General features: G+C 46.1%; 1 protein-coding gene across 6 annotated transcripts; it reads left to right on the plus strand.

Annotated features, from left to right (window-relative positions):
* Positions 1 to 9280: 9280 nt before the first annotated feature.
* On the plus strand, positions 9281 to 121069 carry ARMH4 (armadillo like helical domain containing 4). 6 transcript variants are annotated; one of them, XM_073350000.2, is made up of 8 exons: positions 9281 to 9464; positions 20286 to 21729; positions 24835 to 25083; positions 27127 to 27291; positions 44600 to 44836; positions 106413 to 106444; positions 114474 to 114608; positions 114832 to 121069. In XM_073350000.2, the coding sequence occupies exons 2-8, from the start codon at positions 20301 to 20303 to the stop codon at positions 114898 to 114900; spliced, it is 2316 nt and encodes a 771-aa protein (XP_073206101.2). In that variant the 5' UTR covers positions 9281 to 9464; positions 20286 to 20300; the 3' UTR covers positions 114901 to 121069. The 6 variants fall into 6 exon arrangements, with proteins under 6 accessions (XP_073206101.2, XP_073206103.2, XP_073206099.2 ...); XM_073349998.2 differs by having other exon boundaries at positions 9282 to 9464; positions 27061 to 27291; positions 114835 to 121069; XM_073349999.2 differs by having other exon boundaries at positions 9282 to 9464; positions 27091 to 27291.
* The last annotated feature ends 23110 nt before the right edge of the window (positions 121070 to 144179 follow it).

Consider the following 144179-nt stretch of genomic DNA (forward strand, 5'->3'; position numbering starts at 1 on the left):
TGTTTGTGCTGCAGATGAATGTGTAGAGCCCCTTCCTCACACAGTAGGTCCAGATATGAGGTAGGAGCTCTGCATCTCCATGCTCCTGCCCTGTCCTGCATCCAGCTGGTACATGCACTCCTCCCAGCACCATCACCTCCTCCTCCTCATTGCCCCTCCAGATTTACCAGAGGTGTGGATCTGGGGGGAAGGGGGTTTGGAGCAGTGTATTTATGGATATGTGAGGTGAGGGGGGGAGGAGGTACTTGAAGCAGCAGGGAGGTAGCAGCAGAGGATATGGGGGTGGTCTGAGCACGGGTGGGTGTAATGGAAGGAATGTTGGAGGAGTTGAAGCAGCGTTGGAGCACTGTGGAGGTGTCTGAGCAGTCAAAGGGAACATGGGAGGTCGGAGTAGCAAGGGAAAATGTGGGGTGTGATGGAACAGTTCATTGAATTGTGGGGTGGAAAGGAAAGTGATAGCTGTGTAGTGGGGATGTTGGGAAGGCTTCATCTCTGTGCCCCCCAAAAGCCCTTATCATGCCCCCTTTTGTCCAGCCCTTCAAAAATGACCTCATTGAGTCCAATGTCCCTGTTCTCTTCCAGCATCCTCTTCTTAGCTCCTCAACCTGTGGAGCTGGAGGTGTCCCATGCTGACACCTGTCTCTGTGGGAAGAAAGACTGGGGAGGAAGAAGTGGGCTGTGCTGTACAGACAGAGAAACAGGAGAGGAGGAGTTGCAAAGGCAGTGGAGGGACAAACATGCAGCCAGTTATTCTGCCATTGGGAGAATCATTGCTAAGGAGTCAGAGATAGTAGATGGGGAGAGCTGTGCTGGACCTAACCTACATCTAACACAATGAATGCAGCTGGAGTGCATGTAGATAAATGCTGGAACACAAATCATGGCAAACTGTCTTAGAACTTCCTCATGTCTACCTCTTATGGTTCCCCCCCTTACTGAACCATTCCCAGAGGCTATTGCCAGGTCCAGGTAGCAGAGTTATGGATGCATCTGGCATGTACCTTAACTTTGTACTTCCTGCTTTTCAGAGGTTTAATTATAGCCACTCACCGCATTCTGGAAAGGCATCCGGCACCACTGGGCAACCTTAACGCTGCGTTAATGTGAAGCTTTTGGGCTTTAATATGAATTAAAGTGGGGCCTTTTATCATACTATGTATATACAGTAATGCTTGTATTATTTGTTTAAGCATTGACAATGTGCTTGGCACTGTACAAGACACAAGTCAGATATTGCTATAGCCCCAAATAATTTACAATGTAAACAAGGCTCATACAGATTAGACAGGATCCAACAAGCAGCCCAGAGAACAGAATGACTACAGTTTGCTGCTTTTTTTTTTAATCTACTGTTGACTTGCTACTTGTGGGTATCATGAAAGAACAGAGTCTTAGGGAGGTATTTGAATGATGAGAGGTTGATGGATTGAACAAAGCTCACCAGAAAGTTTATAGAAATGGTACAATTTAAATGAAAAACAATACATGTCATCAGTCTCACTGAAGAAGCAAGTATCAGAGGGGTAGCAGTGTTAGACTGTATCCAGAAAAACAATGAGGAGTCCGGTGGCACCTTAAAAACTAACAGATTTATTTGGGCGTAAGCTTTTGTTTTTTTACCCATGAAAGCTTATGCCCAAATAAATCTATTAGTCTTTAAGGTGTCACCGGACTCCTCGTTGTTTTACTCAAGAAACAGTATAGAAGAAAATGGAAATCCTTTCTATCATGCAATGTTGTGCTGTACAGAATGGTTGCATCACTGAGTGGAGTGCAGTCATGTGGTGAAAATTGCTATTAGAATGTGTATGCATGGGGGCAGAGTTAAGGTTGTTTTGATTTAACTCTGCAATTGCTGAGAAGCTTAGATCTCAGTTTCCTGATTCTACACTTAAATATAACCTTAAGGCAGGGGTAGTCAATTATTTTTTATCAAGGTCAAAATTTCTTTGTCAAGGTATAGTCAAGGTCCAGACTCCAGAGAAAATAATAAATATAATAACAATGATAACAATAAGTCAATGAAAATATTTTGGGGTCCGTTCAAAAGCATCTGGCAGTCTGGATTTGGCCTACAGTCCGCCTATTGACTATCCCTGCCTATAGGTTTACAGTTTAGGGACATTTTTCTTGTACGTTTGTTATTTCTTTGTAAAAAGGAGAGAAAAAATGTATTCAGGTAAGTGGCTGGGAGAGGTTTTTATGGCTGATGGAAACCTGTGTGCTGGTTTAAACATCAGAGCCTGAAAAATGGCTGAATGTCCATGCTGGTTGTATCAAGCCCTCAACTCTGGATTTGATCCATCTCTAAATACATCTGAGCCAATGCCTGACCATGTTGGGAACTAGAGCCAAGATGCTTTTCTTTGTCTAGGCTGTCTACCAACAGTAGGTTCTAAAATCCCTGACTTAATATATTCACTGCTATATGCCATTTTTGGTCATTTCAAGGCAGTTGGCTAACGTGACTGGTTATGGAGTATAGATGACCTCCTGAGGTCCCTTCCAACCCTGATATTCTATGAATCTATGAATCATATGCTCCCTATTAGTTTCAAGATGTTTGGTCTTAACCTAACTTGTGTAAAGCATTCCTAGCTACCACAGTGATAGGGATCTTATAAAGACTTGAGGTGATATATTTGACCTTACAACTGCTGAAATAATTAATTTGAAATCTAAATCATGGACTAAGGAATTATTCAGCCAATATGTAATTAAAATACTGTAATGTCTTAACCTGAATTCTTTATTACCTGCTTCATCCAAAATCCTTTCTTATCTATGATTATTTGGCTTGATTCAGACCATTAATAATGAAAAATAATTTCTTAAATGTGCTTTTTGAAACAAATCACAAGCCATACTTGGACTATATTAGGTGTCTTTTAAAAAATGATCTCCTAACATATGATTGTGGGGTTAGAAGAGATCAGAGTTTATATCGGATCACATTACCATCCTGGTTGCCCTTGGAATTCTTTTCTTAAGCAGAGTTAATCAATCACAGTTAAAATGAATTCTGAAATGTAAGCAAGAGCTAAAAGAGCGCTTATAATGAATGGATGGTCTTCAATGGGTACAGGAATTATTGATAATAGAAGCCAAATATAGCTTAAAAGTATGTCAGTGTTTCCTAACAAATTCTATCTAGAGCATGCTGGTTTAATCAAAGAAGCTCCTCTTAAAATGTGAAATGTAGTCCTGTTTTTCCAGATATGTAACTGATTGAGAAACACAGATGGCAGTGCTGAACGATAAGATTCAGACTATAAATACCTTCAGGATGATAATATAAATGAAGATAATTATTCACAGTCTCAGAAGGTAGGACAATGAAATTAGATATTAAAAGGAATTTAGAGGAGAATAAAAATCAAGCTCTATCCAATCCTCCAAAGAATGCTGCTCCCTGAACTTTGATCATTGACCTCAACTTGCCCGCTCTTGACTACAGTAATTTCCCATGATAAACATGTTGGTACTGCTTGACAATGAGGCTTGGAGGAATTGGCCATTCCTTGTTAACAGTTTGTCCCTGCCTTTGAATCCTCTAGGGAAATAGCACTACTCATAGCTAGTTCCCTTTGGTGTGTGGATGAAATATGGGATGTCTTTAGAGGAGTACTTTGGAATCACAGAATATCAGAGATGGAAGGGACCTCAGGAGGTCATCTAGTCCAACCCCCTGCTCAAAGCAGGACCAATGCCCAATTTTTGCCCCAGATCCCTAAATGGCCCCGAGTGGTTATTTCAAAGTTTTCTGGAAATAACTGATTGCCGAGTTTACATCTTGTGAGGTTGCCGTCTGTATAGAAGCTGTTTTCTATACATATGCCCTGAGACAGAACACCTAATAACTCTCTTGAAAGAAAATACAGCAAATGTATGTTATTTTAAAATTAAAAAGCTATTTAATAGATACACAGGTATGCTTTGCAAATAAGATACAAAATAAATCCTCTGCAAACAACTATAGGCACAGTACATTGCTTGTGACAATGCCAAAAATAAAAACAAAATCTTAAATTTTCAAGTAGATTCAGAATTAACTCTATGAATCATAAAGTCTATGAACTATTCATGAATTAGTATTTCTGGTGCTGTGACACAATTCCTTTAGAAAATTTGTCTACCCTTAGATAGTCAAGCTGGGGGGAAAGAAGTGTAAAAGATAAGGTGTCACATTCCTGTTCTTCTGTCTTATCAAGACCAAAATCTGCAAGTTAGTAAAAACTGACAGTGAGGAAAGATCCTCAAATAAACTGAATTCAATTAAAAAATGGGGCCACTATACAGACCGTTATTCGTTTTCATAGTTAATTAATTGGAAATGTCAGTTTTTTAATCTATCTGAAGGTACTGCAGAATGTAGGGTCGGCTTGCTGCAGAGTACCTGGGCCTTTACCTATAGCTTCCTACAGTGGTAGCTAATGGTGAGTTGTCAAGGTTCCTCCCCCACTCTGAGCTCTAGGGTACAGATGTGGGGACCTGCATGAAAAAAAAAACCTCCTAAGCTTATCTTTACCAGCTTAGGTCAAAACTTCCCCAAGGTACAAAATATTCCCCCCGTTGTCCTTGGACTGGCCGCTACCACCACCAAACTAATACTGGTTACTGGGGAAGAGCTGTTTGGACACGTCCTTCCCCCCAAAATACTTCCCAAAACCTTGCACCCCACTTCCTGGACAAGGTTTGGTAAAAAGCCTCACCAATTTGCCTAGGTGACTACAGACCCAGACCCTTGGATCTTAAGAACAATGAACAATCCTCCCAACACTTGCACCCCCCCTTTCCTGGGGAATGTTGGATAAAAAGCCTCACCAATTTGCATAGGTGACCACAGACCCAAACCCTTGGATCTGAGAACAATGAAAAAGCATTCAGTTTTTTACAAGAAGACTTTTAATAAAAAAATAGAAGTAAATAGAAATAAAGAAATCCCCCCTGTAAAATCAGGATGGTAGATATCTTACAGGGTAATTAGATTCAAAAACATAGAGAACCCCTCTAGGCAAAACCTTAAGTTACAAAAAAGATACACAGACAGAAATAGTTATTCTATTCAGCACAATTCTTTTCTCAGCCATTTAAAGAAATCATAATCTAACACATACCTAGCTAGATTACTTACTAAAAGTTCTAAGGCTCCATTCCTGGTCTATCCCTGGCAGAAACCAGCATACAGACAGACACAGACCCTTTGTTTCTCTCCCTCCTCCCAGCTTTTGAAAGTATCTTGTCTCCTCATTGGTCATTTTGGTCAGGTGCCAGCGAGGTTACCTTTAGCTTCTTAACCCTTTACAGGTGAGAGGAGCTTTCCCCTGGCCAGGAGGGATTTCAAAGGGGTTTACCCTTCCCTTTATATTTATGACATGAGTTTTAGTGTATGAAATAAGCACAATAATATAGTAGAATTATTTAAAGTGGAACAACACTCCACTTGTCAGCCTATGCACATATTAAAAAGCTGTTCCAATAAAGAGAATAGGTCACTTAAAGAAAATTCTGAAAATAGTTAAAATGAAATAAAATGCTCTATTGAATAAAAATTCACCATTATCTGACACCTCATATAATATGTTCAACGAGGCGTCTGGTATCTGTGATGTAATAAGCTCAGATATCTTAAGTAAGTAAGGAAATACCAACAAGAACTCACAGAGGGTAAAGGCAACATGTAAATAGTTAACGTTTATTTCTGTGTTGAATGACTGACAGATTAGTTACTGGGGATATTCAGCACAGAAATCTCAGCACAACTCAGTTTGGATTTTTGCTTTGCAATAAATCACCTGGAAGCATCTCCATTAAGTGGAATTATTCTTCTCATTAAATAGCTGTCATTGCTATTAAATACCATGGAGTTTAAATTGGTTCTCTATTGTCCCCATTTTACAGATGGGAAGAGAGCGTTTAAAGTGTGGGTCCACATTGAAAAGTGTATCATGGAGTTCATAGTCTATTTCAAATGTGCTCATTTTACAAGTAAATAGATGTGGGGGTTTCGTCTAAATGCCAGCCCTGTAAACTCAACCTGATATCAAGCTCAGTCAGGAGAATCTATTTGGATTCTTTCTTTCGTCATCCCTAACAATAATTAAAAGGGTGTCCAAGCTACATTATGCCTGTGCAACTCCACTGGTGACTGCAATTTAATAATTAGTCCCACAAGAAGAAATAGAATCCAGCTCACACCGTCTCAGTTCAGTTGGCTCTGCAATGCTCGAAGGAGTAAGAAAGCAGTAAAAACCTATTTTTGTCACTAAAGTCAGCAGCTATGACTTGGAATACACACTCAGAACAGATCTGCTGAGTAAGAAGGTGCCATTTTTACATAGTCACTTTCCAGAACAGAACTACACTTTAACTGGCTTGCCCAAGGTCACACATGTCAATTGCAGAGCCGGGAACAGAGCCCAGGAGTCTTGACTCCCAGGTCCTCGCTCCAAGCTCTGTAAGATACTAGTTCCCTTTCATATGTCTATTAAAAGGCATAAAATCAATACAGTGAATGCCAAAACACATTACACATTTATACTTTTCCAGGAATAAAATGCTGAAAAAAAGCAAACCAAACTCAGCTGAATATGAACTATCTGTCAATTTCCTGTAGCATTTGGATATTTTACCCCTGTCCTACATACCAAGCTTCAAAAGACTAATAATACAATGTTAAAAGGAAAATGACACATCATGCCAAAGCAAGTTAATCTTAATTGACCATCTTAGGGGTGTCTTGGGGTTTAGCTGTATGACTCTTATTAATGTTAAATGGAGTGGTACCATTGAACCCACATAGAGAGCTTGAAAACTTATCCCAAATATTTCAAAACTGGGTACCTAAAAAGTCACATACCTCAATCCACAGATGTAAATAAAAGTGGCACAACTTTTGGAGCTGCTGAGCACCCAGGGCTCCCACCTACCTTTAAAAAAAAAATGCAAACCTTTTGGTAGGGTATTTCACATCCCATCTCTGAGCCTCAAATCTGAGTCATCATCCTCGCTATGCCAAGGAAGACTGGTTGGGACCCCTATGAAAGCCTGACAAATTTGCTATTATTGGCTACTGAGCCTCTCAAAGTATCTCACTGGGCTAATATAGCCTGTCTATTCACCACTCCCAGTGCCCAATGGCTGAATGTATGTGACTCCAAGACTGAACAGAAGTCCCATGGCTGGGCAAAGTGCACCAATAGGCTACAAGGCCAAGACTTGGTCTTTTGTCATGTGATTGTATGACTATAAATTAGGGTAAATTAATGTTTTGATCCTGGTCTCTCTTTGCATTTTTACATCAAGAAAGACAACCTCTTAGGAGGGTTCTGAGCAGAGCACAGGTTCCTTTGGGGATATCCAAATGAAGCAGAGCTAGTTTCATATAATATGAGGTAGGACAGTCTTACCACTTGGGGAATCCCAAATAGTGGAAGTTCTACTGGGCTTCTTCCTCTAGCTCTGTGGCTAGAAATGAGAACTGGGCCTTGGGTATTTTCTCCTCTAGTCCCTGAAACGGGAGTGGGTTGGAAAATCATTCCAAGAGTTCTGGGAGTTACAAAGGGGCATCAAGCAATCAGCTGTCCTGCTTAAAACTGGTCCTGGCTAAGCACATGAACATTTTTGTGAGGAAAATGGTGAAGTGACTCAGTTGTCTTGTATACTGGGATTAAGAAGGTGTAAAAACAAGAATATGACAAAACTGGAAAACATACCATGTGTGGGCTCAGAGGGATGACTATTTTATGACCAGGAAAGGACTAATCGGATGTTTACCATTGAAATATGTATGGGAGTAATTCAAAATGTAGTGTCTGCACAGATGACGACTAGCATTGCTATATTAAAGAGAACAGATTTTTGAAATTGTAGTTTACTTCTGGGCAAGACCAATTTCATGTTGGATTCACTTTTTGTGGTTTGGGCCCAGAATATTTACACTGTAACGCAAACTACTTTTCATTTGCATTGCCCACAATTTCACTGCACTGTTTCATTCTAACAAAAGCTATCATATTCCAAGGCTTGCACACAAGAGTAGTTCTCTTTATGAAAAGTGTTTCCTTAGCCCCTCAGGATAGTTCTTTGGCTGCTGCCTCAAACCACCACCATCACTTTGACCGCCATTGCCAATTGCTGAGGGCACAAAACTATTATGTGACATTAACTTGCCTGCAGTACATTCAAAAATACTTTTCCTTTTACCAATGACTTGAGTGCCAATGAAAGTTTAAAGAAACAGGACACTGTGACTGAGAGAAACAGACTGTCAGTGAATTATATACTTAAGGTATTTTTTTAGCAACGTTCTGATCTAAAGCCCATTGATGTCACAAAGGTAGAAGCAGGGGTTAACATAAGGGCTGGGAGAAAACTGGCAGGAAGCACAACTTCCCCTCCTTTCCCTGGCTGGGGTTAACAGTCCCCGCTCCCTCCCCACAGCTCCCCTCTTGTGACATGAAAGCTCCTCTTCCTATTCTGGAACCTACTTCAGGAGTCCTCAATAGGCAGACAGTAGGCCAAATCTAGACAGCCAGACACTTTTGAACAGACCCTGAAATCTTTTTATTTACTTATTATTATCATTGTTATTTTCTCTGGCGTCTGAACCTGCACTATACCTTGACCAAGAAATTTGGACCTTGACAAAAAATAATAGACTTCCTCTTTATCCAATGCACAGGGCTCGGCCAGTGACCCCCAAGCGCCTGCACCACGCCAAGGATAAGAGGATTGGGGTGCAAGGAGGCAATCCACGCATCTGGTTCCCAAAAGCTCCCTTCTTCAGACTTTGCCAGCAGCTGTCCAGCGTGCCAGGGGAGGAGATCTCACTGACCTGTCCCCGCACCCGCTCTTACACCAGCAACCCCTCCGTGCAGGCGACGTGACAACTGCACCCCCGTCCAGCAGGGCCCAGGCGCTCCCTGGGCAGCCTGCCCCCTAACCCGTCCCCGAAGCGACTCCCCACCACGCTCAGCCCGGGAACCGCCGGGGAGTTCGCACGTGTTGTGACCCGGCTCCGCGGGGTGTCGTCGCCCCCTCCCCCGGCGGCTGGTGCTGCCGCTCGCCCCGGGGCGGCCGCCCGCTGCTTCCCCTCCGTGGCCGCTCAGCCAGGCCATGGCCACGCTGCGCCCTCCGCGCAGCCTGCAGCGGGAGCCGGGGACAAGGCACCGGCGCGGGCTGCAGCCGCCCGGGGGGAGGGAAGCGGAGGCCGCCAGCAGGCGGCTCCTGGGGGCACCGCCGAGCAGGGGCGTGCCCGGCCTCCGCCTCCTGCCCAATGCTGGAGCGGGGACGGACGCCTCATGAATAAGAAATAGCGCCGGGCTCCCCCAGCCCCGTTCCTCCTCCCAGCCCAGCCCCACTGGCCAGGCGAGCCGCCGGCGGCGGGATGGTGAGCGCCGGCGCGGGGCGCGTCCAGGGTGCCTTGGCGGTGCGGCCCGGCGGAAGGGACACGCGGGGCGCCGGTGAGAGGCGGGCAGGGGGGCAGCCCGCTGCGGCGGGGCTGGGCGTCGCAGGGGCTGGGGGCGAGCTGGGAGCTCCGCCCCGCGGGGCGATGGTTGACCGGCTCCCTAGAGAATAGATGCCGTGATCGGTGCAAGGAGGCGGGCCTGGCCGGCCGTGTGGTGCCCGGGGACGGCGGAGCGCTGCGGAGCCTCCTTTGTGTTCCATGCATGCTGCTGCCTCTGGCCTCTCTCTCTGTGTGTGTGGTGGGGGGGTCCTCTCTTCCGCCTCCCCCCCCCACTTCTCACGGGCACAGCACGTTCCCAGCACCAGCCAGCGCTTTGCTGTCGCCCCTTTCTCCTCTTTGATCCCCTAGCCCGTGGCATGCCGTGAAGCTGCCCATCGAATGGGCTTCAGGCAGAGCTCCGTTCCTTTGACTTGTAGACAAGGATGCTCTGGAGTGGCTACACTAGGCTGGCGGCTGGTGCCCCCTTCCCTCCCTCTGCCACTGCCCAGGGAAACAAGGCTATTGTTCGGAATGGCCACTAATCAGAGACCTGGCTAGGTGAGGGGAATGGGTAACCTCCCTGCTTCTTCCTTAGCCTGTTGTTGTGTATAGATGCTGTCTGAATGTCTATGGCTTGCAATGAGCCGAGTGCCAGGGATTAGCAGGGCAGCGGAAGGAGTTGGCACTTGGAGACTGTCAGGATAGTTTTTATTTTTGCATCCTTCTTGCCCACCTTGGAGCTGCTGTCCTCAGTGCAGATTGTCGGCTGTCACGGCATGCCCGGCCTGTCACTCACCGTTACCACAGCTGTTGGATTACCCTGCATTGTCATCTCACTTACATTTTATGCTCCCTTTACAGGGGGGATTTTGCACAGCAGCAGATTTGGGGGAGAGAGAATGCTGGGAAAAGAAATGGACATGGCTGGTCTTTTCCTTTGTTCCCCTCATTGTTGTGTTGCCAGAGTGTTTGTGTTTCTAAAAATGCTTTCCCCGCAGAGCCCAGCTTCTCCTTTAGCAGGAGTGAAATCACAATCCTGTGGTTATGACATCACAGTCTTTTGCTCTGGAAATAGCTGTGGAGTCACCAAAGCATTATTATGGGGTAGATTCTGAAACTTGGCTGTTTGGGTACAAAACCATGAAGAGCACAGATTACTGCTGCAAAAGCATTTTTAAAAAGGACCGAAAGTATTAGTTCTGGCTCTGTGACTGACTCACTGTGTGTCCTTGGGGATGGTACGTAACCTTTGTGTTTTGCAGTTTCCCTAACAGTTTAATAGGTATAATATTCATCTAATTTACAGCAAGTTCTGAAAATGAGCTAGTACTTATATAGAATTTTACATTTTCAAAAGTACTGTACAAGTGCTAAGTATTATTAATAATATACAATCCTATTCTGCCATGCACTGATACCAGGTACTGTTTCCCGAGGCAGATTGGTCTCTAAGACCACCACAGGGTCAAGTAAGATAAGAATCTAGACTGTGAGGAGGAAACCCTTTGTTTCAACACAAACGGCTTCCGTAATTTGCAGAGACGAGAAACATAGGCTTTGTTTTTGTAAAACCAGAGGTGGGTTGGATCTAGATTCTAATTTTATCTGAATTTATAATGGTCCAGGATGGTTGAGTTGGATAAAAGGTTCCAGTTTTTACTGCTAATTAGTAAGGAAAACAATTAAAAAAAAACATGCCAAGGAAGCAGATTTATGTTTTATGTGGCAGGTAAGTTTTTATGATTGATAGATTTCCTCGGCATGAAACAAGGTGGTAGCAAGTCCAAAACAACAACTGATATTTTGCTAGCTGTCTCCAGCCAGCCTGCCCACCCTCTATCACAGCTGTAATTTAACATGTCTCTGCTCATGCTTTCCCCATACCTTCTCCTCCCCCCTCTGATCACTCAAAAGAAAATGAACACAGAGGAGGACTCATCAGTTCAATTGTAGTGTGGTGTGAGCATCAACATGAAAGGTGTAGAAAGCAAATGGAGATGTTGAGCTTTTTAGTAGCATGGTCAAACATAGGTTATCCTGCTCATTATCAGTCACGCAGTCAAGCAATGGTGGGACTGGCCTCTGTATGAGTAGTAGCATGGGGTGCCCTGCATGGTTGCAGGTATCAGATGAAGTGGTATGCTTTTTAATTTGCGTATGTAGCACCTAGATACCAGTGACAGTTTGGACAGAGATGTTAAGAGCCAATCTATGAAGGAACTTGGCTTAAAGAGGACAGGTCTGGCATCTGCAAGAGAGAGCTCATCAGTTGACAGAGACCATGTTAGGAGAGTAAACCAGGACCTGCATGCATAGGGAGGTGTGTGTGGTGGAGAGACCCAGGGCTGCTGGAACAATTTTTATAGCAGGGGTGCTGTTGATAGATACTATGGTAACCACACATTTGGTGTTTGTTATTACTACTTCAAGCCATGGGGTGCAGTAGCACCCCTAGTTCCAGCACCCCTAGAGAGACCCCGAAAAGCAGAGTGATCAGAATGATGACTCTGAAATGAAGAAAGAGAGAGTATCCCTGAAGCAGAGAGCACATAGCCCATAGCTGTTAGAGTGAAGCTTCAAGAAGAAGTGTGGAAGTTGCCCTGCATATTTGTCCATCTATCTGTATATAGATATACAGAGATAACAAAGGATTTATATCGATAAATATCTAAACATCATATGTAGTCACTGACAAAACAAGATAATATTACTGTTTGAGAATGATACCATATGAGACATACTGTGCTGTTTTCCTTTTATTTTTCCATTTCTTTTAAAAAGACAAAAACTGCAATAAAATATACATTTAAAAACCACAAATGACCCTAGGAAATATGAGAAGGGAGGGTGGAGATGTCTCTGGCCTGGACCATTGTAGTGCAGATAGATGACTGATATGGAGGTTCTGTTTTGCTTGGTCTTTCATCCTTTTTAGGGCAGATGCCTGCATAGAATCATAGAACCATAGAATATCAGGGTTGGAAGGGACCTCAGGAGGTCATCTAGTCCAAACCCCTGCTCAAAGCAGGACCAATCCCCAAGTAAATCATCCCAGCCAGGGCTTTGTCAAGCGTGACCTTAAAAACTTATAAGGAAGGAGATTCCATCACCTCCCTAGGTAAAACATTCCAGTGTTTCACCACCCTCCTAGTGAAAAAGTTTTTCCTAATATCCAGACAAAACCTCCCCCACTGCAACTTGAGACCATTACTCTTTGTCCAGTCATCTGCTACCACTGAGAACAGTCTAGAGCCATCCTCTTTGGAACCCCCTTTCAGGTAGTTGAAAGCAGCTATCAAATCCCCCCTCATTCTTCTCTTCTGCAGACTAAACAATCCCAGTTCCCTCAGCCTCTCCTCATAAGTCATGTGTTCCAGTCCCCTAATCATTTTTGTTGCCCTAGAACTGGTAAATAAAGTAGCTTGTTTCTTGGAAAACTAAAGACATTTTGGCTTCTCAAAGATACATGTTTGATGCCATAGTGAACTTATCCATAGGGAAACAGTAGATTGCATATGAGCGGCAGAATGATAGTCTTTTTCCACCCTCTTGCTTAATCTGATGGGCATGGTTGTTATTGGCTCCTTTTTTCAAATCTGTCTTATTTCCTTGGGATCTGGCTGGAAGCTGTCAGCTGTGAGAGCAGGCCAGCTAGTTCTAGCTTGTTGAGGTTTGTTTATCTGAACTAACCGGGAATGAAAAGTGTTCAGATGTGTGCTGTGTTGGAACACTGAATTGGCAATAATTTAGCATGAGGCGAAATACAGGAATTTGTCCATAAAAAATATGGCAAGAGTTAGAATTCTGTAATGTCAGACCACTGATGTGTATAATCCCTTGGCTTTTGTGTCCATCATAGTGGGTAAAGCCTTGGGGGCAGTGTGCATTAGCACTCCAGTGTTATGGAATTTGATTGCTGGCAATGACTCTACTGTGTGTTTTGCACATATTTTCATATTTATATTGAGGAGTTCCAGAGTTTTTCTCATATTCTTTTTACCAATCAGCAGATGAATCACCCTGTTAAACACATATGGGATCATTCAACTGGGCAAAGCTGGTATAATCAAGCTTGCACTCAGAGATGTGGAGAGCTGTATACCACAAAGGTCATCCAGTGATTTGTCTGAAGCTGATAACTTGTTAATCCTCTTGTGCTTTTTCTACATGACACATGCAGTCACTTCAGTAACTTCAGAGCACAAGCATAATCTTGAGACGTGGAAGATGGACCAGCAGGGCAATTGTATTTATTCAGGTGTCTAAAAGCTTGATGCTCAGCCCCTGTCAGAATGTTTGCAATTGGAAAATATGGTCAGAACTTACCAAAGGCCAGAAAATAGCAGAGAGGATAGTTTTCCGTGGAAACCCCATCAGCTGAGATATTTAAAATTGGACTGGACAAAGTGCTATAAAATCTATTGTAGGGAACAATTATGTAGTAGCAGGGGATAAGCTTTGATCCCCTAATAGGTCTTTTCTGTCATTAGCTTCTGTGATTCTCTGACAGCTATTTGCTGTTTGTTGTATACATCCACCAGCTCTTTGGCTATGCAGTGGGTGACTTTCCTGAATGGGGAAGTCATCTGTGATCTTCACTCCCCACCTGTCTTCCCCAGCCCTGCTGTGTGAAAGTAACTGTTGTATTTGAGGGATGGGACTTTCTCAAAGCTGAATCTCAATATAAAACAAGAACTTCCTGACAGTGGTAACTCAGAACCTGTCATCACTCTTAAACAAAAAAATTGACTCTTCACATATTGAGATTCACTTATGAGAAAATGTCCATTTTAGTCAGCTGTGATAATTGCCTTAACACCACAGGGCTGGTGCTGTAGCCTGGCTCAATCTAATCTAATCTATCAATCTTGTTCTAATCTAAGAACAAACCTAATCAACACTGTTCTTAAAACAGTGCCGCAGCTGGTGGTCTGTTTACATGAGAGCTCCTGACATAGCTTACACTTTCCAGCTTAGTGACTCACCCAAGGCTAGAGATGAAGTCAGTTTCAGGATCAGAACTCTGGAGTTCCTGGCTTCTAGTTGTACTCCCAGATTACTAGAGCACACCCCTCCGTCAGCTCATTTCCCTTGCTATGATCAGCCCCCTCCTGTTTCCTTCCCTTTTTCTTCCAGCCCAACTGATATAAACCTCTCATTTTACACTGCCCCACTGCCTCCAAGAGTGATTTCTCTGTTATGATGGTCCACCAGTGCCTCTTCAAAGAGAAGAGCTGGGTTTTCCCTCCAGACTAACCGTGTTGCTCAGCAATCCTGGAGAAGTTGTTGTTTTAATCCCCTGATTCCTGTATGATGAAATGACAGCAGTGACTCTATAGTCAAGGCTGTAACTAGCTTTCCACAAGCAGCCTGATTTTGATTCCCCCTCAAATTCCTTTCTCCTGGAAGGTGTCAGCCTAAAGGGGATATTTTTGGCAAGACTTGAGGACATTCAAAGTGTTTGTGGGACTTGGAAAAATTCTTGTAGTGTATTCTTCTACCCTGTGAACAAAAAGCCTTTACTTTAGTCCAGTTATGGGGATGTGGTTAGGTCCTAATCAACAATGCAAACTTTAACCAAGTTGTACATGGGTCACCTGACTCAACATGTTTGTAGGATAGATAGACCCTACAACAGCCAGAAAAGAGAATAGATATGTGCAAATATGTCCATGGCTCAGTGCAGCACAAATAATGAACTGCTTTGCAGTTGATTACTAGTTAAAACCTGAATTGGCTTTGCTTTAAGCTTTCCACAGTTAATTTATTTAATACATTACATTATTTTATTTAGGAGGATAGCCACGGGGATACTTGTAATGCTTCTTAGATGCAAAATCCAATCTAGCCTTTTTTTTTTTTTTAAAAGCTAAGTCAGGCCTTAAGCTTTGCTTTATCATCTTTGAAATGGGTCCTTCCTATCATTAATAAATTCTTAGGTCCCCAGCCCGCAATGAGCTCTGTGCTGCTGTACCTGCAACAGAGCCCTGTTCAAGTCGAGAGATCTAAGTTAAATTCCTGGCTGTCACAGACTTCATGTGTGACGTGGGCACGTCAAACTCTCTCTGTGTGTCTGTTCCCATTTGTAAAGTGGTGATGATAATGCTTCTTGTCTCCTACGCTTTGTCTGCCTTGTCTATTGAGAGTGTAAACTTTTTCAGGTGAGGGGCACTGTCTCTCCCTGCGTATGTACAGTATCTAGCACAACAAGCCTCTGATCTCAGTTGGGAACTCTATGTACTTCTGTAATGCAAATTATGATAATACTAAACAAGCACAGCATATCAACCACTTACGTGCTATTACTGGTGGTGGTGGAAAAGGGGAACAGAAAAAACCCCCACTTCACTTTAATACTCCCAGTTGCTGGGAGTGGACTACAGGGGATGGATCCACTCAATGATTGCGGGTTCTGTTCATTCCCTCCGAAGCACCTGGCCTTGGCCACTGTCGGAAGACAGGATACTGGGCTAGATGGATAATTGGTCTGACCCAGTCTGGCCGTTCTTATGTTCTTAAGTAAATAAATTAAGAGTTTTTAAAAGTATCTGTAAAAATAATATAATTAATTTGAGGGACACAGATTAAAAGATGTATATTAAACCCACCCCCACACCTTCCCTTACCTGTTTTACAAAGAGTGCATTAGGCTATGTCTACACGGCGAGCTAGGGGTGTGATTCTCCTGCTTGCAGAAACATATTTGTGCAAGCTAGCGCGAGTACAAATAGCAGTATAGCTGTGGTAGCACGGGTAGCAGCAGGAGAGGCGTAGCTGAGCTATGCCAGTACATACTCTCCACAGGTTTGTACTCAGCACAGCTCAAGCTGTGCCTTCGCCATGGCTACCGGTGCTATTTATACTCGCACTAACTTGATGAGAGCTAGCATGAGTGTGTGTCCATGAGCAGGGAATCGCATCCCTCGCTCATAGTGTAGACATAGGTTGAGAGGGTTAAATTTGAAAAACAATTTACAAATCTAATTTGCTTTTTGCTATTGTAGTATATTCGCTTTCTGAATTTCTTGCAGGGAGCACACTGAAAATACCTATGCAGTTGGTTTCTAGTAAATTTCATCTCCGGGTTCTCTTGCATTAATGCAAAGGTACAAAAATTGAGTTTCAAGCACTGTAAGGGAAGGTTTGTTTGATTTTTTTTCCCCCCTAAAATTATTTCCATTGAACTTTTTTATAGTCCATAGAAATATTTCTGTATCTTATTTATGTGTTTATTTACAAACACTGCATTTTGAGTCAAATTTCCTTTTAAAAATCTTTTGAAAGGACTGTTCCACAATCTCCAAGTAATCTTAGCTGGCAAGCCCTGGGGGGAATGAGGTGAAAATAATCTGTATTCATGCAGAAAGGCAGACACCTGCCATTAGGCATTATTGATTTTTTTAATTTACACAATATACTTTTGTGCATCTTTTAGTCATTCGAAAACACTAAGGGATTAGATTGCTAGATTAGCGATTAGATTAGAACATTCCCAAGCCTCAGGCTTTGAACAGGAAAGGTGTTTTGCCGTCCAGACAGTGAGGAAAGTTGCAGGATAGGAAAAGAGAAGTGAGGATTCAGCAGGATTGCCAATTCTTGTGATTTTTATCACAGGCCTCATGATATTTGGTGTTTCACTTAAAGCACTAGCTCCTGAGTCACGTGAATACGTAAGAACCTCAACAAAGTTGTTTCATTAAAATAAAAAAGTTTCTAGCCCTCATGTGTGCAAAGAAAAGCTTGAAAATGTGATGTGAGTGCACCATAGAGGCTCAAAAACCAGAAGGCAAATAAAAAAGATCTCCAAATTTGTTATTAAAAAAGTCCTCATGAATTGTAAGGCAATCTCATGATTTTTGGATGTTGGGGGTTGGTAATACTGGGGATTGTGGTATCCTTTCTAAAATTAAAAATGCATGCTTCAGAATACCGTAAGACCTGTAAGGTTACTCTTGTATAGTTGTCAGCACTGGCTTTCAAGGAATGTTTTAGACCTTAGAATCACTTCACTTTCCTTGATTGTTTTAAACATCCTTATAGGAGTGTGGGTGGGAGGAAGGGAGAGGCGTGTGTTTTGTGGTGGTGGATGTAGATGATGTAAAGTGAAGAAGATGATCATGGTTGTATATTGCAAAGATAGATTGAGAATTTAACTAGTAATTTCCTGGCTTTTTAATGGTTGTATTAGTGGTCTATGCACTTAAGAATCCTTAACTAGTTTTTAACTGTTTTTTTTTACTTTTCCCTTTGGTGGAGTCTGAGTACTGTTATTATATATTTGCCTTGTGGTAGCACCCATCAACCCCAGTCAGGGCTCTATTATACTGTACACAAAAATGCTAAACAAAAATACAGTCCCTGCCCCTAGGAGCTTAGCATGTGATGATACACAATAGATGGATGCAACAACAGAGAGAGGAGGGAACATAAAATAACAGTCCAATCTAGTATAATAATCAGCTATCTCAGCACAGCCACCAACTGCCTAGCCATTTTATATACACATGTACAAGTGTGTCTGTATTTTTTAATATATAAAACCACAGAATACTATGTTAAAAGAACATTATTAAGTTTGTAAAGTCAATCACTCAAAAGTTAGGAAATGCAAGAGCTAGGGGTGTCTGTGCAATCTTCATGCAGCCCCCTTGGGTGTATGCATTATGATAAAAAGAAAAGGAATACTTGTGGCACCTTAGAGACTAACCAATTTATTTGAGCATGAGCTTTTGTGAACTACAGCTCACTTCATCGGAGCTGTAGCTCACGAAAGCTTATGTTCAAATAAATTGGTTAGTCTCTAAGGTGCCACAAGTACTCCTTTTCTTTTTGCGAATACAGGCTAACACGGCTGCTACTCTGAAACCCGCATTATGATAATTACGTGACTATATAGTATTTTTTCCACAGGGCCCCAGCCTTCTTGTTTATCCATTCACAGCCTCCCCTCCACCCATCTCCCACTTGCAGGCTCCTTGCCCCGCCAGTTCCACTTTCTCTCCCTGCCCACTTCCAGTCCAAGTATCACCACCTTCCTTTTTCCAATCTACTCTTCTCCCCACTCTGAGGCTGCCTCTTGTCCCCTTTGCATTTGAATCCGGCACCTTTCTCTTCTATGCTCCCTGGGTGCCAGCAGAGGCTCATTGAGAACTCAGGAGAGAGATGTTCCCTGCTATCTGTTCCAGTGCTTGGCCCTGGCCCCATCCTGGCCAGTGGTGCAGGAACAAAGGATGTTGGGGTTGCTGCCTCACCCCCTGGCTTGAAGTGGTATTAACAGACGCAAAATACATGGTTTCCATCATCAGCACCCCCACTATAAAAATTGTTCCAGCAACCCTGCCTGGATCACCCTTTACAGTGGAAGTTCAGCTTTGCCCAGGACCGGCTCTAGGCACCAGCAAAGTGAGCACATGCTTGGAATGGCACAATTCCAGGGGCGGCATTCCGGCCACCCTTTTTTCTTTTTTTTTGGCTTGGGCAGTTGCGGTCTCGGAGCTTGGGGCAGCAAATTTTTTGCTTGGGTGGGGCAAAAAACCTAGAGCTGTCCCTGGCTTTGCCCCTGTAGCTCCGGGTTGGAGGGAGCATGCTTACTCTGTCTGTGGGGATGTCCCACCATGTACAGTCTGGTCAACCATAGGAGCTGAGAGAGGCTAGCTTGCTCAGTGAGGACCGAGTCTTTAAAGATTTTAGCAGCTAAAATACAAGGAGTCTCTACTGAGCTTATACGAATTGCAATTTTTTTTCAAAGGCTTATAGCTTGGCCAAATTAGGGTGGATTTTTACGGGGCCAGCACAAGGCACATACCTGACACAGAGGCCAATTCCTGCTCTATTTCACGTCCCTGCTCCAAAGCCTCAGAGTGCTAGAGTTTCTCAAAGAAAAAGCCAACAGGATGTTTTTTACATGGGGAAAACAATGCATTTCTCCATCATTCTCAGAAATAGCAGAACCATTTTGGCTGAAATTTTCCCAAAAAATTCATCTTGAGGCAGACACCTGGCATGTCAAATTTCAGCCCAAATGGTTAAAGTTTGGCAAAGTTATAAGTGACTGAATACAGGTCTGATAAAGGGAAGTGTCTGGCAACCTTCAAAATAGGCAGCACTATCTGCTCTGCCTATTGTATATATAACATTTCTATATTTCAGTAGGTCAGATTAGGATTACTCTTCTGTCACACAGCATGGTGGGCATGTGTATACATACGTAGACATGTGGCCTGCTAGTCTGCAGGAAATTTTGTAACCAGATATCCAGAGTATATTTCACCACTGTATCCTGTTTCTGGGAGAACAGTGATACTTAGCACCTAGATAGCATTTTCTATCTTCAAAGTGGTTGTGATACATTAAGGCCTGATCAAGCAAAGCACGTAAGTATGTGCCTAATTTTAAGCATGGGAACAGTTCCACTGAAGTACGTGGGGTTACTGACATGCTTAATATTACACACATACTTGCGTCCTTTGCTGGATCAGAGCCCAATTGGTTAACCTTCATTACACCCTGTGAGATAGGTATATATTGTATGCTGAGTGTGTCAGTATCAAAACTGGCTGAGAACTCAGGAGTATATGTCTCTAGGTACTAGAGCACGCAGGAATAAAATGAAACCCAGAATGCAGCAGGAATGAGTGAAATAGGTCGTGTTTATAGCAGGGATGGAAAAAAAGTCATGTCAGTTCCTGACTGGCATCCTCACCACAAATTACCTTAGAGACTATTAACCTGTCCCATTGTCAAGGTGGCCCACTTACCTGCATTTATCTTAATTGAATATGTTAATTTGAAGCATGTAAAAGTGACTCATTCGTATATTGTATTTTTCTTTTCCTAGGACTCACTTTCTGAAATGATCAACTCTGCACACTTCTGTGCACATCTTTCTTCCGATATGAGCAGATCAATAGGATTTCACATTTGCATGGTCACATGCAGCATCCTGCTCAGCTCCACCAGCCTGCAATGTCTAACCTTTCAGAAACCGGAGAAAGACACAGTACAGGTCCAACACGCTGCATTGGCAGGGAATGGGCTAGAAGACAAGAGGATGAGAATGCAAAGCTTGGAGAATAACTTAGGCCCTTCTGAGCAATCAACCAGTGTTGCTGTCTCAGAAGAGCCATCTGGATTGTTGTCAGAGCCATCTGGGACTTCATTAAACAAGATCTTCACTGCTGAAGGAGAAACACAACACGCAAGTCTTAGTGATAATCTTTTCATAGGCAGTAAGAGCCTCGATGTTTATCCCCCTACAGTGTCAATGGTTGTGGCAGATGAAAGTGAGTTCAGTCCCACTGGGCCAAGCAAAGAATCAAGTGAAAATGGGCTATTAAAGGCCATGCTAACTACAGCATTGACTACTCTCAATCCGGACATTGAAGCTGATGTGCTCAGTAGTACTGTGTTCAAAACGACAGTAGGGGGTAGCACAGAGACAGGACATAGTTTTATTAGTGACCTGGATAATCCCTTTTTTAGGATGGATGCTATAGAAGAAGGGAAGAAGGCAGATGGTAGTTCTGACCTTTCAGCTACACCCCAGCTTAATAATAAAGAATTGCCCACTCTGCATCCCCGAAGCCCAAACTTAGAAGTGGTGAGTGACTACCCCACAAGCCCTTTACTTTTGGCTCATCAAACTGCTGATTCTGAGCCTGGAACACTGGGGCCAAATGTAGGGAGCCCTTTGCAGTTGACAGATGCCCGTACCTCTGTCCTCACTGCGAAACAGACATTTGTATCCACTGATGCCTCCCTACATTTGGAAACAAAAACGGACAGCGGGCAAGGAAGCTTAGGAGTGGCAGCTAGTGCTGTCACAGGTGCTCCAGCTGTCTCTGTACTGAGTGATGATTGGGATGATACAAAATTAGGAACTATAAATCAGGTAAGAGGCTCAAAGCATGAGGAGAAAAAACAGAACAATGAGGTAGCAGAACCTCCTTGGGCAACGGGAGGAGAGGATGATGAAGATGATGTGAAAAGAGGCATGCCGTTTACACATGCAACAACCATGAAACTAGAAAAAAACGTGTATTCTGGGCCAGTACAGGTGTCAATGCAGGGGGAGGTGATGCCAACAGTTTCCACTGGCCAAACTTCTGTTTATCTCACACGTCCCTTGGCAGAAGCTGAAGTGACTGCTGTAAACACAAAGGAAAATACAGAACCAGTCACAATGGATGATAGGAAAAGTGTCTCCTTGTCATGGCCAGAGGCTGTTACTATGACGGACACAAAATCGAATATCTTCCTTACCCTGGGAAATTCATTAAAAGGTAACTTGCCTACCCACATCGAAATAAAAACCTACGCTTGCCTTCCAACATGGGTATTGGGAGGAGCACCTTTGTGCTCATTTGTCTCCTTAAAATCGAAGAACAAAAGCGAACAAAGATGGCTTTGATTTATAGCTAGAGGCTAACCTGCATCTGCAGTATAAATGTTTAAAGGGCTGCTGTTATACATTTTTGTGCCTGCTATAGCTATGAGTAACAGCTAAGATTGCTAGAAATGAATGAAATGACTAAATATACTTTTTCTGTGCATTTTGAGTTTTTGACAACACCTTGTGTATAATCATAGAATTGTAGAACTGAAAGGGAGGTCATCTAGTCCAATCCCCTGCAATCATGGCAGGGCTAAGTATTATCTAAACCATCCCTGACAGATGTTTGTCTGACCTGCTCTTAAAAATCTCCAATGACAGAGATTCCACAACCTGCCTAGGCAATTTATTCCAGTACTGAACCACCCTGACAGTTAGGAAGTTTTTCCTAATGTTCAACCAGTTTCACTCTTTTGTTGATGATCAGTTCAAGCCTCCCACACTGAAGCGAGATCACTCTCATGCACTGAGCTGATATGTATGCTCTACCTCATGCCCTGGGGAGAAAATGTTTATCAGTAACAGAAGCAGCAAAGCTGAAGCTGAAAAGGCAGAAGCAGATAGACACATGGGGGTTAAGGCTGTGCCTGAGTGTCTGATGAACTTGCTCTCTATATATAACCATCACTGGGGAAGGAGAAAGAAAAAAGAAATATAAAAACTGTTTTAAGGAGACTTTTAAAAATTTCTGTGCACAGGACACCATTTATATATTATCAAAAACTTGGGAGGGGGGGTTTGTTAGTAAAAAATTTCAAGTTGACACTGTCCCTTTTGTGTGTGTGTGCGTATTCCTGCATTCACTGTTCCATAAGGTAGGAACTTCAGAGCTCCTACTGGGGCCAATCAGTCTATGGACCAAATTCAGCCCTGGTGTAAGCAAGTGCAACTCCAGTTGGCTTCCAGGGTCGTACCTGTCTTTAAATTGTGTGATGGCTGTAAACTTAAACTCAAGTGCTGGGGGTGTGAACATAGTGAACCATCTTCAAGCCAGGTACATCTGTTTCTGTAGTGAGTTTTAGCTGTAGCCTGTGACTTTGTAGAATCTGAAGGCTCAGTGCAATGATTCCACTGGAACAGCAAGAGCAGGTTAACGGAGGGCCTGGAGCCACTGATGTTGTCTTAGATGATGTGGGAATGGAAGAGTTGTTGACCTTCAGCCTCTTCAATTGCTGCTGCTCAAGAAGTTTGCAGACAGCTCAGAATTCTGTGATCTGGCTCAGATTCATAGGCAGTTTATGTGAGCTTGCAGAGAGCTCCAGGCTCTGGTTATAGGTTAGAATTGAGTCACATTGGGTAAACTGGATGGGCAAGGTATGCACAGAAGTAGTCTATGCCTTCCCTGGCTCTGTGCATAGCAGTTCCTCACAGCTGTATTATTTATATTCAAGAGGAACTAGGCAGAACAAGCAATGTGCCACTGATGTGGAAGAGTGTTTTAAACCATACAAAACTGAAAATGAGAGAGAAAACAGATTCCTTCCATGAGACAGTGCAACGGTGCTTTTTCATGCCATGAACAGTGGATGCTGCTGCTATTATTTGTTGTTGTTGTTTTATTTCTTAGTATTACCGTGGTGCCAAGGAACCCTAGCCATGGGGTAGAACCACATTGTGCTAAGTCCTTCCTACCTCAAGATGTGAAAAAAACCTCTACACCTCACCTCTGTGCCTGGAAAACAAAACAAAGACAATTTTTGTGTTTTGATTCTGCTTTTATAGGAGTTTGTTAATCTATTACATTTAAGGCTAAGATTTTGTCTTGCATATTTTTAGTAAAAGTCACCGACAGGTCACGGGCAATAAAGAAAAATTCCCAGGAACCTGTGATCTGACCATGACTGTTTCTAAAAATATGTGTGACAAAATGGGGAGCTGTGGAGTCCCCACAGCGCCCACACCAGCTGCAGGGGCCCTGGCTCTGAACTCAGAAGGCCCCTACCACCTGTGGGGGCTCAGAGGTCCAGGGTCCCCTGCCGCCCGTGGCTAGGAGATCCAGGGACCCCTGCTACCTGTAGCAGCTGGGAGCTGCGGGGTGCCCCCCATGCCCACGGCGGCTTGGAACTGTGGGGGGGTCCAGCTAGCAGTGGTTGCCAGGAGCTACGGGGTCCCCCCGCTGCAACTCAGAACTCCAGGGTGCCCTTGCCACCTGCAGCAGCCGGGAGCTATAGGGTACCCCCCAGTGGCAGCGGCTCAGAGCTCCTGGTGGCCTCACTACCTGCAGTGGCTGGGAGCTGCAGGGTATCCCCACTGCCCACAGTGGCCGGGAGCTGCGGTAGCCCCTGACAGCTTGGAGCTCCGGGGTCCCCGCTGCCTGCCCCGCAATTCCCAGCCGCTGCTGACAGCGGGGCCCCTGGGGAGGTCTGAGCCACTGTGGGCTGAAGTCACGGAGGTCTCTGGAAGTCAAGGATTCTGTGAGTTCCGCGACCTCCGTGACAAAATCGTAGACTTCATTATGTTGTACAGTCACTGTGAATTATTGCTCTAAACTGGTTCCTTTTGTTTACTGCTCTGTGGATTATCTCAAATAATAGAGTTAGTAATGTGTAAAAACAATAACTGTGGTGATGTTTTGTTTTAAGGTACTTCTTCCAGAATGGGGGGGGGGGGTTAATACATTTTTGAAAGCTGATTATTGATTTTTTTCTAATCACTTAGGGTCTGATTCTGCCAACCTCATTTACACTGAAGAGTGCTTTAGGTTCCAGTCCTGCTCTGAGCGCCTCACAGAGCTCATTGCAGGCTCAAGGCCTTATTTAGTTATTAGATGCATTTATCTGAAGGGCGCTCCATGTGGAGTAAGGGTGGCAGAATTGGACCCTTATAGGATAGGGGGAAAAAAACCCCATTAGTTGCTCCCATTCAATATTTCCTTTACCTCTTCCTTTTTGCTTTAAATTTCTTAAAACTTTTTCGGATAGGGAGGTCCACAATTAACATACAAGAAATCGGTGATAATTTTCAAAATCAAAGCTGAAAAACGTTATTGCCATAGGTGTTACTCAAGAGACGATGACAGCCAGTCAAGAAACTGATGCCACCTTGCCAGTCATGACACCAGCGTATAGTGCTGGACATGAGACCACAAGTGATGCAAGCGTGACAGAGGAAGAAAGCAAGGGGGCAACCCTGATACCGACTGTTTCTAATGTAGCCCAGCTGTCGAAAAAGTCAGAACACTCAACCACTACTGTCTCCTTTACTGCCACCCATTTGTCTGTTGCAAAAACCCTAGATGCTGAAGGTAGGGTTTTCTGCTTTCATTTCTCTACACGCTTTACTTTTTTCTTTAGGATAAATAAAATCTTACTGGTCTTGTTGTTCCTGTGCCGGAAACAACTTTAATTCAGATGCCTCCTGCTGCACATTATCAGTTCACTATTTTCATTGCAAAACAAGCTTGCCCTGCTTGACTATTTGTATACTATGTGTATTCTCCTCCTCTCCATGGATTGGTACTGTTGTTCTGGGGTCCTGGCTCCCCTACAAAAATCACAATGTTTGTGTAACCTGGCTATGGCCAAACTATGTTGTCTTGCCACTGTGACTGGGGAAAAAAACCTGTTTGAAATCATATTAGAGAACCAGGTTTTAACCTTGGTAGATACCTAGACTAAAACCTGGTTCTCTAACCTAACTGATTTTTCTTCTCCTCACAAGCAAGAATCAACCATCCTATAATATGCTTTAGCCACAGCTAGGTTTAAATACGGTGATTTGGGAGAGGGCAGAATGACACCAGAAACTTCAGCTAGAGCAGAAGGTGGCTGCTGGCTTTGGTGAGTGAGAGTTCAGGGAGCACCCTATCCTTGTGCTCCTCCCTGGTTGCCAGTTCATTTCAGAGGCATTGGCTTTTGTCTTCCACTCCCTAAGTGGCTTGTGTCCTTGCTTCTCTAGCCATCACCCCTCTGATATGTGTCAGGGGATGCAAGCCTCTTGGCAGCGTTACGGGCAAGGAGATCAAAGGCAGCTGAGTTGGAGTTCGTGGGAGTCAGATGTGTCAGATTATTCCTACCTCTAATGCAGCCACACAGAGGCCCAGAGGGACGTAAGAACTGCCCATGTCTTCTGTGTAAGTGCTGCGTCAGTAGTGGCTCTGGATGCAGTGGGAAGAGCAAGGACTCTGCTCCTGACAATCTCACCCACACACTAATGGGTGGGGAAGGATGGAGAGTGAGCAGGGATGTGCCTCTCACCTGCCCTAGTGCAGCTGGGAGCTCTTCCTTGGACAATATGGTTACAGTCTCTCCTTCCTTGGGACTGAGCCCAAAGGGATGTGAGACTAATTACTAGCCTTTTGTTGTGGGGAATTAATGAAAGATCTTTATCTCTGGCAGGCATTTGATGGGATTTTCTTTACTGTATCTGCTTGCTTTCCTGATAGACCTTCTAAAGCCTTTAGGGCTGGATTCTGGCTCCCCCAGAAGCACGCCCTGGGGGTGGTAGAGAGCTGCAGGAGGACGTCTTGCTACCTCCGCCAGAATTCCTCCTGACATCAGCCAGGGAGTGCACACCCACTGCATCAGAAACTCTGTCACCCTTGCAAAGAGCACGGTCTAGGTTCCCCTTCACACCAAGCTAGTACTCCAAAACTAACTAACTAAAAATCCAGCCAAGGCATAAATACAATAGAAACCAGTTATAATGAAACACCACCAATGGCAAATCTAGCCTGGGAGTCTCCTTTTGCTTTGGTGCTCCAGAGTGTGAAAACTGGCGTTTGGGTCAGAGTGAGATTGTTCAGTCGGAAAAAAATGTCTCCTTTCTAAAAAAAAAATAACTCCTTTCTAAGAGTTCCACTGTAATTAATTTGCTGCTAGAGTTTAATTATAAGTTCATCATCCCTAATATTTTATCTGGGCAATAAACATTTAGATCTGTCTCCTGGTTCATAACTTTATTTGTGCCTCTGAAGTGCTCCGATCTTGTCTCAGTGTAGTGACTGGCATCCCCAGAAGCAACATAAAGTAAAACTAACAGAAGGCTTCTTACAGGAGATCTCCCACACTCAGAGAGCTGTCCCTTGGGGAGTACTGGTTTCATTCATTGCACCATTGTACAGAGAGCTTTGTGCATAAATGGTAACGGAATTTAATAATTCCTTTTTCTTTAAAGTTAAGCCTCCCTTTAAGAATGAATTCTTTAATAATTACTGGTACTCATGCTGCAGGGTTGGTCTGCAACAATTATCTCGGTGGGTATTTATGCTTCCTATTTTCAGTCGTTTTAACAGACCTGGTCACTGTCTCAGATGAGGAAGCAGTCACTGCTCTTCCCGAATCCTCAGAGACCCTCGCTGGAGTGAGAATGCAGGTGGAGGAGCTGACCAGCAGAACTGCGACCCTGGCAACTCCAGCTTTGATGGCATCTTCTGTAAGGAGAACTGTGGTTCCATCTGTGAGGCGGATTAGCACAGCTGTCACCTACGGATTGGACCGGTTGGAGTCGGAAGGTACACATGCTCTGAAGGCTAGCATGCAGGCTGGTTTGGTGTGAGATGGTGCACCTGGGTTAGGATGTGCTACTTGATTTTTCTTCACTTTTGTAATTTTGACTGGGAGACAGATCTATGTACATTTCTTACAGGTGCAAATAAGGAGAAACAGGAAAATGTTTCCCCCTTTCACAGGGACACAACGGACAATTAACACTGTGCATCATGCCTCTGAGCATAATTATTGATTTGGATAGAACTGTATGCTGGAAAAACTTGAGGTGGAGAAACATTCCACTAAATCCCAGTAGCGCTCGTTATTGGTAATGATAACCAATGGTACAAAGGCTCACTTTGGTGCCTCTGTCTCGCGTGAACAACACAGTGACCATAAAAATGTATTTAAAGCTATATTCAAGCAATTTGAGACACCCCCCCCCCAATATGGAAACCCAGTGTCTTCCACAAAGAGATGCTGTTAACGCTCCTGAACAGCGTAAGGAGAAAGAGACCGTCTTGAGCGCTGGGTGCCTCGCAGTTCGGGGAGAGGGCGGCATTTTAAAAGATCCATATTGGTGCAATGAGAAACTAGTTAAATCTTGAAGAGCGAGTGCTGCCCTTCAGTGCTTAATTTGTAATGAAAGGGGCTCAAGCAATTTTTTTACTTTCATAACTGGTGCGGCAAGCCCAGAGGTGCCGGGGCTACGAACTGCCGAGCCTAGAGATGCCGGGGCTCAGCCCTGGCACAAATGAAGCACTGCTGCCCTTCCTCTGAGCCCACCCCTTATGATCGCCTCCAGAATTGCTCCCCCTCGCCCCTTGGCATCAGTTCTACCAGCCACTCCCGCTCCTCTGCCGCTCTCCATCCTCCCTTTTTGATTCCTTGATCTCTGCCTTTCCTCTACCCTCACATCCTTGGCTCCCCTCTCCCACTGTTTGGACTGCCTCCCGCAATCCCAGGCCTGTATCTTCCCTCCCCTTTGCTATCTCTGCTCTTGCTGTGCTAAGCTCTGCTGGACGAAACATTGTGACTGTGCCGTCATTGTCCCTTCAGCTCTGATTAAGTCCCCAGACCTCTCCGGGAACCTCCCTCCCTGTCCTTCATTCTCGATCCAGGAACTTCCCTCATTACTTTAAAGACAGGACTGACGCCATTTAGGAGGCATGTACCATTCCCCACTCCAGGCTGTTCTCCTTCACTCCAGTCTCCCACATCTCCTTCCTTTTGTCTCCTTCAGCCCTTTTTCTTCCCATGTTCTACGCTATCATGATCCATCCCTTCCCTTGGCCTTCTTCCCAACCCCCAGCTTTCAAGCGTGTTTTTGTTTTCCCTACTACCATCCCATCTCCCATCTCCTGTTTACCTCCAAGGGAATCTGGCCTGTTCTTTTGGCAATACAAAGTGTAGCGTGGGCGGGGGAGTGGAGTTTAGGAAAAAGAACAGGGGTTTGGGGGATGGTTAAGGGGTGGAGTATTTAGGGGAAAGTGAGTGGGTTTAGAGTAGGCAGGGTGTGGTTAGGGGAGGAAGGTTCAAAGTGGATCTGGAACGACTCATTTCCAGACTCTTTAAAAGTTGTGGGTCTCTTGAAGTTGTGGAATTTTTGTCCTGTGGGAGGGTGTTTAACTGCACTTGGATCCTTCACTCTGTCTGCACAGGGATAAATGAGCCTGTTTTCTGCTGTAAGAGAAACCCTTTCTGTTGGGCTCCCGCCTGTTCCCTTTAAACACCCCGAGACCTGTCTCTGTTCTTATAACTGAATGAGATACTAAGGTCCTGAAATGCATTCATCCCAACTAGGGATACACCCTTTTCTCTGCAAGAAAAAAAAAGTTTAAAGGACAAGGACCCGCCAACCATCCTCCAGTCAGTAGGCTGCCTCATGCAAGGTCATCTGGGGCTCCATCCTGCAATATGCTGAGTATGCTAGTTAGTGGCTGCACGCCTTCCAGTGTCATTGAAGTCAATGGGAGTTGCGGAGGGTGCTTAGCACTTTGCAGAATTGAGCGACAGAAGCAGAGGCTGGGCTTTGCCCCGTGCCCAGCGGAGGAGAGCAAACTACAGACAAGCAGCACGTTAATATAAAAAACAGGCAGTTTCAAAATAAACTGCATATGGATGGCGATGGAGGGGAGAGGCTGAAGTGCTATGAATCATAGCACAGCGTGTCAGTATCAGGGATGTTAATGGCCGTTTTAAAACTCAGCCCTGTTTTCAAGGCAACGAATGAATTTGTTGACCTTCGGCGTGCCATTCTCTCCTTTCTCAGGACTCTGCTGGGCTGGAGGGAGAGTCAGTCGGTTTTTAATTGTAGACATTGGACCAGCTTGTATTTTCGTAAATGTGGTACAGGTGCCTAGTGCAATGGTTAAGTGGCACATTAAATAATTCTGTGAAATGCCAAAAGCTGTGGTATGGCTGTGAGTTCACAAGCATAGGAGTCAGGAAATTTCCACCTATGAGATGTAATCCCTGGCTTCCTTAGAGTCAGTGGTAAAACGTCCATTGACTTCCAAGGGGGCAGGATTTCATCCCGATTCTCACAGCAAGTAAGGCATAGGTAGTGTTTTGCTTTGCTGTGGGTCAGATCCTCAGATCCTTTGCTCGCTCACACCAGGAATCCCACTGATGTCACTAGGACTAGCCGTGCTAATAAGGGGAGTAGGATTTCATCCATTATATGGTATGGGCCTGAACTTGCACCCGTTGGAATTATTTGTCCCTAATTTCAATGGGTCCCTGTATATGCAACTTCACTGAGTTATAGCCAATATGGGAAGCATAACGTTGAATATCTTGATGTTTGTGCAAAATCAGAGCCCCAGCAGTGAATTAATGGCTTCAGTTTAGTTTCCTTGCTCTGAAAAGAAAACGCCAGTGTCCGGTATGGGACTGTGCACTATCGAGCACACAGCTGAACAATGTTTTTTTCTAAATTTTCTTTGTGCCGAGTGAGCTACAAACTCCACTACATTTTTGTCCTTGGGCAAGCTGAAACTTTCTTTTTTTGGAAGTCTTTTTACACTGTATTGGATTGAAAAGAATAAGGTAGTTTTAAAGTGACGTTTCAGTAATACACATCCAGATGGAACACACAGGCAAATATCACAGTGGGTTGAGGACCTATTAGCTTTCAAGAGTTTGAGTTAACAACCCAACCAAGTTAGAAACCCAGGATAGCAGGAGCCCCTGCCTCTCCCGGCATGAGCCCCTACACCCATCCCCTGTAAGGAGCCTCAGCCCCTGAGGGAAACCCCTTCCATCTCCTCCCAGGCTCCCCTCCCTGCTGTCTCGATGCTTCCTTGGGGGAAGGGACTTTAGGGTCTTCCCTTCTCTGCCCCACAGCCAGCCCTGCTCTCCCACCCCCTGGGCAGTGGGGGCAGCACAGGCTTCCCCTTCATCCCCCTCTGCAGCTTCTTACTGGGCCTGGCTGCTGGGGGCTCATTTTAGCACCGCCAGCCCTCAGGACCAAGCTCTCCGCAGCCAGCGCCTGCGCCCTGGACGTACAGCTTCCCGATCTCCCCCAAATGGAGCCCCTGGCCTGTGCCTCCCCCCCAACCCTGGCTCCTTACCCTTCCCTGCTGGCTTGAGGTTTTCCATGGTGCCCAGAGGAAATGCCCAGAGGAATTGCCGCAGGTTCCAGCAGGAGGACCTCGCAGGCAGAACAGGACTTGGGTGCTGGTCGTGCTCCCTCCAGAGCTCTGGTTGCCTCCACCCCCACTCCTCACTCTTCCTTGCTGGTTTGAGGCTTTCTGCTGGTCCCTAGTGCTGCCAGGCACTACTATAGGTTCCGGCAGGTTGAGGGCCCAAGTGCAAGTTGCTTCCTGCCACGTAAGATTCGTGGTAGGTACCAGAGTAAAGGGAACACTGCAACTGAATGTGGCTCTTTGCAACGCACATACAGTTCAGATTTCACATGCTGTGGTCCTGGATGCCTGCTCAATGCACTGTGCCTTGTGGCTCTGACACCGTGAGAAATGTACAGGGTTGGGGGTTTAGCCAACATGCTGCCAGATGCCCTGGGCCACTTCTCAGACCTGCTTTTAAGACAGGAAGGGACATGCATCTTTCATAGCTCCACTAAGGTGCAAATACTGCCCCTCTGACAGTGGGGGCTCCCCTGGCAGGAAAACGGATACAATTCCACTGTGCAAGAGGGGAGAGGATCCCGAGGCCTGGTACAGAGCTCAGCACCCTAGGGGTTCCCTTGCATACCAGCACAAAGGGGGCAGGTATGGGTGGAATGTATAGGAATGGGACTAGAGTATCCTCTACTATGCAGATCTTCCCATCTTTCCCCCTGCAGAGGGAGCATGCCCCAGGCAGCCTCAGAGCTGTAGCGCTGTATGCAGAGTGGCTCTACAGACAGAGGAGGCAAGTATTTCTCCCCCAACTCTTGCCCGTGCTCCCTGGAGCAGGCCAGCTTACAGCCCAATACCTGGGCTGTGCACCGCTGTGCAGGATTATAATGGAATGCACCTGTACATTGGTGCATGCTGTTCTGCTTCACTCGTTCATGCCATCTCTGTTCTGTGGTTGGTATTTTTCAAGTCTAGCCAAATGTACATTCCTCAATGAGGACTACACGCATGCCAAGTTTGATGTTTTAAATCTCATCTGCTTCAGTTCTCCATGTGCAAGAACAAGTGCTTGAGATTTCTGTTTAAACCCCCTCCCACCCCAGCCTCCGAAACCACCCAAACCCCTTTTATTTCACACTCTGGTCATTCAACTGGCTCAGTCTTCTACACATTTTTCCAAAAAACCATTTGTCTCTGAGCTGTGATTAAGCAGGAGAAATTTCTCCCCAAAAGGTCATTTAATTTGAGAGAGAGGAGCGTATACATTAATGAAAAGCAGAGGCTTGCAGTGAAATTGCTGAGCCCTGGCTATAATGGGCTAAAATCTGCTCCCTTACAGCCTTGCAATCTCATTAAAAATTTAAGTGAGGTCACAGGGGTGTAAATAGGAAGGGAGTTTGGCCCAGTGTGGTGAACTAGCTCCACCCAGCTTTTGAAAAGTCAGAAAAAATGGCCAAGATCCAAATAATTTAAATCAAAACAGACAAATGGATTAATTATTAAAAAGCTGTGGATACAGATTTTTTCATTTCTCCCTATTTATTAATGCTACGTAGAAGTGGGAACTGCAGTATTTTTGTTACACACTTGGCCTCTGCATCCTTTTCAGCTTTTATCAGCAGATGGCAATACCCCCCAGATTTTTCTGCTTTCTTGCTGTATCTCGTTCCAAGATCTTGCAACTGAAAATGAGAGCACCTGTTTAACAAAAAGACCGCTTTCAGAGCAGCAGCCATGTTAGTCTGTATCCGCAAAAAAGAAAAGGAGTCCTTGTGGCACCTTAGAGACTAACAAATTTATTAGAGCATAAGCTTCTGGCACTAGAGCATAAGTCCTTGTGGCACTAGAGACTAACAAATTTATTTGAGCATAAGCTTTCGTGAGCTGTAGCTCACGAAAGCTTATGCTCAAATAAATTTGTTTAACAAAATGTTGCATCAAAATAAAAGTTTGTATTATTTCCCAAACCAGCGTATTGGTGTTTTTTGTTTCTCCCCCCACATCATGAATGTGACTGAAGAGAACATCTCTGCCAGGGGTAAACCCAGCCATGCCTCATTTTTCTTAGCGAGCTGTGCAGGAGGTGAGGGGATGCCCGGCATTCAGTTAAGAACATAAGAATGGCCATACTGGGGCAGACCAATCATCCATCTGGCCCGGTATCCTATCTTCTGATAGTGACCAATGCGAGGTGTTTCAGAGGGAATGAGCAGAACAGGGCAATCATTGAGTGATCCATCCCTTGTCGTCCACTCCCAGCTTCTGCCAGTCAGAGGCTTAGGAACACCCAGAGCATAGGGTTGCATCCCTGACTATCTTGGCTAATAGCCATTGATGGACCTATCCTCTGTGAACTTATCTAATTCTTTTTTGAACCCAGTTATACCTCTGGTCGTCACAACATTCTCTGACAATGGGTTCCACAGGTTGACTGTGTGTTGGGTGAAGAAATACTTCCTTTTGTTTATTTTAAACCTGCTGCCTATTAATTTCATTGGGTGACCCCTGGTTCTTGTGTAATGTGAAGAAGTAAATAACACTTTCTTATTTACTTCCTTTACACCATTCATGATTTTATAGACCTATATTATATCCCCCCATAGTTGTCTCTTTTCCAAGCTGAAAAGTCCCAGTCTTTTAAATCTCTCCTCATATGGAAGCTGTTCCGTACCTTTAATCCACCTTTTCATGTTTTCTTACTATATGTTCCATTCTATGCATCCGATGAAGTGAGCCGTTGCCCATGAAAGCTTATGCTCAAATAAATTTGTTAGTCTCTAAGGTGCCACAAGTACTCCTGTTCTTTTTGCGGATACAGACTAACACGGCTGCTACTCTGAAACCTGTTCTTTTCTGTACCTTTTCCAATTCCAATATATCTCTTTTGAGATGGGGCAACCAGAACTTCATGCAATATTCATGGTGTGGGCATACCATGGATTTATATAATGGCATTATGATATTTTCTGTCTTATTATCTATCCCTTTCCTAATGGTTCCAAACATTCTGTTCTCTTTTTTGAATACCTCTGCAAATTGAGCAGTTGTTTCAACAGAACTATCCACAATGACTCCAAGAACTTCCTTGAGTGGTAATAGCTAATTTAGACCCCATCATTTTGTATGTATAATTGGGATTATGTTTTCCAGTGTGCATTACTTTGTATTTATTATCATTGAATGTGCCATTTTCTTGCCCAGTCACCCATTTTTGTGAGATCCCTTTGTAATTCTTCGCAGTCTGCTTTGGACTTAACTGTCTTGAATAATTTTGTATCTTCTGCAAATTTTGCCACCTCACTATTTACCCCTTTTCCCAGATCATTTATGAATATATTGGACAGCACTGGTCCTAGTATAGATCCCTGGCGGCCACCACTTTTTGCGTCTCTCAATTCTGAAAACTGACCATTTATTCCTACCCTTTGTTTCCTGTCTTTTAACGAGTTACTGATTCATGAGAGGGCCTTCCCTCTTATCCCATGACTGCTTACGTTGCTTAAGAGTCTTTGGCAAGGGACTTTGTCAAAGGCTTTCTGAAAGTTAAAATACGCTATAGCCACTGGATCACCCTTGTCCACCATGTTTATTGCCCCCCTTAGAAAATTCTAATAGATTGGTGAGGAGTGATTTCCCTTTACAAAAGCCAGGTTGACTCTTCCCCAACAAATCATGTTCATCTATGTGTCTGATAATTCTGTTCTTTTATTATAGTTTCAACCAGTTTGCCTGGGACTGAAGTTAGACTTGCCAGCCTGTAATTGCAAGGATCACCTCTGGAGCCTTTTAAAAAAATTGGTGTCACATTAGCTATCCTCCAGTCATCTGGTATGGAAGCCGATTTAAATGATCGGTTACATACCACAGTTGGTAGTTTTGCAATTTCATATTTGAGTTCTTTCAGAACTCCTGAGTGAATACCATCTGGTCCTGGTGACTTATTACTGTTTAATTTATCCAGTTTGTTCCAAAACCTCCTCTGTTGACACCTCAATCTGGGATAGTGCCTCAGATTTGTCACCTAAAAAAGAATGGCTCAGATGTGGAGATCTCCCCCACGTCCTTTGCAGTGACAAAGAATTCATTTAGCTTCTTCACAATGGCCTTGTCTTTCTTGAATGCTCTGTTAGCACCTTGATGGTACATGAGAAAGCTGGAGTACCGGGGTCAACCGGAGAGCGCTCTCCCATCGGTTTAGTGGGGTTTAAGCCCTGCTCGGACCGCAACAGGCCTATGCCTGTTAGTGACCTGCATGGGAGCTGCTTGAAGTGCCTGGGGGAATCCCATATAAAAGAGAAGTGTCGCATCTGTAAAAACTTTCATCCCAGGATACAGAAAGAACGCGACATTCGCTTGAGGGCCCTCCATGGAGGCTGCTCTTCTCCCAGCGCTTTAATTTCGGTGTGTAGTGCACGTCCGGCACTGGTCTCTTCCCGGCACCGATCCCCTTCGCTGGTGCCCAAGAAGAAGGCCAAGAAGAGGGACCTGGCGCTGAGCAAGCCGGATCAAGGGGCATCGGGCAAAGGACCCTGCTCGAGCTGCCTGCCCACACCGGAGCTGCAAGGGGGCTCTGCCCTGGGTGTTATACTTAGAAAATGAAAACCAACAGGATCTTATTTATGGAATAAGGCAATACGCCATATTTATTGTGAATACAGAAGGAATTAAAGTAAGCAATCAGTTATAGCTATAACATTCCATTCTCTCACACATTCACTCATACACGCAGAGTTTTGCAAGGTTGTTATAGTTACCAGCTGGAGGTTGCTCATGCCAAGTCACTGGCCAGGTGGCCTGGACATGAGGATGAAGCCGAGTCTTGTCTGATGCGCATCCGATGCTCCTGGAGGGTGGTTGCAGAACCAAACTCAAAGTTCTCAGTTTTTAGAGTCTGTCTTTCCTTCTCATTCAAATCCATAGGGTTTGCTTTGTTATGCTGTTTTCACGTTTGAAGTGATAATCAATCACAGTTCTTACATTTGAAATGATAGTCCGTCATGCAGATGGCACAGCAGTGACGGCTTGTTGTTATCTTGTTCTTCGGTTCTTTGGCCCCTCTGTTTTTGGGGTAGTTTGGGGTGGATTCCGATTTGACCTACGGGGTCATCTGGTTTTCTTCATCCTGCGCATTCTTTGGCTGGATATTCCTGGATAGTTATTATTTATTAGGCTGGAGCTTTAACCTTTTATTACTTATTCAAACATTTAAACATACATTTACAATCATACCCTATTTCACTTAACATAACTATTCTTAAATCATTGAGGCATGACAGACTCCAGTGAATCTATCCATGCCACTGATTACACATGAAAAGAAAACAAGCAAGATAGGATTATAAAAGTGGAGGAACAACAAATCTTGTTCTTGATTTCAGAAAAACATTTGTAACATGTTGTTATCTTATCACTTTTAGGACAAACTCTTTGTCTCTGAATGAAGAAAAGGAGTACTTGTGGCACCTTAGAGACTAACAAATTTATTTGAGCATAAGCTTTCGTGAGCTACAGCTCACTGAATGTTTTTCTACAATTAGCACAGACCTTGAAAACTAACAAGCCTGCTTCAGTTAGCACAAACTCAGCAGGCTGAGAGAACAGACTGAGAGACATATTTCTTTTAATAATACAAGCCAAATCCGGGGTCTGTACTGGACCATATTTTCCTGAAAATAATTAATGTATTTAATTATTACTTTTAATCCAACACGGGGAGTACCTCCCCTAAGGGACCCACCACCAACTCCGGAGAACGGTGGGGGACCCAGGCTGATGACACAATCAACACCTTCTCAGCTCCCAGATCCCAGGGAGCAATGAGTGCTCCCGCCACCCAGCTAAAGCTCCCTACAAGGGCAAGCTGGCCGTGAGGGCCTCCCAGAAGGCGAGCGAATGCCACCGGTCTCCGGAGCCAAGGCAGAGTCCTGTGTCGCCACGCCATTGGTTTCCTCGTCAGCCCAGCTCACTGATTCGCTGCTACAGGTCACTGGCGCTGCATTCCTCATCTCCGCCCTCATGCCAGGGCTCGCCTAGAGAGAGACGCCAATCGTCTCACAGTTGGCATTGGTCGTCTTCGCACCAACGGTCACCGTCACTGAGGCCTCGGGGATGCTCCCCAGCTCGGTACCGCTCCCCTACTCCCGGCACTGGTTGGATATTCCAGGAACCAGTCACCCCTAGCTATGGTTAGCCACCAGATCCAGGCATCAACTGATGACTTCAGAGATTATCAAGCACTGCTTCTCCGGGTGGCCACCAACTTGGACCTCAAGGTGGAGGAAATGGAGGAGCAATCAGATACGCTATTCAGTGTGCTTTCTGCGTACACCCCCGCTTGTGACGCACTCCTGGTACACAAAGGGGTCCTGAATATTGCCAAGACCATCTGGCAAGCCCTGTCCTCCATCCTGCCCACTTCCAAGAGGGTGGAAAAGAAGTATTCCGTTGGTCATATCGGTGGCCAGCAAAAAGGACAAGCAGGGGCCAGCCAGTTCCACCCCCAAAAATAAGGAGGCCAAGAGACTGGACCTTTTTGAAGGCAAGATTTATTCTACGGCCAGTCTCCAGTTCAGGGTGGCAAACCACCAGGCCTTTTTGGGGCGCTATAATTTTAACTTGTGGGACTCCCTCCTTAAGTTTAAGGACTGCATGTCCCAGGTGGCTGCTCAAGAGTTTGGAGCTCTGGGGGAGGAAGGTACTGCAGCAGCTCGGTGCTCCCTCCAGATGGCCTGGGATGCAGCTAATTCAGCTGCCAGGGTGGTAGCCTTGGTGATGGTCATGAAGTATAGTTCCTGACTCCAAACCACCGGCCTGTCCCAGGAGATGCAGGCCTCTATTCAGGACCTCCCGTTTGACAGGGTTGGCCTGTTCTCCAGCCACACAGATGCAAGGCTACACGGCCTAAAGTACACTCGGGCCACCCTCTGCTCATTGCGGGTGCATACTCCTCAATCTGCACGGCAGCCATGCCGACCACCCCCACCACTAAGGCAGTGGCAGCCATGGCAGGGACCTGCAAGGAGAAGGGAAGCTGGGTTTTAGCCACCGCTGGCCTTCATCCTCCCACTCACCGGCGCAACCTGGCCTGGCAAAACATTGCAGGGGCCAGAAGCACTTGTTTTGAGGGCGCTCTTGAGAGCGATGTACCAGCCACCTCCAAGGATCTGCCCCACGTTTTCCTCGACCATCTCCGTCCCTTCCATTCGGCCTGGTTGAGGTCACTTCAGACCATTGGGTGTTGGACATCGTGTCATCAGGCTACACCCGCCAGTTTTCCAGTAACTTTATACACACTAATAATTATACATAATTGAACAGAACAACAGGTTTCAGCAGATCATGACCTTTCATAGGATACCTTGCATGGCATGCTTTGTATGAAATATCACTGGCATATATAAATGATGAATATGGGGTTATAGGATGCCATTCTGAGATACCTGTGTCACAAGTAGCAACTTGGATACTGCCCTATAATTCTTTTAAAAATTATATTAATTTTAATTCCCGATTTGGGCAAATGAATTTTTCTTCTTTTAATAAAAGAACCTTACTGCTCAGAACAAGACATTTCTCCTCTGCTATAAATCTGACAAACGACTGTTTCTTAAAACTTCTGGATAACAAGAATGTTAGTGAATGGTAATGGCAAAGTTCTGAATGCTGAAATCTTCTCCCATGAAGGTTTTCTTGAAATAAAAATGAAGGGCCAAATTCATCCTGATGTAACTTCATTGACGCCAGTTGGGTTACAAGGATCCATTAAGTGGTCCTTCCTCTTTCACTCATTCCCAGCTTCTGGCAAACAGAGGCTAGGGACACCATTCCTGCCCATCCTGGCTAATAGCCATTGACGGACCTATCGTTGTTACTATCCCTTGTCTATCAGGTACCCGTTTCTCACTAGGAATTCTCCCCACGACTGCTGCTGCATCCCATGCAGTCAGATGCCCCCTCTAGCTGCAGAAGATGCCCTCAACCTTAGTAACCTCTCCAAGGTGATAAGGCAAACAGTTGAGAGGTGGCCCCTCATTTATATGGTACCCTCAAGGATAACCCCATCCTGGCAGCGCCATGAGGTTCCCTCTCAGCCCTCAGTCACTCGCTCTTCACCCGTCTCCTCCTCTGGGGATGGATGTGGGGCAAGGATTGGCTACAGAAGGTGTACCAAGGATCCTTTTTTCAGTGCCTTCCATCTCATTTCTGTCTCTTTCAACATGGTCACAGCGGGGAGGTGGGAAACTTGACACAGTGCCTAGCACAGTGGGTTCTTGGTCCTTGACTAGGGCTTCTAAGAAATACTGTCACTACAACTACTAATAATAATTAGTAACAATTCAGGTTTGCTTCTGTCTGGAATCTGCCTGATTTTTGTAATGACCTAAAATCCATGGGAATAATAAGGAAAGTGGATGATGCCAAAGTAAGAAACTTGAGGGAATGGTAAGCCAGTCCCAGGAGCTTGGCAAGGCCATTCTCCACTGGTGATGGGAAAGATGGTCCCACGTGCTCTCTGACCACAGCACCAGCTGTTCCATAGAACAAAACTGCCTCTTCCCTCTGTGGCCTACCTGTCTGCTTCCGAGCACTGCACCCGCAACACTTCCTCTGGCTGTCTGACACAAATGCAACTGGGATCTTTTATCTATATGACCCTGGCCATTCTCTGGCCACTCCACTGATGAGTGCAGAGCTGCGCCCTTTGCGTGCGCCACAGAGAACTCTTTCGGAAGGAGAGAAGTGCTCACACTTTTTTCTGTGCTGCACACTGTTGTGAGGTTTTGTGCAGTTCCGTAATGTAAAATTATCTTTAATTTGTATTTGTTGTTAACCATAACATAGAGGCTGCTTGCCACTAGGACTCAGAAAGGTCCCTGGTAAATTTACTGCAATACTGCTAGTAGACCAACCTGTGGCAAGTTATAATGACAATTTCTAGTGATTGATAATATAGCTGGGGATCCTAGGTGCTCAGATAAGTCTTTTGACACTTATCTAAAGCTCTCCATGTCCAGACATTCTTCCATCACTGATTCTAATCTCAGCTTCCGACAAGTTCTAAAAGCTGTCAGGTGCTTAAGGGAATAAAAGTCCATTGGGACATGAGCTGTGGTGTATCATACCTCCTGCTCTCAGCACTCCAGCTGCTCATAAGCTATTCTGTATCTCTGTTCCAGCTAGGAATTCTCAGTAGCCAATTAAGTTCCTAAGGGTTTTTTTTTTCCTGCCTGTTTTAAAGCCTTCTAAAAATAACAAATTTTATAGATCAAATCCTGCTCTTCTTCCCTGAGCCAGGGGCCTCCTGAAAGGCAAAACTTCCGTTGACATCAGAGAAGGGCAGGGTTTTCATTTTTTCATTCATTTCAGATTCTGTCCTCAGCTACATATGCATTGCTTCTCTTTATTTCAGTGGCAGCTGGGAATGCATACTCCATTGCAAGCTCCTTGGGACAGAGACTGTCTTTGTGTGACGTATGTAGTGCCCAGCAAAATGGGGTAGTAAGCCTTGATTGGGGCACGTAGGTGCCACCACAATGCAAATCATAACAAACTAATGAACTGAGAGGCAGGATTTGACCCAGGGACAGGGAGTGTAAAAACATAGCACTAACTTTGTAAACTAGTGTTTACATGAAGATATAGCAGCTAAGGGTATATATAAACAAAAAGGTAGTCCCCCTCTCTGGGCATCTCTCTTAGCAAGAAAGAGACTATAGATGACCCCCGTCACCACAGTATCTGGGCACCTCACAGTCTCTAACCTCACACCCCCTATGAGGCAGAGCAGTGCTAGTATTCCCCATTACAGATGGGGAACTGAGGCACAGAGAGGCTAAGTGACTTGCCCAAGGTCACACAAGAAGTCTCTGGTACAGCAGGGAATTGAACCCATGTCCTTCAAGGGCTAAATGAGTGTCCTAACCACTGGGCCATCCCTGCTGTCACGCCTAGCTCTTCTATGTTGCAGGCAGAATCTGGAAAAGATTTGGGGCCAAAATTCACTACTTTTCCATAGGCCAGTGCCCAGTCAAATTAATCATGAACTGCTGCCATATGGGCAGCTCTGGCACACTCCCTTAGTCTGTTGGTCATTGTGGCTTCCATCCTAGGCATCCGTAACCACTTTTGTTTCTTTTACCTCCGGCGCTGTCAGAGCCCTGGGGTGCCCAGCGATGTACATGAGCGCAGGGAAACATTGTCACGGTGGGGTTCACTCACTGGAGTATTCTGGGGTTCTGCTGCGCAACATTTGCCCCTGAATGCTGGTCTGTGGGAGCATCAGGTCTGCGTGTGGAGTGTCTGTCTCTGTCAGTTTCCTCTTTTGCCCTTCCTAGCATTTGTGAAATGTGCTGTTGTTTGGAGACAACACTTCCTCCCAGTGACTGGCAGGTGGCGCTCTTCACTATTCTCACGGTTTGCTGAACGGTGGACAGCTGGCGACAGGATAGGGAGCTTTTAAAGGCCTTTTTCAGACTGTGAACTTGCGGTAAAGGGTAGAGAAAAAGGGAGTGCAGCATTCAGGAGCCATCCGTCCAATAGGGATTTTTACCAGTGATTATGCCAGAAGACTTGAATCCCCTTGATCTTTGTGGCGTGATCGTGAAATGGACATCGCAGTTTAGGGACCACATCTCTCTTTGTAACCACTCTTTTCAGATGTGACTAGTGATTCCGGCCACTTTGATTTTTGGGTGCCCAGCTTCAGATGCTTTGCAGGGGCATGATTTTCAGAAGTGCTGTTACGTGCCCTTTAAAAGGCACCTCAGGTTGGGCTCCCAAAAATCAGTAGTTACTGTGGAAAAATTTTGACCCTAAATCTTTTTCAGATTTGACCTTGAGTCCATATTTCCTCACCTGCTGCCCAGCTCTCCCCACCCTCCTTCAGAGCTGGGGGGGAACTCTGCTAATATTCTAGTTTCTGCTGGTGTTTTTTGCCCCCCTTCTGTCTACTATTAAAGCTTAGAAATCCAAAGCTGCTACCTTCTTTTCTGGCAGCGTTTCTCCCAGCAGAGAACAAAACAGGGCTGGATTACTTTTTGTGGGTCCGGCACCAAACATATTTGTGGGCCCCCATGGGGGCAATGGGGCATGGCGGGGGGGGGTCAGTCTCCAGAGCATGGGGCCGGCTGGGGGCAATGAGGCAGGGGATGGCACGGCAGGAGTAGCCCTGCTCTGCAAAGCCCAGCATGAGGACACCGGTTTACAAACTGCAGCTGCCAGACACACACTGGCCCACCCAGCCCTGCACTGCCAGTGTGCCCCTTCCCCTTGGGGGCAGGCCTACGCCACACGCCCTGCCCAGTGCCCCACCCTAATGCCCCGTGCCCCCTTGCCCAGAGACTGCCAGCACTGGTCTGAGGCAGCTCATCCCGAGGAGGAAGGTGGGGCCCCGCAGGTGGCGAGCAGCAGAGACCACCCAGCCAGAGCCGCGCTGGGGAGTGGGGCAGACCCAGACCCTGGGACGTGACCCCTGGGAGCCTGTTCAGTCCAGCCACGCCACTGGCCCCACGCCCAGGGGTCAGGCAGGAGGGATGGGGGTGAAGAGGAATGAGCAGTGGATGGGGCCTTGGGATATAACGCAGGCAAAGCAGGGTGTGGAGGCGGGGCCATGGTCTGGACTCCGGGGCTCCTGAGTATGGGCCCAGCGCCACAGAGCCACTGGTGCCATGGTAAACCCGGTACTGCAAAACACCTACATTAATTTGTCTTTGCAACTCTCCTGCAAGCATTCTCCTCGTGACCCACCAGGGATAAGCTCCAGCCCTGTTCATAGAGGCTGACTGTTTTGGTGTGAGCTCATTCAAAATGGCAGTGAAAGTTCTTGTTGTTTATTTGAAAGGATAGGAAAAGCAGAAGGACAAAGCCACTGGGGGATGAAATACTCCTGCCTTTCTCCTATCAAAGGTAATGAGAATCTAAGGGGCTGATGGTGCCCCGAAGTTCTATTCATTACTCTGCATGGCATAAGTGTTCTTAGAAATGACCTTTATGCTAAATCCAAATAGCGTATCGCATAAAATTCTGGAATTGAATAAAACTCATCAAAGTGCAGTTGTCTCATCTGAAGATCTGAAAAGCAATGTAGCCTTTTAAAGCAAATCCCTGATGATATAAACACTTGTGTCATGCACCAGTCTTTGATACTAATGCAGCACGGCACGCCGAAGGCTTGTAAATGGTAATGCCATTCTCATCTCTGAAATATTAAGTAGAGGGAGGAACTCCAAAAACAATGAATTCAAAACTTGGGTGTCCTCCCCACAAAGCAATGTCCTTTCCAAAAGTTATTCCAGCTTGTTTACTAGTTCACTCCTGGACCCAGACCTGTTAAAGTGTAACCGCATCCAGTAGCAGGGTAAAGCAGAGCCATGTTAAATAAGGTACAGCTCTCAATGTTGTGATAAGTATTTGAGTTTTTCACTCTTATACTTTGCCTTATCTAAGCTGAGCTGCTCCAGCTAACTGCCAAGGCAGCAGTATATGTGGGCCCCAGCTCTGAGCCCAAATGACTCACCTATTAGAAGTATCCAAATGTGGATTTTTCCTAGAATGTTTGTTTTTAACACAGGCTGAGGCCCACTGGCTGGAATACACCTTCAGCTGCACGGTGACAGTATCTTCCACTCTGATTACGTCTGTAGAGCAGTTTTTAACAGATCAAAGTGCGCTTTACGTAAATGATAAACTACAGGGATATTATGTTTGTGTAGGCTGGCTTGCAAAAATATTTCTGATCATTATTTATCGGCTTATTGCCTTTTCAGATGTCCAGCACTCTAGCAATCAGGTGAAAAGAGGGTCACATGCTATCTTAATCCTACTGGATTCTTTCAAAGACTTTCTGAAGACACAGTGGGTCAAATTTTCAGCTGGGTAAATCAATGTAGCTGATGGAGCTATGCCAGTTTACACCAGCTGAGGATGTGGCCCACTATTTTTGCCATAGTGACTCAAAATTTTTTTTTCAAAGTGGAGCCACCTAGAAGTACATTTGCCTAAACTAAGTAACCATGTGACACTGCTGTAACCCTTGTCCTTCCTTGCCCCATCCGGTCCCTGCTGTGATCCTCACTGCAAACAGATGTGCCAGCACAAATCAATGGGACTCCTCGTGGGCCCATGCATCTGCCTTAGCAGATCCGATCACAGGATCGAGGCTTCTGGCTGTAAGCTCTTTTGAGCTGGGACTGTGTCTAATTGTGCTGGGAAATAACTTGGCATGTGTTTGGGTGCTGTGAAAATATTGATAATAAAAAAAGAAGCAAATTGTTGCTGCTTTAAAGCTTTGAAACTAGGAAAACATTTCTCACTTTAATTGAAAAATTGTCAAGACAAGCACACGTTTGTTGGGCGCACATACACACCCATACACACACACACACACCAGGCACACACACAAATACACACACACACTCAGGATACGGAATGACGACATACTCCACCATTGACACAAGACATCCTTAGAACACATCTCACTGGCTGAGAATAACTTGAAGACAGAACATAATTACTTAGCAACTTCAGAAAGCTGATAACTTTTCCAAATTAACCCATTCCTCGGTGTCACATACCCTATAAACCTGATACAACCTGGTTCAAATAACCAGTCTGTCTTTCTGAATGAATTAAATAAAACCTGTTCTGGTAGCAAACCCAGTTAGTGGAGTCTGATGACACAGACGTATAAATCTTCAGCTTTGCAGGGTCTTTCTCACGGTTGTTTTTGTCCTGGTTTCTGTTTGTCCAGAGGGGGAGGAGGAGGAGGATGAAGAGGAGGATGAAGAAGAGGAAGAGGAGGAAGACAGAGATACAGACTCAATGGAGGAAAGCATGGAGGGTGACACGGAGCTGCCAGGTTTCACTCTTCCTGGCGAAACTTCCCAGGAGCCCATAGTTGGCATAGGAGACTCTGCAGCACAGCTGGCTGGGGTATCTTACCAAGTTCCAGACACCATTGAATGGGAACAGCAAAACCAGGGCCTTGGTAAGAGCAACTCTTCTCTTCTTTCTTCAAGGGGGAGTGTTCCTTGTTTTGCATTTTTTGCTCAGAAACCCCCTGGGCTTTTCACTTATTCACTAACCCCCCTGGGCTTTTCACTTATTCACTAAATCCGGACTAGTGTCACTGTAGTCAGGGCAAGTACTCCAGATGGACTCCTGTGTAACCGGGATCAGAATCTGGCTCTGTGTCCCCAGTCAAATAACATCCCATTTAACGGAGAACCCACCCAGAGCACCCATGCTAGCCCTTTGTTTCCAAAGCCTCACTCCGTATTACTCTGCTGACACTCTAGCTGGCTAAGGTAAATGCTGCAAACTGAGCTTCAAAGGGAAAGTTGGGGGCCCTCTGCTGGAGGAGAGGTGCAGTAAAGTGAGGCCCGGTCGGACAGGGAAGAGTAGCGGTGAGTCAAGCATTTTGCAACTGCTGCTCTCTGCTGCTGCATTCCTTTCAGTGCCAGTTTCCTGGCATTTCACAGGAGAGGTATCTATTCCAGGTACATGGGTCAGCCTTGGAGGCAATGAGTTCATGGTATGTGAGGCAGCACTGGTGAAGGTTACAAAGCAAGGCCTGCATGAAATTATATTCAGTCTATTCAGCCCAGCTTATCTCTAGCCCTGGATTGCATGAGCAGATCAGGTATCCCCACCTGGGAAAACCACCCGGTCTAGGAAGGCCGTGCCCTAGATCAGTCTCCTGGGCCTAACCATTGCAGCATGCACTGTATGCGAAGTCACCAGCTGTTTGGCGAGCTCTGTTGCACAAAGCAACGTAGAAAGCTTCAAGGACAGCATCAGCCTCTTCTACAAACTTCTTTGGTCACAGCTTTAGTTGTCTGCCTTATTATCGACATGACGTGAATTTCCCATCCATGTACGCCGCAGCTGAATGTGTTAGGAATTGAAATGGGGGCTAGGAGCCATCTGAGGTGAGCAGTGGACCTGAGGTGTGGGCCAGTGGAAGGTTTACTAAAGAGAGAGACCACCAAACTTGGCTAAGCAAAGTAGCAATTGTACCAGTGTCGTGTTCTGCATATTGTGGGGCCCAAACCAACTCCCATCAAAATCAGTGGGAATCTTTCCAGTGTCTTTGATGGGAGCTGGGTCCGGACTAGACAGAACACCCTTGCGTGTGACCATTAAACATCTGGCCATTCTGATGGGCCCTTCAAGCAAACCATTCTCGAGTCCTTTTATCCGCAGCCTCTATCATGTATTGTGTGATTATAACTTACACTTCTGCCAGGGGTTCAATTCCTTGTATTTCTTTCCCCGGTAAATCTGTTTCCAGCCTGCTCTGGTGGTGGTAGTTTTCTCTGATGCATTTTTTGAGATCCTCAACTGCCAGGCTGCTCTTTCCCTGCTGAGGGCAGATTGAGTTTGAGTCTGATCTGACATCGCCCTGGCTGACTAAATCTTGCGTGGAAATACTGTTTAATATTTCACATGTAAAATCTGCATGGGTCTTGTTAGCCCATTAAACTGGACAGGAGCAAGGTGTGAAGTAAATAATTCTGATTCCTTAACTCCTTTCTGGTTAATTTTAAAGAATTGGATTTAGAGGAATAAACAGGGGAATATTTGGGAGAGAAAGATTGCACTGGGAGAGCCTCAGAAAGCTTTTCATTTGTTCTTGCGTTAGTTTTATGGTGTCTCGGAAAAAATGATAACGGACCAGATCCTTTGTGCTGGCTTGAGCAGTTCAGTGCCACCAGTGGGATGACTCACATGCTTCCAGTTAAGCATGTGGTTATCTGATTCAGGGCCAGAGTGCTCGACAACTGGCAGGTTTGCATCCTGGATAAGTATCTCTGCAAAGCTTTGCCTCTTGAGCTGCCAGTCATCGCCAGATGTGTCAGTGTGTTGTAGCCATTTACAGGAGTTCTGTCATATGTATTAGAGCATATGTATGTTGACATGAGTTCTGTTATAGTATTTACCATGTAACATAAGTTTGTGTTTAAGGGTGTTCACCCCACACCAGAAAGGTAGGGGTTAAAAGCAGCCTATGAAGCTGTGCAGGGAGCAGCCAGTCAGGGCCCAGCGGGCTTACATAAAAAGAGCTGCTAGGCCAGAGACACTCAGTTCCTGCAGGGAGTCCAAGAGGAAAGGACTGTGTTCCTAGCAGGCTGCAGGACAGAGCAGTTGCTGGCAGGGACTGGTGGAGCAAGGAGGAGCTCCTGGCTGGCTGCTGGGACTTGCAGGCTGGAGACCCTGAAAAGAGGGCGAAAAAGGTGCTGGGGCTGCAGGGCAATGGCCCAGGGAACTGAAGCGGTATTGGCAGAGAAGTTAAGGAGAAGCAGCAGAAGGCTGCTATCTACAGGGTCCTGGGCTGGGATCCAAAGTAGTGTGGCCACTGGGGAAGTGGCTGGACTATAGCATTGGGAGATACTTCCCTCCCCACCCCCCCAGAAGGGGGAACACATGGGTGGTGGCATGGCTGGAGGGTGGGATCATGAAAAGGACACTGCGGTTCGTGGGCTGAGACGGGTCTGCGGGCAGAAAAGGTGGCGGCAGAGGCACCCCCAGAAGAGGATGTGCTGGCTGAAAGAGCTAGTCCCTGAGACAACCAGCAGGTGGCGCCGGTCTGGTGAGTGGCCCCTGACTAAAGTAGGATGAATGATCCCTGGAATATAGATTATTTGGGTTATTTTCTCCAGAGAATTTATACAGCTCCTCGCCAGTTCCTCTTCCTGCTCTTCAGAGCACAAATGAAGCACTTAAAATGTTTGTTGATATCAACAGCTATGTTCCTCATAACAAATGAAAAATGTACATTTGGACCATCACTTTGTTTTCTTGGTCTGTTTTCCAGAGCCTGTTCCAGCTGTGTCTAGTTGAAAGTTTTAGATCCTAAAAGAAGACAAACACTTAATCAGGTTTCTCTTGTTGAACCAGAATCAGCCTCCAAATACATCTAAATATTAACAATCCTATTCGCCTTCTTGTAATGGCAACTGCCATTGTAACTTCTGAGTAACTCCTACCTGAAAATATCTAGAATCACAACAAGCCTGTGGTCAAATTGTCTGGGGGTTTTGTTTTGTTTTTCCCAAAGGCAACTTCTACTTTCTCTAGTCATATTTCCTTTTAACAACTGATGCAATAAAAAGGCTTATGACCCTGTTCTGCAAACACCATCCAGCGTAGTGCTCAGTGGTACTACACATAGTAGTAAGCATTATGTAAGGACTTGTCTACACAATGAGTTGTTCCTGATCAGCTCCATGTCTGGACACTCCTATTCTGGAATATGAGTTTCCATGGGTGGAGTCATTCAGGAATATTGATTGCATTTTAAATTCACACCCTTCATTACTCAGAAACAATGTTCAAGTGTAGACAAGCCCTTAGTGTTTGCATGATTGGGCCTTCAGAGAGAAATACAATTCACACTTAGGCCTAGGCACAATGGGTCAAAGCGACCGCTCTGTTTTTACACTCTGCAGAAGTTACATCAGTATAATACTGGAGAAGTGTAGTCGTGAATTAAGCCCATTATATTAAAAGTAAAAATTTGATAGTCTCATCGTTCCCTGGTGAGGTGGAAAAGATAAATCTGAATCTACACAGGCCATCTGGTGTTAGTCAGTTACAAGAGTTAATAAGATCCACATGGTTCTGTAGGAAACACTTTGATTATTGATTCCATAATAGAAATAAAGTTGGAGGCAAAGATCAAGGAAAAGGAAGTATGGGTAATATCCAGCAGCTTCTCCCAGGCTCTAGCAGAGAACAGCAAAAAGGTGGGGCAGCCTTGGGAACTCTCAGAAAATACGGGAATTGGGTTGTGCTAAACAGCACTCAAAGAGGTTAATTCAGAAGAAACTGCTATGAAAAATAGGTGAAATCAAGCTTCTGTTTGGGATAATAAATGTATCTTTATAAACCTATCAAGGTAAGGGGAAAACAGCAAGGGTCTTTTTCACACTCATGTAATAAGACATTTGAGCTGATTTTGGTCCGACATTGTTGGCTGAATATACTGAGAAACAGCAATCTTGCAACATTTTAAAATGTTACTTTGAAATAGCAGCTGTTCGAAAAGGTTTATGTGGCCAGTTAAAGCGAAGTCTCGGTAAGTTTGGCTAGATCAATGTACTATCCAGCCTTAACTCTTACCTCCCGTTGTGCGGAGAGACTTAGAAATATTGGCTCATACAAAAAGCCACATCTGTCTAGGTCTTCATTCTTCCCATCAACAGCAACAACAAAAGGGATTTTTGTCTGACTTGATGCTAAACTAGGGTCAGCCACATAACACCAGCAACCAAGTTATCAGGGACTTCCCTCTGCAGCATTTTTTTCCCTCCATTTCAGCCTTGAGTTTTAGAAGCAGCCGAGAATTCCTTTGCCAGTTCAGTGGGACGCAGGGGAGATGCCGTTACCAATATCCAGTACGATGTGTACAAGAGGGTCCGGCTCAGCTCTTATTGACTTAGAGCAGTTTCAAATCAGTTACAGAAGGACGCAGATTAGCAAGGCCCAGTGATACAGTATAAACCTAGGAGGGGCTAAGCCCGTCCCAAAGGCTGCTGTTATTCCACGTTCTGTTCCTAGGTACCCCTGCAGTGCAGAGATGGTTGGAATCACAGGCTCTGAATCCCTAAGCTAGCCAGCCCTCCCGAGAAACGACAGCCTCAGCAGTAGAACAGGCCGAAGCACAGGCTACCTGAAGATCAGGCCAAAGGTAGTATGGGTGGCTTCCACGTATAAAGTTTTGGGTAAGCAGGGCTGAGGAGAGCCATGCCCCCTGCAGATGTTTGTAACAGGCTGTGGGGCGAAGCTAGGCAGCCTGCTGATACCAACTACCCAGCCTGCAAACCTCCTGCAGTTTAAAAACTAGTCTCGCCTGGCTTACTCCCTGCTAGACTGCAAGGAAATCAGGATCAGCTCAAAGATGAGCTCCTTTTGTATGCTGTTCCCCTTCATGGTTTCTGACACCAGCTACTCAGGCATAGGTGGGGGAGGTACAAAAGTCTCAGATGGTTCAGATGGATCTTGCATGAGCCAATAAGAGCCCTGGTATATGAGTTGTTGGGGTCTCTATCCCTGCTGCTGGTGAGGGTGTGTGGACTAGCAGCTGCTGTCACAGGGATGTGCAGGAGGCAGGTGCAGTTGAAGTGTCCACTGGCACATTACCAAAAATGTCTAGTATTTTGGGGTTTCTAGGAATGGCATGGGCGTGCTTCCTTCGGCATCACCTTGCAAGATCATGCCTCGTGGAGGATGCCATTTTGAAGAGCATGCCCTCAATTAATGTGGGTTACACACCTGTCCTGCCCTAGGTCAGGGCAGAGCGGTGTGCTCTGTGCCTGATACCAGATTGGTTTTAAAACAGTACTGGATGGGGACTAATCAGAACAAAGCAGGACTGTATGTTTTAAAACTGGCTGAACGGCCTGCCTAGGTGCAGTGTCGTTGGGAGCGCACTTGGCATCTGCCAGACCATGATCTGGGCACGTTATACCAGCCAAGCGCTGCTGACTAGCTTTGTGGGGTTGGGGCCTTGACTCTGCTCTAACCCTGCCTGTCTCTGTACCTTCTGAGACAGCTTCCTTGTGTTGTCCATCTGTCTATATCCACCTGCTGTCTCTTGAATTATACTTAGACTGTAAGATCTCTGTTCTGTTTGTAGGCTCTACTGCAATATAAATAATAATGGTGTTTTTTTAAATCTGCAATTTAAAGATCTTTTCTTGTGTCTCATAGTACAGGCAATATTCTTGTCTCCTTCCTCTGTCCTGTAATTTGTTCACCCCAGACAGCTCAGCTTCACTTAGAAGTAACATTTAGCATTCAGTGATGTCCTGCTTCTACAGCTGGTCTCCTTGGAGTTTCCAAAAGCTCCAGTAACTTTCTCCAGGTCCCAGTTATTCAGTGATTCACCCAGGATTAGAATCCAAGATCCTCCTGGCTCCTAAACTTTTTGCTTTGATCCTTAAGGTGTGTGGCCTTCTGTATAGATGCAAGAGCTGTTATATCAGAGGACAGCACTTATTCTCAGGGAATGAGACACTCTTGGGCAGAAGGCCTGCCTGGGTACCATTTACATCCCACGTAAGCCCTCCAGAAGAGTAGCATGTAAGTGTGCATCAGCCTTGAGCTGATTCCTATAAGGGGGAATTCACTTCTGATGCTAGTCTTGAACCGCAAAGTGTTGGTTCCGATTGCACAGTGACTAAGGGAAGAATGGGGGGAGAGAGGTCACTTGTGGCTAGTACCATGCCCCATTATTGTGCTTTACTGAGAATTTCTGCTTTAAAAGATTCCTACCTGCTGAGAAGGTGAAAGAATGGTATCCAGCTCAGAAAGGAAGAGCCAGAATTGACTTAAACATACCCTCCCCCGTACTGTGTGTCCAAATAAAAGCATCTAGGACTTCTGGAGATTAAAGTTCTTCTGGAAAGGCTCCTTTCTGATAAACATACAAATCCTACCCTCTGTGAGGGCTGGACAGGAACATCTATTGGAAATAAGTGTGTTTGGGTTGCCAATAACAAAATCATTCCTTCAGACCTCAAGCAAATGCTGCTCACAGAGATGTTGGAATCGGCATTACTCAGTGAGAGGGATCGATAGGATGAATATTGCCCCAGGTCTCTCTTTTTCTTTTCTTTGTTTCTGAAGAGCTCTAATCATAGCCTCCTACAAACCTGGGAAAATAAGAGTTAGGGTTTCAGTAAAGCATTATTTCTTTTAATTTATTGGCAGTGCCATCTGTGCTGGAAGCTTTATTAATCTAAAGTGAGTCCAACTCGACCAAGTGTTTTCCAGTTCTGTTTGTTTTGCTTTTTCTCTCCTTGGTCTTGAATACAAAACGAACTTTCTAGCTGAAGTGTCCGCACAATTGAACTTTCCCTTTCTGGGTAGGTAAACACGCATCTTGATGAAGCTTTTTTAGAATTTTTTTAACACAGTCGCAGGTACTGGGCTCTGCTCTGCTCTAAGAGCTCACGGTCCTTTCCTTTCACTTGATTGGAGTAGCTAAGAGATTCTATCCTTACTGCCTCTTTCACGTGGATATTATCTTCTGAAGTGTGAGGTAATCTGATCTTGCTGGGGCTTGTCTTCCAACTGGAGATAACTTCCCAGTGAACATGACCTTGATTACTATCTCCATTTTATGGGCCCCGAGAGCTTAAGTAACTTGCCCAAGTCACACAGCAGACGGGAAGGAATGGAACTCGGGTCTCCTGCTCCGATCGTATGGCTGCACTGCAATCATAGGGTGTGATTGCCGCTCTTGTAGACATACCTGAGCTAGCTTTCATCTAGCTAGCATGTGAAGACTCACCAGCACAGACTTCAGCATGGACTGTACAAACCCACCTGGATAATTACTTAGGCTGCACTGAAACACGTACTGCTGTAGGTTCGCTGCTTCGGTTGCCGTGTCAGCTCGATCAAAGCTAGTTGGGGTATGTCTACACGAGCTGCAACCATATCCTGAGGCTATTGTGTCGACATACCCTGCTCTAACAGCTAGAACACACTGCCTCTTGTACTCTTCCTTCCCACTCAGTACTGGACCAAAGCTCCAGTAGGATGCTAAGCAGCGCTCTGCTGTTGGAGATGGTGTCATTTCATGTAATAACAACTAATAAAATAATTCTGGAGTTGTAAAGGTGAAGACTGACCATCTTGCAGTTGTTAAGAAAAACACACTGCTTCTTGCAAGTGCTGGGGTTAACAATGCTATCCTAGGTTTAGCTTAGCTGCAGTTTCTCGGCTAAATTCCAGTTATATAATTACATTGAGTCTACCTCAAATTCCCCTGCAGTTTCAATTGGATATGGTAGTCCTCAGTTTCTTTTTTAAAAAATGCTGAGGTGCATTGCGGTCTAATGAACTGAGACAGGAATCCCTGACCACGGCTACTGAACCACCAACACCACTTGGTTGGGCGTAGGTTGACCTGGAGCTGACTCCTCCAAGTATTAGTCAGGGCTGACCTTGCATAGTTGATGAGAATATGAGATAATATAGTTTTGAGCTCATATAGATGCAGTAAATTCACTCCTATTGAAAGGAGAGAAACAGTCCTTGAAAGGGAAATATTTTCGCCACCAATCAGGTGAAGTATATGGAGAATCAATGGAAGTTTCTCTAAACTGCTCCACCCAGCATATCTGAACCCCACTTTAGTGAGACTTCCCTGAGTAGTGAGAGTGTACTTCAGTCTCAATGGCCGACTTCCCTGAGTAGTGAGAGTGTACTTCAGTCTCCATGGCTGTTAAATTCTTGTCCTCTCTGCTGATACTGCCAACTCATACCAACTGTGATGTTTGTTTATATGGGCACCTGTCCACTTGGAAATTTGAGTGACTCCACGAGCTCATTTCACATCTGCTGAGAACTGTCATTGCCAGGCTGAGCAGGAATCGAACCAGTGAGCTCAGGTGAAAAGCTCCATACATCATCGCTGCCCTTGATTCATCCACAAATTAAGCTGTGCAGCTACTCAGTCTCCTTCTGCAATCTCCTTTGTGTGGGTTCCCAAAGTTTGTAACATACACAAACAGCAATTGTGCTATTCAGCAACCAATACATTCGATTGGATTGCATTGCATATTGCAACCATTCGTACAACAAATGTACCATTTTGCATCAAACATATTGTGTGACCATGTGATGAGAATGTGATGAGACCATGTGATGGAATGTGAGACCATGTGAGAATGTGATGAGACCATGTGATGGAATGGTGTGAACATCTCTGATTGAATCTTAACCCTGATTTTTATGTGATCAAAGTGAATGTTGCCTCTGTGGTGTATTTGTGACTTGTTTGCATATGTTGATGTTTAAGGTTCGGCCAGTGAGTTGGCCCTTCTTTTAAAGCACTTGGGGCCTGATCCAAAGCCAATGGGAGTCTTTCTATTGGCTTCAAAGGGGTTTGGATTAGACTCTTGCTGCCTTTCACTGGAGCAGCCAACAAACCAGTGCATCGAGTGTAACTTCTCAAGAATCTGGACATTAAGCCATGTCCTGTGCTTACCATACGGCTGAGATTCATGATAATGACTTGTGGTCTGACTTCCATGGGGAATATCAACCAGGTGGCTTCCTTCTCTGATTTTTGGGTGTGTCTGCAGTTACAGTGCTGCTGCAGCAGGTGTGCTGAAGACGCTCTATGCCGACGGGAAAGAGCTCTCCCGTCGGCATAAACCCCCCCACCCCCGCGAGCAGCATAAGCTGTGTTGGCTGAGAAGCTCTCCTGCTGACATAGCACTCTGCACAATAGCGCTTACGTTGGTGTAACTATGGAATATTCACCCCCCTGAGCGACACAAGTTTTGCCAACGTAGGCTGGGAGTGTAGATACAGCTTGAACTTTTCTCAGGACGGTGGCGTGCAATTTTTCTCCCCCTACCGGATGTGAGATGTGCTGCTCTGTCCCATTGGGCTGCTGTGGAGCTCTTTAAACACATCTGTCCTGAAACAACTGTTTTGCAGAGTTGGCCCAAGTCTTGTGTTGATGGATGAGCTGTGGGAAATTTACCTGTGCTGACTGTGGGCAGTGGTGGTGTTATTCCTAGATCACATCCCTTTCCTGTACAGTAACTTTGTTTTAAGTAAAAAGAAGAGGCTTTTACATCTGAAAGGAGGAGGAACATGCAGTTCTGAGGCCAGATCCTCAGCCAGTGTAAATTGACATGGCTCCATTTGGAGCTGTATTAGTTTACACCAGCTAAGAATTTAACTCTGGATTGGCATAAAATGCAGTAACATCTCCTGGAGACCGGAATGGCTTGCAGGCTGGATTCAGTTCCTGGGGAACTGTAGTGATCCCTTTTTGTTCTCAACAGTAGGTGGCGGCGCTGTCAGCTGGAACGACTAGGGAAGGTTTTACGCATAGGCCAGGAAAACTGCAACTGCAATACCAGCTATTTGAAAACCGAACTCGGGTTCACCTATTTGGCTCATCTTCCGCAGGAAATGTTTAAACGTATTGTGCAACCCTAAGAATTAAGAAGTAATTCTGAACTAGTTCATTCTTTGGCTGGTGATCAGTCCCAAGTATGTGGGCTCTGAAAACAAACACCAATAAAAGCATACGGGCCAGTGAGTTTTAAAGGTCAAGAATAAAAGCAGTGGGTACATTTTGAATCTGCTTACAAGCATCTTACAGTATCAGTTAAAATATACTGATTAGTATTATCCTGAGAACGCTTATTACAGGTATATGCATTGCGAAGGGGCTTTTGGCACTGAGGATTGTAATAATAATACCTGCTCTTATACAGTGCCTTTCATCAGTAGATCTCAAAGCACATTACAGTCTTTACTGGATTTATCCTCACAACACACCTGTGAGGCAGGGCAGCCCTGGTATGTCCATTTTTACAGCAAGGTTACGTGACTTACCCAAGGTCACATAGGAGTGATTTAAAAGTCATGATCCTGTGTTTCTCAGGCCAGGGCTCAGAAATGATTAGTTATACATAAGACACTGTGGTGCACCAGAGAAGTCACTGTTCTGAGTCAGTTCTATTCCTGACTCTGCCACTGGCTTGCTGTGCGACCTTGGTCAAGTCATGTCACGTCTCCCTGCCTCAGTTTCTCTCTCTGTTGAATGGAGATAATGGTATTTCATCCTTTCTCTCATTCGCTTTAGCCATAACTGCTTCTGCTGGTGGAAATACTGAACAAAGGAGCATCCCGATCCAGTGGTCTGGCTTCTAAGTCCCACTAAGGGGAACTGCTTGTGAAAGTTGTTCTGCTGGATGTCAGTGGCACCTAATATATTAGGTAACGCAGCCAGGGAGAGAATCCCCTTGACTTCACATTGCTGCTGTGTGACAGAGGAATACATAACGTAGCTAATGTGCCGAGCAGCGGGGGCCCAGGAATCACACAAAGGAACCCCCCCCCCCAGTTTCTCAGTCATCTGCACAAGCTCTAATTTATTGACCATTTCCTTCTCAATTTCGCACTGTTTAAATGTACAGTAGTTGCTAACGGGGTTTCTAGCATGGCTTCCATAATCGGGATGGGCAGGCTGTTCTGAGCACTGTGCTAGCCAGACTGCTATAGGGTTACATCAAACGGGACTGTCACTGGCTGGTGGGCCCTGTACAGTGCTGCGGGACGCTTCTGTTGAGCCACCCTAAGCTCAGGGGCTAAAACACACCATTCACATTTAGGATAATTATTACTGCTGCCTCATGCTGGCTGGCAGGCAGAGCTCATTAGTTCAAGCCAGAGCATAAGGGTGACGGGTGTGTCTCTGTGGGCCAGAGCAGGTCGTGGAGGAAATCCCTAGGAACCGTCAAACTCCAGGAGGTTGAGTTTGATGTGGTGGTGTTTGTTTTTGGTGTTGCCAATAGTCAGGCTGCAAAAAGGAGGTAAGTTTGGACGGTAACTCAGGGACTGTGTGCTCTTTTGAGGAAGAGAAGTGGTTTAAGTTGTTCACAGTAGCCAATCCCTTGGGAGAGGAAGCACTGGCTTGCGACTTGTAAGAGCTGACTTCAGTTCCTGGCTCTGCCACTTATTTCCTGCCTGACCTTGGACAAGTCACTTAATCTCTGTGCCACAGTTCCTACCTGTAAAATAAGGATGATAATACTTCCTGTGTGTGCCATGTCTATTTACATTCCTTGGGGCAGTGACTCTGTTCAGAATTTAGGACACAGTCTCAGGTGGGGTTTCTGGGTACTACTGTAATATAAATAGTTAATAACACACCCCTGAAATCCTTATGTCGACGGACTCTTAGTTCACAGACAAATAGCAATTGCTGTCCAGACTAGTCATGGAAACTTTGCTAGAAAGAAACTTGCTATCAGCAACTGTATTGTAGCCAGCATGGGTCTGAGCTAGGGCTGTCGATTAATCGCAGTTAACTCACGTGATTAACTAAATTAATTGCAATTAATTGCAGTTTTAATTGCACTGCTAAACAATAGAATACCAATTGAAATTTATTAAATAATTTGGATGTTTTCCTCCATTTTCATATATATTGTATTCTGTGTTGTAACTAAAATCAAAGTGTATATTATTTTTGATTATAAATATTTGCACTGTAAAAATAATAAAAGAAATAGTATTTTTCAATTCACCTCACACAAGTACTGTAGTGCAATCTCTTTGTCATGAAAGTGCAACTTATAAATGTAGATTTTTTTTGTTACATAATTGCACTCAAAAACAAAACAATTTAAAACTTCAGAGCCTACAAGTCTACTCAGTCCTACTTCTTGTTCAGCCAATCGCTAAGACAAACAAGTTTGTTTACATTTACGGGAGATAATGCTGCCCGCTTCTTATTTATAATGTCACCAGAGAGTGAGAACAGGCATTTGCATGGCACTTTTGTAGCTGGCATTGCCAGGTATTTATGTGCCAGCAGCACTGGCTCCAGGCACCAGCTTTCCAAGCGGGTGCTCGGCGCGGCATTCAGAATGGGGCAGCAGTCCGTGTCCCACGGCAGCAATTTGGCAGCAGCTCCGCTGCTCTTCCAGGTGCGGCAGCAATTTGGCGGCAACTGCTTGGGGTGGCAAAATTGGTAGAGCCGCCCATGTGTGCCAGATATGCTAAACATTCGTACGCCCCTTCATGCTTTGGCCACCATTCCAGAGGACATGCTTCCATGCTGATGACATTCGTTAACAGAATAATGTGTTAATTAAATTTGTGACTGAACTCCTCGGGGGAGAATTGTCTGTCCCCTGCTCTATTTTACCCACATTCTGCCATATAGTTCATGTTCTAGCAGTCTGGGATGATGACTCAGCACATGTTGTTCGTTTTAAGAACACTTTTTCCCTGCAGATTTGACAGAACACAAAGAAGGAACCCATGTGAGATTTCTAAAGGTAGCTACAGCTCTTGACCCAAGGGTTAGGAATCTTCCAAAATCTGACGGGGACTAAGTGTGGAGCATGCTGCCGCTGCACAAAATGACCTTTTAAAACTACCAGTTGCACATTTGCCGTCACGTCGCTCGTTATGATCTCATCGGCCACACCAGGATGTGAGGGTGGAAACACTCTGGCGAGAGGAATGGATATCATTTATAATCCCTAACCAGCCTCTCGTTGCTGACCCCACAGTCTGCCTGCCTGGTTTTGACCTGCCCCATCACCAGTGGTCCCTGTTGAATAGGTTCCAGACTGGGCAAGGTCTCTGTGCAGCCAACCAGTATCGCTGGGGCCTTTGTGACAGCCCTTTGTGCAGCTGCGGCGCAACACAGACGATGATGCACTTTGTCGATGAATGCCTGCTGACTAGGTTCAGCAGTGGGCTAGAAGAACTGCATCACGCCACTGAAGATGCCATCGTTTGGTTAGACGACTATGCACACGCTAAATAAATCAGAAGTCTTAAAAGAGCAACACTCCGATGCGGAAACTACAGAATCCGAACAGCCCAAAAAGAAAACCTTCTGATTGTGGCATCTGACTCAGATAATGAAAATGAACATGCGTCGGTCTGCACTACTTTGAATTGTTATTGAGCAGAACACGTCATCAGCATGGACACATGTCCCCTGGAATGGTGGTTGAAGCATGAAGGGACACGTGAATCTTTAGTGCATCTGGCACGTAAATATCTTGCGACGTCAGCTACAACAGTGCCATGAGAATGCCTGTTCTCACTTTCAGGTGACATAAACAAAAAGCAGGCAGCATTATCTCCTGCAAATGTAAACAAACTTGTTTGTCTGAGCGATTGGCTGAACAAGAAGTAGGACTGAGTGGACTTGCAGGTTCTAAAATTTTACATTGTTTTATTTTTTAATGCAGTTTTTTTGTACATAATTCTACATTTGTAAGTTCAACTTTTATGATAAAGAGATTGCACTACAGTACTTGTATTAGGTGAATTGAAAAATACCATTTTGTTTTTTTACAGTGCAAATACTTGTAATAAAAAATAAATATAAAGTGAGCACTGTACACTTTGTATTCTGTGTTGTAATTGAAATCAATATATTTGAAAAAGTAGAAAACATCCAAAAATATTTAAAGAAATGGTATTCTATTATTATTTAACAGTGCAATTAATCGCAATTAATTTTTTTAATTGCTTGACAGCCCTAGTCTGAGCTCAGCGTTGACAGCACTAAACTCCACAATCTTTCTGTAAAAGTCTCAAAAGCTCTTCAACAGCAACAGTAATAGGAAGCTGTAGTGTATAGGAATTGTGTAATATCCCTTTAAACAGTTTGGGAGCCCTTCTGTTGCAAAAGTCAGCAAAACTCTGCCAGAGCAGCAGCGTGTCTAGGGACCTAGGCCTATATGTTTGCATATAGTTCGTAAATAGTTATTTGGAACGCAACCGTGTTTCTGAGGTTTCCACACATTCTTGATGTTGCATAGAGAACAAATACTCCACCAAAGCCATGAGGTGCAGCATGTAAAGTGAAGTGAAAGTGAAAATGAAACTCCTTCAAGCACATGGATTTTTGGTGATGCACTTCCAGGTAGTATGCACACGGCGTTTCTAGAGACTTAACTTACTAGACGCCATCTCTCAGTATCCCATTCAGGGAAGCAGCTCTTTGCAGGACAGCATTTAAGTATGTGTGTAATTTTAGGGATGTGCTGTGTCCCGGGTGAGGTCGGTGTGATTTAAGCATATTCCTAAAGTTAAGCTCCTAACTAAGTGCTTTCCTGAACGAGGGCATGTGATTCTCTTGAAACAGGAGAGAGAAACTTGTGACTCCTGAAATCATCTGTTTGTTTATTATTGGACCCTGCTGTTGGGAATTGCTATTAAAATTGATTTTGAGATTTGAGCTCATTTGCTGATTGTTAGAAGCACGCTCACAAAATCCTGCAGGAACATAATCAGCCTGCCTGGCTTGCAGTCTGATTAAGTGGCACTGCACTGGCCTCCTGCCTGCTTGCTTTGGGCAGAACTTTCAGATTTATCTGCACTCAGAGTGTTCTAAACTACTGGACTAGGTGTTTAAATATTTCATAGCACTCTCTGCCGCTCCTGCATCTTGTCTGTCTTGACCTTTGTTACATCTCCTCCTCTTGATGGTAATGTTGCCGGCACCCAGTGCCGAGAGGCTGAACAACAGCTTGAGTGGTTCGTTACCCAGTGTGCTACACCCGATAATCACAACGGGGTGGAGAAGCAGAAAAGTTTATTTGCGGCTGCAAAAAGGTACAGGGAGAATAAAATCTCAAATCCTGCACACAGAGCAGGAAGTTACACAGGCTTTTATACATCCTTTTTCCCAGCATACTTATCCAATAGCAAGCTGCCCCAAGTATCCATATAGCCAGCCAATCCAATTCCTAGCTAGTTCCCTGATTCTCTGTATCGTTTGTTAAACTATACATAAAGCTGCTTTATTCAGCATTGTTCTTCCATATCTGCCCTGTTTGGCCTTGCTTAGTTTCAGGCAGTCTGACTCTGCAACATATTGTTGCAGATCCTCAGCATAACCGCTGTGTGTGCCTCCAGGCGGGGGGCCAAGGACACTTGGGCCTAGTACGCAGAGCTGCTGCGAGTGCCTCCAGGCGGGAGGGGGGGCCAAGGACACCTGGGCCTAGTGCGAGGGGGCTTCATCGACACTCGTGGTCTTCCATCCCCTCAAGTTACCTAGTGGCCATGCCCCAGTGTCCCCAACAGTAATGTTGCCGGCACAGAGTGCCCGAGGCGAGCAACAGCAGGGGTTCGTTGCCCGGTGTGCGTCACCCAATAATCACAACGGGGTGGAGAAGCGGAAAAGTTTATTTGAAGCTTCAAGTGGTACAGGGAGACATTAATCTCAAATACTGCACACCAAGCAGGAAGTTACACAGACTTTTATACATCCTTTTTTCAGCATACTTATCCAATAGCAAGCTGCCCTAAGTATCCATATAGCCAGCCAATCCGGTATACCAGCTAGTGCCCTTTTTCTTTGTATCATCTGTTAAACTATATATGGAGTTGTTTTGTTCAGCATTGTTTTGCCATATCTGCCCTGTCTGGCCTTGTTTAGTTTCAGACAGTCTGCGCTCGCAACATATTGTTGCAAGATCCTCAGCAGGACTGCTGCGAGTGCCTCCAGGCTCGGGGGGGCAAGGTCACTTGGGCCTAGTGCGAGGGGGCTTCATCGACACTCGTGGTCTTCCATCCACTCAAGATACCTAGTGGCCATGCCCAGTGTCCCCAACAGTAACATCACATCCTATACACCTTCCACATGGGAAGCCAGATTCACTTGCATGTTTGCACCCCAGTACTGCTGATGAGTGCAGATGTGCCAAGACTGGGTGATTCACCCTAGGGCAGGGCAGTTTAAAAATCCAGTCAGGGCTCTTCATAGGACTGGGCTGACTTTCAACTGCTGTAGTCTTAAGCTCTGTGGTGTGGGGTGGATAGAGTGGAGTTTTGAATGGATTGCTGTCTTGCTTCTGGATTTTGGTGATTAAACCTTCCCAATGCTAGGTTCTGCTGCTGGTCCAGCTCTTTTCTGTGCAGTGGGGATTATTTTGCGTTACACCCCAGCCATTTATCAACCAGCCAGTCATCACCGAGCTTTTAATAACATGGGAAATCCCCAAAGAATGTCACTTCCTCATATTATTCAGTTTCTCAGAGCAATCTTCATTGGGTGCTAAAACCTGCAAAGTTTTAAAGTCGTGGTGTCTCTTTCCGTGCATTCAAGTCCCCCTAAAGCAGAGGTGGGCAAACTACGGCCCGTGGGCCACATCCGGCCCGCGGGACCGTCCTGCCTGGCCCCTGAGCTCCCGGCCAGGGAGACACGCCCCCTGGCCCCTCCCCCGCTGTCCCCCCTCCCCCGCAGCCTCAGTGTGCTGCGCTGCTGGCACTCTGGCCTGTCGCTTCTGCTGGGCAGGGTGGCGGCGTGGCTGCGAGCTCCTGCCGCTCTGAGCAGTGTGGTAAGGGGGTGGGGGATGGGGAGTGGGGGTTGGATAAGGGGAAGGAGGTCCCGGGGGGCAGTCAGGGGACAGAGAGCAGGAGGCGGATGGACGGGGCGGAGGTTCAGGGGGGCAGTCAGGGGACAGTGAACAGGGGGGATTGGATAGGGGGTGGGATCCCGGGGGGCAGTTAGGGGCAGGGATCCCAGGAGGGGGTGGTCAGGGGACAAGGAGCAGGGGGGGGTTGGTGGTTCTGAGGGGGGCAGTCAGGGGGCGGGAAGTGGGAGGGGGCGAATGGGGGCAGGGTCCAGGCTGTTTGGAGAGGCACAGCCTTCCTTACCCGGCCCTCCATAAAGTTTCATAACCCGGATGTGGCCCTCGGGCCAAAAAGTTTGCCCGCCCCTGCCCTAAAGACTTGCTGCTTTTGTGGCACCCGCAAGAAATGAGCCAACAATGGTAGTTAATAATATAAGCCTAAAAAATCTTGCCAGTTATTCTTTGCTTTGGGCTTGTCAGTGAATCCTGTCTGTACTGAAAGCTCTTCACAGCAGGGTCTGTCTTCATGTTACTTCCAGTGAGAGTCTTTCCGTTGCTTCAGTGGTACTGGCTTGGGTGCTTTCTGAGGTGTACCAAACACACTCTCAGCACTGAACAAACGATAGTATAATACTTGCTTATAGAAATCCATGGATTTATTGGGACACTGCAATTGACAATTCCAGCACACAGGCAGGACTAAAACTTCTACCAGACGCCTGATCAAATACAACGTAACGGCCAAACAAGAGGACAACTTAGTGCTAAGATAGTTAAGCACTCACTGCCTGGGGGTGCAGGTGCTGTCTACACTGGTCACTGCAATAAAGATGGTGATCTGAAGACAGATCAAACATTAAAGCTGAGCTTGTTAATATATTTTGGAAACGTTTCTCCATGTTAGTCAGTTTGTTGCTGTTTTGCACAGACATTTGTGAAGTCAGGAACCGATTCAGAAACCCTCGTATTCTGAAGCACTATACCAGAGCAGCATCTAATCGCCATCCCAATTTGAGAGTGGTTCTTGATCAGTTCAAATCACTATAATGCCCTTTCAGTCTGAATACATTTTAAGATTCATTTAATCTGTATTTAGCTTTAAAAAAACACCCCCTACTGCCCCACAGATTCTTCCAAACAGAGGAATTGCTGTTGTGAATGACAGTGCAAAAGTTTCTTCCTGCATCTTGAACAGCTGCAGCAGTGGTACTCGAAGAGTTAAATGGCAGGGCTAGATGGCTTGTTTTGTTTGGAGTTCCCCTCAGGGCACTCGGAGACTGAACAAATTATTTGATTGCATCTTTCAAACAAGTGTGTAGACCATAGAACTGGAAGGGACCTACACAGGTGATCTAGTCCAGTCTCCTGCACTCATGGTAGGACTAAGTATAATCTAGACCAGGGGTGGGTCAACTTTTTGGCCTGAGGGCCACATCTGGGTATGGAAATTGTATGGCGGGCCGTGAATGCTCATGAAATTGGGGGTAGGGGTGCTGCAGAGGGTGAGGGCTCTGGCTGGGGGTGCAGGCTCTGGGGTGGGGCCAGAAATGAGTTCAGGGTGTGGGAGGGGGACTCCGGGTTGGGGTGCGGGGGTGTGTGTGTGAGGGCCCTGGGGTGAGGCTGGGGAAGAGGGGTTTGGGATACAAAAGGGGGCTCTGGGCTGGGATTGAGGGGTTCAGAGGGCAGGAGGGGGATCAGGGCTGTGGCAGGGGATTGGGGGTCGGGGGGGCTCCAGTTGTGAGGCGCAGCCAGGAGGCTCTGTGTGCTGCCCCATCTGCAGACGGGGCAGCGCACAGAGCCGCCTGGCCATGCCTGTGTGGACTGTGTAGGAGCCAGAGGGGGGTCATGCTGGCTGCTTCCTGGGAGCCGCGTGGAGTGGGGCAAGCCCCTGACCCCGCTCCCCGGCAGGAGCTGGGGCCCAGATTAAGTGGATGTGGTCCGCGGGCTGTAGTTTGCCCACCCCTGATCTAGACCATCCTTGACAGGTGTTTGTCTAATCTGCTCTTAAAAATCTCCAATGATGGAGATTCCACAACCTCCCTAGGCCATTTATTCCAGTGCTTAACCACCCTGACAGTTAAGAATTTTTTCCTAATGTCCAACCTAAATCTCCCTTGTCGCAGTTTAAGCCCATTGCTTCTTGTCCTATCCTCAGAGGTTAAGGAGAACAATTCTTCTCCCTTCTCCTTGTAACAACCTTTTATGTGTTTGAAAACTATTACCGTGTCCCCTCTCAGTCTTCTCTTCTCCAGACTGAAAAAATTGGGTTTGTTTAATCTTCCCTCATAGGTCATGTTTCTAGACCTTTAATCATTTTTGTCACTCTTCTCTGGACTTTCTCCAATTTGTCCACATCTTTCCTGAAGTGAGGTGCCCAGAACCGGACACAATACTCCAGTTGAGGCCTAACCAGCATGGAATAGAGCAGAATTACTTCTCGTGTCTTGCTTACAACACTCCTGCTAATACATCCCAGAATGATGTTTTCTTTTTTTGCAACAGCGTTACACCGTTGACTCATATTTAGCTTGTGATCCGCTATGACCCCAGATCCCTTTCTGCAGTACTCCTTCCTAGGCAGTCATTTCCCACTGTGTATGTTTGCAACTGATTTTCCGTCCTAAGTTGAGTATTTTGCATTTGTCCCTATTGAATGTCATTCTATTTACTTCAGACCATTTCTCCAGTTTGTCCAGATCATTTTGCATTTTAATTAGGGCTGTCAGTTAATTGCCGTTAACGCGTGCGATGAACGCACAGCACAATTAACATGTTCATTTTTTAAACGCCTGTTAATCGCAGACCTGAGGTGAGCCGCTCCAGAGAACTTGTCTGGTCAGGTGCAGTAACGCAAGCTGCCACCAGAGGGCGGGAAGAGAGGAGGCTAGAGAAAGTAACCTGGTTCTCATCCCAGCGTTTTTAAAGTAAAAACAGGTTGGCCAGGGGCTTGCCGGAGCTACACCTCCCACACACATCCCCCTCTGCCTGCAAGGCTCGCCCAAGCCCCCTCCCGGGCTGGGGCTGACCCCCCACACCCTGTGCCGCCCACATTTGGGGCTGACCCCCACCCCCGAGCTGCTTGCAGCCGGGGCTGAGCTCCCCCTCCCCGCCCCGAGCTCCGGGCCTCCCCCGGCTGAGGCCGATTCCTCCCCCTCTCCCCAAGCTCCTTGCCGCCCCGGGGTCAGCTCTGAAGCCAGCACTGCTCGTCAGCAGCAGATTTCTCCGCTTTCCTGCGGGCGGGCGGGCGGGGGCACTGCCGCCTTCAGCTGACCCCCAGGCAGCTGCCGCCGCTCTCCGCTCTGCCTTGCTGCCGGGAGAAATGCCCAGGTTTGGCGAAGGAGTAGGGACGGCCGGGGTAGAGCTGAAAAAGGGGCCTGTCCTAGCCAAAACGGGATGTATTGGCACCCTAGCCATCCTGGGCCCTATTGTTCCCGGCTGGCCCCTCACTCCCAGGCCAACCCCTCTGCATCTTGCCCCTAGCCGGCCGCTCGCTCTGGGGTTTCCCCCATAGAGAACATGGCCTGGCAAGCTCAGCTTCCCTTCACCAGCCTCTCCTCCCCTGCAGTATGATGAGTCCCTGAGGTAAAATCCATCCTCCCTTGCAAACAAGGGCTCACTCAGCTGAAGGGAGCCCAGCTAGCTCAGTAAAAGGAGGCGAGCCCAGTACCAGAAACCACCCTTCCAGAGGTAGCAGCAAGACACCTCCCTCACCCTCCTCCTGCCCAAGTGATTGCTTGCTCCTCCCCAGTGTCACCCCCACCCGTCCTCCAGACCCTCCTCCTGCACGAATCATTGCTTACTTCCCCTCCCCCATCCTCCCCCAACACTGAATGTTTGTTTGTCTGAGCCATTGGCTGAACAAGAAGTAGGACTGAGTGGACTTGTAGGCCCTGAAGTTTTACATGGTTTTATTGTTAAGTGCAGTTAAGTTCAACTTTCATTATAAAGAGATTGCTCTATAGTACTTCAGTGAGGTGAATTGAAGTTTCTTTTTATAGTGCAAATACTTGTAATAAAAATAATATATAGTGAGCACTGTACACTCTGTACTCTGTGTTGTAATTAAAATCAATATATTTGAAAATGTAGAAAACGTCCAAAAATATTTGAATCAATGGTATTCTATTATTGTTTAACAGCACGATTAATCACGATTAATTTTTTTTAATCGCTTGACAGCCCTAATTTTAATCCTATCCTCCAAGGCACTTGCAACCCCTCCCAGCTTGGTACTGTCCTCAAACTTTCTAAGTGTACTCTCTAGGCCATGATCTAAATCATTGATGAAGATATTGAACAGAACTGGACCCAGATCTGATCCCTGCGGGACCCCACTCATTATGCCCTTCCAGCATGACAGTGATCCACCGTTACTACTCTCTGGGAATGGTTTTCTAACCAGTTATGCATCCACCGTATGGTAGTTCCATCTAGGTTGTATTTCCCTAGTTTGTCTATGAGAAGGTCGTGCGAGACAGTATCAAAAGCCTTACTAAAGTCAAGATATACGAGGTCTACCGCTTCTCCCCACCCCATCCATAAATGGTGCAGAAAATTCCTTTCTCCTGTTCAGAGTTGCCCTTTGCAGAACTTGCTTGTGTAATAATGGAGAAGGGAGGGAAGCTGACGCATGCAGGAACAGATGTAGTTTCTCTTTTAAAATGCCTCTCCTAATAACTCAGAGTATTTAAAGCTATAAATCAAGCAGCTCAGGATTGTGACCACTATTGGTTTATCATTAATCTGGACCAGAAATAATGTGGTCAGCTGCATTCTTCACAGGAATGCTATAGGTCGAAGCTGCATTGCTAGCATGTTGGGTCACAAGCTGAATGACTTTTCCCCTCAGCACTTCCTAAAGCTTCATTCTCCCCTTCCTGCCTTTTGGTGCCATGAATATACGTGTTAGCACAATCTGGCGTGAGATGTCGCTACTACTCTGGGGCATCTGCAACAGCCATTTGATTGAAATCACACAGGCGTTACTCTAGTTGTCTCACTTGAGCAGGAGCAGCATGTTCTGTACCTTTTGTGAAATAAAAATAAAATGTAGATGATGGCTATAATCCCTCTGTAAATTAACCCCTGGAATGCCAGCATGTGAGTGACACACACAACTGGAGAGAGAGAATTGCATGGGGTTTGCTGGGCTGAACTTCAGTGAGTTTTAGAATGTATCTGTTTGTCCTCAGGGTCTCCCAGGTGTTGCTGCAACAGATGCCGTTCATGTATGGCCACCGAAGAGGTCACCCTACAAAACCTGTTCTAATAAGGATTTAAGTTAAAGTCACAAAGGCACAGGACGTCTGAGTTCTGGCCAACGTTTCATTCTGAGTTCACCCTGTCAGTACTTGGGATATGTTGTACGGCAGCGAGGGTGACATTCACCCTTCTTGGAGAGACTCCAGGTCATGCTTAGGTCTTATGCTGGCTTTGCACAGGGGTAAATGTCCATTCATTGTGTAGGTCCCGCAACGGCAGTCACACCTGCCTACCCCAGGCTGAATTTGGCCCTGTGTTTTAGTAAAACAGACCAACGCCTCAGTCCCCTTTGCACTCTGACACTTGTGTTGAAGCTGTGTAACACCGACAGACCCCCGGTCGTTGGCGGGCGGGATTGAACTTGGGACCTCTGAAGTTTAGTGCATGAGCTTCTACTGCAGAGGTGGTCAAACTATGGCCCGCGGGACCGTCCTGCCTGGCCCCTGAGCTCCTGGCCTGGGAGGCTCGCGCCTGGCCCCTCCCCTACTGTTCCCCCTCCCCCGCAGCCTCAGAGCACTGTGCCGTCGGCACAATGCTCTGGACGGCCGGGCAGCGCAGTTGCAGAGCCGCGGCCTGACCCGATGCTTTGGGCGGCGCAGCTTTAACGCCACCAGCCACCGGTGCTCTGTGCTGCGCAGTAAGCGGGGGGTTGGATAGAGGGTAGGGGAGTTCGGGGGCGGTGGTCAGGGGTCGGGGGTGTTGATAGGGGTCGGGGCGGTCAGAGGGCGGGAAACAGGGGGGTTGGATGGGGCAGGGGTCCTGGGGGGAAAGTCAGGAAAGAAACGGTGGGTTGGATGGGGTGGCAGGAGGCAGTCAGGGGTGGGGGGGTCTGGGGATGGTCAGGGGACAGGGAGCAGGGGGTGGTGGATGGGGTAGGAGTCCCGGGGGGCCCATCAGGGGGCGAGAAGCAGGTTGGGTCAGATAGGAGGCTGGGGCCGGGCCATGCCTGGCTGTTTGGGGAGACACAGCCTCCCTTAACCGGCTCTCCATACAATTTCTGAAACCCGCTGTGGCCTTCAGGCCGAAAAGTTTGCCCACCCCTGCTCTACTGCATGAGCTAAAAGCCATATGGGCCCTTACGTAAGGCTGTAGAGCAGACTCATTAATCTCTCTCTAAGTGATCTCAGTGTCACCAGATGGGACAGAACACCACACCCAGGAGGTGTCGATTTACAGCTGCACCAGCAGGCCAGTTGTTAAATCAATCCTCTAATTCTCTGAATTTCCCTCTGAGACTGTAGCATCAATGCGAGTGTTTGAGACAAAACACTTCTACCAGTACAAGCTAAAAATGGACCAACCCTCCATTCAATCATATCATACTGAGCGTGTCTGGGGCTTCTTCGTGTCTGTTTATCGAAAGGACAACTGCACTTTAGACGCTTATAGGAAAGTTTCAGCTGTCAAGTCTGCTTCCTTTTCTGTGCGCTAGAGTCTCAGTGGGCTTGTTTGGTTTTGCTTGTCATTAGTTATCTAGATCATAAACACAGAGAAATAACTACTGGTTTGGAACGTGCATGGTGAAATGGCTCAACTTTTATGGAAAAGCTTGTTCATTCAATTAATAAGGAGCGTGGACTGGAAGAGTAATTTTGGGACTGTTTGCCTGGGACTCCAGGTGAGACTTGCAAGACTCAGCATTGGCCTAACTCTGTTCCCCTTGAAGTCAGCACCCATAGATTTAGGGGGAGCAGAGTTAGGCCAAGGCTGAAAACTTTTGAAAATCCCACCTTCAACTTTCTAAACCTGGCTCCGACCCTGATTACCACTGTTTGCCCATGTGGAAATCAACTAGTCCCTTTTTGTCTGTTTCCTAATCTGTAACATGGGGATAACGTTGATTACTTATTTTACAGGAGTATTGTGAGGCCCATTAATGTTTCTACAGTGCTGAAAAATAATGGAGGTTCTAAGTATTAAGTAATGAGCACCGGTTCACAGTAACTAGTGTGAAGTATGGAGTCCTGCAAGGGATGATGAGTTGATGTTGTTTTTTAGTTTAATTGTATACACTGAATTCTGGTTCATTATTTGTCATTTGAATGTGAATGCTAATGAACAGTTCTAGTTCTAATTACTGCGGTTATGGAAAACAACACATTAGCATTTTCCAGTGTTTGTAAAGCGCTGGCTTTCTATAAATATAAAAGCTGAATAATTAGCACTGTCACACAGCTCTGTGAAAGACTAGAAATAATACCTAGGTCTTATGTCGAGCCTTTTATCCATGGATCTCAAAATTCCTTACAAGGGAGGTCAGTATCATGATTCCTGTTTGACTGGTAGGGAAACCGAGGCACGGAGCAGTGAAGTGACTTGCCCAAGGTCATTCATAAGGCTAACGGCAGAGCCAGGAATAGAGTCCAGGTCTCCACTCCAGTGTTCTATCCACTATGCAACACTGCCTCTCTAATACACAACACAAACACCTAACCTTTTAGGTGAATTACAAATGCAGCCAGTGTTAGCCTGCCCAATTTGAAATGGCCTGTGGGAAGAAGAGAATCATAGAATCATAGAATATCAGGGTTGGAAGGGACCCCAGAAGGTCATCTAGTCCAACCCCCTGCTCGAAGCAGGACCAATTCCCAGTTAAATCATCCCAGCCAGGGCTTTGTCAAGCCTGACCTTAAAAACCTCTAAGGAAGGAGATTCTACCACCGCCCTAGGTAACGCATTCCAGTGTTTCACCACCCTCTTAGTGAAAAAGTTTTTCCTAATATCCAATCTAAACCTCCCCCACTGCAACTTGTTCTTCTTTGTAACTTCTTTGTTACAAAGAAGGCCATCCAGGGTCCAGGAGAATCCAGGAACCCAGCTCCCAGATGCATTACAGGGCTGGATGGTTCATGATTAATCTCTTACGGCCAGTTAATGGGAGGCTTCCCTGTATTTAATGGGAGTTGGTTAGGTCTGGATGGAATAAGTCGTGCTATAGGTCAGCTGCTCTTAGAAACCTGTGAAGAGAAGAGAATCCCCGATCACTATTGACAGTTCCTGGAGCTGGACCCATGGCTTCCGTCTGTTTCAAAATGAGGCAGTGCAAGATGAGCAATGTCCCCTTTTTCACTGAGATTCTGAATGCGATGTACTTGCACGCGCCATTTGACTGATGGACGGAAGAGGTATTTGATCTGAGAATTACCTATGTTACAAAGCACAGCTGTTCATTTGCTTCCCTGGATTCTGGGCAGAGGCATCCAGCATATAAGGTGCATGATGTCATCCAGCATCTGGGTGGGTGCAGCTGATCCTACTGTTGTAGGGAGATTACATAAAACCTGCAATAAGTGAGAGCTCTGTAAAATCGGAGTGTTTCTTTCTCTAAGTACGTTATGGTTTGGCAAGATGAACATCCCAAGCATTCTGGAAGGCATGTGCTAAACAGGGGTTGGGAACTTGCACAGAATGTGTTTGAAATTTAAGAAACCTGCAAGTTCTAATTTTTATTCCCCCCCCGCCCCTCTGCCACCCCCCCAGTATTCTCACTGCACCAGTCTGTCTGTGAAATGTGATGGGATTGACAAGGTCTGAAAGCAGCCAAGGCACTAGCACTAAACGACAGACAGACATCAGTTTAGCATGTGCAATAAACAGAAATACTGCCCATGCTATTACGGAAAACTCCAGCTTTCCTGATTCTGGGGTCAGGGTGTTTCAGTGAAGAGAGAATCGAAAAAGATAGACAAGGTGCAATTTCCATGGCGTGGAGTATTTGAGCAGGTCCTGAAACTAATACTTAGGTCCACTTCAGCTGTCAAAATAAAAACCTAGGTATCCATAAGCTCCTTGTCTTAAACGACAGAATTGAAAGTCCTGTCAGCCATCCCATTTTGGCAAGAAAAATACTTCCTTACAGTTAGAATTCTAGTATTGGATTCACAAACAGGATATGAACATAGAGTTTAGGACAACAAACTGAAGCAAAGGCAAAACTGCCTCCATTTTGCAAATGATGTATCGGTGCAATGGATGCATGGTTTGGCAGGCAAACTCCTAGACTGGGAGTCGGGAGACCTGGGTGTATGCCCAGCTCTGCCACAGTCTCATTTTGTGACCTTGGGCTAGTGGCTCTCTGTGTCTGTTTCCCCATCTGAAAAATGAGGATGACAATAAGACCCTGCTTCATGGAATATTGTGGGGCTTAGTTCATTGTCAGTTAAATGATCCGCAGAGGGAGGTGCTGTAGAAGAGCCTGCTGTATTATTCAGTGGTCTCTAAAATGTTTGGAAAAACAACGAGGAGTCCGGTGGTACCTTAAAGACTAGCAAATTTATTTGGGCATAAGCTTTCAGGGGTAAAAAACTCACTTCTTCAGATGCATGGAGTGAAAATTACAGATGCAGGCATAAATAGACTGACACATGACGAGAAGGGAGTTACCTTACAAGTGGAGAACCAGTGCTGACAAGGCCAATTCAATCAGGGTGGATGTGGTCCACCCCCAATAATTGATGGGGAGGTGTCAATACCAAGAGAGGGGAAATTGCTTTTGTAGTGAGCCAGCCACTCCCAGTCCCTATTCAAGCCCAAATTAATGGTGTTAAATTTGCAAATGAATTGGAGCTCTGCAGTTTCTCTTTGAAATCTGTTTTTGAAGTTTGTTTGTTGAAGGATGGCTACTTTTAAATCATAGAATCATAGAATATCAGGGTTGGAAGGGACCTCAGGAGGTCATGTAGTCCAACCCCCTGCTCAAAGCAGGACCAATCCCCAACTAAATCATCCCAGCCAGGGCTTTGTCAAGCCTGACCTTAAAAACTTCTAAGGAAGGAGATGTTATTGTTATTGAATGTCCAGGGAGATTAAAGTGTTCTCCTACTGGCTTTTGTAAGTTACCATTCCTGATGTCTGATTTGTGTCCATTTATTCTTTTACGTAGAGACTGTCCGGTTTGGCCAATGTACATGGCAGAGGGGCATTGCTGGCACACGATGGCATATGTCACATTGGTAGATGTGCAGGTGAATGAGCCCCTGATGGTGTGGCTGATGTGGTTAGGCCCTATGACAGTGTTGCTAGAGTAGATGTGGGAACAGAGTAGGCAACGGCATTTAAATTTTACAGGGCTTGGTTCCTGGGTTAGTGTTTCTATGGTGTGGTTGGTAGTTGCTGGTAAGTATTTGCTTCAGGTTGGGGGGCTGTCTGTAAGTGAGGACTGGCCTGCCTCCAAAGGCCTGTGAGCGTGGGGGATTGTTTTCCAGGATAGGTTGTAGATCGTTGATGATGTGCTGGAGAGGTTTTAGCTGGGGGCTGTATGTGATGGCCAGTGTTGTTCTGTTATGCTCCTTGTTGGGCCTGTCCTGTAGTAGGTGACTTCTGGGTACCTGTCTCTCTCTGTCAATCTGTTTCATCACTTCCCCAGGTGGGTATTGTAGTTTTAAGAATGCTTGATAAAGATCTTGTAGGCGTTTGTCTCTGTCTGAGGGATTGGAGCAAATTCAGTTATATCTTAGGCCTTGGCAGTAGACAATGGATGGTGTGATGTGTCCTGCATGGAAGCTAGAGGCATGTAGGTAAGTACAGCGATCAGTAGGTTTCCGGAATAGGGTGGTGTTTATGTGACCATCACTTATTTGTACTGTAGTGTCCAGGATACAAACTTCAGAGAGAAGGATTCCAGACTTCAAAGAGAAACTGCAGAGCTACAATTCATTTGCAAATTTAACACCATTAAATTAGGTTTGAAAAGGGACCAGCAGTGGCTGGCTCACTACAAAAGCAATTTCCCCTCTCTTGGTATTGACACCTCCCCATCAATTATTGGGAGTGTGGACCACATTCACCCTGATTGAATTGGCCTTGTGAACACCGGTTCTCCCCTTGTCAGGCCATTGGCCTCCTCGTTGTTTTTGTGGATACAAACTAACACTGCTGTTAACTCCAAACTGTTTGGCAGGAGCTTCAAAGGTGAATTCATGAGAACAATAGAAGAGACAGACAGTTCTTTCCCATTGTGCTTGTATGAAGACATCTATATACAGCGTCCTCCCTTTTCATTGTCTGGCACCGCCTCATGCTTTGAAACTGTCAAAACTATTTGGTCCGCAGAAGTGAAGTTCCCAGACAGAAGGGGCCTGATTAATGGTTGCCTGGCACCGCCACCTATGCCAGTGCAAAGTGAGTGTAAACTGTGACTGTTCTGATCTGGTTGCATTTAGGGCTCACTTAGCCCTGATGTGAGTGGCTGCACACACAAGTGTGGAGTTTTTCTTTTCCCCGGTGGTGCTCCACCCCAGCCCCCTCCCCCAAGGCCCCTGCCTGCTCGCTGCTCTCTGCCTTCCCCCAAGCCTCTCCCCCAGCCGCCAATCAATTATTTGCCAGGGCCACTAAACAGCTGGGGCTGATGGGTGCCGAGCACCCGCTATTTTCTCCCATGGGTGCTCCAGCCCCGGAGCACCTACAGAGTCGGCGTCTCTGGCTGCACATGTTGTAGGGCACAAGCGACGCAGGCTCAGGAACGTGATTCTTGGTGCCCGTCTCTCATTCGCGGCTGGATTTAATGTGGCTAGCCCATTCTGACCTCTGTTGGGTGATCTTTCCTTCTGTCCACTTAATCTAGCTTTGAAATGAGACCACAGCCTGACCTGCCTGTTAAATCTGCGTGGACTTGACTGCAGAGGGGAGCCTCCCCGTGGCCCGCTTAGCCTGGAGATGAACAGAGCGATTTTGTATTAATAATAATAATAATAATACTATTAACTATTCCAGTCGCATTTGGGGACCGACTGAAAATGGGACCCCCATTGTGCTCAGAGTGTCCAGCGATCTAGTAAGAGTCACAACAGCAGGGAACACTCGATGACCTTACCAGTGTCCATCGGTCTCTGCTGCAGAGTCTGCCAAGGAGGCTTATTATCTTTGGCTCCTCCCTGGAGGAGAGAGGTGGCCCCACATGGGCCCGAGTGCTGCTGAATGGAGGGGGGAGGGGTCACCTTTGCACAGTACTGGGTCCCCCCATCAATGCCCCCACCAATACCTGCTGAGGCAGCTTCTGTGTCTGCCTCTTCTGGCTTCAGTGTTTAAATATTGGGCCACCTTGGCAGTGGAGGGCCGTCTCTCTAGCCACAGGTCTGTATGAGAAGTCAAGTGATTTCTCCTCTTTCAACATGTCCTTCCCCACCATCACCAAGGAAGGCTCCTGCCTAAAGCTGTAATCCAAAGCTCTGCCCCTTTGTGGAAAGTCTGCCATTGACTTGAACGGGCTTTGGATCAAGCCCATGGGAGCACTGCTCCAGCCTTCCAGCAGCAGTGCCTCTGTCCCCACCTCATCCCCTGTGCCTGGTCCTCCTGAGCACACTGTACTGGGGATGGAATCAGAGCCACCTTCAGAAGAGGATGCTTATGCAGAACAAACACCCTACAAGGGTAGCAAATGACATCTCTGGTATTCCTAACCCTGGACAGGAAAGGACTGAGCTGGATTCTCCACATAGCAGCAAGTTGCATTGGTTCTGGCCCAATATTTAAACAGTGAAGCCTGAAGGAGCAGACACCACAGCTGGCTCAGCAGATATTTCAGTGTAGATCAGAAATATGATGCATTTTGCTTGCAAAAAAGGCACTTTTGGGCCAGGCACTGAGACTTTGTTCCCATCCAATGTGTGTATAAGTCGTTCGTTTGAATGTATTGTAGGGCTCACTCCTGCATTGGCAGGAATGGACTAAATACTCAGTACCTCTAATTTATGTGCTAGCACATGGGACGGAAACTGGTCTACTCTTCCTTTAATACAAAGCAGCGTCCCCTCCTGCTGATTCCTACCCCTTCCACTTCCTCCCTCTGCAGCAGTAATGCAGCTCTGAGCTTTCGTATGTCCAGCAAAGCTTATCATGGTCAAGAATTGCAATCCACAGGTGCTGTTTGGTTGTCAAACGTGCACTATAAATATTTTGCTGCAGCTATATCCCTGGAGAGCAACACCAAAGAATTATGGTGATGTCACACTACTGGTTAACGTCTCAAACCCTGCAGAGTCTGTTCTCCAGCTTGGTCTATTCTGGGGTGCCTGAAGCTATTCAGGAATGTGATTTGTTTTCCCGACGGGAGAAGTTTAAATAATTTGTTGTTTTCTTCATCTGTGACTTTACAGTCAAAGGGATAAAGTTTCATTAGTTTCACTGTTATCCTTCGGTGAAGCTCGTCAATCCATACGACTCACATGCTGAGTTGCTAGAGATTTCATCTCAGTGGCAGGAGGTGAGGGATCAATATTATTGGATTTTCTGGGTCCAGAAAAGAGATTTAGGACCCATGTGGTTTGCCAATGTGAGTGCTGGGTTAGGAACTTCAACAAGTCTGGAAAGATATTCCGCACCTCCTAGGCATAAAAGGAGACTTAAAAATAATGAACTGCTTCCTAGTAGTGCTCAAAACAATCCTTAATTTGGTTCTCTTGTGGGGTTTGTGATTTGGACTAGGAGCTTTTGTAATTCTTACCAAACAGATGAGCTGTGAGGTGCTAAATTACTTGTCTTTTCATCTCTTCTTTCCCCCATTCCAAAAAGATGTTTGTTCAGAGAAACATTATGTCTTGTCATTTTCTAAAAGAATGTGTTGCCCATTAGGCCTTCAAGAAGAAATGGTAAACAAATCAGTCTTTCCTTTCCCTAATTAGTTCCCTATTTCCTGCTCCATGAACCTCTGAGTAGTGAGGAAGATGCCATTTTCAGCACCTCAGCTGGTGTTGGATTTTTCTGGTCTAGTGCCTATTGTCAACAATGACCAAGAGAATGATGGACCTAAAGAGCTGATAGCTTTAAATATCCTGTAGTTATTGTGGGATACAGTCTGTGTTGCTTTTGTTTTCTATCAGAGAGAGGCTTTCAATGGCATATAAAGAGCCAAAGTGGTACCTTTCTGGAATAAAGGTGTGTTGAGATCTTTAGGCCCATTGATCACCTGGACTTGGGCAAGAGAGATGGACTGTTTGGATAGCTGGGGGTAAATCCACCACTACAGTCCCCTCTCTAGGATAAACAGTTTGGGGTCCAGGTTTGGAATCTGTTCACTTAAGGTGCTGTATGAACACCAGGTTAGGCTGGCACTTGTTAAAGGTGTTTCAGGGAGTTGGGAACTCTCACTGGGAGTAGGGAGCTTAATTTCCTTAGGTGGCTTTGAAACTGTCTCTATCCTCCCAGTGCCCGTGTGATATAGATAAGTATTTTCAGCATTGTCAGGTGGGGAAACTGAGGCACGGTTTGAAAAATGGACTGTAATATTGGGTGCCTCAGTTTTTGGGTATCTGGCATGAGACAGTTGTGGCCTGGTTTTCAGAAGGCACTGAGCTCCCGTGGCTCCAGTGGACCTCAGTGAAGCTGTACTCTGGCTTACACCAGATCCGAGTCAGTTTGTGCCCTCTGGGCCAGTTTACAGAGCTGGTGTTCACTTCCCCGCCCTGCTGGAGGGAGAAACAGGACCAGGTGAAGTAGATTTACGAATGGAGTAGAATATATGCTCCCACATCTGGAAAGTGCTCTGTGCATGGAGTGATTCGACATCACAGTGCTGGCTCAAAGATCTTTTGCTTTGGGTTATTCCTAAAAATGTTCCTTTGTTGGGAATGCCTATCCCCATCAAAGTGATGTCGGTTTGAGGCGAAGATGAACATGAAGGCTCTTGCCACAACATTGGGCTGACTTGAAACCTCATCCTGCTTTATATTGCGTGGATTGTTTGCTAGTGAGCCAGCTTTATAATTTGCAAGTCCCCAAGCAAGGCATCAGACTTTGCAACCCCTATTCCTATTCTGCTACTTGGGGGCGGGGGGTTGAACTGTGAGTTCCTAAGCAGGATAACTAGAAGTTACTTGTACTTAAAGCCAGCCTTGTAACAGAAGGCATAAGGATTGCCTTGTCCAGTGTGAGTATTTCCATTTGGATCGGGCTGTTTGTTGCAATGCCAGGACACAACATGTTGCAACACAGCAACAAATATCTACAAAGGGGTAGGTAATGTTACGCTAATGACTCAAAAAGAAAAGGAGTACTTGTGGCACCTTAGAGACTAACAAATTTATTTGAGCATAAGCTTTCGTGAGCTACAGCTCACTTCATCGGATGCAACTGTAGCTCACAAAAGCTTATGCTCAAATAAATTTGTTAGTCCCTAAGGTGCCACAAGTCCTCCTTTTCTTTTTGCGAATACAGACTAACACGGCTACTACTCTGAAACCAGCTAATGACTCAGACTTCCATTGTTGGGCTGGGCTGCCGTGGTTGCTGGAAGACAACTTGGCCAACCCTAGTCGCTTTCCTATAACCATTGTTTCATGTTGCTCAATGGCCGGAATGGGAATATAACTTCCCTCGTAATGCTGAGGTGTGCTACGTCTGGCCATCAACACCACAACTCACGCCGAAGTTAGCCTTTGTGTCTCGGGAGCAGCATCTTTCCTGGCATGCCTTGGAAAGGGTTGGAAGTGTAAATCAAAGGACAGAGGCTGCGGACCTCCGACTGAACGCTGTCTGATAGCACATTGCATGGCTGGCGTGCCTCCGAGTTCATTTGAGGGGCCTGTTAGGACAAAGGAATGACTCGTGTCGCATCCCGCGGTAACGGCACATTGAGCTCAGAAGCGATCCCCAGTCAGTTACGAGACGTCACAGGACCAGCACTTTGTACTGCTGACTTTTTTCCCAGTTCTCTCATCTTGCAAGTTCACTGCCACTTGCTGAAGGGAAAAAGCAGAGACTGTTAGATCAGCTTGGATGAGGAAACACAAGCCCTGCATCGCACAGCATTTAAGACAGTTGCCACGCTCTGCTCCGGGCTGGGAAGATGTCACGACTATTCTATTTAGGGGTCTGATTCTTACTGTGATTAGGTGTCTGTATTTCATCCCTCACCAGGGCATCCGGGCACCTTGACGTAGGACGATGACTCCAGAGCTGGGTTGATATCATAGAATCATAGAATATCAGGGTTGGAAGGGACCCCAGAAGGTCATCTAGTCCAACCCCCTGCTCAAAGCAGGACCAATTCCCAGTTAAATCATCCCAGCCAGGGCTTTGTCAAGCCTGACCTTAAAAACCTCTAAGGAAGGAGATTCTACCACCTCCCTAGGTAACGCATTCCAGTGTTTCACCACCCTCTTAGTGAAAAAGTTTTTCCTAATATCCAATCTAAACCTCCCCCACTGCAACTTGAGTCCATTACTCCTCGTTCTGTCATCTGCTACCATTGAGAACAGTCTAGAGCCATCCTCTTTGGAACCCCCTTTCAGGTAGTTGAAAGCAGCTATCAAATCCCCCCTCATTCTTCTCTTCTGCAGGCTAAACAATCCCAGCTCCCTCAGCCTCTCCTCATAACTCATGTGTTCCAGTCCCCTAATCATTTTTGTTGCCCTTCGCTGGACTCTCTCCAATTTATCCACATCCTTCTTGAAGTGTGGGGCCCAAAACTGGACACAATACTCCAGATGAGGCCTCACCAATGTCGAATAGAGGGGAACGATCACGTCCCTCGATCTGCTCGCTATGCCCCTACTTATACATCCCAAAATGCCATTGGCCTTCTTGGCAACAAGGGCACACTGCTGACTCATATCCAGCTTCTCGTCCACTGTCACCCCTAGGTCCTTTTCTGCAGAACTGCTGCCTAGCCATTCGGTCCCTAGTCTGTAGCTGTGCATTGGGTTCTTCCGTCCTAAGTGCAGGACCCTGCACTTATCCTTATTGAACCTCATCAGATTCCTTTTGGCCCAATCTTCCAATTGGTCTAGGTCCTTCTGTATCCTATCCCTCCCCTCCAGCGTATCTACCACTCCTCCCAGTTTAGTATCATCCGCAAATTTGCTGAGAGTGCAATCCACACCATCCTCCAGATCATTTATGAAGATATTGAATAAAACCGGCCCCAGGACCGACCCTTGGGGCACTCCACTTGATACCGGCTGCCAACTAGACATGGAGCCATTGATCACTACCCGTTGAGCCCGACAATTTAGCCCGCTTTCTACCCACCTTATAGTGCATTCATCCAGCCCATACTTCCTTAACTTGCTGACAAGAATACTATGGGAGACCGTGTCAAAAGCTTTGCTAAAGTCAAGAAACAATACATCCACTGCTTTCCCTTCATCCACAGAACCAGTAATCTCATCATAAAAGGCGATTAGATTAGTCAGGCATGACCTTCCCTTGGTGAATCCATGCTGGCTGTTCCTGATCACTTTCCTCTCATGCAAGTGCTTCAGGATTGATTCTTTGAGGACCTGCTCCATGATATAGTTAGTTAGGGCAGAGTGGGAAGGAGTTTCCTTTGCACAGAGAGTAGGATGGGCTTGTGGTTAAGGCACTTAAGACACCCATTCTCTGTGCCGCCACAGACTCCCTGGATGTCCTTTAGCAAGTCACTTTGGCCATGTCTATACTACCACTTATGGCGGCAAAGCTTATGTCGCTCAGGGGGTGGAAAAACATACCCCGCTGAGTGACGCAAGTTTCACCTGCATAAGTGGTAGAGAGCTTCTCCCGCCGACATAGCTGCGGCCGCTTGTTGCGGTGGTTTTACGATGTCGACCGGAGAGTTCTCTCCCACTGGTATTGCGCGGCTTCACAAGCGACCTTGCAGCGGTGCAGCTGCATTGGTAAAGCTGTGCTGCTGTAAGCTCGCTAGTGTTGACATGGCCTTCGTTTCTCTGTGCCTTAGTTTCCCCATCTGTGTAATGGGAATTTCCTACCTCACAGGAGTGTTAAATTCCCTAACTTCTGCGAGGTGCTCAGTTCCTACAGAGGTGCGGGGGGGCTATAAGTACACAGAAAGCTAGCTATAGACACGCTACAGTTGCTGCTTTGACCTGTTGCTGGATGAATGTCCATCGCAACAAAATGTCAGGCTATCAAACCCCACACAGTGCCCGTAGGCGGGAGACCGCCTCGGAACTAACTGAAGATGCTTTTTGGAAAGTGTGATGTTTTAGGCAGTGCTATCATAATGCACTTTGACATGTCAAATCCTGTTACTTGGCATGTGATTTAATCTGACTTAATATGATGTATGTGGAGATTTTTTCCCTTTTTAATGTACTATACATTTAGGCTAGGAGTAGTGTTAATTCTAAATGCACTACAGTACCTAGAAGACATCATATATGCTACCTTGGGCTGATGCCTTGTGTCATTAGCGCCCTGCATGCTTCACTTCCAGGCATGAAGTCTCTTCATGACATACCTTTCCTGAAGATCCCAGTCCAATTAGGAGTCCGTCTGGGTGCCAGGCAGTCCCTGTGGCTGTCATATGATGTTATGAGTGCCCTTTTGCCTGGGGTGGACCATCATTTCCAGTGCAATCAGGAGATCAGCTTGGATCTCTTTGCTAGTGCTTTGCCAGTTTGTAGGGCTCTAGTCCTCCAGTGACACAGGACATTTGTATACCTGTCTCCTGATGGCATTAGGGGACTTACCTGATAAATACATGCAAAGAGTCGATCCAAATGTTACATAATCAAAATCTGTATCTTGTGCTTATCAAGAGTAAGGCCCTGGTAGCCTCAGAGTGATCTCTTTTTGCTGTCCATTTCACACATCTGCCTTTGGCCTTTCTAGAGCAGGGGTGGGCAAACTTTTTGGCCTGAGGGCCACATCGGGGTTCCAAAACTGTATGGAGGGCTGGGTAGGGAAGGCTGTGCCTCCCCAAACAGCCTGGCCCCTGCCCCCTATCCGCCCCCTGACTGCCCCCCTCAGAACTTCCCACCCATCCAACCCCTCCTGCTCCTTGTCCCCTCACCGCCCCCTCCCAGGACCCCACGCCCATCCAACCCCCCCTGCTCCCTGTTTCCTGACTGCCCCGACCTCTATCCACACCCCCGCCCCCTGACAGGCCTCTCCGGGACTCCTATGCCCTATGCAACCCACCCTGTTCCCCATCCTCTGACCCCCCCCCCAGAACCTCTGCCCCAACCAACTGCCTCTTGCTCCCTGTCCCCTGACTGCCCCCTGGGAACCTCTGCCCCTTATCCAACCCCCCGGCCCACCCCCGGCCCCCTTACCATACCACTCAGAGCAGCATGTCTGGCAGCCGTGCCACCCGGCCAGAGCCAGACACACTGCTGTGCTGCCCTGCATGAACGCATAGCCCCGCTGCCCAGAGCACTGTCCATGTGGCGGCGTGGCTGTGGGGGAGGGAGGACAGAGTGGGAGGGGTCAGGGGCGAGCCTCCTGGGCCAGGAGCTCAGGGGCCGGGCAGGACCGTCCCACGGGCCGCAGTTTGCCCACCTCTGTTCTAGAGTGTCCATATCGATGGAATCTGTTCTGATCTCTACTGATGTCAATGGGAGTCTTTCCATTGACTTCGATAGACATTGGAGGAAGCCTTCATCACTCCCCTGGTGAATTACATCTGCCTGGTGAAGCCTGTAGTGGACTTCAATGATTTTTTTGCCCTTCTCCCATCTCTGGGTAAATAGGCTTAGCTTGAGGGACCATTAATTTGTGTACCTGTGTGTTTTACTGTAAGTGGAGAAATGTACAGACATAGGTTTGAGCCAGAGCCCTATTGAAATCAGTGGAAGAATTTCCATTGACTTTATTGGGCATTGGATTGGGCCCTGTGTGAATTGGAAGGAAAAATATTTGTCTTTATAGACCTATCTTCTGCCATACGTGTGGGATTTAGGTAAGAGAGGGCTGACATGGGGAATCAAATATTTTTCCCTGCTCTCCCCAAAGCCTGACTGTTACTCTGGACATACAGAACCTTTTGCCTGTGTGTGTTTTTGTTTTTTTTACTGTAAATATCAGTGGAGACTACTAGATCTTCTCATGTCAGAACAGCATGTCTGATCCTTGGCCAAATATTCAGACCTTGTGGAAATGGATGCAACTTGATTGAAGTCAGGGGAGTATCATCCACTTATAAGAAGTCTGCATTTGGCCCATGTATGGATGTTTAATTATTACTCCCATTGACTTTGATGGGAGCAAGATTGGGCCCCAGCCCGTTTCTCTGTTGGGCAGTGCCATGACGTGTCTTTTGCTGAATTTCTGAGTAGCAACTGTTTAGATCAGGGAACTGTATAGCAGCCATTCCTCTTTCTGTTGTCTGATATTTGACAGTTTTACGCCAAGTGTTAGGCAAAGGTTTGTCTGAACATTTTGTGTGTCTGAAAATAGATGATATGTGGATATTTCCTCTGTGTAATAATGCATACTTCCCATGTACCACCAAGAGCAGAATAAGCTGTATTTTCATAAATAATATAGGCACTGACATTGTCTGAGTATTGTTTCAATGTAAAAATCAACTAAAAGTTTTCAGATTAATAATCAGGATTTAAATGGGAGTCATTTAATATTTGAATTACAGTGGCACCTAGATGCACCAACCATCGTGCTAGGTGCTGTGGAATCACAGAGGAAGGGACAGTACCTTACCTGAAAAGCTTCTAACTTCTCCCACTCTTTGTCTATTTAAGTACTATCATCCCCATTTTAAGGATGGGGAAATGAGGTGCAGAGAGATTGTGTCCATAGGCAAGTCCCCTAGTCTGTGGCAGGGCTGGGAATTAACCTGTATCTCCTAAATCCTAGTCCATTACTTTAACCCGAAGACCATTTCTCCTTTTCTCTGCAGTGAAATGCAGTTTTAGGTGCACAAGTAATGCAGGCCCTTGTTAGCAAGTATGAACAAATAGAATCATAGAATATCAGGGTTGGAAGAGACCTCAGGGGGTCATCTAGTCCAACCCTCTGCTCAAAGCAGGACCAATCCCCAACTAAATCATCCCTGCCAGGGCTTTGTCAAGCCTGACCTTAAAAACTTCTAAGGAAGGAGATTCCACCACCTCCCTAGGTAACCCATTCCAGTGTTTCACCACCCTCCTAGTGAAAAAGTTTTTCCCAATATCCAACCTAAACCTCCCCCACTGCAACTTGAGACCATTACTCCTCATTCTGTCATCGTCTATCACTGAGAACAGTCTAGATCCATCCTCTTTGGAACCCCCTTTCAGGTAGTTGAAAGCAGCTATCAAATCCTCCCTCATTCTTCTCTTCTGCAGACTAAACAATCCCAGTTCCCTCAGCTTCTCCTCATAAGTCATGTGTTCCAGTCCCCTAATCATTTTTGTTGCCCTCCGCTGGACGTTTTCCAATTTTTCCGCATCCTTCTTGTAGTGTGGGGCCCAAAACTGGACACAGTACTCCAGATGAGGCCTCACCAATGTCGAATAGAGGGGAATGATCACGTCCCTCGATCTGCTGGAAATGCCCCTACTTATACAGCCCAAAATGCCATTGGCCTTCTTGGCAACAAGGGCACACTGTTGACTCATATCCAGCTTCTCATCCGCTGTAACACCTAGGTCCTTTTCTGCAGAGCTGCTGCCTAGCCATTCAGTCCCTAGTCTGTAAAAGTGCATGGGATTCTTCCGTCCTAAGTACAGGACTCTGCACTTGTCTTTGTTGAACCTCATCAGATTTCTTTTGGCCCAATCCTCTAATTTGTCTAGGTTCCTCTGTATCCTATCCCTCCCCTCCAGCGTATCTACCTCTCCTCCCAGTTTAGTGTCATCTGCAAACTTGCTGAGGGTGCAATCCACACCATCCTCCAGATCATTTATGAAGATACTGAACAAAAGCGGCCCCAGGACCGACCCTTGGGGCCCTCCACTTGATACTAGCTGCCAACTAGACATGGAGCCATTGATCACTTCCTGTTGAGCCTGACAATCTAGCCAACTTTTTATCCACCTTATAGTCCATTCATCCAGCCCATACTTCTTTAACTTGCGGGCAAGAATACTGTGGGAGACCGTGTCAAAAGCTTTGCTAAAGTCAAGGAACAACACGTCCATTGCTTTCCCCTCATCCACAGAGCCAGTTATCTCGTCATAGAAAGCAATTAGATTAGTCAGACATGACTTGCCCTTGGTGCATCCATGGTGACTGTTCCTAATCACTTTCCTCTCCTCTAAGTGCTTCAGAATTGATTCCTTGAGGACCTGCTCCGTGATTTTTCCAGGGACTGAGGTGAGGCTGACTGGCCTGTAGTTCCCAGGATCCTCCTTCTTCCCTTTTTTAAAGATGGGCACTACATTAGCCCTTTTCCAGTCATCCGGGACTTCCCCCGATCGCCATGAGTTTTCAAAGATAATGGCCAATGGCTCTGCAATCACAGCTGCCAACTCCTTTAGCATTCTCGGATGTAGTGCATCCGGTCCCGTGGACTTGTGCTCGTCTAGCTTTTCTAAATAGTCCCGAACCACTTCTTTCTTCACAGAGGGCTGATCACCTCCTCCCCATGCTGTGCTGCCCAGTGCAACAGACTGGGAGCTGATCTTGTTCGTGAAGACAGAGGCAAAAAAAAGCATTGAGTACATTAGCTTTTTCCACATCCTCTGTCACTAGGTTGCCTCCCTCATTCATTAAGGGGCCCACACTTTCCTTGACTTTCTTCTTGTTGCTAACATACCTGAAGAAACCCTTCATGTTACTCTTAACATCTCTTGCTAGCTGCAACTCCAGGTGTGATTTAGCCTTCCTGATTTCACTCCTGCATGCCCGAGCAATATTTTTATACTCTTCCCTGGTCATTTGTCCAATCTTCCACTTCTTGTAAGCTTCTTTTTTGTGTTTAAGATCAGCAAGGATTTCACTGTTAAGCCAAGCTGGTCACCTGCCATATTTACTATTCTTTCTACACATCGGGATGGTTTGTCCCTGTAACCTCAATAAGGACTCTTTAAAATAGAGCCAGCTTTCCTGGACTCCTTTCTCCCTCATGTTATTCTCCCAGAGGATTGCCCATCAGTTCCCTGAGGGAGTCAAAGTCTGCTTTTCTGAAGTCCAGGGTCCGTATTCTGCTGATCTCCTTTCTTCCCTGTGTCAGCATCCTGAACTCGACCATCTCATGGTCACTGCCTCCCAGGTTCCCATCCACTTTTGCTTCCCCTACTAATTCTTCCCGGTTTGTGAGAAGCAGGTCAAGAAGAGCTTTGCCCCTAGTTTGTTCCTCCAGCACTTGCACCAGGAAATTGTCCCCTACGCTTTCCAAAAACTTCCTGGATTGTCTGTGCACCACCGTATTGCTTTCCCAGCAGATATCAGGGTGATTGAAGTCTCCCGTGAGAACCAGGGCCTGCAATCTAGTAACTTCCGTTAGTTGCCAGAAGAAAGCCTCGTCCACCTCATCCCCCTGGTCCGGTGGTCTATAGCAGACTCCTACCACGACATCATCCTTGTTGCTCACGCTTCTAAACTTAATCCAGAGACTCTCAGGTTTTTCTGCAGTTTCATACTTGAGCTCTGAACAGTCATACTGCTCCCTTACATACAATGCAACTCCCCCACCTTTTCTGCCCTGCCTGTTCTTCCTGAACAGTTTATTCCAGTCATGTGAGTTATCCCACCAAGTCTTTGTTATTCCAATCACATCATAATTCCTTGACTGTGTCAGGACTTCCAGTTCTCCCTGCTTGTTTCCCAGGCTTCTTGCATTTGTGTATAGGCACTTGAGATAACTCACTGATCGTCCCTCTTTCTCAGTATGAGGCAGGTGCCCTCCCCTCTCGCGCGCTCCTGCTCGTGCTTTCTCCCGGTATCCCACTTCCCCACTTACCTCAGGGCTTTGGTCTCCCTCCCCCTGTGAACCTAGTTTAAAGCCCTCCTCACTAGGTTAGCCAGCCTGCTTGCGAAGATGCTCTTCCCTCTCTTCATTAGGTGGAGCCCGTATCTGCCTAGCACTCCTCCTTCTTGGAACACCTTCCCATGGTCAAAGAATCCAAAGCCTTCTCTCCAACACCACCTGCGTAGCCATTTGTTGACTTCCACGATTCGACGGTCTCTACCCAGGCCTTTTCCTTCCAAGGGGAGGATGGAAGAGAACACCACTTGCGCCTCAAACTCCTTTATCCTTCTTCCCAGAGCCACGTGTCTGCAGTGATCCGCTCAAGGTCATTCTTGGCAGTATCATTGGTGCCCACGTGGAGAAGCAGGAAGGGGTAGCGGTCCGAGGGCTTGATGAGTCTCGGCAGTCTCTCCATCACATCGCGAATCTTAGCTCCTGGCAAGCAGCAGACTTCTCGGTTTTCCCGGTCGGGGTGGCAGATAGATGACTCAGTCCCCCTGAGGAGAGAGTCCCCAACCACCACCACCCGCCTCCTTCTCTTGGGAGCGGTGGTCGTGGAACCCCCATCCCTAAGACAGTGCATCTCATGCCTTCCAATCGGCAGAGTCTCCTTCTGTTCCCTTCCCTCAGATGTATCATCTAGTCCACTGTCCGCATTAGTACCTGTGGAGAGAACATGAAAATGGTTATTTACCTGTATCTGCGTTGCTGGTACATGGACGCTCCCCTTTCTTCTTCTGGAGGTCACATGCAGCCAAATTTCTTCACCGTCCTCCTGTCCCCGCAGTGCAGCCTGCTCTGAATCTTCAGAACGTTGTGTCCGTAGAAGCATATCCTGACATCTGTCCCAGAAGTCTTCAGTTTCTCTTATGCAATGCAGGGTCGATACCTGTTGCTCCAGACCTTGAACCTTCTCTTCCAATATGGAGACCAGCTTGCACTTTATACAGACAAAGTCGCTTCTGTCCTGTGGAAGAAAGACAAACATGGCACATCCAGTGCAGGTCACAGCAGCTGAACACTCCCCATCCATATTACCTTCCTTCTACGAGCTTCCTCAGGAGTTGTAGTAACTACTCAGAGAAGCCGGCAAGATGTAAGCCTCAGTAGGCTCTCCCCAGGCGAACTCCCAGGCGAACTCCCTCTGTTAGCCTCCCTGCTGTTGGCCGCTCAGCTGGTTCATAGCTGACTGGCTTTTTATACAGTCAGGCCCACTCAAGGCTCACCTGGAACAAAGCACTCCCAATTCACACTTTTCAAAGAACCAATCAAGCACATTTTCTTGTGCAGCTAATTCCAGACCAAGTCTGGTTTGCTGATGCTCATAAGTGTTTGCATGGAAATGAGTCTCTGGGATAATCAGACTTTATTTCCTAATCAATGCTTAGGGCTTTGGGGTTTAATTACTAGAAGAAATGTTTGCTGAAAACAGTTCAGTCTCTCTCTCTCTCTCTCTCTCTCTCTCTCTCTCTCTCTCTCTCTCTTTCTGTAAAAATCAACCTCCTTCATCGTTATTTTCAAGTATTTAGGACTTTATTGATCTTTATGGCATTTCACAACTGCTACTTGGTCTTCCCACCTAAAATAAAGGCTGCAGAAGCTGCATCTCGAATAGGAAATGACATTAGAAGAACTGCATGGAAAGCATCGCAGTTACAAGCCATCATTAAGTGCACCTTTTTTATTTCAACATGGCTTTCTGGAGGCAAATACATATTATGCAGTGTCCCCAGGGAAAAATAATTTTGACAAATGCAATTCTTCTTCATGTAAGGAAAAAACCCTGAGAACATTTTCAGAGCTGATTAATTATAATGTAAACTGAATTATAGGAAGGAATTTTGAAGTTTGGCTGCGGATCCTTTAGCGCACATAAGGGTGTTGACTTTCAGAAGTAGCTGGAAGCTTATGCAGATTTCATGTAGGAAAAGCTGAAATGAGTGTGTACAGGAGCTATATAGAGACTCCAAACCATGTGCATAGAGAAATCGCCTCTTCTGTCTGTGGAGGATAGGATCACATGGTCTCAGCTGGAGATTTTGCAGGTCTTCATTTAGTTAAATAAGAGTAGCCATTGCTTTGCGGCTATCCTGCAGCAGAAATGAGATGCTGTCTGAGCGGAGGGAAAACGCATCAGGTACACTCCAGCTGCTGCTGCTCTCGCTTTTCCACTCCCTCAAAGCGGCTATTTGATGTTAGTTTTAACTTGCAAAAATGTGTCTGCCTTTCCCAGATGAAGACAGACAGTGCTGGGCTATGGAGTCGGAAACAAACTGGTTGGGAAAATGGGCATTTAAAGATGGTTCAAAAACTGGTATCGGTTGCATGCTCTTCTTTTCTAGAAAAATGAAGGGCCCAATCCTGCAGCCTTTACTAAGGCAAAACTTGTAGTGATGTCAGCTGGAGTTTGGCTTCAGTAAGGACTGCAGGATTGGATTATAGAAGTACAAAGGTTTTCTATAATACACTAAGATTTATTCTTATTATGAGTATGCTCAGCATAAAGGTTCGCAGGGGAACAGCGACAGACTTGTGACGTGTCTAAATACCACAGTTAGTTGCTAAGTGCCAAATTACTTTAATTTGTTTCCAGTAGCTCCCCAAATGACTTAGGCACTGTACAAACACAAAAGAAGACCTGGTCTCTTCCCACAAAGAACTGAGTAAGGGTCAAGTGCTCGGCTGGTATAGATGAGGCAGGGTATACCAGCTGAGGATCTGGGCCTACATTAGCGCACTTGGAAAAATCGCCTGTTAAAATAGTAAGGTTATCTCAACCTTAATTAGAATACCTCCTCCTATAAAGCAATGCACACACCAGCACATGCACTAATATAGGTGGAGCTGACTGTTACTGAGGTTGCCTGTCCCTTCCCATTATAAGACCCTGTTTTCAGTGCCTTATAACTTTGCCACAAGGCTGAAATTTTCCATGCTCGATGTTGTCTCAAGCGGAGTCTTTTTAGGGACAGTGTCAGACAAAACAGTTCAGCTGTTTCCGAGAATGTGAGGAGGGAAAATGCATTTTGTCATATTAAAAAAAAAAACAAAAAACAAATCACAGTGACCTGAAGTGGAGAATGGACAACATTCACTGCTGAACCAATGTGAGGTTTAAGGTCCAACATGTCACAGTCCATGAGGGCTAGAAACAGGAGCTTGATATCACTGGATTGGAGACCTTCAGGATTTCTTGGTGGGACACAAGCTGCTTGCTTCCAGCTCTGGAAGTTCTCAGATATTAGATTGTATAGTCATGGTTTGTTTATGGATTGCAGAGCTTCTGTACTTTAGGGTATTAAAGCTTTTAAAAGTCTCTTGTTCTTTTCCCTGGTTATGTAGGACTCATGGTACTAAGGCTGACTTTACAGGTGGAGGGATAGAAAAAAAAAACTCTAATAGATCCCTAACTCCCCTTGAATTTCAGTCTATCTTCCTTAGATTCCTTTGAAAAATACAGCCATAGCAATAGTGTGGTGTGGAATCAGGTTTGTATCAAGACTAGTTTTGAATGCCCTGCAATTCACCTTTTATACCAGTGGTTCTCAACCAGGGGTACGCGTACCCCTGAAGGAATGCCAGAGTCTTCTAGGGGATACATCAACTCATCTAGATATTTGCCTAGTTTTACAACAGGCTACGTAAAAAGCACCAGCGAAGTCAGTACAAACTAAAATTTCATACAGACAATGACTTGTTTATACTGCTCTATATACTATACACTGAAATGTAAGTACAATATTTATAGTCAAATTGATTTATAACTATATGGTAAAAATGAGAAAATAATCAATTTTTCAGTAATAGTGTGGTGTGACACTTTTGTATTTTTATGTCTGATTTTGTAAGCAACTAGTTTCAGTGGTGAAACTTGGGGGTACACAAGAGAAATTGGACTCCTGAAAGGGGTACAGTAGTCTGGAAAGGTTGAGAGCCACTGTTTTATTCAACATCACATGTCCTTTCTATATGCTTTGCCCTGGAACCCTTCGTTTGACGATCGCAAAGTGCTTTGCAGATGAAAATACCCTGTGGGGTGAGTAATGATTATACAATTGGGAATCTCAGCTACAGAAGAGAGTTTGTGACTTCCTGGTGTTTGCATAGCAAGTCTGTGTCAGGAGTCAGGACTCATGGGTTCTTTTACTGGCTCTAAGTGTGTATTTTAGTAGATATTTATATTTGCAATGTTAACATAGGGAATGTTCAGCAATGTAATATCTGTTATGTACTGAATGTACAGTGGGACTGTGAATATTTTCACTGTGCAATAAAAATAATTTGCTATAACAGACCAGATTCTCAGCTGATATAAATCAGCAGACCTCTAGGAGCTGGCCCAATTTACATCAGCTGAGCATCTTTTTCAGTGTGTGTGCTAGTAGGTGTTACCTTTCTGTAAGGTAGCTTTGCATTTAGCTTCTCGCTGTATCTATTGCTTTGGTACATGGTGTGCCACAGTAAACTTTAATTATACAGCATATTAATACCTAGTGCCCATCATATGGAATGATGTGTGCTTGATGTACAACAAAAGTTGAGCTGGATCACAAAACATACAGAAAATAGGTACTTTCTGATGTGTGTGTGTGGGGGGGGGGGACGGACGGACGCAGAATATCTGTTTGTTTTAAAAATCAGTAACCTAATCTGGGACGACAAACACAAAAATGCCTTTATCCTAAACATATGGTTATTGGATGGTGACCCTACAGGTCAGAGTTAAGTGCCCTAATTGTATAGTTCCGTACCTTTGCATGTTTGGATTTCTTTTGTCTCTAATCTTAATTTCCTGGGTTTGTAATGCTTATTTTAGGGGATAATGACAATATTCCTGTACTCTCTTTTATTCTTACATCTTAAGAATGCTGATGAATACTCAACTTTAACTCTATTTTAATGTCTTCATCTCCAAACAAAACAAGGAGGTGGTGGTAGGAATGAACCTAGTTGGCAGGTTTCTCTTAACATCACAAAAGCAGCAAGTCTGTAGGAGGAATTGAAAAGAGGGAAGGGCATCATCTTTCTCAGTCAGCTCATGAAGGCTTTTCCATGCACATAGGTTGTGGGGGGCAGGGAAGAGAATCTCAAAGCTCAGAGAGGTTGTGGAAGAAGCAGACAGATGGGGTGACTAGTCTGACATCATATGTGGGGCAGTGGTGTAGCTAGGAATGGAAATTTGGATGGGCTCCAACTTTTGTGTGGATGGGCAATGACAGACTGTGCCATCCACTGGCCATGCCGTCTGGCTGTGCAGCCTGGCCGGGGCGGGGAGCACTGATCCCTTCGGCTTCACCATGACTCTGCAACGGCAGAAGAGAGGAAGCCGTTGCCTCATTGCAGGGTATGGGCTGCTGCCCTTCAGCTGCGGACATGTGTCTCCTGCAGGCCATACGGCCCCTGTGCAGGGTTGGCTCCGGCTGCACTGCGGGGCATGAACAGGGGCTTGCCTGTGCACGCAGCTTGGCCCGGACTCTTTACTGAGTTGCCCAGCAAAGTGCATCCCCCCCTTGCAGCGCTGCAAGGAGACCAGCCTCACCGTTGCCACTGGCTGTGCAGGAGATGAGCCATGCAGCGATGCCGGTGGCCAGTGGGCAGCCCCCGAGCACCTGCCAGCTCAGCTTCTCCCCCGATGCCACGCCCTGTTCCTAGCCCTGGTGCCCCCAGACACAGGGCTTCACCTGCCGAGCTGGGCATGCGCATGGGGCGGCTCAGAAAATGGCAAGGCAGAACGGAGCGTAGCTTTCTCAAGGGTGGGCGCATAGCTCTGTCCTGGATTTCAGGTCCCTGAGTGACGCTCCGGGCCGCTGTGCCAGCCCTACACCCCTGCTCAGATTTGGGTGGGTCAGGATGCCACCCAAGCCCACCTGTGGCTACGCCCCTGATGTGGAATGGGCACTGGGCCATGTCATGAGAATACACGTAGATAAGTAGGGTGGGGCACAGTTTTGTAGAGTCCTGAAGGTGATGAGAAACTTGACCTTAATCTCATGGAGAAGGCAATGCCAGTAGGAGGACTGATGTGGTCAGATAATAGGCTAGGAAGGTGGTCTTAGCTGCTGCTTGCTGTATGAACTGGAGGAGGAAAGAGCAGGACTTAAATAGATTCTGTAGCTTCTTGATCTTACGCCAGGTCTACACTACAAACTTGCAGTGGTATAACTACATCGCTCAGGGGTGTGAAAAATCCATAATCCTGAGCGACGTCTGTCATAAATATAAAGGGAAGGGTAAACCCCTTTGAAATCCCTCCTGGCCAGGGGAAAGCTCCTCTCACCTGTAAAGGGTTAAGAAGCTAAAGGTAACCTCGCTGGTACCTAACCAAAATGACCAATGAGGAGACAAGATACTTTCAAAAGCTGGGAGGAGGGAGAGAAACAAAGGGTCTGTGGTCCGTCTATATGCTGGTTTCTGCCGGGGATAGACCAGGAATGGAGTCTTAGAACTTTTAGTAAGTAATCTAGCTAGGTATGTGTTAGATTATGATTTCTTCAAATGGCTGAGAAAAGAATTGTGCTGAATAGAATAACTATTTCTGTCTGTGTATCTTTTTTGTAACTTAAGGTTTTGCCTAGAGGGGTTCTGTATGTTTTTGAATCTAATTACCCTGCAAGATATCTACCATCCTGATTTTACAGGGGGGGATTTCTTTATTTCTATTTACTTCTATTTTTATTAAAAGTCTTCTTGTAAGAAAACTGAATGCTTTTTCATTGTTCTCAGATCCAAGGGTTTGGGTCTGTGGTCACCTATGCAAATTGGTGAGGCTTTTTATCCAACATTTCCCAGGAAAGGAGGGGTGCAAGTGTTCGGAGGATTGTTCATTGTTCTTAAGATCCAAGGGTCTGGGTCTGTAGTCACCTAGGCAAATTGGTGAGGCTTTTTACCAAACCTTGTCCAGGAAGTGGGGTGCAAGGTTTTGGGAAGTATTTTGGGGGGAAAGACGTTTCCAAACAGCTCTTCCCCAGTAACCAGTATTAGTTTGGTGGTGGTAGCGGCCAATCCAAGGACGACGGGTGGAATATTTTGTACCTTGGGGAAGTTTTGACCTAAGCTGGTAAAGATAAGCTTAGGAGGTTTTTCATGCAGGTCCCCACATCTGTACCCTAGAGTTCAGAATGGGGGAGGAACCTTGACAACATCGTTATCCCCACCTGACAGCGCCGTGTCAACAGGAGAGCTTCTCCCACCGAGTAGCGACCGCCTTACAGGGAGGTGGAGTCACTGCACTGATGGGGGAAGCGCTCCAATCAGTGTAGTAAAGCGCTTCACTAAAGCACCACAGTGGCACAGCTGCAGGGGGGTATTCTTCCTTCCCGGAGTCCTGCACTTAGGACGGAAGAATCCCAGGCACTGCTACAAGCTGGGGACCGACTGGCTAAGCATCAGTTCTGCGGAAAAGGACCTGGGCATTACAGTGGTCGAGAAGCTGGATATGAGTCAGCAGTGTGCCCTTGTTGCCAAGAAGGCCAACGGCATGTTGGGCTGTATTAGTAGGAGCGTTGCTAGCAGATCAAGGGAAGTGATCGTTCCCCTCTATTTGGCACTGGTGAGGCCACACCTGGAGTATTGTGTCCAGTTTTGGTCCTCCCACTACAGAAGGTATGTGGACAAATTGGAGAGAGTCCAGCGGAGGGCAATGAAAATGATAAGGGGGCTGGGGCACATGATTTACGAGGAGAGGCTGAGGGAACTGGGGTTATTTAGTCTGCAGAAGAGGATAGTGAGGGGGGATTTGATAGCAGCCTTCAACTACCTGAAGGGAGGGTTCCAAAGAGGATGGAGCTTGGCTGTTCTCAGTGGTAGCAGATGACAGAACAAGGAGTAATGGTCTCAGGTTATAGTTGGGGAGGTCTAGGTTGGATATTATGAAAAACTATTTCACTAGAAAGGTGGTGAAGCACGGGAATGGGTTTTTAAGGCCCAGCTTGACAAAGTCCTGGCTGGGATGATTTAGTTGGGGTTGGTCCTGCTTTGAGCAGGGGATTGGACTAGATGACCTCTTGAGGTCTTTTCCAACCCTAATATTCTATGATTCTGTGACAAGCCCTTAGATAATTTATGGTCCCCATCACCTCAGTATCGGAACACCTCGCTGTCTTTTCTCTCCGAAGGCCCCCATGAGGCAAGGCAGTGTTGTGAGCCCCATTTGACAGACAGGGAAGTGAGGCAGAAACAGGCTGAGTGACTTGCCCAGGTCACTCAGGAAGTCTGTGGCATAGTAGGGAATAGACACCAGTCTCTGGCTAACCCACCCTAACCATTAGACCACACTCTGTCTCTGGAGAGTTTGTAGTACTCTTGATGGGAAATGAAGACTTGGATGAGAGTTCTAGCTATGAGGCCAGAGGAAAGTTTGGCTCTCTAACAGTTAATAAAAATGGTATTGTTCAGATGTCTGTAAATATTAGTTTGGTTAATTAGAAGCTCACACTGCAGACATTTGTCTGAAAACTTAAACGATAACCATCAATTTGACATTTGTCTGTTCATCCAACCGTTCAGCTCTGGTTTAATTGGGTATGGAGGGAAATAAACTTATAATTATCATCCAGTGAAAATATTTTTCTGTGCGGATTTCTTAAAACATGCTGCCTCCTAGCAAAATACCATTTTCTCTGTTGTTTATTTGTCTGATTAAGTACATTTTCATTTTTTGAAGGAAATTGATTTGACACAGCATCTTACCATTAACTTGTCAGAGCTGAGCAGATGAAGAGAGAAGCATTTTTTTAAAATTGTCCTCTGTAGTCTCATAAAAACAAGTCATTTGTGTCCGAGAAAGAGGTGATATCTGTAATGTAATAGGACAGATCCTTTTGTGTCTCTGGATTAGTTTAAAGTAATCTTTTTGATTTTCAGCCTTTAAATATTCCTCTTTTGTTGGGAGCAAATAATATATTTTGAGATTTGTGTATGACTTTGTGTATAGAAGCGGAGGATGGGTGGGTGGGTTTGGAAGAAACAACTCTAGTAAATTACACAGTTTTGTGTGTGTAACAGAGATTTAAGAGATGCATTAAAGAACACTAATAACCAGTTTTCTAACTGCAGACAAAGGCACTTTTACACTTGCTTTGGGGATACAATGTCTCAGCTGTAGTAAATTGTGAATTATAAACTTAATGGGGGCAGGCTCTCTCATTCTGGCTAGAAGGGGAAAATCATTTTGAATGACCAGTACATCTAAACATTTTACACTTTGGTTTGCTTAGACCGCTGCTGGCTAATATTCTCGTGGGTTCCTTGTGCTCCCCCATCTGTCTGTCTCCATCTGTTGTCTCTTGTCTTATCCTTGGTCCCTGCTCCAAAGAGCTTACAATCTATCTTTTTATTCTGTGTCTGTACAGTGCCTAGCACAAAGTGATCCTGGACCACAACCCAGGCTCCTAGGTGCTATGGTAATACAAATAATTAATAATACAAACAAATTAAGTGGTCTTCAGAGTTGCAGCTTCATTTCTGTACCACAGGATTGTTTCCCATCCAAATTCATATTGATGTGAATTGCAGTTAATGGCAATGGTTAGAACAAAATATTCTGATCTCCTAAAAGTATATAGTTAACGAGCAGTTTACTGAATTCTGAGAACAGTAACCAGTGTGCACTTCTTCCTGCATATTTCATGTAAAAAACTATAGATGTGACTATTGGTATAACAGCTTAATTGCAAGCTGCAAGTACTCTGGGTAAAAAAAAAAATTATCTTTACATATTACTGTAGTGCACAGAGGTTCCAGCCCAAGATAGGGGACATGTGCTAGGTGCTGTATACTACACATGTAGCTACATGCTGCAGTGAAAGGTATTCTGCACCCTTCCATAATGTGTCAAAGGAAGTATTATTATTCCTGTTTTACAGATAGAGAATGGAGGCACACAGAGAGTAAGTGACTCACCCAAGATCACATAGGAAATCTGTGGCAGAGTCAGGCTTCTGAGTCCCATTCCAGTTCCTTAAGACCATCCTTCACTCGTCTGTCCTCAAAGTCATTGTGTTTATGCTCATTAGCATTAAGAAGATTACATAGCTCTTGTCCAGTGCCAAGCTTTGCATTGTCCATCCTTTTCCTGGGATGAACCATACTGCAAAGTAAAGTTGATAATGGTCTGTTTGAGTGATGCAGCTAGAGGGCAACATGTTGTACAGCCCAGAGCCTCGAAAGTCTGCCTAGAGGGAGCTGCAAATGAAGAATTGCTTTAGTTCCTTTGGGCCAGTTTTCATGGTGCAGGGGACTGGCAAAGGGGTGTGAGGCCTTTCACATCTAGGCCACATTGTAAAATTCCAGAGTCATTATCTCATAGCTTTTTGATGGTTGCCTTTATTAAATGAGTCATGGTTCAGTCCAGCTCTGATCAGATGGGTGTCTACATTTAAGAACCCGCTTCCCCCATCATAACTGGTGCTAGTTGGCACCTTAGTTGGCAGTCTCGGCAGAGAGGCCAAAGGTGTGAATGGGCTAGGGTTGCCAAGTTTGGTTGGATATATTCCTGGAGGCTTCATTGCATAGCAGCCTTTAATTAAAGATTAATTTTTAATTCCTGGAGACTCCAGGACAATCCCAAAGTGTTGGCAACCCTAGAATGGCCTTGTAGGTGTATCTCACCCTACTCCTGGAGAAGACTTACCGCTTTGCACGCTAACCTTTCACTCCCCCATTTTTGGGCAGCCAAGTGCTTTCTTTGAGGCAGATGATTATCCCAGAATGCACTTTAGCAATTTCACCCTTGAGGAAAGCGTAGCGCTGCTTGCAGCCCTGTACAAGCATTTTCTAATTCCAAACAAATATCTTTTCAGCTTCTGTCTGGAAGTCTGGCAGCTTGGTGGATTTCCCTAGCCAAAGTCTTCTGGGAACTTTTTAAATGGGGGCACAGTATCAGTGGGCACAAAACTGAACTATAGAAACAAACCTCATGACAAAAGCCTGGTTCAGCCAGACCCCATGATACCATCGGGTCTGGCTTGTGGACTTTATACCTATCTCAGGGGGAGAGATGCCAGCCCAGTATCAGACAGAGCTTAGGAAGTCAGTATGTTCCTGCAGAATTTCTGAGGTCTGCCAGAGGAGTGCTGTGAGGCTTAAAAGCTACCTGGAGAGTTCCTGGAGGGGTACTCTTCAAACCCTAACACTTCAGTACCTCCTATGCACTGCAGGGCTTTACCCTAAGTTAGGGGGGAAGGGTTAAGAAATTCCACAGGATTGCAGGAGTAGCTGGTGGCAGGGACAGCCTGCAGAATGTAGGAGCTCTGAGTCCACTGATCAGCGAGTGAGTAGGGAAGTAAAGGGTGACATGCCTGAATGTGAAACGACTGGGCATGACTCAGAGCTGTCACCATGCATAGCTAACAACATTTTGTATTGTCAGGATCTTAAGACTTCAGCCTCTGTGCTTTCTGCCTGAGCTCCATTTTTAGGGTTTTTTGCCTGATGCCCTAATTCATCAGAACCTGGGTGTTTTTAAACTTTAAAAATCTTTGGATGCCTCTGACTATTGATATTCAGCTGGGAAAATGAAGGAGCTGATCGTATGTCAGTCCCTGAAGCGATGCCTCTTCCCTTTTGTTTCATCTACTTCAGGAAGAAAAAGGGGGTTTGTGTATTTGAACCCACAGAGGACTCAGTCCTGCCGTCCTATCCCAGGCAGAAATCTTATTCATTTCAGTGTTGGGTTTGAGTAAGGGCTGCAGGGTTGGACCCTAAACAACCTTTACCTATGGGTTGTATTGAATCTTTCAGAACTCTTGGTTTTGACACTATCTGCTACGATGGCTTGGGGGTATACACCTGGAGTTTTGGTGCTAGACTTTCAACACTGGCCTTTAAGATTGTGGCTGAGTGTTATTGATGTGTGGGACTTGCATGCACATTTAATTGTCAATGAAAAGCTTGTGAACAGAATTTCAGGTGTTGGTTTTGAAATCGTGGCCATGTATAATAATCAGGGGTATAACTTGTCTGTCCTATGGCTGTAAAAATATAGTTATTTGGAGATGGCAAATGTAAAAAATTAAAAATGATAGAACAAGCATATTGTCACTTTGGTTTCTATGCTATGTAAAGCATCAGGGGCACGTGAATGATGGAGAAGACTTCTGTTGCTGTGAGAGCCGGAATCAATTATTTATTAATCTTCACCAGAAGGTAACATCCTCGGATGGGAAATGCATTTTCTTAGTTGGGGAGGGGAGAGGAGGAAGGGAAAGTGAACAGAAACATTAGTCTTTTTCTCATTGCATTGGAGTGGATAATTAGGTAATTACAGTTATTACAATTATTAAAAGTGGACAAAGCAGGAAGCCCAGAGGAGTTACTTTCCAGAATTCTGAAGGGAGCAGCGAGGGAAGCCGGAAAAAGCCTTTGGCAAAGCAATTTGACAGTTCACTGTGGATGGAGTTAATACTGGAGGTCTGGGGTGTGGCCAATGTACTGCTACTCAGCTTTGGGATAACACAGAGGAGGGTTCATGAAATTAGGTCAGTGACTCTGAGTTCATTTGGATGTGGAAAGTATTGGGAACAGTGAGAAACATGATTAAGGGCCACATATGAGGATTCAGGGGAGGAAATTATAATTAATGTGCTTAGGTTATTTTTTTGTTTTCCTTGGAAGGGTCCTTCAGACCTCTGTCTGAGCCTTACTTTACCCCACTTTAACCCTACCCTCCAGGCCGTATATTGCAGTCATCATCTTTTCTGGCAGAATGAGGCTGGGTAAGACTTTTCAGACTGTCATTCTCCACAGTTGGTGATAGCCATTGACGAATGTGAAGTACCCGTTTTCCAGAGCTTGTGTGCATTGCTTACCCATTCAGAGAGTTAGGCTGAGGTCCTTGCCCAGCATGGAACTGGGACTTAGACTTTCTTCTGGCTCCTAGGTTTGCAAATTACACCTACTTAGACACAGGAGTTGAACCAGTGTAATTATGACCAAGAACCACTAACCCAGGAACTTATCCTTGCAACAAAGCCCGTTGCCAACTGTGCCCACATATCTATTCAGGGGACACCATCACAGGGCCTAATCACATCAGCCACACTATCAGAGGCTCGTTCACCTGCACATCCACCAATGTGATATATGCCATCATGTGCCAGCAATGCCCCTCTGCCATGTACATTGGTCAAACTGGACAGTCTCTACGTAAAAGAATAAATGGACACAAATCAGATGTCAAGAATTATAACATTCATAAACCAGTCGGAGAACACTTCAATCTCTCTGGTCACGCAATCACAGACATGAAGGTCGCTATCTTAAAACAAAAAAACTTCAAATCCAGACTCCAGCGAGAAACTGCTGAATTGGAATTCATTTGCAAATTGGATACTATTAATTTAGGCTTAAATAGAGACTGGGAGTGGCTAAGTCATTATGCAAGGTAGCCTATTTCCCCTTGTTTAACACGGCTGTTAAACTCTGAGACCAAGGGAGTGTGTAAGAGGAGCTAACATCGACCACCAAACACGTCACTTCTGAATATGGTCTGTTACCTTTAAAGCATCCATTCTAGAAAGGAAGAATGGACAGTACTGCCTCAGTTTGCTGGTATAGAATTCATTGCCTCTCTTTGGACACACACCAGAATTTAAAATTGACCCTGATTGATAGAGCAGGATCATGTCAGTAGTTCTTAATCGTTAGCACTAATGAATGGTGTAGGGTACCAGCTGCAGTATGCACTCTGGCTTAGGAAGAAAGGTGACTGAGCTGTAGTTCAGACTGTCTGCAGATGTGGTCAGTCGTTCAAACATCTTTTATTCTTTTTGTACAGAACTTTCAGTATTGGCACCTTCCATTGAATAATTCATGTGGGATGTACGTTGCCAGAGAGTTTCTACAAAAACTAAATCAGAGGTAGCTTCCAAAGCTCCTTTTCTCCTCTGTGTTGTAAATCATATCTAATCTCTCCTGTCTATAAAGAGAGGCAATCCAAATATGCGTGACTTTAGATCAGTGACGTCTTTATCAGAGCTAAGTCTGTTTCAGTGGAGTTATCAAGGTTCTTATCTTTCCCAAAGCTTGTTACATTTTTATTAGAATCAACAGAACAAGGCTTTCAATCTGTAGTATTTGTCTGGCTCACATCTCCATAGTATCTGAGCACTTCACAATTCATAATGTATTTACCCTCGCAGCATCCCTGTGAAGTATTGCTATTATTCCCGTTGTACAGATGGGAAACCAAGGCACAGAGAGATTAAATGACTTGCCCAAGGTCACAAAGGAAGGCTGTCGTGGAACAGGGGATCCAACCCAGGTCTCCCAAGTCCTAGGCTTATGCCCTAACCACTGGATGACCATCTGTGTGAAAACTGTGTGTACCTTATAAGCAGTGGACAAAAGCATCTGCAAATATTTGTTCGTGCAAACAAATTTTGATTCAGTGTTGTTCGTGACATTTCATGTGCTTATTGGGTCAAGTTCATCCATGCAGCAGGCCAGCAGAAGACTAATGTGTTGCCATGTCCCACTTATACCTTCAAAATAAGCCTTGAAAGTGGAATTTTAGTTGTGTCTAGGCCTTGAACATGGGGAAATTTCACTTTCTGCATATTTTCAAGTGCCCTGACTTTACTAGCACGAATACTGGTGAGATGTGAATGATTAGCTTGAATGAGCAAATATTTGTGAAAAACCCAGTTTTGAAATTCTCACTGTGTTGATCAGACATAAGTTACTCACAGTTCTGCTCCCTGATTGGATGGCTTGCCATATATTACTAACCCACACTGCTCAAACTGTGACTATTGCAGTCATGCGTGCAAGTCAAAATCCATGCTTTCTTGGGTAGTTACCTTAGTTACACATAAGTTACATATGTTATTTAAATGACAGTCGCATGAAATACATTATATAAATTACAGTGAAACTTATAGATTATGCCTGGAATTTTCAACAAATCTCAGTGCTGGCCAACTCTACTCCCGCTGAAGTCAATGGTTCAGACTCCACATTGAGTTTGGACAACACTGTGAGCTTCTGATAATCCCTCACTTGCATGTTTAGTTCTAGTATGCTCAGTTTGAGCAATCTAAAGACAAAGAATTATTCAGTGCAGAAATTTGTAAATGCAATCCATCGAAATGTTGCAATCTGTTCAGACATTTTGGGAGCAGGAATAAGACAAAACTAGTTTAATAAATTGTCAGAAATTATTTGCTAATCTCTAAAAGATTTAAATGACAGTCACTAGAGTTCTCAAGGTAGATTTCATTTTCATGTGAAGATATTATCTTTAAGGTTCCCTTTTCAAGATCAGGACAGAATACTAATATTTTATGAATAATTACATATAATAGAGGCTATATTCACATACTTAATCAATGGTAGCTAAACAAACTGCACCTGCTGTAAGAACAGTTTATCCAGTTATCAATCTTACTTTCCATATTTGTATATTCAAAATAATTGGACAGTACATGCTTTTTTTAATCACAACAGTTCTGTCATTTTCCCCTTTAGTGCTAAAATTAGTTTTATGTGTTGGCTCACAATAAAATCAATACTTTGTAATTCACCATAATCCACAAGTTAATGAGCTAGGAAATTATTTTGAAAATCCCAGTCAGTGAAAGGGCAAGGATAACAAGCGTTGTTAATGTAATAGCAAATAAACTGTCCTAGAGCATCGCCATATGCTGTTCAGTTCAAAAACTCTGTGCACGCTGGTGGACGTCATGGTCTCCAGAGTCTGAAGTCAGCTCATCTACATGGACCTGTAGAGGCCTTTTGCTGGGCCACTTTATTATTTATTAGTAACTTGAGCACATACTTAAATACATTGCTGAACTGGGGCCTATTTTAGCAACAGATGGTCAGTGCATAAGGCAAATAGTGGTCCATGTCTCAACGTACGTCTGTCCTAGAAGACATCCTCGTATTGTTTTGAAGAGTGAGACTGAAGCAAGCGTTAATAGTCTTTGAAAGTAGGGATTAGACTGTTACATGATCCTCTCCCCAGTGAAAGTATCAGCCTCCTATATAAGAATTGTTACAAATATTCTTACATTAATTGCTGCTTTAGAGATGCTCAATTGTTGTTCTTTTACAAGGAAGTAGGTCATTCTATTCATGAGATTCCTACTGCAATGTAATTATTGTGAAAAACAGATAACAAATGGGTTTTGTGCTTAACTTGAGTTAAAGCAAATTTAGTATAATTAAAGCTCTAACAAGCTATATTTATGTGTATATATCTACGACTTCCAGCTAAATCTTCAAAATGTGCATTGAATTTTATTTTGGACCTACAGCCATTCCAATACAAGTTTGAGAATTCATTAGACTCTTACTGCATCTAGCATAGGAAACTGGAATGGAAAAATAATAGCTTAGTTAATTAAGAAGCTTGGTTCTTTTATTACTGTATGCAACTTTTAGCAGAATTCACTTGAAGATTTGCCATATTTTTTTCCCAATATTTTTGTTTTCTAAATAGAATTTTCCCCTGTGATGGCATCTGTCAGATATCACCTGCTTTCTCTTTCATTTTCTGCTCACTGAAATATAATGAGGTGTCACGGGGGTCACTCCTCACAGTGGCTTGGCAGTCCACAGCCGGGCCACTCCTGCCCACTACTCTGGGCCATGGCCAGTAGCTTCCTGCTCTATCTTCCTTCCTGCTCACTATCTCTATTCCCTGGGCCACTTCCCTGCAGCCTCAGTTTCTTCTGCTCCTGCCCCCAGCCCCTTTGCTCTCTTCCCAGGGCCTCAAGCCTGTAAGTCCAGGTAGCACGACAGGAGCTAGCTCCCTGGGTCCCTGCTAGCACCTGTCCTTCCCCAGGTGCTGGTCTCGCTGTAGCCCCCTAGAAAGCCAGTCTTCTCCCTAGGGCTGCCTGCAGCAAACTAACCCCCTCTGGTCTGCAGCTTCCTTTTATATGGGCTGATTGGGTGCTGATTGGCTGGTGCAGCCACCGCCCTAATTGTCTGCAGCCACCACCCTAATTGGCTGTTTCCCCTGCAGCCACTCCTTTGGCTGCCTGCTGCTCAGCCTCCCTAGGCTGGTTTTAACACTCTCAGGGCTAGTGCGGGGCACTTGAGGCAGTAGAGTAGTATTTCTCCTTGATATGCAAGTGAAAGTTACACTTTAGTTTTACATGGAGTAGCACAATGCGGGGAGCATAGAGCTATGTTTTTCTCTCCGTATTTCCTTTGCTTAACTTAATATTCAAAAGGGAATCCAATTCAAAGCCAGCACTTCTTAAATGCTGTTGAAGACCCATGAAAGGGGTTGGAGAAGAAGGCATCTGTGTGTGTGGAGTGTGTGTGTGTAAGTCACAGAGTGTATCTGCTTCTGCTCCAGCCCACTGGCATAAGTTAGAACAGTTCAGTTAGATACTGTATATGCCTCTTCCTGATCTAAACAACAGTGTGACTATGTACTTGTTGATTGCCACATTTCTTCCATGGCTGTGTTTTAAAGTGTGTGTGAGAGACTTTGTACACTGTATTTGTTTAGGTATGGAAGGTGCTATGTTAACATAAGAAATTATTGATTATTGAAGGGGGACTATCCAAATTGATCCAAACCTTTAAAAGTGGCTTAGTTTAGGTTAGTAATCATGAGAGGGTTTGGCCTGGATCTTATTTCTTCCCACCCAGTTTGTCTATCCCTCTTTTTTAATCTGACAGATTTAAAGCCCATTCACTCCTGCCCCGCATTGCTATACCCTCTCACCCACCCGTGTAGGCCTCGCACAAACAATGAAAGAAAACAGAACTTAACAATGGACTAAGCATCAATTCCTATGCTAGTAAATGTTAGTAAACAAGGCTGCAGCTGCAAAGTTATCACACATGACCCTTAATATTTCTTGATCTACTACCTGCAGGTTATTTACAAGGCCACTTGTGAATTTCATGCTTTGTCCATTGTTAACCTCCGTTTTATTACTTCTGTTTTCTTTGTTAATGCAAGGCGTATAACCCATAACATTCTGATGCTCTAAGCCGCCTTAGACTGTCTGGTAAAAGTGGCACTCTTTTAATATGCCAACAGGCAGACTCTCATACTGCAAGTGAAATCTTTGAAGTGATGCCCTGTAGGGAGGTATCCTTTATAAATCAGGTATCTCTCCATAATGGAAATGTGTCAGATTACATTTGGGATCTACTGTAGCTTGGGGAAAGTATTACCTGAAAGAACACTCATCCGTCCAAAATTATGGACAGATCTAATCTCTTCCACAGTGAAAAGTGGATCCTTGACTACTGTTTAAAACGTAATCATTGGACATTGATAAAAGAACTGGTTTTCACTAGTCCACTGCCTCTTAGTATGAGAGAAACATCCATATAAAACGATGGCAGATGTCCCAAAGGCTAAGCATTTTGTCTTCAGTGCCCTAAGGCTGAATCTAGCATTACCAGTAGAATTAATAAATGGTGCTCCCACTGTTAATCATTTTCAGTTCTTTGAGATTATCTTGATGTTTAAGTCCATAGTGCATGACACGAAGCAGGGTTTAATTCTTTGATATGACATGAGTTATCTTAACTCTCAGCTGGTGATAGCATGAACCTGCAATGCATTTGTAACTAAACCAGAAATCCCTTGGGAGGATACTCCCAGTTCCAATAAAGTCCCATGACTGACCTAATGAAGCCCCGGACTGGTGTATTGCTCCCTGTGGGACTGCATGTACTCCATTCCACAGGAAAATCACAAATCCAGCCGCCATAGCAATGAACCTGCAAGGGGACAGCTCATCTAGGAGTCACCAAACAGACCAGTGCTGATGCAGCACCTTGGAGAGCTCCTTGGATGTCCCTTAGCCACACAGCAGTATAAGTCTGCAAAGTCTTTTGAGTCCTCTCACCAGCACACAGCATTCCTGCGGCTGCTAGTTCAGCGCCTTCAGTGGTAGCAAGAGCAGACTGTGTAGTGTAGAATGTTCACCGGTGGCCACAGGTGTTTTAACCACCATGTCTTCTAGGCTTACTCCGAGCAATGGTAAGAAATACGGTGCTGAATGCACCAGTAGCTGGTCTCCACTCGTGCTCCCACCTTTTCTGTGATCAGTAGAATTGAACTAGTGGGTACAACAGTGGGAAACATTGTGGGCGAGGGAAGGAGACTGGAGCAGGCCCCTTCCCTAAGGGGCCACATTTTAAGAGCTGTGTGCACCAGATAGTCCCACATAACCCTGCATGACCTTCCTGTAATTGGGTAGAAACAGGGAATTATCTCATTTGTGCATGTACAGATGACTTGCACTTGCAAATGTGAGCAGCTGGCTCAGAAAATAGCTTCCCATTAGTCTGATAGGTGGGTCTTTGGTGAATCCAACCTTCCTGGGGCTGAGACTTGAACTGGGGGCACTAGGGTCCGAAATCAGTATCTCTGCTATTTCAGCCGAAGGCAAGTATCTAACTCATGTCACTAGTGGCTGCATCCATATCTGCTTTGCAGGTTTCTTGTCACAAGAGGGCACAGCAACCTCCATTTGTTGCCAGTTAACATGCCAGGAGCACAATTTCAGTCCAGTAGAAATCTGAAGAAACTTCTCTATGGTGTCTTGAATTAAGTCAGTCACAGAAGCAATTCAGTAGCCAGAGGACTGGTGCTGAGCACTCGTCATGCATCTCACACGTTCCTTCTACAGCAGTTCTGCAGTATTGATGAGTTTCTCCGCAGTCCCTAGATAGGAGGGGATTTCTTTTTTTTGTAACGGGGACCTGGAGTAGAGACTAGCTGATGTGAGCATCTTAAAGGCAGGATAAAACTAGTGAACAGGCATAACAGACCTTTCAGAGAGACTGTTTTCAACATGTGCTTTTCAAACATGGATTTTCCTGTATTGTCAGAAGGCAGGGCCACTTTTGTTTGCCACGGGTGGCCAGAACTGTGACTTTGACTTGCCTCTGTTTTTGAATGACTCTCTTGGTTATTTATAAATAATTAATAATGACTTGTGTAGCACTGGAAACATACACAACACTTCGCAAAATCTTACAGAGTAAGACACACTTCCTACTCTGCAGACTCTTCAATCTAAGGGACAAATTGTGCCCTTTCTCCTTTGTGGATATGTGCAGAGTTGTAGGGGCTGAGCAAATTTCTCCAGGGCAGATGCCAGCAGACTGCCTCAGGGACTGCTTGAGGGAACATGCTGAACAGTGCTCCTGAAACCAGCTGGTGAAAGGTGTAGCGTATGTCCCTTCCAGCACCAGAGGCCAGCAGGTGGGCAGTGGGGACGCAGACCTGGCTTCCCTCTCACCGCAGTACTCAGGGGATGCTAGGTCAACATCCTGCCTTGATCACACATAGCTGGAGTAAGAAGACCCTTGAAATGCTCTCCCATCCTAGTTCACCCACTCTGGACAAGCCAGAATGCAGCCCTATGCATAAAAGCTATCTGTGAACCCAATGGGAAAAGGAGTTTTCAGTCTCCAAGATAAACATACCCTTTTACAGAGAAAAGAATCCTTCTGAATGGGAGAGTTCAACAGAAGCAGACAGTCACACTGCCTGGCGAATCTACAATCGACCACTCACCACCAGATTTTTCTCCCTTGCAAACTCTATACACATGCTGGGAACTGCTGGGATGAGGGAACCGATCGTGGAACATTCATCTTCGTCTTCTTTTCTTTTTCCCTCTTGAGACCAGTGGTGCCCGGATCATGCAAAACGATGCCAGTTCATCTCCCATCAAGCGGAATTTGTTAAAGTTTCTTTTCTGGCTGATTTGCTGCATTCTGTCTACTTAATAACTGAGAAAATATGAAACCTAATGAAAATGTTACCCATCTGTCAAGTTTACTGTGGCTATTTGTAAACAGCATTGTTACTTATGTTATATTAATTAGATACAAATTATGACTGCAATTCATATATTTTTCTCTTCCTTATTTTTTAGTGAGAAGCTGGATGGAAAAGCTAAAAGATAAGGTAGGAAGCTCTTTATTTCCCTTGATTGATTTTAAAGACAATTAAATTTGGACTTTTGGAAAAAAGAAGTCTAGACCTGTGAAGTTATTTTGGGGAAGTTCTATGATCGGGCTGGATAGCTTCTCATCTCTCTCCTTCCATCTCCTGGTTGGTGAGAGGGAGGGAGCATTTCTCTTTCCATTCCCAGCTGCTGGAAAAGCTGACATTTTTTTTTCTCCCTCTTTCCTTCTTGTCTCCCTGGAGGCCTGGGACGGGATCGCAGTAGGTCTGCTCTGTGGGAGTGGCACGCCTGTGCCCTAGTGCTGTTTGCTCTACCTAAGACTGAGATGACGTACCCCCACGAACATGCACCTCTAAAGCATAGGGCGAGTGTGACTCTTCTAGGACACAATCTATGATAGTGTGTGTTCCCCTGTCCTAGTGCAGCACCCTTCCTTAATACCACTCGTGTGCCTGTTCTAAACCCCGTCCTTCTGATTGCTGCCCTGCTTTCCTCCCCTCTCCTTTCAGGCCTCACCTCAGCTGTGAATCCCTCTCCCAGCACAGTGTAAGGGTGCATCTTTACTGTGTATACACTGTAATTAGACACCCGCGGCTGGCCAGTGCCAGCTGACTCAAGCTCACGGGGCTCAGGCTTTGGGGCTGTTTCATCGCAGCATAGACGTTCGGGCCTGGGCTGCAGGCAGAGCTCTGGAACCCACCCACCTCAGAGCGCTCGAGAGAGTGTGCGTGAGAGAGCGAGAGGGTGCATGCGCACGAGAGAGAGAGGGGGTGAGAGAGAGAGCCTGCGCGCGTGCGAGTGAGAGAGCGAGAGGGTGCGCGCGCAAGAGAGAGCCTGCGTGCGTGCGAGCAAGTGAGAGAGAGCACATGCATGCGAGAGAGAGACGAGAGGGCGCGGGCGTGAGAGCAAGAGAGTGCATGTGAGAGAGGGAGCATGCGAGGGCGCATGTGTGAGACAGCGAGAGAGAGAGAGCGTGAGAGAGAAAGCATGCGTGAGAGAGACCAAGAGAGCATGCGCGGGTGTGAGAGCACGCGAGAGAGCATGCATGCGTGTGAGAGAGCATGCAAGAGAGAGCGTGCATGCGAGGGAGAGCGTGCATACATGCGTGCGAGAGAGAGCGAGTGTGCATGCGTGCGAGAGAGAGAGTGCGTGCGCCATGCGGCTGCTGCTGCTGGCTCTATGTTCAAGAGGAGCTGCAACCGCCCAGAAAAGCCAAGAGGAGGTTGTGGGGGCAACGAAAGCACCAGTGTTCTGTTCACTTCCCTGGGGAGTTATCGGTGGACTCAAGGAGGACCTGTTGCACCAGCCGCAGGGTGGGACTCAAACAGCTTCTCAGACATTGCCTAGGGAGAAATACAAATTTTGTAATGTTGTGAAGCTACTGCAATGTTATTTCATTGACAACAAAGAAATGGAAACCAAAGAAGAATAAATCAGGTGGCCCCTGAGCTTGGAAACACGTTTTTGTGACTCACTAGGGCTTAGAACCCCTTTTGGCAAGACCAGAACGAAAGCTCTCAGGGCCTGGACCAATGATCAGAAGGGGAAAATAACACTGATCCCAGCAGTTCCACTCACCCCCACCCAGCACCGCCTACCAGAACCTGAGCTCATCAATATAATGGGGGAGAAGGGATCAGGATAGCAGTTTTCCTGGAATGGCGTGTGTGAGGGGATTAAGGTGAGTTTCTACCCCTCCTGTGTTGAGGTGCTTGTCTGCCTGTACTAGGGAGGAGGTCCAGTGTGGGGGCTTTTAGCAAAGCATCTTAGCCTAGGACTCAGCCAGTCCACCCCAAAAGTCTCAAGATGCGAGGGAGGGAGAAAACCATCTTCATGAGGAAAACAAAGACCAAGATTGAGTGTCCTGAGTAGCATGCACGCAAATGTGTTGCCTGCTAATGCCAAAGCTACCCCAGTTCATTGCACTGACTTGGTGTCATTTTTCTTCTCACTGAGTGTATATCTTTCATTTTGCTCCTCCTGGCACTTCCCTCTTTCCCTCTCCAGCTTTTTCCTTTCCCTGTTGCAAATGCCTGTGCGCTCTGCAATTTCAAATTGGAATTGCTCTGTTCTTTCTAATATCGATTGAGCCTGTTGCAGGCTGGTGCCGTATTTCATTGCTGTGCCCCAACCCAGGCTTTACTGCCGTTGTTCCAGTGTAAAAAAAATAATCTGTTAGCATCCACATTATGGAGGGATTTGCCTCAGATTCACAGACATCCCAGGGGATGGGAATTATACTGGGCTGATTTTTTTTTCATGCTACTTTATATTATCTAGTAACACTTTGTTCCAGTTCAAAAAAATAAACACCCCAACATAAAATGCTAAATAAAACTACGCACTCAACCTCTTGTATCCTTTTTCCTATTGAGACTCCTAGTAAGATTTAGGCTTAATATTTTCTCTTCTCTGCTCAGGATTGCACTCGGACTAGTATATGGCAAAATTCTGGCCACCTGAACCCCTTACTGCCTCCTGTCCCAATTCTCCACCAGCCCATCTGACCTCTGATGGCTCAGGTCCTGTGCCGAAGGGAGTATGCCGTGGTTCTGCGAGAACACTGTGTGCAACCGCTTTGGGAGGCAGGGAGTGCATGTGAATGAGCCATCCATGCAATCCTGTCTTTGGGCTCCATTCAGGGGCTGTGGAAATGCCACAGGGGATGGGCAGATAAGGGGTCACTAAACTGATGTCCCCTTTCTTCTTCGGTTTTGGGGGGGTTAGGGATCATGGGAGTGTCTTCCCCCTCTTCCAAATGTCATGAGGGGGGTTCTTTGCCCCAGTTAGCTCTATCCCACGTGCAGCCAGCATGTAGAGTGATGCCCGTGTGGCCTCTTTAAAGTCCTATGTTGTTGACCCTTTCCAAGCCCTGTGGAGTCAGGCAGGCCCTACTCCCTGCCAAACATCACCTTCATGGGAGCAGTCAGGTTCCGCCCCCAGGGCTGGGTGCAGAGAAGTGGCTACACAGCCGCCCCGGAAGTGAGGTTTCCCACTGAGTATACATGCAGTACTCCACGGGCTAGGGTGTGAGGTAGTAGGGCCAGGATTTAGCCCATACTGCAGGCATTTGGATACAGGACCCTGACACAATTGCATGAGGAAGCTCTAGCAAGGAGCACAGATTTGCTAGGGTCGTGGCTGGCTGGAGAATCAAGATTCGGACACAGAACAAACACAGCTTTCTGGATTGGAAACCATGCCTGGGCTAATGCTAACAGCAAGCATTTCAACCTCCACTTGTGGTCTGCACTCACAGCAAAGTTCCAGGAATAGAAATGCCCATAGTGTATTAATTAGGTCACACAATTAAGGCACCTTAATTAACTCTCTGAAATTTAGCCATTCAACTGTATTCTTCCGAACCTCCTTTTGCAGTAACTTTCCTTTTGAGGGAGGCTACACTTTCAAAAAATGTACTTGCAGCATGCGGTAATGTGCCATTAAACACACAGTGAATGCAAACAAACGGCAAACACATTCCTCAGGCCTTGGGATACAGGGATAAAGCTGTTACTATGGGAAGAGCCATTCCTGTACCAGACAGACAAGGTGGGTGAGGTAATATCTTTTGTTGGACCCTCACCCACTTTGTCTCTAATGTCCTGGGACCAACAAGGCTACAGTCCTGTAACAGCTCTAAGAGAGCCATGATATTAAGAGGGGTTTATGATGTGGACAGTGTATAAATCAGCTCTCACTAACAACTTCTTTCGCAGGGAAAAGTATGCGTTTTCATTCTCCAGATTAAAATCCAAAGGCAATGTGTGCCAAATAGCATTTTTCCACTTAGCGGTTTATGGAAGAAAAGCAATTATGGTTAAGAAGCATGTGTCAGATTCTTCTAGCTCAGGGGTGGGCAAACTTTTTGGCCCGAGGGCCACATCTGGGTATGGAAATTGTATGGCGGGCCATGAAGGCTCAAGAAATTGGGCGTTGGGGTGCGGGATGGGGTGAGGGCACCGGCTGGGGGCGTGGGCTCTGGGGTGGGGCCAGAAATGAGGAGTCAGGATGCGGGAGGGGGCTCTGGACTGAGGCAGGGGGTTGGGATGTGGGGGTGGTGGGTGAGGGCTCCGGCTGGGGGTGTGAGCTCTGGGGTGGGGCTGGGGATGAGGGGTCAGGAGTGCAAGAGGGTGCTCCGGGCTGGGACTGAGGGAGTTCAGCTTGTGGGAGGGGGATCAGGGCTGGGGCAAGGGGTTGGGGTGCGGGAGGGGGTCAGGGGTGCAGGCTCTGGGCGGCGCTTACCTCAAGCAGCTCCCAGAAGCAGCGCCATGTCTCCCCCCCCCCCGGCTCCTATGTAGACCCATGGCCAGGCAGCTCTGTGCGCTGCCCTGTCCACAGGCGCCACCCTGCAGCTCCCATTGGCCATAGTTCCTGGCCAGTGGGAGCTGCGGGGGCAGTGCTTGGGGCAGGGGCAGTGTGCGGAGCCCCCTGGCTGCCCCTACGCATAGGAGCCGGAGAGGGGACATGCTGCTGCTTCTGGGAGCAGCACAGAGTTGGGCAAGCCCCTGACCACACTCCCCAGCTGGAACACTGGAGCAGGGCAAGCCCCGGACCCCGCTCCCCGGCGGAAGCTCGAGGGCCGGATTAAAATGTCTGGAGGGCTGGATGCGGCCCCTGGGCTGTAGTTTGCCCACCTCTGTTCAAGCCTGAGACTCCCTCAGCTGAATGTGTATGATTGCAAATGAATGAGGACCAAAACTAAAAGGCCCCCATTTTCAGCAGGCCTCTGAATTGTGCATGTATCCATCTGCATGTGTCAAAACCATTTTGGACACTTACACTTGCATTTGTGTGTGCATATATGGAAGGGTAAGGACCTGACTGACTCAGCTGTGTGTGCAATGCCAGAGCTGTTTGTAAGTGCAAATTTTGGGTGCACCCAAACCGTAGGAGCACTAAAAATGTGGGTTAATTTTCATTTAAAACAGTAAAATGTAAAACAACACACATTTTTTAAAAAGTGTTTTTGTAAATCTAGCAGTTATTTCCAAAATATTCATTTTTTTTTTTGGTTACTGGCCATTTCCCAGATTATAAACTGCCAGGCAATGCAAATTTGCTTATAATCAGTAGTGAATTTAAATCAGGTTATCCTAGCTGCATTTCTCACAGCGGGTGTTCTTTTCTTGGCTGAGTTACATGTCGCGTCTCAGCTGTGATAACAGCATTCCCCTAGTTTTACTGTACTGCCCACTTAAATTATGCAGCAGGAAAGTCACCCCTCCTTACAGACAGGCAGAGTAATTTGGCTTTGTGCATGGAATCAAGCGGGAGCGGGATGGAGTTGGGCATTTACCGTCTTTCCCCAATCTGTGGGCACAGTCGTACAACTCCTCTCCAGCCACTATGTCAGCTGCTGGGCTGGAATAGCATCCCTCTGGGCAGGAAATCTTGGGCCACTGGGTCAGTTTAAACCTAGGTCCTGTTGCTGCCCTGTTACCATGTCCACAGCACCTCCCTCCTCCTGGTCCTGTCTGGGCAAAATTTTTCAGCCAAAACATTGTACTGGTGGAAACAGCCGATCCAGGTTGAGCAGAATATTGAGCAAATTCGTGCTGATTTTGGTGACTTATTTCAGTTGGGGGAAAAAATTGTAAGTTTTGTTTTGACACTTCTGATCTAAAGCAACTTTTTCTCTCAAAATTACCTTCAATTTTATTTTTAAAACAGGGCGGGGAGACTTGAAATCAAAACGAAACACTCTAGATGAAGCATTTTGTCCTGACCTTTTCATTTGCCCTAAATTTTAATAATGTTCAATTTTGGGTTGACCTGAAACAATTCGCCCTCCCCCAGAATTTCCAGCAAACTGAAATATCCATTGTTTGCCCAGCTTTAGTAGGCATTGCAGAGACTCCCTGCCAATGCCAGTGTGGCCCCCGTCTACGTGGTGTCCTCCTTATTACAGAATGGAGAGCTTGTATTTAACAGCCTAATTATTTCTATGTAGGTATTAGCCTAGCAATGAGAGCCTGCACCAAGCCAGTGTGTCCTGTTCTCTGCAGTCCAGAACCCCGCCTTCCAAAATGGAGGATGACCATTGTTCTCTGCAGCCATATGTTTGCACAATGACAGACACTACGCACACACGTGTGTACTCACATCCCCCAACATCCTTGTACAACAGCTATTCCTCATGCACACGCATGTGTTCACACACAGGCACAGACCCAGCCTAGCGTATAGAATCATAGAATATCAGGGTTGGAAGGGACCTCAGGAGGTCATCTAGTCCAACCCCCTGCTCAACGTAGGACCAGTCTCCAACTAAGTGGGACAGAAGGCCTTTGAGTGGAGGGTGACGTTAGCCCTGGCTGAGTGGGACTTCAGTTTCAAAGAATGCATTTTAAGCACACGGCAGCGCACAATTAACCACGCACCAGGGAGTGCAAAGAAATGGCCGTGATTCCATAAGAGAACTGAAGCTCCTGGCCAATTGTTCCCTACCCTGAGCTCACGTAAGCCCAGGCCCCTTTATTTCTGTGCTCTGATTTAGGCACACCTCATGTCAGGGGTGTGGTGTTCAACATGCAATGGGCCTGTTGACGTGCCCGTCTAGGCACACAATTAGTTATAGGCCTACAACCCAGGCTTTTTTCTCTCCCCCACGGTCCCCTGTTAACAGTGACACTGCGCCACTTGCCCACAGCATTTGCAATCCAGTGCCTCATTTATTTCCTTTCTGAAGAGTACAGAACGGTGGTAACTGTTGTCAAATCCTTTGTTATTCAGTGTCCCTGTGCAGCCTTTGGAGCACAGCTGGTCACAGGCTGGGAGTGAGCGAAGAGTCATTCCAACTCTAAACCCCAGCCAGCCTTAAACAGGCAAAGGGGCAAATTCACCCTGACGTACACAGGTAACTCCAGTGGTGTCAGTGGAGTTGCAGCCACATATGACAGTGGTGACTTCAACCCAGAGTTTTTAATGGAACTTGACCCTTTACACCAGGGCTGGCCGGCCTGCGGCTCCGGAGCCCCGTGCGGCTCTTCAGAAGTTAACATGCGGCTCCTCGTCTAGGCACCAGCTCCGGGGCTGGAGCTACAAGCGCCAACTTTCCAATGTGCGGGGGGTGCTCACGGCTCAACCCCTGGCTCTGCCACAGGCCTGACCCCACTCCACCCCTTCCCACCCCTTTCCCCAGAGCCTGCCATGCCCTCGCTCCTCCCCCGCCCCCGAGCCTCCTGCACCCTACGAAACAGCTGATCAGGTGGTGCGAGGAGGGAGAGGGAGGTGCTGATCCGGTGGGCGGGAGGCACTGGGAGCAGGGCAGGGGAGCTGATGGGGGGCTGCTGACATATTACTGTGGCTCTTTGGCGATGTACATTGGTAAATTCTGGCTCCTTCTCAGGTCCAGGTTGGCCACCCCTGCTTTAGAAGTTTGGCTCAGGCAGGGATTTAAAACATGGGAGGGGGTTGATGTTGTCTGAAACTCATTTAGTCTGTGCCTAATCTTCAGATCCTATAGTGCTGAGCACAGTACAAACACCTCAATAGGCCAGGTATCGTGCAAAGAGCCTCATCTTAGGCTATATAGCAAATTATCTTGCTTTCACTAAAAATTGATGTGGGGGGCAGATTATCCCACCTCTGCCTTCTGCAGCATTCTTACACCCTCCTCTGAAGCAGCTGGCTCTGGTTACTATTAGAGTCAGGAACTGGAGAAGATCTCAGGTCTGATCTAGTCTGTCAGCTCCTATGTTCTTATGCGAAAGCTGAGGCTGATAAATGTGTATACCTGAAGGCTAGACAATATATTGTTGCATCTGCATGCATTTTAAAAGGGATAATGATACCTCTCCTATAAAGTATTCGGAGAGCTACTGATGAAAAGCATGATATAAGAGCAAGGTGGTGTTATAAATAGTTCTGAGCCCTTCCCACTTTTTCAAGGGTGTTTGGTTGTGTTTGGGAACATACTGTAAAATAAAGCATAGAAATACACTGCAGTCTTACGCTAGTGGAGAAAGGACCATCTTGAATTGCTTGCCTCTTTAGTATTGCTGTGATTGTCTCCTTTTCATGTAGGCGGGATACATGTCTGGGATGCTGGTTCCTGTGGGGGTTGGAATAGCTGGAGCCCTGTTTATCCTGGGAGCGCTCTACAGCATTAAGATCATGAATCGCCGAAGGAGAAACGGCTCCAAAAGGCATAAAAGAAAGGTACAGCAAATGTAAAGAAAACCCAGATCTGCTCTCCTGACCACTCTCCTGTTCCCATTTGTGGTTCATAAAGTAGATACAAGCTAACTGTGGAGCATCATTGTGTGTTTGGGTTGAAATGGGCCACTGTTCTAGATTATATTAATTATAGTGGGGGAGGGGCAGGTGAAGGAATTGAAAGGTTTTGCCCATGTAATTGACTCTAAGCTTTTCTTTTCCTTAGCAGAGGGAATTTAACAGCATGCAAGATCGAGTAATGCTCTTAGCTGATAGCTCTGAAGATGAATTTTGAACCCGACTGCAGAGCCGTTGTGATATCCAGTGACTTTTTCGGGGGCAAGGGGAGAGGAGGGAGCAAAAGGAAGGCATTTGTGTTGCATCACTGCTATCAGCCACCATGTGCCACTGTGTAGTGGTTTTTACATCCTGGCAAAACAGGCATGCTGTATTCTAAATGTAATGCGCAATGATGTTTGGTTTTATACAGTAGTGAGATTACACATTCACACAGTGCTCCTCATTGAAATGCAGAATACGTGTTGTTACAGCTGGAGCTGATTCTAATGGATGGCGACTTTGTGTTGATCACAGTGTAATGTTTTTGTTCCAGCTGATGGTAACTAATCATAATTATTGCTGTCACCTAATTTCAGGATGGAAACCTTCACCGAGAATGACTTCTGTCCAATTAGTTAACTGTAAATGTTATATTACCGGAGCTAGAGTTTGTCAATGCTAAAATTAGCTGTTCTGCTTAATTAACAAACTACACACTTGAACCACCTCCCTTGTCAACAGGGAGATGCCCAAGTACAGTCCAATTATGGACATAATAATAGGCTCATTTGTACGTTCCTTGCCCCAATTTCCCTTGTCCTTTTAAAAAAATCCTCCTTTTAACTGTGTTCCATGTTTAGGGAAAACATATGGAAATGGCAACAAAACATGATTGCCAGCCTAAATATTCAGTGCAGTTTTCACCAGCATTATAACAGCACAACAAATGCCACCACACGCACATTGACAAATGCTAAGATGCTCTTTGCATGAATCTCTTAGCTTTTATTCAGTGTGCCGTTGGAATATCAAGCAGGCAAAAGAAATGGAAAAGCAGGCTGGAGCGTTTGCATCTTAAGGGGCTTGTCTGATTATTTGTTTGGTGTGGTTCACCTGTCATGCAGAGCTCTGCCCTCTTAGCGGTACTAGAGAAATAATAATCGAGTGTCTGTCTCTTTTCACAATTGGTAACTAGCTGTTATAAGCGTCACAGACACCTGTGGCCCTCTGCATCATGGAAGCTGCATAATGCTGTGGCTGTGTCCTGCCATCTGATTGATCAGGAAAGCAGGTAGTGTGTGGGATGCAGTAGGGATGGCAAATGAAGCACACGCTGTCGGCTCATCCAAAAGCAGCTCTCCTCCTCTTGAGTGCTGAGGAGGACCTCACCTGTGGCCGATAGATTTTTTTTTTGGACCAGATTCAGATCAGGTTTAGAAGTCGTGCCAGCACAAGGCTGCCATGCATGTGGCTGGAGATGGGTAGGCAGTCATGGCTGGGCTACATATGGTCATAGATAGCAAAGGCCCCATCAGTGGGGAGGGAAGTCAAGGCTGGGATACATGTGGCCAAACAGAAAAGGCAGTCAGGGCTGCAGCATGTGTGGTTTTGGGTGGAATGGGGTCAGATTGGGAACATGTGGGCACAGGCCAGAAGGCAGCTGAGGCTGGAGTGAAGGCAGCCATAGCTTAAAAAGGTTTTAGGACGGGGTGTGTGTGGCCATCAGTGGAAAGGCAATCAAAGCTGTAATACATGCAGCCACAGATAGCTCAGGCTGGGGGAAAGTGGCCTTACTGGTCATTTCATCAGCAAGCGTGAGCAGAATCAACATGTACAGATGATCTCAAAATTACACAGGGAATTAGCAAAGCATGTTTCTGGAACTGGACAGGAAAGAAGGGGCATTGCTGCTGAGCTGGTTGTTCGGTCGGTTGTTTCAGCCCAGAATATGTGCCATGTTTTGTGTTTTTTTTTAAAAAAAGGCCCCTTATTTCCTCTGCTCTGGCGTGCAGTGAGATGGCTGCTTCATTCTGCAGCCATATTACACTGATGCAAAAATCCTTATTCCCAAGCTGGAAATTGCCCCTATTCCAGGGAACCGTGACTAAAGCTACTATGAGTCGAGGAGACAAGATGAGTCAAGTAAGGTCAGGAGGCTGCTCGTTTATCTAGATCGATCCCTCTAAACCTTTGAAAGAAGTATGAGAGACGTGCTTGAAGAATAGTCAGGGTATGATTGAATTCTTTGTAAAGGTGAAAAGGACCGGCTAATTGCCAAGATGCGACATAGCAAAGCCCTGAAAGTTACACCAATGGCTTGTGAGGATGGTACAGAAGCCAGAGATACAGGGAGGTCCCACTTCTGCCCTATCACCCTGCCCATACCCTCCACCCTGTGGGGGCCAGCATCATTTGAGTATGTAAATTCTATCGTTGGCATGCACAGGTGATAGTGATCAAACACTGCATGGGCACATGATTATGTGTGCAAAGCTGAGGCTTATGCTTTGAAAATCTGACTGGCTGCTGACTGCAGAAAACAGCTCACGCACCAACCAGTGGATACAGTGCGAACCGGAAAAATTGGATTCCTTCTCTGGGATAGTGATAGCTCTTCCTCTGGAAATGGAGGGCCAGTGGACTGCAGAATGTCATGCACAAATGTGATGTGTAATAACAAGTTTGCTCACTCAAACCGAGGTTCTTTGCAGTATCTCTTTCCCATGTTATGGTGGTTTCTCTTGAGAGTGAAAGAAGGCACCAGCAGGATTTGAAATGCGCCTATTGATGAGTCTTCCAATCTGACAGCTCTGTATGGTGAGTCAGGGATTTCTCAACAAACACGTGGAAAATAGAGGTGGACTAAGGCTAAACAGAGCCAGTTCCAACAAAATGTTGGGGTCCGCCTGGAGAGTGTCTTCCTTCAAGCACCCCTCTGGGACAGACTTTCCCTCCCAATACCTCCAGATAGACTTTTGTCTTCCACCCCTGGGTCTTTGGTCTTCCTGCCTTGCTAGGCAGTCCCAGATCCCCTGGCAGCAATCACCTGTTTATTCTGTAAAAGCGGCAAAGAGTCCTGTGGCACCTTATAGACTAACAGATGTATTGGAGCATAAGCTTTCGTGGGTGAATACCCACTTCGTCAGATGCATGTAGTGGAAATTTCCAGAGGCAGGTATAAATATGCAAGCAAGAATCAGGCTAGGGATGTTTGTTCTGTTGCCACTTGCTACTCTGCCTCTCACTGGTGCTCTGAGGTGTCTCTGTCCATGAGGTCTGGATCTCAAGGATCCTGCCTAAATCCACCCGGGAAACATATAGCATTTATTTAAATACAGTTTAAATCCAGTGGCAGGGTTGTTTGTTCTTATAACAAATGGTTAAAGCCACTTTCTCTCAGAGCTAGGGATCAGTCCTAGGTAGGAGAAGTATTTCCTCTTGGAATGAATGCCCACTCTTTCCTTCTCTCTCTCTCAAGTTGCTTGGAGGAGGAAAGATGGTTTTGGGGTATTGCCACATTGACGAAATGAGGAGCTTTGCTGGCTAACTACCCGCTCCAGCTGGGGCTTCTGGTAATAGGGAGGTCTTTTCATTGGTCTCTTTGAGGACCTGGCCAGGCTTGTGGCCAGGTCTGAAGGGGGAAGCGAAGCCTTCAGCAGAGTGACTTTCATCCCAGCTCAGCTTAATTAACGTTGTCTCAGCCAGAATCAGCTTTTAGCAGGCTGGGAGCAAGAGGCTATACAGGCAACTGTTGGATATTTGTGGAAATTTTTCTCCCATCTTAAAGGGGGAGGCAAAAGAAGAACGTATGGGCTAAGGGCATGAACCGTTCTGTAGGAGTGGGTGTAACTGACTTAGGAGCAGCAAGGTTAGTAACTGGTCTCACTGGGCTCTTTGCCAGCGGCGACGCCCCGGAAGACAGATCTGAGCTGGTAGCGGGAAGGTGAGCTGCTGGGGGAGATGAGAGTCAGAGGACTCGGGAAAACTCAGTGAGACCCAAACGGCTGGGAATCAGCAGGGCTGTCTGCAAGGAAAGCCTCTGCATTGTGCTGCGGCTAGTGACTGTTCACAAGGGGTAACAGCGGTGTGGGGCTCTGTGCAGTAGATTTGTAGCCTGTGTTGACTGAGCAGGAAAAGAGGAAGCATGGGGGTGGAGGGGATCCCAGTGCTAGGAATGTAAATAACGCTGCTGTGGCCAGGGCCCCTCAGCTGGGGATGTCAGCTTGTTGGATTGGAAAAGCTGCTAGCCAGCCACTCTGGCCTTTTGTTGTGCTAATAAAGCCGTAGTTTGGGAAATGCTAACTTTGTACGCTCAACCGTTTCTCTTTTTTCCCCACTGTCATTAAGTTCATAAGAAATTAAAAGGAAGGCTGCCTGCGGAAATGATGAAGCTGCATGTAAATGAAACAGCTGCATTTCTCTCTCCTTGTCTGTCCTGGTGTGTTTGACAGCCAAGAACAGCTCAGTACTATCATGGATTTTATTCACTCTGCCTGTGCCAGGCACATGTGCTAACCACAGGGCTGTAACAGCTGTGTCTGAAGTAGGGTCTGACAGTTAAATGCAAACTTCCCAGTGGTTAAACAGCACTTAGGTGCAGGAAGTAGGGGTGTGGGAGGTGCTGCAGCACCCCCCTGGCTTGAAGTGGTTTCCATTATATGCAGGGTTTGCAGTTTGGTTCCATGGCTCTCGGCACCCCCACCATACAAATTGTTCAGTGGCCCTGTTATGGTGAGACATGAGCTGCCGTAGCAGGAAATGCCAAGCTCGCTGAGATGCGCTACGCTTCCTGGTCATGTTAAATGTCAGCCATTGTGGTCCCTCTGGGGGCCGGGGTGCATCCGCCTGTGGGAAGCAGCAGAGGGCCTATGAAACTGTCAGGTGATGCTCAAGAGGACCTGATCCAAAGACCGATGAAGTCGATGGAAAGACACCCATTGACATCAGTGGGCTTTGAATGAGGCTCAGAGTTTCCAGCTAATCTCCTCCTCCCCCACAGGGTGCTGGAGAGGAGGCAAGTGGCATAGCCTTCCATAGCGTTTGAAGGGAAAGCCCCGGTCCGGCAGATACAGGGACATCCACAGAAAGGGCTGGTCCCTCTATGCTTTTGTTCTGGGCCCCTTGACATCATGACTCCCTCAGGAACGGGGCTGTCATTAGCCAGGCTCGCAGTGTCTGGGCAAAACCATCCTCTCGGGAGGGCTGCAGGCATGCAGCGCAACATAATGCAGATTCTAGCAGCACTGGTATAGACAGCTGCTTGGAGAGCCTCTCCTCTGATGAGGAGCATGCCACAGAATTCAGCTGCGACCTGGATCTTCTGATCCAGCTCTCCCTCTTGCATAGACAAGTAGAGACAATGGCCAGGCCTATTATTAGGCTGCCAGTGAAAAATCATTTTGGAATGTCTTTGGAAAGGAGGCCAGGCCTGATCCAATGCCCGTTGAAGTCAATCGGAGGTGGAGCTGGCCCTCGGTATGCACGCACCGTTTAACTGCATGTCCATCTAGGGCCTGATCCAAAGGCAGATGGCGGAAGGACTTCAGAGGACTTTAAAATTGCTTCCCAGACAGCAACCTGGCTTTCACCAGTAGCTGGACAAATCCGTTTGAAATAATCGGGATGCAGGCTGGGTGGGAGTCGTGTCCTGTGGGAGTAGGGTGCCCAGATAGCAAGTGTGAAAAATCAGGACAGGGGGTGCAGGGTACTAGGCGCCTCTATAAGACAAAGCCCTGAATATCAGGACATCTGGTCACCCTATATAAGAGCTGAAACCTCCCGTCTCTTAAGGCTTTCTTGATTTTATTTGTACTTAGTCTTAAAATAAACCACTTCTTTTTTTTTAAACTGCTTTTTAAAAAAAATATAACAACTGCACTTGTTTCTGGCCCTACTTTGCAACAGTGGACTGTCAGCCTCCGAAAATAGGGGTGTATCATGAAACCGTCGGCCCAGTCGTAACCACAGTGCAATGATCCCTTTGTTTGGCACAAGGCAGGTAGCTTGCTTCTGTTACTCAGTGGATGCCTGGTTAGGAATTTTATGCTAGCACAAGCCACGATTTATTGTAGGCATCACAAAAGAGTTTCACTGCTTAAAGTTTTGGTTCAAATGGGAGGAGCAGGCCTGCTTGATGTGCAGTTCTTGTCATGACAAAACGTACCTTCACTGTACAGCTGCTGATTTTAAAACGTCTATCATAGCTGGATGTTCACCTTCGATTCCATTTTTTTTTTTTTTTTGGACTGCATGGCTTCCATAAAGTGCTAACAGCAGTCCCTTGTGCTTTCCTGTGGTTTTCTATTCCAAACCAGAACTACTGCTCATATTGTACCAATGGAATGTAGCACTTTGTTAAATTAAAATATCAGAAAATAAAAGCTGTCCATCATATCTACCTTTAATTGACTCGGATCCTTGATTTATGGTTTGTCACTTTGGCTTTTTTATTAATATTTGAATCATATTTTTAAGACTCAAGCTTTTCTTTTCTTTACTGTCTGATTTGTTTGCATGTTTTAGGGGCCTGTGCAAGATTCTGCCTGGGACTGAATCGTGATATTTCTGCAGTTTTCCAGAAGTTAAATGCAAACGATCCAGGAGATCCAGAAATAGGTTCTACAAATATTTCATAAAGAAAATAGACCTGTTATCAAGTGCACCGATACTGATTAGAGGAAGCGTTTATTTTGTGCAAATGATACAGAGGAATGGAAACCATTTGAAAGTGTAAAATGTCGACCATATTTTTCAAACGTGTACACTATTGTGTATGCAATCTGCCCATTGCATGCATAGGTCAAAGGCTGGAGTATACGTACACCTTTGCATGTACACTACCCTAGTGTGTGGGTGCATCTCATGTGTTGCACATGCATCTTGAGAACATGCAAAAATGGACAAGGCTGCTTAGGATCTTAAATCATAATGGCTAAAATTCACCATGTGGCACCGACATTCGCCCTCTGCAGTGTTTCACTAACAATTACATCTGGTTGAAGTTTTTCATCCTATATATATATATATATTTTTACATAAAATGTCCTCCCCCCCCCCCCCCCCCACCACAACATTTCCCTGGGGTTATCCATTTCAACAAAAAATTTCCCCAACCCACCAATATTCTTTTGGTTTCAGTTGCAGAAAACAGAAACATTTTCTGTTTTCATTGTTTTTGTTTTGATGAAAACCTGAAATTGTATAGAGAATTTTTTTTTCATTTTTCATTTTTTGCTAAACTTCAGAGGGAGCTCTCCCCCGCCCCCCCCCCCAACTCTGAATCTCCCTACAGTACTCTAAATACAGAGCACATCGAGGGTTGCCACGCGTCTGGTAATGTGGCTGACCCTTTGGGGTCAGAAGAACATTTCTGTATAAGTGAGCAGAGTTTAAAATAACTTCTCACTGTACTGGCCCTAGGTGCTGATTGGGAGCCAGAGAACTGAAATGCAATAAAGGAAGCTGTGTGATTTCTTTTTTTCTTCTTGATAACCCGGGGGGGGGGGGGGGAGATCAGAAGCACAGTTTGTGACTGGTTGGGGAGTTTAATTTCAGTCTTACCCACCAGTCTTGGGAGTATCTGCCGCTTGCCCTGACCTTTGCATTTCCAGTGAGGGCTGCCACAGGCACCACGGGTCACACCCTCATCTGGTGTAAACTGGGGTCTTCCTTTAAAATCAGATTTCTAATTAAAGAAGCACAAAAGCTTCTTGGGAGAAAAACAAGCAGGCTCTGATTGCAGCCACATCTCTGGAGAAAGGTTTCAGAGGAACAGCTGTGTTAGTCTGTATTCGCAAAAAGAAAAGGAGTACTTGTGGCACCTTAGAGACTAACCAATTTATTTGAGCATGAGCTTTCGTGAGCTACAGCTCACTTCATCAGATGTTTACCGTGGAAACTGCAGCAGACTTTATATACACACAGAAATCATGAAACAATACCTCCTCCCACCCCACTGTCCTGCTGGTAATAGCTTATCTAAAGTGATCAACAGGTGGGCCATTTCCAGCACAAATCCAGGTTTTCTCACCCTCCACCCCCCCACACAAATTCACTCTCCTGCTGGTGCTAGCCCATCCAAAGTGACAACTCTTTACATAATCAAGTCGGGCTATTTCCTGCATAGATCAAGGTTTTCTCACATCCCCCCACCCCCATACACACACAAACTCACTCTCCTGCTGGTAATAGCTCATCTAAACTGACCATTCTCCAGGTTTAAATCCAAGTTAAACCAGAACATCTGGGGGGGGGGGGGTTAGGAAAAAACAAGAGGAAACAGGCTACCTTGCATAATGACTTAGCCACTCCCAGTCTCTATTTAAGCCTAAATTAATAGTATCCAATTTGCAAATGAATTCCAATTCAGCAGTTTCTCGCTGGAGTCTGGATTTGAAGTTTTTTTGTTTTAAGATAGCGACCTTCATGTCTGTGATTGCATGACCAGAGAGATTGAAGTGTTCTCCGACTGGTTTATGAATGTTATAATTCTTGACATCTGATTTGTGTCCATTTATTCTTTTACGTAGAGACTGTCCAGTTTGACCAATGTACATGGCAGAGGGGCATTGCTGGCACATGATGGCATAGATCACATTGGTGGATGTGCAGGTGAACGAGCCTCTGATAGTGTGGCTGATGTTATTAGGCCCTGTGATGGTGTCCCCTGAATAGATATGTGGGCACAATTGGCAACGGGCTTTGTTGCAAGGATAAGTTCCTGGGTTAGTGGTTCTGTTGTGTGGTATGTGGTTGTTGGTGAGTATTTGCTTCAGGTTGCGGGGCTGTCTGTAGGCAAGGACTGGCCTGTCTCCCAAGACTTGTGAGAGTGTTGGGTCATCCTTTAGGATAGGTTGTAGATCCTTAATAATGCGTTGGAGGGGTTTTAGTTGGGGGCTGAAGGTGACGGCTAGTGGCGTTCTGTTATTTTCTTTGTTAGGCCTGTCCTGTAGTAGGTAACTTCTGGGAACTCTTCTGGCTCTATCAATCTGTTTCTTTACTTCTGCAGGTGGGTATTGTAGTTGTAAGAAAGCTTGACAGAGATCTTGTAGGTGTTTGTCTCTGTCTGAGGGGTTGGAGCAAATGCGGTTGTATCGCAGAGCTTGGCTGTAGACGATGGATCGTGTGGTGTGGTCCTTATGTGGTCCACACCACACGATCCATCGTCTACAGCCAAGCTCTGCGATACAACCGCATTTGCTCCAACCCCTCAGACAGAGACAAACACCTACAAGATCTCTGTCAAGCTTTCTTACAACTACAATACCCACCTGCAGAAGTAAAGAAACAGATTGATAGAGCCAGAAGAGTTCCCAGAAGTTACCTACTACAGGACAGGCCTAACAAAGAAAATAACAGAACGCCACTAGCCGTCACCTTCAGCCCCCAACTAAAACCCCTCCAACGCATTATTAAGGATCTACAACCTATCCTAAAGGATGACCCAACACTCTCACAAGTCTTGGGAGACAGGCCAGTCCTTGCCTACAGACAGCCCCGCAACCTGAAGCAAATACTCACCAACAACCACATACCATACAACAGAACCACTAACCCAGGAACTTATCCTTGCAACAAAGCCCGTTGCCAATTGTGCCCACATATCTATTCAGGGGACACCATCACAGGGCCTAATAACATCAGCCACACTATCAGAGGCTCGTTCACCTGCACATCCACCAATGTGATCTATGCCATCATGTGCCAGCAATGCCCCTCTGCCATGTACATTGGTCAAACTGGACAGTCTCTACGTAAAAGAATAAATGGACACAAATCAGATGTCAAGAATTATAACATTCATAAACCAGTCGGAGAACACTTCAATCTCTCTGGTCATGCAATCACAGACATGAAGGTCGCTATCTTAAAACAAAAAAACTTCAAATCCAGACTCCAGCGAGAAACTGCTGAATTGGAATTCATTTGCAAATTGGATACTATTAATTTAGGCTTAAATAGAGACTGGGAGTGGCTAAGTCATTATGCAAGGTAGCCTGTTTCCTCTTGTTTTTTCCTAACCCCCCCCCCCCAGATGTTCTGGTTTAACTTGGATTTAAACCTGGAGAATGGTCAGTTTAGATGAGCTATTACCAGCAGGAGAGTGAGTTTGTGTGTGTATGGGGGTGGGGGGATGTGAGAAAACCTTGATCTATGCAGGAAATAGCCCGACTTGATTATGTAAAGAGTTGTCACTTTGGATGGGCTAGCACCAGCAGGAGAGTGAATTTGTGTGGGGGGGTGGAGGGTGAGAAAACCTGGATTTGTGCTGGAAATGGCCCACCTGTTGATCACTTTAGATAAGCTATTACCAGCAGGACAGTGGGGTGGGAGGAGGTATTGTTTCATGATTTCTGTGTGTATATAAAGTCTGCTGCAGTTTCCACGGTAAACATCTGATGAAGTGAGCTGTAGCTCACGAAAGCTCATGCTCAAATAAATTGGTTAGTCTCTAAGGTGCCACAAGTACTCCATCTCTGGAGAAACACGCTGCCAAGGATCAGCAGGGCAGAACCTTCAAAGGAAAACTGCAATTGACTTTTAAAATGTCAGAATCACTTATGTAGTTGTGAATATTTTTGAGTTTTGTTTTTAAAATATTAAATATGCTTAAATGCAAAGATGGCGATGGCTAAAGAAACAGGAAGCTGCTGTCCTGTCTGCTGGAATTGATTGTGACAGAGGAAATGCTGCTTGGCATCTGAACGCAGGAGACTTCCAGAGGCCAGTTACGTTAAGACAAGTTATATCGTTATCAATTATATGTATCACATTATTTGAATTTGTTCATTTAACACTGATGCACAATGAGCAGTATACATGCACTCGCTACACGTTTTCAAGTTAAAAGAAGCTTACCTTAAAACAGCTGTGAAAGCCTCCAGCCCATCTCATGTGTTCATCAGCTGTAGTGTGATTAGCACTTCCTGGGTCAGACTGTTGACTTCATTGGCAGGCTGCACAGACTTAAGTGTCTGCCTGCAGGGAATTCACTGCAGGATTGGGGCCAAATATAAATTCCAGTTGGGAAGTGGGATGGCTAAAGGTGGGAGAGTTTATCATGTCTTATGCTAAGCAGCATTGGACCTTGCTCCGTACTTGCATGGGAAATCCCCAGGAAATCCCACAGTGCTCAAGAAACAACGGGGACTCAGTAGATCGCACTCTTCCTTTGGAGGCAGTATTGAATTGACGCCCCAGCACAGTGCTACCTTTCAGATGGGACATAAAGTTAAATGCCTGGTCACTAGGCCCAATTTTATTTTATATAGTGGCCCAAGATCCATATGTGAACATTCACAGGCAAGTCCATACCTATATTTGTGTGTGCAATTTTTCCGGCTACATTGTCAAATCAAGTGATTACAGGAACAAATAGTTTAGAGACACCTAACCAGCTATCTGCATGCACAGTCACCTGATTTGTGTGGAAAATGGCTGTACTATATATACGAATGTAGGAGTCCAATTGCACGTATGTGTTTGTACACCAACCTTGGCTTCTCTGTCTAAAAACATTGCCTTCAAAGTTCCATGGCACTTTCAGCAAGAATAAGGATTTTAACCCCAGTGCCCTGGCCAGCTTCTATATCAGCTAATTGCTTTCCACTTACATATATTTCCCCTGCGGTTTCCAAATGGATACAGTATTCATCTTCCTGTCCTGACTTTTAAATGGTTATGCAGTGCTGCTGTGCCCCATTAAACAGCTGCCATGGTTCATCTCCGGGGTGTATGAAATGATCATTTTGTTTGTAAAGTGTTGTGGGAATGAATGTAAGTGATTTTGATCTTTTCCCAAACTGTTTAAAACAGCAACACTAAAACAAAAAAATTGCATTGGAAGGATCTTTTTGGAATGACAGAACCCTTTACCTCAAACCTATTTTTAAAAGTGGCATTGGGGTCATCTTAAAATGTAAAGAACTGACCATTTCTCACTGTTTTACATTAATTTGAAGGGTGCTTTATGATGTTTTTATTTTTTCCCCTGTTGAAATGAACAAGTACATGTGCGTCTCTGTGCTTAATCTGATCTAAATAACAACTAGTTTCCATACTTGTGCAGTCTGTGGTCCACCAGGGGGATCAAGAGCCTCATAATTCCCTGGCAATTTATTTACTTTATTATGTGGGCACAAAGGAAAGTGGTGGGACGACCTGTGAGCTTTTTACATATATTAAAAACAAAATCACCCAAACGTGAATAAAACTAGCTTCTCACTCATTCATACCCAGCAAGAAACCAACCACAAGTGAAAATCAAGAGCTTGCAGCCCCCGCATCTTATCCCCACATACCTGCCCTTGGTGCTCCTCCATCTACTCGCCAGCCCAGGAAGACAGAGGAGCTTTGCAGATTGCCAGGAAGCTCAGTAGGTTCAGGCTATTTGTGACCAAAGGTGTCAAGGGCCCTCCATGGAGAACGCTCTGCTGGGATCCGGGATCTCTTTTGAACCAGGGGCCTGTAGAACAAATGTCTCACTGACCTCTTCTGTGGCATCTCGTGGGGACAGAGGCAGTTTCTTAAGTAGGCCGGGTACTAAACCATTGGGGGCTTTCTAGATCCGGCCACCTTGATCATGCAATTCAAGGGCCTACCTAGAACAGAGTCTAGCAGCCTGGCAAATGGAGCGTACAGACTAATTTGAGGAGTTCCTAGCTCGGTGAGTGGTGACCCTGGCTCATTATGCCCCCCCATCATTACCTCACTGCTATTTTGTTCTCTCTGCTGTCTCATTGTTGTACTCACCTGCTGTCTCCCGTTGTACACTTAGGTGTGAGTTCTTTGGGGCAAGGCCTGTCTTTTTACCACGTGCATGTACCCTGGCAAGTGCAATGGGACCCTGATTGGGGCCTCCATGGGTATATCTACACTGCAACTGGAGCGAACTTCCCAGATTGGTAGACAGACTCACGCTAGCGAAGCTCGAGCTAGTGTGCTAAAACTAGTGGTGTGGACATTGCGGTTTGGGAGGTAGCTCTTGCTCTCACACCCACCTGACCCCCTAGATCTTGGGAGGCTTGCTCCCAGCCGCAGTGTAGACGTACCCCCTGGAGCTGCCCAACCAGAAATAATAACAATGATATTACAGAAATGTTTCACTAGGTACAAGTGAGTATCAAGCTCTCACTTGCTGTCTAAGCATATTGCCGGGCAATGTGCGTCAGTCTTCCTTCAGTGCTGGCCAGTCGCATTGTATTGCTTTATGACAAGATTGTAGTGTTGCAACTCCTCACCCTAGGCCCTCCCTAATGTTACATTTATCGTTAGATTGCAAACTCTTCAGGACAGTGACTTCGGCTTTCTATTCCATGAAGTACTCTCCCCGCTTTTGCATGTTTTACAAATAATGAAGAAGGGGGAAAGAGATTGATGAACATTTGACATGGATTCTTCCCATTATCTTTCCCTATGAATGGATATTTGTACTAGAAAACATGGGGATAAAAAGGAGAGAGCACAGTGTGGCTGTCCACTTGGCAACAGGCTGCATCTGGACCAAACAGACAATGGGACCCCTCTCTGACAGACAGCAGACTTCTAGAAATCTAACAGGGCAGGACACAGAATATGAAATGGTAAATAGCTAAAATACAGCACACTTTTTAAAGATTTACTGTCTAAGGCCATGATCCTGCAGCTGGCTCTACGCTGGTGGAGTCTCCACCCATGCAGGCTTTGCTCACACGGAGCCAATGGCAGGCTTGCATCCTAATTAAGGCCCCAATTTTCCACTATGCCTGACCTGCACTTGGATGTGGTCAGCAGTGGTGTCCTCAGGGAGCTGACTGTGGCTCCCCGGTCCAAGGCCACATAACCCCAGACTAAATTAGATTGAATCTGAATTGTGCTCCTGGCATAATGACGCCTATACCAGGGAAGTATTGGGTGTGGCAGAACTTGGTCATGACCCAACAGATGGAATTCTCCGCTGGGAAGCTCTGGCTGGCTTAAAGCCTCGTTGTGCTGTGTAATGAGGCCTTAGCAGACCAGGGAATCCAGCTCTTAGTATTTATGGCCAAATTATGACACTAGGGGTACATCTATACTGCGATAAAATACCCGTGGCTGGCCTGGTTCAGCTGACTCGGACTGGGGCTGCAGGGCTAGAAAATTGCAGTGTAAATGTTTGGGCTCAGCCTGGGTTCTGAGACCCTGCATGGGAGGAGAGTCTCAGTCTGGGGTCCAGCCTGAGCTCGAATGTCTACACTAGCCCCGCAGCCTGAGCCCCACAAGCTTGAGTTGGCTAACCTGGGCTCTGAGGTTTGGTGCTGTGGGTTTTTAATCACACTCCTGATGTACCTTAAGGGCGGGTCAACATAGTAGCTGGGAGATGCGATTTCTCGCTTGGCTAGACATATCAGTGCTAGCTCTGCTCTTGCTAGTACCTAAAAATAACCTTGTGGCTGCCATGGCTCAAGTTAGCAGCCGGTGTACAGTCCCGCCCGGTACTCTGGGTATGCACTTGGGCCATTAACCAGGGCCACCCAGGCCACCACGTCCGCACCCTTATCTGTAGGTGCTAACTTGAGCAGAGCTAGCACGTGTGTCTACTTGAGCTGGGAGTCACACCTTCCAACTGCTGTGCAAACTCACCCTAGGCGTGCACTTGTGGCTCTGATGGTCTTACTTGGAAGCTGCATGCATGCACCCGAGGGTACGCCGTTTCTGCTGGAGCTGTTTCTGTGAATGAATTGCTGTTTGTTTTGCAAACAAAGTTTGCGAAAAGAAAAGGAGGGCTTGTGGCACCTTAGAGACTGACCAATTTATCTGAGCATGAGCTTTCGTGAGCTACAGCTCACTTCATTGGATGAATTGAGTGGAAAATACAGTGGGGAGATTTATATACATAGAGAAAATGAAATAATGGGTGTTACCGTACACACTGTAACGAGAGTGATCACTTAAGGTGAGCTATTACCAGCAGGAGAGCGGGGGGAGAGAAACCTTTTGTAGTGATAATCAAGGTGAGCCTGTCTCCCAAGATCTGTGGGAGTGATGGGTCATCCTTCAGGATAGGTTTAGATCCTTGATGATGCGTTGGAGAGGTTTTAGTTGGGGCCTGAAGGTGATGGCTAGTGGCGTTCTGTTATTTTCTTTGTTGGGCCTGTCCTGTAGTAGGTGATTTCTGCATACTCTTCTGGCTCTGTTAATCTGTTTCTTCACTTCAGCAGGTGGCTATTGTAGTTGTAAGAATGCTTGATAGAGATCTTGTAGGTGTTTGTCTCTGTCTGAGAGGTTGGAGCAAATGTGGTTGTATCGTAGAGCTTGGCTGTAGACAATGGATCGTGTGGTGTGGTCTGGATGAAAGCTGGAGGCACGTAGGTGGGAATAGCGGTCAGTAGATTTCCGGTATAGGGTGGTGTTTATGTGACCATCGCTTATTAGCACCGTAGCGTCCAGGAAGTGGATCTGTTGTGATCCAGGCTGAGGTTGACGGTGGGATGGAAATTGTTGAAATCATGGTGGAATTCCTCAAGGTCTTCTTTTCCATGGGTCCAGATGATGAAGATGTCATCAATATAGCGCAAGTAGAGTAGGGGCATTAGGGGACGAGAGCTGAGGAAGCGTTGTTCTAAGTCAGCCATAAAAATGTTGGCATACTGTGTGGCCATGCGTGTACCCATAGCACTGCTGCTGATTTGAAGGCATACATTGTCCCCAAATGTAAAATAGTTATGGGTGAGGACAAAGTCACAAAGGTCAGCCACCAGGTTTGCCGTGACATTATCGGGGATACTGTTCCTGATGGCTTGTAGTCCATCTTTGTGTGGAATGTTGGTGTAGAGGGCTTCTACATCCACACAGATTGACAGAGCCAGAAGAGTACCCAGAAGTTACCTACTACAGGACAGGCCCGGCAAAGAAAATAACATAACACCACTAGCCATCACCTTCAGCCCCCAACTAAAACCTCTCTAATGCATCATCAAGGATCTACAACCTATCCTGAAGGACGACCCATCACTCTCACAGATCTTGGGAGACAGGCCAGTCCTTGCTTACAGACAGCCCCCCAACCTGAAGCAAATACTCACCAGCAACCACAAAGCCCGTTGCCAACTGTGTCCACATATCTATTCAGGGGACACCATCATAGGGCCTAATCACATCAGCCACACTATCAGAGGCTCGTTCACCTGCACATCAACCAATGTGATATATGCCATCATGTGCCAGCAATGCCCCTCTGCCATGTACATTGGCCAAACCGGACAGTCTCTACGTAAAAGAATAAATGGACACAAATCAGACATCAAGAATTATAACATTCAAAAAACAGTTGGAGAACACTTCAATCTCTCTGGTTACTCGATTACAGACCTAAAAGTTGCAATTCTTCAACAAAAAAATTCAAAAAAAGACTCCAACGAGAGAGTGTTGAATTGGAATTATTTTGCAAACTGGATACAATTAACTTAGGCTTGAATAGAAAACCTCCCCTTCCCCCCCGCTCTCCTGCTGGTAATAGCTCACCTTAAGTGATCACTCTGGTTACAGTGTGTATGGTAACATCCATTGTTTCATGTTCTCTATGTATATAAATCTCCCCACTGTATTTTCCACTGAATGCATCCAAAGAAGTGAGCTGTAAGTCATGAAAGCTTATGCTCAAATAAATTTGTTAGTCTCTAAGGTGCCACAAGTCCTCCTTTTCTTTTTGCAAAGTTTGTGAAGTAATTCTAAAATGGTTCCAATCATCTGACATCCACATTATACAATTAGAAAGAGGCTGAGCTGTAAAGATCAAGGGAGCATTCCTGGCCAGCCTGGGACTCTTTCAAGCAAAATGAAACCTACCAGATATTGCAGACAAAAAGACTCTAAGGATAAACTACAATCTGAGGACATTAACTATTGAAATCTTTTTCACTTGAACGTAGGAGCATGGAGAGTTAAATTGGAATATGAAAAAGGAGCCTGACGTATTAACCAAGCTCCACTACACTTTAATTTTAAAGGTGGCTTTTATGTAGAGAATAAATTGGTCATGTGTTTTTAAAAAAGCAGTTGCAAAAATGTGACCTTATTCATATAAATAAATATTCTGAACTAAACCAAGAGAGAGCTCACACAGCCACTATTATACATGCAAAATCTATATCATGAAATCAATTAACCAGATTCAGTATGTAGTTTAGCTAATTTTTGGTAGCGTTTGCACTATAGCACTATGGACCAGATTTTCAAAGCAGCTCCTCACAAAGCGGGCGGGGTGCGAAGTTCTTTTGCAACTCTGGCTCAAAGCGTCATGTGGGAGCCACTAGGTGCTGAGCAGTTTTTGAATATCTGGCCCTTATTTAGGTGCCTAGATCTGACCGCTGAGCTCTTTTGAAAATCTGGCCCTGGGTACACAATACAAGTGCTCTATGAATGCCTATGCAAGCAGAGTTGTGTGAAATTCTAATTACACCCAGCCTGGTTTTGTTCTGAAATCAGTAGGACTTTGGTGGGATCAGGATCTGGTCCTTAGATCATAGAGTCAGACATGTAGAGCTGGAAGGGACCTCAGGAGGTCATCCAGTCCAGGCCTTCCAGATTAAGGCAGGACCAAGTAAGCCTAGACCACCAAAACCAAACAGGTGTTTGTCCAACCTGTTCTTAAAAACCTCCTGAGACAGTAATTCCACAACCTCCCTGGGTAACCTTTCCCAGTACTTAACTATCCTTATTGTTTTTCCTTGTGTCTAACCTAAATCTCCCTTGCTGAAGATTAAGCCTGTTACCACTTGTCCTACCTCCAGTGGGCATGGATCACGGATCACAGCCCTCTTCATAAGACCTCTTCACATATTTGAAGATGATCAGGTCCTTTGCTCAGCTTTTTTAACCTTTCCTTATAGGTCAGGTTTTCTAAACCTTTTACCATTTTTGTTGCTTTCCTCTGGACTCTTTCCAGTTTGTCCATATCCTTCCTAAAGAGTGGCGCCCAGATTTGGACACACTACTCCGGGTGAGACCTCACTAGAGCAAAACAATTACCTTCATCACTGCCCTAAATGCCAGAGGCATAATAGGAACATGACGATGATCTTACATAGGACCCTCCTGTTAATATTTCTGTTAAGATGGAGAACAAATATGTAATCATGGACTCTTCAGTCTAGCAGAGAAAGGTCTAACATGACCCAATGGCTGGACATTGAAGCTGGACAAATTCAGACTGGAAATAAGGTGTATATTTTCAACAGTGAGGGGAATTAATCACTGGAACAATTTACCGGGGGTTGTGATGGATTCTCCATCACTGACAATTTTTAAATCAAGATGATTTAATTGGGGATTGGTCCTGCTTTGAGCAGGGGGTTGGACTAGATGACCTCCTGAGGTCCCTTCCAACCCTGATATTCTATGATTCTATGGGATGTTTCCCTAAAAAATCTGCTCCAGGAATTAATCTGGGGAAGTTCTATGGCCTGTATTAGACCGGAGGTCCGACTAGATGATCACAATGGTCCCCTCTGGCCTTGGAATCTATGAATTTGTTGCTTTCTAGATTGTATATATAGGTGTGCTGTAGCAAGGGACTCGGGACATGAGAGAACACAATGTGTAGCAGACCCCAGATGCAACGTGTTTGCTCTCCCTTCCCAGTGAGGACTGCTGAACGGTGATAAATCCTTGTCCGAAGGAATTCCTTTCTGTTAGCAATTATTTTACTAAAGCAGAACGGCAATGTTAAAAGCCATCTGTTCACCTGAGTGTTGTAAACTGACCACTCTCAGTTGGGAGAAAGCGCCCCGCAAATAGTAACCACTGAATGTATCTTTAAAAAAAAAGCTGGCCTGCTCTCCTGCTGATGTTCAGTAGCAGTGTTGTGTAACAGGGTGGCCTCACCTGTGGCTATCTCAGCCCTGTTCAATCAGCCCTACCTGTGCTGTACTTAGCTGCAGCCCAGCCAGAAGGGGCAGAACGTAGGGGTCAGGTGTTGGTATGGTGAACATCTGGGCCTCATTAAACACTTAAGAGAGCACAGTCAGGAGGAATCTGGGATAGGAGCCACAGCATAGGCTCCTGTGGGAAGGCCTGTAAGAAACAGGGGGGTTCCTAAGAGAAAACCTCCGAGTCCCAGGGAGGGGAGGCTGTGGGAAACCTGTCAGCCCCATGAGGGGCAGAAACTTGGCTAGCAGGAGGTTTGGTTTTGTTGTTCAAATTGGACTTTGTTATCGTGGAAGGGGACTGAACTCTAAGTGTGACCTGGAAGAGGATGGCAGAAGAACGAGATTGGCCAACAATAGGGGCTGCTAGAGTTAAGGAGTCCTTGCAATGCCGTGTTGTGATGCCAGGGGGTGCTGCAGTGGTGGTGAGTAGAACTGCCTATGGGTCCTTTGGGTGGGCACGAGAGCAACCAGGCCAAATGAGTGAGAGCCCACCCCTCCCCCTTTCTCTCTGCGCATGCACCTGCCTGCTGCCTTTTTAGTTTCAGCTCTGCTGATGTCCGAGTGGCAAATATCCCCAGGCAAAGCTGATGTGCATGGTGGTAAAAGTTGGTATAACTAACATGCCAGTGGGAGAGTGTAGCAGCTAGCAGGAGGAAGCACTGATGTTGCAGGCTGTAACAGAGCTGAGTTTGTCCTAGTCTCTCTAATGTTCCTTAGAGTCAGATTCCTCTAAATATCACATCATTTCTCTGGATTCCTCTAAATATCACATCATTTCCCTGTATCTTCCCATGGAATGATGGATGCTAGCAGTGCCAGTTGCTTTGAGAAAATGGGATTCCTGCTGTGAAAGAAAAGGCCAAGGCTTTCAGCTGGCCAACACCAATTACCTCGTGAGGGAGGATTTAAAGAAACAGTACACGTATCCACACACCTCCGCAAGGGCTGTGGCATCATGGCTCTGGTGTGCGCTCCCTGGAAGTCCCCGAAGGACAAATGCTAGCCAGAGTTCTATCTGAAATCTCCATCTGCAATGTCCCCCTGTCCTGGCATTGCCAGCACAGATAAGGGTGCTAAAGCCAGAGCTTTGTCTCTTAATCCCGAGGATAGTAGAAGCCTAGCAATTAAATTAAGCCTTTTAGCAAAATGGTGTGTGTGATCCTTGGCTGTTTGATGGTTAAGAATAACTCACGGCATCTTATGTTGTATAGTTATATAACACCAAGTGTTCCCGCATGACCCTCATTTATTGTTGCTCACAAGCACACATGGGAGAGGTGGAGGGACCAGACCAGATGCTGGATATACAAAAACTGGGAGTCTGTGGTGGTGCACACCATAAGGCATTATGGAAATATGCTTATGAATGTATATATGACATAACTGGGATATGTTTTATGCTACTTATGCCATGTAACATATCTATGTAAAGGTTATGATCGACTGAATCTATTCATCCTATTTGTATGCATGTATCATTCTTGTATTCGAAGTTATGAATATTGGCTGTGTACTTGCTTGATTTCCAAGTAGCACTAGTAAAGCATTTGGTCGGCTTCTTGAGCAAGGAATGTGCAAATTAAGTGCCCAGTCAAGAAACAGTTAAAGGACAATGAATCGTGGAAGGCTCCAATCCACATAAGAAGTCTACTTGAGGACGTTCAAGGTAACATGTAAGCAATGGCTGCTGCCTGTAAAAACTGAGTCATGCATGGACATATGACTTGCCCATGTGACTCCAAAACTCCATCTTGGAGCTGGACTTTGCATAGGAGAGAAGAGGGGGTTTCCACACACAAGAGATTCTATTTAAGCCCTTGGGAGACCCCTCCATTTTGGTCTTCAGCTGGCTAAAGAGATAGCCTCTCCACCCCTAAAAATACCTGAAAGAAGCTGGAACAAAGGACAGTAACTACAGGGGGTGTGAGTGATTGCTGGACCCAGACTAGAAGGAGACTAGTCTGTAAAAGGAAGCTTACTGGAATTCCTCTGAGGGTGAGGTTTTATCTGTATTTAGTTTTCTTAGAACACTCAAGTCTATGTCTATTTTATTTTGCATGGTAATTCACTTTGTTCTGACTGTTACTACTTGGAACCACTTAAATCCTACTTTCTGTATTTAATAAAAATCACTTTTTACTTATTAGTTAACCCAGAGTATGTATTAATACCTGGGGGTGGGGGGGACAGCTGTGCTTACCTCTCTATTAGTGTTATAGAGGGTGAACAATTTATGAGTTTACCCTGTATAAGCTTTATACAGGGTAAAACGGATTTATTTGGGGTTTGGACCCCATTGGGAGTTGGGCATCTGAGTGTTAAAGACAGGAACACTTCTTAAGCTGCTTTCAGTTTAAGCCTACAGCTGTTAGGGGATGTGGTTCAGACCTGGGTCTGGGTTTGCAGCAGGCTAGTGGGTCTGGCTCAAACCAGGCAGGGCACTGAAGTCCCAAGCTGGGAGGGCAGGGAAAGCAGGGGCAGAAGTAGTCTTGGCACATCAGTTGGCAGTTCCCATGGAGGTTTCTGTGATCCAACCCGTCACAGAGTGCATATGGTCTGAGGGTTCTGTAGGTAGCCTCCCAAGTAGCATGGTAAAATCTCACTAATTTGCACATATGACTGGGAACCCACTGGCATGTATTGCATTTTGCAAATCAGGGAGTGAGTCAAGATGTAGACTAAAACGAGCCTGAGAGATGCGTGATTTGGTGCCTTATTTATCCATTTTTTAATCAATGTGAGAGGAGCCCTGGCAGAATAGTTTTCTGGCAATAGTCCCAGTCCTGTCCCTGCCCCTTGTATCAGGGGTGACCATCTTTACCCACATTCTCCACCGTATGTAGCAAAGCGGGGCACTCACCTGCGCAGGGCACTCACCGGCACCGTGCCTCTTGCTGGGCCATCCAGGAATTAGCTCTCACAGCCCTGGAGTGCCCTCTATGGGCTGGTGTCCTGCCCTCTGTTACCTGCCCTGTTGTCTCCACCACTTCTGGCCCCATGTCCCTCCCAGACCCTGGTACCCCTTACCTTGGGTTGCTGTCCCACAGCAGTGCCCCCAAACTCTGGGTCTCCCCTCCGAGGGGAACCTCAATCCCCTATACCCACCTTGCCTCAGTGGCTACTGCCAGTCGTCCTCTATCCCCTTCTCTCAGGGGCAAACTGCACTGAAATGGCCACTCATCACTGGCAAGTGGGTTGGATCTGCTTCAAAAAAAAAAAAAGCCCCAGCTGCCTCCCTATAGCCCTAGTGCCATCCCTGGCCTTTAGCAAGGCCTCAGCCTGGGGAGTCACCAAGCCAGAGCTCCTCAGCTCTGTCTCAGGTACCCTGCTTGCTCTCCTAGGCAGCCTGGTCCTCTCTGTTCCCCAGCTGGAGCAAGAGTCTCTTCTCCCACTCTCTCAGCCTGCCCTTTTATCAGGGCCAGCTGTGCCCTAATTTAGTGCAACCATACCTGTGGCTGACAACCCATCCAGCCTCCCTTGGCTGCTTTTAACCCCTTCCTAACCGGAGCAGGGTGACCGCCCCGCTACAAGGCCAAAAATTCATTTGTGGCAATCGGTAGCAATTTTTACCCATAATAAAAACCTGTCAGTGTCCAGCTCCCTGCAATGGCACAAAAAGTCTGTTGCAGAAAATCTCAGCGAGTCTGAATAGTGCCTTCCAGATTCAGTTTTGACTCCCCAGGGTGAAGCATTTCCCTGCCGAGTCAGTCTGCCAGAAGGTTCATTTTTTTTCCTCACGCTAAAACAGCCAAGAGATGAGAAATATGTTTTGGGGGTTTTTTTTGGCCTGATGAGAATGAAGCTTTGCTGCTTTGAGGAGAGAACAGGCTCCAGGACCCCCTCATCAGGGTATGTAAGTAAAACCAAAAAACCCCTGTGCTGTTGTCAAACTGAATCCGAGCTTGGCAGGACTTTCCTCTTCTTTGTACATGAATAGGAGCCTATTTCACCACCTGCTGCTTCATACGGATTGATTCATAACTCTGGCATCTCTGCTATCCATCTGCAGTGAGCACAACTGGTCTGTTGCTCCTGAATCTAAATGCATGGAAAGTAAAGGGATCCATTGGCAAACAGAACTGTTCTGCTTCAGACTGAGATGGGTTTTGCTGGGTGGAATACTGCATGGGCCAAATTTTGTGCTAAAATCCAGAGCTGAATGATTGACGCTTCCAGCTCCTGAATGTGTCTGTTGTGACGGGTTCGGTCACAGAGACCCCCTTGGGACTGTCACTTGATGTGCTGAATTTGCCTCTGAGCCCGTTTGCCCTGCCAGCTTGGGACTCCAGAACACTGCCTTGTTGAGCCAGACACGCTAGCCAGCTGCAAACTCAAACCCAGGTCTGGTCCATGCCCCCAAAGCTGCAGACTTTAACCAAAACCTGCTCAGCAGGTCACCCATCTCCAGCACCCAGACACCCAGTTCCCAATGAGATCCAAATCCAAAATAAATCCATTTTACTCTGTATAAAGCTTATACAAGGTAAAATAATAAATTGTCTGCCCTCTATAACACTGATAGAGAGATATGCACAGCTGTTTGCTCCCCCAGGTATTAATCACTTACTCTGGGTTAATTAATAAACAAAAGTGATTTTATTAAGTATAAAAAGTAGGGTTTAAGTGGTTCCAAGTAATAACAGACAGAACAAAGTAAGTTACCAAGCAAAATAAAACAAAACACACAAGTCTAAGCCTAATACATTAGGATACTGAGTACAAGTAAATACCACCCTCAGAGATGTTCCAGTAAGCTTCTTTCACAGACTAAAAGAAAATGAGCACCTTGTGGCACCGTAGAGACTAACAAATTTATTTGAGCATCAGCTTTCATGAGCTACAGCTCACTTGCATCCGATGAAGTGAACAGCCAAGGGTTGGCAGCTATTGTGCATAGCTTTGGAAATTGCGCCTTTTAGTTGTCTGTTGACAACAGAGAGCCCAGTTGAGGCCATTCACGTGGTGTCTGCGTGTCCCACAGAAATAGGATCTGTTACTTTAATTGACAGGTCAAAGCATAGTGGGATTTAACAGGGAGTCTGGAGGGTGTTTCCTGCTATATCATGGGAGGTCCATTGTGGGCAATGACACCCTTCTGGCAAAGGCACGGGCCATTGGGGCCCTTCCTTGTCCATGTGTGAGCACGTGCTATCGCACAAAGCAGCCCAAAGGCCATCTTAGCCAGGTACAGTGACTCCAGTACCACCCCCGGCCTGAGGCTGGTGGGAAAGCAGCCAGGTGGCCATGGTAGGTCAGGACCCTGGTGTAAAGTGGCCACATGGTAATGGAGAATCTAGCCTGACAACTTAGGATCTCAGCACAGCTCCTGAGAGGAAGGATCTGATAGCGGCCGTGGTTTCACACAGACAGAGGCTCTCCTCCTCACCCTCGTCTCCGTCTGCCCACTAAGAAGGGAAGGGCAGCCCCCCCTCAGCAGTGTGGCTCTCTCTTCCAAAACAAGCGCTCAACAATTTTCTCAAAGTACACTGAATAGCTTCGACAGCAGCTGCAGCATTTTGTTAGCATTTCATCGGCTCATCAAGACATAAAAGGAGAAAAGATCTGGCAGGTTCACCTACTCCAGCTGCCACCCTGCCAAATGCTTCCTCCTGAGCAGCCACGTGTGCCCTCAAACAGCCATACTGCCATATTGGACCCCTCAGTGGAAAAAAGTGTGAAAGCCTCGTGGTGACACAAACTCCTTTGGCATTTGCAGCTGCCTGACCAGCCCCAAACACCCCAAACTACATTGCTACAGGCAGATCTGGCAATGGTAACGTCAGATACACAGTGAAGCTGCTCTCTAGATTCGTCTTCTTAGCTGCCCACAACTCTCCCCAGTGCCTATATTTATTATGTATCTGATTGCTGCAGAAGGATGGTGACTGCTATACCGCATGGGAGGAGCATGCTCCATAGACAGCTTGCCCTTCATGGCATGTAGAATCATAGAATCATAGAATATCAGGGTTGGAAGGGACCCCAGAAGGTCATCTAGTCCAACCCCCTGCTCAAAGCAGGACCAATTCCCAGTTAAATCATCCCAGCCAGGGCTTTGTCAAGCCTGACCTTAAAAACCTCTAAGGAAGGAGATTCTACCACCTCCCTAGGTAACGCATTCCAGTGTTTCACCACCCTCTTAGTGAAAAAGTTTTTCCTAATATCCAATCTAAACCTCCCCCAGTACATCAGCCCTGCTTCACCAGGAATAGAAACATGCTCATTCCTCTCTGAGCCACCTTGAAACGGAGGATGGAAAAGTCCTGTTAGGCCGTCCAGTCCAGACCTCTGCCAGTGCAGGTTCACTACAGTGCATCACCTACCTGGTGATTGGTCAAACCATGTTTCAGATACCCCAAGTGCTGGAGCTCCAATCCTTTCCCTTGGGGTGCCATTCCACAGTCTGACATTGAGTCTCTACCGCATGAGCTAAAAACCAACTGTCTGTAAGCTCAGGCTGTAGAGCAGACTCATTAATCTCTCTCAAAGTGGTCTCGGTGCCATTAGATGGGACAGAACCCCACACCCAGGCGGTGTGTGGGTTACACAGTGTAGACAAAGCCTTAGTACATGACTAGGCTACCAATATCTCACAATCTTCTTATGTCACAAAGCTACATGGATGCCTGTTACAACGTTTAAAAAGAACGGACTAAACTCCAATTTAGCTTTACCCAGGCCCGGATTCAGCAAAGCACTTAAGCACCTGCCTAATTTTAAGCAGGTGAATACTCACTGAACTCAGTGGGACAGCTGGCTTGTTTAACATTAGGCCTCTGCCTAAGTACTCTGCTGAGCCGGAGCCTGTGTCATCACTGGTTGGCTGCTGGCTTCAGTGGAGTTATAATGGGGAATGAGTTGGGCTCAGTGTGCCTCAGAAATATTGGTAGGACAAGCAGGAGCTCTTATTTTAGGCCCCTGTCCAGTAAAGCACTTTAAGCACGTGAACAGAACCACTGACTTCCAGGGATGCGGCTGAAGTCATTAAAGGCCTCAAAGGCACCATTAACTGACCAGCCACATGTGTCCCTAGTGTGATAATTGCCATATTATATAATAGCAAGGAGCTCAGCCGAAGATGCCTCCTGTTTCAGAGTGGATGAAGGATCCTGCCCTGGGCAACAGTGACTAAGAGCCATACTCAGGAGTGGCAGAAACTCCCTAAAAGTGTGTGTGTGTGGGGTGGGGGACTGGTGCCTGAACTGTGGCCCCTCCCCCCATGATGCCCCCCCAGGCCTCACCCTCCACTGCCCCTTCCTCCTGAGGTCCCGCCATCATACCAACCCTTCTCCTCGAGCCTCCAACCCGAGACCTTGACCCCCCACTTACTCCTCTCTGTCCCCTTCCCCCCTGTTGCTGTCCCTTACGGCTGGTAAAAAGGGATGGAACCGTGGCTCCCTGGACCCCCCAGTTCTGGCGCCCCTGAGAGCATGGGAAGTGCAGTGGGGGAGTGTCTGTGAAGGAGGACTTTGTGTGCTATTGGTCCTTCACAGCCCTCTTCTCAGTGCAGAGAATGGTAGAGCCATGTCTCTTGCTACCACTTCTTGGAGGCTGCAATCCGTGCAGCCCCTGATACGTGGTGCTGTGGATGGAAGCACTCAGGCCTGGCTGGCTGCTATGGTTGTACTTAGCCAGGGGGAGCCTTCATGTTCTCCCTTCCAGAGCAGCCATAGGGGAAGGGGCTGCTGGGGGGCAGCACGCAGTAGTGGAAAGCTCAGCACCCCGGCAAGAGCCCATGTGTTTTGGAAGGGAGCCTGCAGGAGGTTCTGCACGAGGTCCTTCACGGGTATTGCTTTGGACCGTGTCCAGGCCAGTCAGCTGTGACGTCATGTCGTCACAACTGAGTGCCACAGGTACAAGGGATGGGGTGGGATTGGAGATTTCCTTCAGCTCCGCTCTCCCCTGCAGTAAGTGGAGCGGGGCAGAGATTTCACCTACTGCCATGGCCAAATCCCCCTCCATAAGTCAGGGAAATTTGTCTTTCCTTCCCACGCCCCAGCATTGTACTAGGACTTTCTCCCTCCTCTGAAACTTGTCAGGTGATAACTACAATTAAACATCAACCACGGATGCACAATCTATTTCCTTTCTCCGCCACAACTCCACTGCACACAAGGGACTTCAAAAGTCCCTGTGCGTTTTTCCTGGGCATTGGGTTAAATTATTTTATTATTATTATTATCATGGATGGGGCTAAGCCGCAGAGCTTGTGAATTTGTGGATCTAGATCTTTGGTTCAGCAGCTCCATAGCAAGCCCAGCTGCAAAGCCTGGATCTGAATTTCCCCAGAGCACCACCTTGTCCAGATGTGGGTGTAGGTTCAGGCCTATCTGCAGTTATTATCTTAGTTCATCAGTGTTGGGTGTCAGACAAAGAGTGATGTCTAATATACACAGTTAGGCTGAGATTTCTTTTTAACTGGAATTAGGCATCCAAATCCCTTCTGCAGCTTTGACAAACCTCAGCCTGAACTATTTGGCAGTCTCTTTATGGAAGATGACCCTATTTTTAAGAAGTCAAAAGCCAAGCATTGCTGGGGAGTTATTTCTCTAACTCTTCGCCCTCTGATGCTGCTGACCATCCTGGCCTCACTTGAAAATGCCGGTCCCACGAAGAGTCACAGATTATCTAACGCTTTGTGTGCCGTGACACCAAGCAGTAGCATTTGAACATGAAGAACTGAGTTCGCAAACTAGCTGCATGGCAAAGCCTCTTTTTGCCAGGGTGCTAAAGTGGCAATAGCCCAGAGCGCATGAGCCTTTATTCTCAGGGAGGGGAAGATTTCTGTAAAGGAAGCTCAGTTGTTGCTTTCCCCTGCACTCTCCAGTCTTGCTGCCTGAGTAGATGAGCTCGGGGACCGTATTTTATCGAAGGTACATTTTCACCGGCAATGGCAAATGTGATTGTGTTTAATGTCAAACGTCGTCTGAAAGATGACATTTAATCTTCTCCACTAGGTGTAATATACTTGGAAGCTGAATGACTTCTCAGCATGCAGATGCTTTACAGCCCCCAGGTGACGTGAACAAAAAATGACAGGAGTGGTGTGCTCTTATTCTTGCGTGTCAAACGTCTGACTCCTCTGATGAATATCTTACGTTCCTTAGCAAGGAGAGAGGGCAGAAGAGAAATCCTAGAACTTTAATACAGTTTAATGTTCCAGCTTAGTTCCCAGACTAATGATTTCAGGAGATCTGTCTGTGTTAAGCCACAGGTGAGTGTGTGTTACATGTTCCCCTTTGTGTCCAAGCCACAAAGGACATGCGTTGTTGCAGTCCTCATTGGGGAAACCTTGGCCCTTCAGTTCAAGCAGCTTATGCTTTTAGCTCTAGAGGTCTCCTGTTCAATCCTATGCTTGTTGGTCACAATGGTGGATGCTACAGAAACCTGGGGGAGGCGGGGGCTTGTCCAGGATTTGTTAGGAGCCTCAGATACAGGAAAAGCTGCCTTTGTCCAGACGAGGTATGTAACCCACTGAGTAGGGTGTGTTACAGAGCACTAGATAACATATACACAAATTAAAGCCCCAGTGCTACAACTAGATTTGCACCCATATTATTGACTTCAGTGGGGCTCCATCTGAATGCACAGGTCAGTGCTGATTCTGAGTGCAGGATCGGGGCTTTCTTGTGCAGGGCTGTCTTTCATACAAAGAGTTTGCAGAGCTAAAGAATAGAGTTAGAACTCAAATAAAGATGGTAGTTGCGGAGAAATTTAGTATAGATAAAATTAGTGTTCAGGTGAGATTTGACAAGACCTGTGACGCCAGTATGATGATGGGAACTCCAGAGGTTGAGGTTTTTGTCAGCAGCAATGAAACTGCTGAAGAGACAGAAAAAAAAAGGCGATTGCTAGGGAGGTAGAGATGGTGAAGCAAGTCCATGGGCGTTGGAGGGAGAGCAACATTAAAATGGACAGGAAACAAATGAGAAACCAATGGAGTTGTTTGATAACAGGGATAGCGTGTGATGTTTCTCGGTGTATGTGAGAGGGCAGGACGAAAGCATTCTGCACTTGTTGGAACCTACAAAGCTGCGTCTCTGTGAGGGCATAGAGAATAGGTCAAGTTGAGAGGACAGGAAGGCATGGCTGAGGATTTCAGCCGAGGTTTTGTTGCAGTAGTGGCGTACATGGGCATTGGTGCAGAGGTAGTGATGTGCGTGTAACACCGACAGACCCTGGTTGTCGTCGGGAGGGATTGACCTGGGACCTCTGGAGCTTAGTGCATGAACCTCTACTGCATGAGCTAAAAGCCACATGGCCCTTAGCTAAGGCTGTAGCAGACTCATTAATCTCTCTCTACGTGGTCTCGGTGCCCCTAGGTGGGACAGAACACCATGCCCAGGAGGTTTGAGGGTTACATGTAGATCAGTGCAGGGGGCTGGACTAGATGACCTCTTGTGGGCCTTCCAGTCCCATATTTTTGTGATTCTAAGATCTGGAGATGTGGGAGAAGAAGGAAAGAGAGCGACAAGGATGATGCCAAAGTTATGGACAGTGGAGGCAAATAGCTTGGCTGTCTTTCTAACAGATATGCTGTAGCTCAAACAGATGTTATGGGCGTGGGGCAGGAATCATGGGGTGAAATTCTATGGCCTTCGTTAAGTAGCAGATCAAACTCCATGATCAC

This window comes from Lepidochelys kempii, chromosome 6 (genome assembly GCF_965140285.1).
Source record: "Lepidochelys kempii isolate rLepKem1 chromosome 6, rLepKem1.hap1, whole genome shotgun sequence".
Taxonomy (NCBI): domain Eukaryota; kingdom Metazoa; phylum Chordata; order Testudines; family Cheloniidae; genus Lepidochelys; species Lepidochelys kempii.

Bases quoted from the DNA above. Each gene is read 5' to 3' on its own strand.
- ARMH4 (XM_073349997.2), top strand. From the start codon at position 20,301: ATGATCAACTCTGCACACTTCTGTGCACATCTTTCTTCCGATATGAGC. The intron at 21,730-24,834 runs GTAACTTGCCTA...TTATTGCCATAG, and splicing joins CCTGGGAAATTCATTAAAAG to GTGTTACTCAAGAGACGATG. The intron at 27,292-44,599 runs GTACACATGCTC...CTGTTTGTCCAG, and splicing joins GGACCGGTTGGAGTCGGAAG to AGGGGGAGGAGGAGGAGGAT.